The sequence below is a fragment of the Microtus oregoni genome, unplaced genomic scaffold, assembly GCF_018167655.1.
Source record: "Microtus oregoni isolate MIOR12 unplaced genomic scaffold, Mior012 000007F_ref0000211, whole genome shotgun sequence".
Classification (NCBI taxonomy): Eukaryota; Metazoa; Chordata; class Mammalia; order Rodentia; family Cricetidae; genus Microtus; species Microtus oregoni.
Genome location: NW_024543066.1, coordinates 42,104,944 through 42,244,879, shown reverse-complemented (window position 1 = coordinate 42,244,879; position 139,936 = coordinate 42,104,944). Strand labels below are relative to the sequence as shown.

At 49.2% G+C, this 139,936-nt stretch overlaps 8 protein-coding genes and 4 pseudogenes across 13 annotated transcripts; 6 read left to right on the top strand and 6 right to left on the bottom strand.

The window, feature by feature from the left end:
- Window positions 1-19,151: 19,151 nt before the first annotated feature.
- Mrpl14 (mitochondrial ribosomal protein L14) lies at window positions 19,152-31,912 on the bottom strand. Of its 4 annotated transcripts, XM_041655506.1 has the most exons (4): window positions 31,216-31,358; window positions 30,634-30,774; window positions 22,151-22,241; window positions 19,152-19,595 (listed from the first exon to the last, which is right to left on the bottom strand). In XM_041655506.1, exons 3-4 carry the CDS (start codon window positions 22,219-22,221, stop codon window positions 19,229-19,231), a joined length of 438 nt encoding a protein of 145 aa, XP_041511440.1. In that variant the 5' UTR covers window positions 22,222-22,241; window positions 30,634-30,774; window positions 31,216-31,358; the 3' UTR covers window positions 19,152-19,228. The 4 variants fall into 4 exon arrangements, with proteins under 4 accessions (XP_041511440.1, XP_041511437.1, XP_041511438.1 ...); XM_041655503.1 differs by lacking the exons at window positions 30,634-30,774; window positions 31,216-31,358 and adding an exon at window positions 31,826-31,912; XM_041655504.1 differs by lacking the exon at window positions 30,634-30,774 and having other exon boundaries at window positions 31,216-31,342.
- Tmem63b (transmembrane protein 63B) lies at window positions 31,378-59,298 on the top strand. 3 transcript variants are annotated; one of them, XM_041655501.1, is made up of 25 exons: window positions 31,378-31,590; window positions 31,744-31,912; window positions 38,093-38,375; window positions 38,603-38,682; window positions 38,875-38,913; window positions 39,853-39,943; window positions 42,128-42,165; window positions 43,113-43,255; window positions 43,347-43,398; window positions 43,533-43,641; window positions 44,515-44,585; window positions 48,074-48,154; window positions 50,774-50,897; window positions 51,888-52,021; window positions 52,153-52,290; window positions 52,411-52,564; window positions 53,564-53,670; window positions 53,866-53,952; window positions 54,061-54,126; window positions 55,280-55,442; window positions 55,988-56,093; window positions 56,953-57,120; window positions 57,341-57,456; window positions 57,606-57,686; window positions 57,963-59,298. In XM_041655501.1, the coding sequence occupies exons 3-25, from the start codon at window positions 38,217-38,219 to the stop codon at window positions 58,152-58,154; spliced, it is 2,499 nt and encodes an 832-aa protein (XP_041511435.1). In that variant the 5' UTR covers window positions 31,378-31,590; window positions 31,744-31,912; window positions 38,093-38,216; the 3' UTR covers window positions 58,155-59,298. The 3 variants fall into 3 exon arrangements, with proteins under 3 accessions (XP_041511435.1, XP_041511434.1, XP_041511436.1); XM_041655500.1 differs by lacking the exons at window positions 31,378-31,590; window positions 31,744-31,912 and adding an exon at window positions 32,008-32,134; XM_041655502.1 differs by lacking the exons at window positions 31,378-31,590; window positions 31,744-31,912; window positions 38,875-38,913 and adding an exon at window positions 32,008-32,134 and having other exon boundaries at window positions 57,963-59,297.
- Window positions 59,299-67,265: 7,967 nt separating this feature from the next.
- On the top strand, window positions 67,266-83,462 carry Capn11 (calpain 11). Its single transcript, XM_041655992.1, has 21 exons — window positions 67,266-67,496; window positions 67,768-67,837; window positions 70,879-70,997; window positions 72,365-72,498; window positions 72,688-72,856; window positions 74,682-74,765; window positions 74,866-74,951; window positions 75,133-75,207; window positions 75,403-75,566; window positions 75,753-75,931; window positions 79,350-79,361; window positions 79,671-79,882; window positions 80,166-80,205; window positions 80,291-80,356; window positions 80,441-80,498; window positions 80,606-80,670; window positions 80,930-80,998; window positions 81,352-81,430; window positions 81,523-81,639; window positions 82,860-82,918; window positions 83,032-83,462. The coding sequence occupies exons 1-21, from the start codon at window positions 67,269-67,271 to the stop codon at window positions 83,056-83,058; spliced, it is 2,112 nt and encodes a 703-aa protein (XP_041511926.1). The 5' UTR covers window positions 67,266-67,268; the 3' UTR covers window positions 83,059-83,462.
- A 354-nt stretch (window positions 83,463-83,816) lies between these two features.
- On the bottom strand, window positions 83,817-85,609 carry LOC121450994 (annotated as a pseudogene).
- An 18,465-nt stretch (window positions 85,610-104,074) lies between these two features.
- Window positions 104,075-104,992, bottom strand: LOC121450291 (annotated as a pseudogene).
- Window positions 104,993-105,122: 130 nt separating this feature from the next.
- LOC121450835 (ubiquitin-like protein 5) lies at window positions 105,123-105,347 on the bottom strand. Its single transcript, XM_041656164.1, has one exon. The coding sequence runs from the start codon at window positions 105,345-105,347 to the stop codon at window positions 105,123-105,125; it is 225 nt and encodes a 74-aa protein (XP_041512098.1).
- A 4,626-nt stretch (window positions 105,348-109,973) lies between these two features.
- On the top strand, window positions 109,974-110,198 carry LOC121450834 (ubiquitin-like protein 5). Its single transcript, XM_041656163.1, has one exon. The coding sequence runs from the start codon at window positions 109,974-109,976 to the stop codon at window positions 110,196-110,198; it is 225 nt and encodes a 74-aa protein (XP_041512097.1).
- A 196-nt stretch (window positions 110,199-110,394) lies between these two features.
- Window positions 110,395-111,246, top strand: LOC121450290 (annotated as a pseudogene).
- Window positions 111,247-117,385: 6,139 nt separating this feature from the next.
- Window positions 117,386-117,610, top strand: LOC121450836 (ubiquitin-like protein 5). Its single transcript, XM_041656165.1, has one exon. It carries the CDS (start codon window positions 117,386-117,388, stop codon window positions 117,608-117,610), a length of 225 nt encoding a protein of 74 aa, XP_041512099.1.
- Window positions 117,611-117,737: 127 nt separating this feature from the next.
- LOC121450289 (splicing factor YJU2-like) lies at window positions 117,738-118,384 on the top strand. Its single transcript, XM_041655119.1, is given in 2 exon segments — window positions 117,738-117,908; window positions 117,911-118,384. Coding segments are annotated over 2 exon segments (645 nt in total).
- A 1,346-nt stretch (window positions 118,385-119,730) lies between these two features.
- On the bottom strand, window positions 119,731-119,955 carry LOC121451092 (ubiquitin-like protein 5). The gene has a single exon (XM_041656594.1). The coding sequence runs from the start codon at window positions 119,953-119,955 to the stop codon at window positions 119,731-119,733; it is 225 nt and encodes a 74-aa protein (XP_041512528.1).
- Window positions 119,956-139,220: 19,265 nt separating this feature from the next.
- Window positions 139,221-139,936, bottom strand: part of LOC121450288 — a 977-nt pseudogene continuing 261 nt past the window's right edge.

Below are 139,936 nucleotides of genomic sequence, written 5' to 3'. Positions count from 1 at the left end.
TGATGAAAAAAATTTGATAAGTAACTTGCTGGGCAGTGGTGATGGCGGTGTACACCTTTAATTCCAGGACTTGGGAGGCAGAGGCAGGCAGATCTCTGATTTGGAGGCCAGACTGGTCTACAAAGTTAGTTCCAGGGTGACCAGGACTGTTACACAGAGAAACCCTGTCTCAAACAAACAAACAAACAAACAAAAAAACCTAAACCTAAATAAATAAATAAGATTGTTATTTGATTTTCCATGTGGAATGTCAAAATGTTGTTGGTTGGTTTTACTCTTTGCTCTTTGGGGGGCCCACCACCCAGCTCCCAGATAAATACACACAGATGGAGGCTTGTTCTTACTTATAAATGCATGGCCTTAGCTTGTCTTGTTTCTAGCTAGATCATATCTTAAATTATTCCATCTACCATTTGCCTTTGGGCTTTTTTCCTTTTCTTCTGTATTTCTCACTTTCACTGTTACTCTGGGACTGGCCGTGTGGTCATGTGACCGTGTGGCCGTGTGGCCGTGTGACCGTGTGGCCGTGTGGCCGTGTGGCTGGCCTCTGGTCCCGAGCATTCTCTCTCCTTGTTCTCTCATTCCTTCCTCAGATTTCTCCTATTTATACCCTCTGCAGCCAGCCCCGCCTATCCTTGCTCCTGCTTTATTATTGGCTGTTCAGCTCTTTATTAGACCATCTGTATTAGACAAGCAGAGAACCACAGCTTCACAGAGCTAAACAAATGCAGCATAAGCAAAAATCACACAGGCGGTGGTGGCGCACGCCTTTAATCCCAGCACTCAGGAGGCAGAGGCAGGTGATCTCTGTGAGTTCAAGGCCAGCCTGGTCTACAGAGCTAGTTCCAGGTCAGGCTCCAAAACTACACAGAAACACAGTCTTGAAAAACCAAGAAAAAAAGGCAACACATCTTTACATCATTAAAGAAATTTTCCATAGTATAAACAAAAGTAATACACCTTAAAATAATATTCTACAACATAAATAACTTGTTTTACATGAGGCTGATGAAGCCAGGTCTGGTAGGGTACCCTTGTAATCCCAACACTCATGAAGTGGAGGCAGGAGAATCATGAGCTTCCGGCTAGCCTAGCTACATACCAAGACCCTGATTTTTGTTTTCGTATTAAGAGGACAGAGGCTGAGGCTAACACTCATACAGCTCACTGTACTGTGATGTGCTACTACCACTTCCTATCACCTGCCATGCTAAGAGGCATCTCTCACAGTTGATTTCCACCCGGGAGCCTCTGGAGGCCAGGGAGTGGGAGGTTCCTGGCCCCTGACGTCACACCTAAAGTTACTCTGTGTGCTCTGCAAGTATTAGCCATGCTGGGGGGAGGGTGGCCATAAGCGTCCAAGTATTAGCTATGCTGGGAGAGTGGCCATAAGCATCCAAGTATTAGCTATGCTGAGGGGGGAGGGTGGCCATAAGCGTCCAAGTATTAGCTATGCTGGGGGAGTGGCCATAAGCGTCCAAGTATTAGCTATGCTGAGGGGGGAGTGGCCATAAGCGTCCAAGTATTAGCTATGCTGAGGGGGGAGTGGCCATAAGCGTCCAAGTATTAGCTATGCTGGGGAAGTGGCCATAAGCGTCCAAGTATTAGCTATGCTGGGAGAGTGGCCATAAGCATCCAAGTATTAGCTATGCTGAGGGGGGAGGGTGGCCATAAGCGTCCAAGTATTAGCTATGCTGGGGGAGTGGCCATAAGCGTCCAAGTATTAGCTATGCTGAGGGGGGAGTGGCCATAAGCGTCCAAGTATTAGCTATGCTGAGGGGGGAGTGGCCATAAGCGTCCAAGTATTAGCTATGCTGGGGGAGTGGCCATAAGCGTCCAAGTATTAGCCATGCTGGAGGAGTGGCACTGCTAGCTTATCTCAGACACAGGTGGGCAACTTGTCAAGGGCAGTCTGGGCCAAAACCTATCATGGGCTAACCAGGAGCAGTGGAGCCAGGTAGGAGACACACATCTATAACCCCAGCACTTGAGAGGTGAGACAGGAACATTAGGAGTTCAAGGCCATCCTAAGCTACCTGAGACCCTGTCTCAAAAAAAAAAAAGTGAGGTGGGCCTGTAACTCATTGGTAGAGCACTTACCAGCACAGGTCCCCAACACTGTATGTATCTAGGATAGCTGTGCACATTTGTAATCTGGCATTTAGGAGGTAGAAGCAGGAATATCAAGGTCATCTTTATATAATGAGTTCCAGGTCAGCCTGCACTACATGACACTGTCCAAAGAGGAAAGGAAGAGAGAGCAAGTGCGATCAGACAAAAGAAAAGAAAAAAAAAAAGACCTAGGAACAATGACACCAGGCAAACTGCTGGCCTGACTCTGGTTGGGCCATGGCAGTATGTGGCCCCTGGGCCTGGAGAGGCTTTCAGGAACAGCTCTGACGGGAGCATACGCAAGCACATACGCACCAGTGGATGCGGGCACAGTCTGCACTGTAATGTGTGTGTTGATATGTGTATGTGGACAACAAAGGCAGACACAAACGAGGGCAGAGTGGCCAGGGGCAGCGATGCCTCCCCCATGGAGCATCTCTAGGTTGGTGGGCATTGCTCGGTCAGTGCTACATGCCCACTTTGACAGCTCTAGAGGAGTTCACAGGGGACAGAAACAAGACAGTTGCGTTCAAGTATGAGCTGCAAGCACTGGCATTTGTGCTAAGTGTCACGAATACCAGAAGACATGCTTCCCGCTCTTCTGAGTCAGGCACGCAGTTCAGTGTGGCACCTAAGGACAGAAGTATGTTTAAGACCCAAAATCCCTGGGTGGAGATGGAGCTCAGTCAGTAGAGTACTTGCTTAGCATACACAAAACCCTAGAGAGTCCCAGCATTGCAAGGAAAACCAGTTCACGACCACCCTCCTACACATAGGGAGTTCAAGGACAACCTGGGTTGTGCTTCTGTCCTGGACATTGAACACTCTGAGACAAAACATGATTCCTGCCTTGCAGTATACACCCAGATGCCCCTGGCTGCCTGCTCTGCTGTTCTGTCCCACACACATGGTCACAGAGCCCAACTAGACAAAACCTTGCTCTAGTGATGGAAGTCACAGGGGCCTGCCTGCTCCATGCCCTTTTGGCAGCTTCCTCATCTCCTACCCTGTTGTAATAGGAGCGACAGGGCTGCGTCCCCAGCACGCCGGCCGCCTGCTAGCTTATGCCTCGAAATAATTACACGGACACTGTATTCTTTTAAACACTGCTTGGCCCATTAACTCTAGCCCTTACAGGCTAATTCTCATATCCCGATCAACCCATCTCTAATAATCTATGTAGCATCAGTCTTACCGGGAAAGATTCAGCATGTCTGACCTGGCGGCTTGCTTCATCGAGTGCGTCTGCCCGGGAGAGGGGAGCATGGCCTCTGCTCCAGAGAGCAGAGCTGTCGAGTCTGAGCTCACTTCCTCTTCCTCCCAGCATTCTGTTCTGTTTTCTCCACCCACCTATGTTCTAACCTATGAGACCAAGCAGTTTATTACTTAACCAATGACCTTCCCCCAGAAACAAATATATTTCTGGCCTAAACGTGGATGGGTGTTTCACCTGCACGTATGTCTGTGTACCACTTGCAGTCCTGGTGCCCATGGGGGCTAGAAGGGGGCACTGTATTCTCCTGGAACTAGAGTTACAGGTAGTTGTGAACGACTGTATGGGTGCTGAGAATCAAACCTGGGTCCTCTGGAAGAGGAGACAGTGCTCTTAAGCGCCGAGCCATCTCTCCAGTCCCAATTTGTTGTTGTTGTTTGTTTTGAGATAGGGTCTTGCTATGCAGCCCAGGCTAGTCTTGAGTTTAGAGTGTAGTCCAGATTTACTTCAATTCTCCTGCCTCAGCCTCCTGTGTTCTGGGATTATAGACATAGCCAGCAAACACGCTTCTCTTCTCAACTCTCCCGTCAGTCCTCCCGTCTCCCCAGCCCAAGGGATAGAGCACTTTCATTTCCTCACATTCCCTTGCATCTCCCCCTCTGCTGGGTCTTCCAGCACCAATCCCCACCATCTCCCTTCCTCCAGCTTTCTCCCTCCACTTCAGTATGGCCACAGTGCAGAGTGCTTAAGCAGTCCAGCCCTACCATGTCTCAGCCTGGCATCTTACATTATCCAGAACTTTGACTCTGATGTCTGAGGCACAGGGCAAGACTCAGTGGGGTGGACAGATCCTGTCTTAGGAGGCCCCTGGGGAAATGAAAGGATGTGGAACACATGCTTACATGGGACACCAGGTGGGACATTCACCAAACATGACCAGTGCCGCTGTGACCTTTGGCACACTAGAGTCTCAAAGGACATAGAACCACGCACAGTACAAGAGATAACCAGTGATACAGAGTCCAAGGACAGCATCAGACAGGTTCATGGTCCCCATCAAAGCATCCTCCTGGGCTGACAAAGTGACTGAGCCAGTAAAAGGATTTGCCACACAAGCCTGATGGTTTGAGTTTGATCACCAGCCCACAGTGGGAGGGGAGACTTGAATCTCAAAAGTTGCTCTCTGACCTCCACGCATGCATCATGGCACACGTGTGTGCACACACAATAATGATGATGATGATAATTTTTTGTTTTTTGAGACAGGGTTTCTCTGTGTAGCCTTGGCTGTCCTGGAACTCTCTCTGTAGACCAGGCTGGCCTCGAACTCATAGAGATCTGCCTGCCTCTGCCTCCCAAGTGCTGTGATTAAAGGTGTGTGCTACTACCGCCCAGCAATAATAAATATTTTTGAAGAGTCCCTCTATCTAAGATAAGCCCTTGATTCTGCCCCTCCTGAAGTCTCCAGCACGCCAACTCCACCCACCACCCCAGCTCTCCATGAGGAAGTTGGTTCTACTTCTTCCCAGAGGGCCAGTTTCACCAGGTGGAGATTTCACCTGGAAGTATTGGAAATGTGCCGGCGGGCATGCTTTGATCTCAGCAAAGCAGGAGGCAGAAGCAGATGGATCTCTGTGAGTTCGAGGCCAGTCTGGCTGGTTTATAAAGTGAGCTCCAGGACAGCCAGGGCTACTTAGAGAAAGCCTGTCTTGAAAAACTAAGCCAAAAAAAAAAAAAAAAAAGGCATCAGGACTGAAACACAGACTATCATGAGAACTTCCCTGACTACATATGCAGACTTCCAGCACTTCCTGTGCCTCATCTCCTACCAAGGGGCCCTCAGGGTGTGTGTGTGTGTGTGTGTATGTATGTGTGTATGTGGTGTCTATGTATGTATGCAGTATGTGGTATGTGTACACGGTTGTCTGTGTGGTGTGTGTGTGTGTGTGTATGGTTGTCTGTGTGGTGTGTGTGTGTGTATGTGGTGTCTGTGTGTGTATGCAGTCTGTGGTGTATGTGTATGGTTGTCTGTGTGGTATGTGTGTGTGTGTATGTGGTGTCTGTGTGTGTATGCAGTCTGTGGTGTATGTGTATGGTTGACTGTGTGGTACTTGTGTGGTGTGTGTCTGTGGTGTGTGTGTGTGTATGGTGTGTGTCTGTATATGTGTGTGATGCTTAGAGGGGGACCAGAGTTAACATCTGGTGTCATTCTCAGGATGATATTCATCCACCTCGTTTTTTTGAGACCAAGTTTGTCACCGGTACTGGAACTCAATGACAGGGCTAGACTGGCCAGTGAGCCCCAGGGATTTACCTGTCTCTGACTCTCCAGCTGTGATGACAAGCACGCGTTACCAGGTCAGGCTTTGTAGCACAGGTGCTGGGCTTTGTAACATGGGTGCCAGGGTCAAATTCAGCTCCCGACTAGAAGGCAAGTACTTTGTAAAGTGAGCTCGCACCCAGCACCCCGAGAGGCCACCCATCCACAGGAAGTTGCTCGTGTCTCCACAACTCTATGGTTGACGTCTCCATACAGCTCATCTTTCCTGTCCTTCCCAGCCGAGCTCCTTACACAATCTCAGACAGCCGTGGAGACCCCATCCCTTCCCGCACTACCACAGGCTACCTTGACCCCAGCACTCTCACCAGCGGCCGGCCACTCTTCTCTGTCCCTCCCCTTGCAGGTGCCCACTTCCTCTTTTTCTGTTTCTTATTGAGTCATTTACTTTTATTATGTTCATTTATTGGTGTTTTATCTACATGCATGTTTTTGTGAGGGTGATGGGTCCCCTGGAACTGGAGTTACAGACAGTTGTGAGGTGCCATGTAGGCGCTGGGATTTGAGCCCAGGTCCTCTGAAAGAGCAGTTAATGCCCTTGACCCCTGAGCCATCTCTGCAGCTCCTGCCCACTTCTCATAAAGCCTCACCTCCCAGCTGCCAGGACCCCACTTCCTCAGCCCCTCTCCTTCCCAATGTCTCTGCAGCCTCCTCCTCACCCCTCTGCCCTTGGCCAACTGCTCCTCCCTCTTCCCCTGCTCCAATACTCCCTCGAAGTCTCGGAAATCTTTCTTGATCTCCCAGGCCTTGGGTTAAGTGGTTAAGTAGACCTCACAGTCCCTGATCATTCTCAACCCAGTATCAGCTCTAACTCCCTTCCCCATCTCTCTCCACTCCCAGGATCCTAGACTCAGTGGGGAGTCTGTCCCTAACTTCAAGCTGGACCCTCACCAACTTCCACCACAGGCATTCTTTTCAAGTATTTTTAAATTTTAGATTTATTTTATTTTATGCAAGAGTGTTTTGCCCACATGTTTGTCTATGCATCGTGTGCATGCTTGATGCCCATGAAGGCCGGAAGAGGGCATCAGGTCCCCTGAACTGGAGTTACAGGCAGTTGTGAACCACCATGTGGGTGCTGAGAATCAAAACTTGGTCCTCACCGGGCGGTGGTGGCACACGCCTTTAATCCCAGCACTCGGGAGGCAGAGGCAGGCGGATCTCTGTGAGTTCGAGGCCAGCCTGGTCTACAAGAGCTAGTTCCAGGACAGGAACCAAAAGCTACGGAGAAACCCTGTCTCGAGAAAAAAAAAAAAAGAAACAAAACTTGGTCCTCTGTAAGAGGCACTTCACTGCTGAACCATCATCTCTCCAGCCCCGTTTGTTGTTGTTGTTTTGTTTTTGTTTTGAGATAGGGTCTTGCTACGCTAGTCTTGAGTTTACAGTGTAGTCCAGGCTGGCCTCAATTTCAGCTCTCCTGCCTCAGCCTCCTGTGTTCCGGCATTATAGATATACCTAGCTGTCTCTATAGCCCACCTCCTACTACTCTTGAAGTCCTGCTCATTCCAGCCTTGGGGATGCAGATAGCCCTGTGGATTGAAGGCTGCAGTATGGACAGACACATGAATGTGCTTGATTTAGAGGCCACAGCCCAAAGGAGGGGTTATTTCTCAGTGGAAGGTTCCCAGCAGGCAGCCAGGTCCATGGCCCAAGTCATACAGCAGGCAGACCAGGCTTCTCCACAGACTATAGAGCAGAAGAGAAGCCAGAGGAAACCTGTCCCCCTCTCCAGTCACTCACTGAGCTGGCCACCCTGTCCCAGCTCCACTCCTGTGCTGTCCCTTGCATTCTCCTGACCTGTGGAGTGCCCTGGGACACGGACTCAGCTCTCCACTAGCGTGGGCTGCCTCCAGCATGTCAACAGCTAGCATGACTTCACAATGACGAGCTTCCTCAAACTGCCAAAGACCTCTTCCCACCCCACCTCTCCCCACCACATCTCTTCCCATCCCATCTTCTTCCCCATTTGGTGTTTTGAGACAGGGTTTCTCTGTGTAGTCCTCTCTGTAGACCAGGCTGGCCTCAAACTCAGAGCCCCCCTGAGGTCTGCCTCCTGAGTGCTGGGATTAAAGGTGCTTGCCAACGTTGCTTGGCCCATTTTGTTTTCTTTTCTTTGGAACAAGGTCTCCCTTGGTTCAGGCTGTCCTTGAACATCCTGTGAGATGAGGATGACCTTAAACTCCCAGTCTTCCTGCCTCCACCTCCGGAGTGCTGGGATCCGCAGTTGTGTGCCATGATAACGAGCCATGAGCGTAAGGCCAGGCACCAGTGCGTCAAAGCTGCAGCTCTCATGCAGCCTGCAGGCTGCCCTTGCCAGTCTGCTCCTGCCAGCTCACCATCACCACTAAGAACTGCAAACTCCAGGGGGCATCAGTACAGCCCATTCACTTGCTGTCACATCTGTGGCTCTGGCTGTGACTGTCACTTGACTAAGTCTAGTCTCCCCCACCCTGGCCATCCTCTCTGAAGTCCTTGTTCTTCCAGGTTGATGGCTGCTGTACACCCAGGTGTCAACGCCATCACAGAATGCATTGCTCATAGTGGCAGGGAAGCCCCCACCAGGAGCTTCTCTAGAGGCGGAGCTCTATCCTGCCCACTGGAAGCACATAACGAATGTTCAAACCAGACAAGAGTGGAGCGACAGGTGGGACCCTCCATCCAGCCTTTAATGTCTGTGGGCAGCCTAACGAAGGGAGTGTGGGTACTGCACGGCCCTGGGGCACTTGTCTATAGTGCACTGGCATGACCAGGGCTGTGGCCAGTCCTGAATGGGGAAATAAGCTGGTGGCAATTGTTCCAGCCTTCTCTCCTTTGGTCCTCCAAGCTCCTCCGCAGCCTCCCCAATGCAGAGAGCAGTATGGAAACAGACGGGACAGGCCCTGAGGGATTATTTAAGACACCAGCCTGGACTATGTAAGTGTGTGTTGAACAGAAATTCATTGATGAGAAATCTGAGCAGGACTCCATGGGATGATCAGTCATCTCTCCACACAGGAAGGGACACGGGCCACCTGTGAGCTTAGGCTCGGTGTATTCCAGGAATTAAAGGCAGAAATCCCAAGGATAGAGCCACACAATAACGAATGAGAGGCCCCTGAGTAGGGCTAAACTCCACCGCAGTACTGTGGGATCACTGACCAGAACCACTCACCCAGGACCTAACAGGCTTCCATGGCCTGGGTTTACAGAGAGGAGGAACGGGGTTTGGAAGACAGAGATAACCTTCGCTGGTGTGGGAGAAGGCTCACTCTCCATGGCAGAGATAACCTTCGCCGGTGTGGGAGAAGGCTCACTCTCCATTATGATTATGGAGAACCCTTTCTTTCTGGGTCCTGTGGTGAGCAAACATGGCACAGGCCCCAGGAAAGCAGAGGGCCCATTTCCTTGGCCACAGTGGATGGCCAAGGGAGTGAGGACAGATGCAGAGCTGGAGAGGGAAGCAGGCAGGTGACCTCCAGCGGAAGCATGGCCTTCATAGCTTAGACTACAAGAAGCGGCAATACCTTGGTGGTCATCCAAAGGATACTTCTGCAAAACACTTTCAATTGCTGGGGAGGGAACCTTACCAAGAAATATTTCAACACAGGACAGTGCAGCTGCAAGAGCGGCAGTTGCTGGGTCAGATGGTCCCGATTTGGAACCCCAGCCTGCCACTAGCTCAGATCAGCCTGGGTGTTCTCTCCTTACGTCAGGCATATAGCGATCATGGTGCTGATTTGAGGACTGCTTGGAAGACAAGAGGTAAAATGCCAAAGCAGCCCAGCCCCTCCATCCAACAGACTGCTATCCTCTCTGCTCCTGGTTAGCGTATGTTCAGTGTGTGCTTAGTGTACATTGTAGTCTATGCTACAGACTCAGGATGTAAGAGGTATGGCTTCCACTCCCAAGAACTGGTGGTACAGGATGCTGCTAGTCTTATAGCATGCAGATGGGGAGCCCTAGGAGGGAGCAGGAACAGGCGTGTGAAGTAGCTCCTTCTGTAGAAGGGCAGAATGTGGGGTTGAAGTTGGTTCTCCATGTGCTTCATGTATGAAGCCCTGGGTTCTGTCCTCAGCACCATAGAAACCAGGCATGGGGTGCACACCTGTAATCCCAGCACTTGGGAGGTAGAGGCAGGGTGATCAGAAGTTGAAAGTTATTATGGGCTACACAGACAAGTTTCTTTTCTTTTTTTTTCAGAGGTTCCTTTTTTTTTTTTTTAATATTTATTATGTATACAATGTTCCTTGTGCGGGTACATCTCCATGCCAGAAGAGGGCACCAGGTCTCATCACAGATGGCTGTGAGCCACTACATGGTTGCTGGGAATTGAACTCAAGATCTCTGTAAGAGCAGCCAGTGCTCTTAACCTCTGAGCCATCTCTCCAGCCCCTTGGGGTGGGGGGTGAGGGTGTTCAAGAAAGGGTTTCTCTGTGTAACAGTCCTGGCTGTCCTGTCTGAATTAGCTCTTGTAGACGGCTGCCCTCAAACTCACTGAAATCCGCCTGCCTCTGTCTCCCAGATGCTGGGATTAAAGGCATGAGCCACCACCGCCTGGTTATACAGCCAAGTTTAAGGCCATCCTGGTATACATGAGACCGTCTCAATTTTTATTTATTTATTTAGGTTTTGTGGAGACAGGGTCTCACTATGTAGCCCTGGCTGTTTTGGAACTCACTCTGTCAGCCAGGCTGGCCTCAAACTCAGAAATCTGACTGCGTTTGCCTTCTGAGTGCTGAAATTAAGGCATGTACCACCCAGTTGACAAGCATCTTTTAAAAAACGAAAAAAGCCAACTTTAGTCTGTCAATAAACTTGTTTATGGGAGCTAGAGAGATGGCTCGTGGTTAAGAGCACAGGCAGCTCTTCTGGAGAACCCGTGTTCAGTTCCCAGATCACACAGCAGCTCACAACCGTCTGGAGCCTCAGTTCCAGGGGATCTGACACCCTCACACAGACAGGCATGCAGGAAACACCAATGCACATAAAATTAAAGAAAAAAAAACTTGTTTATTCCATAACCTCTGGGTGGAGACAAGGGGAGAAACAAGGTGGGGGAAGGTGAGAATCCTTTTTCATACACAATACCCTATAGTCAGGCATCAAGCATGGGACTAGTCCCAGCACCAGAGTAGTTGAGGCAGGAAGAGTACAGCAATCTCAAGGCCAGTTTGCTCTACATATGGAGTCCCAGGCCAGCCAGAGCTATTTCTCAAGACCCTGTCACCAGTGAAAATATACATACATACACACATACATACATTCATACATCTTCCTGGGAACTGAACAACACTGAACCCAATCTGTGGTTGCATGATGTCATTTCCCTCAGTGTAACTCCTCTTTATTTTCATTTTCTATATGTCTCCTCCCGAACACGGCACTGCTGATTAACTTCCATATAAACAGTCGGTTTGAGCCCCCCTCCTCCGTCCATCCACTGAGACACAGACCCTCACCCAGCCTGAGGTAATGGCTGCTCTCACCACTCTCCGGAAGCAGGTGCCCATGGGCCATCTTTAACCCTCTTTCCCCTCACTGTGAACACTTGATCACAGTAACTTCTGTGTAATTGGAAGCAGGAGGCTAGGAGACAATATTTACATTTGGGAAGGAAATGACCAGTTATAGGAGGGTGTAGAGGTGCACCCCTGTGGTCCTGCACTTAGGAGGTAGACGCAGAGGATCAGGAGTTCAAGGTCATCGCTGGCTACATAACAAGTTTACTGCCATGGACTACATGAAACCCTGTCTCAAAAGACCAAGGCAGGGCCTGAAAGATGACTCAGGGGTACAGGCACTTGTCTCAAAGCCTGATGACTTGAGTTGAATCCCTGGGATACACATGGTAAACAGAGAACCAACTCCTAAAACTTGTCCTCCTCCACACGTGTGGTGGCATGTACTGGCACACACACACAATTCTTTTAAAGACAGTGTTTGGTGATGCAGGCCTTTAATCCCAGGACTCAGGATGCAGAAACGGGCAGATCTCTGTAAGTTCCAGACCAGCTGGGGTCACACGGGAAGACCCTATCTCAAAAGAGAGAGAGAGAGAGGAAAGGCAGCTTTCAGTTAATGCTCCTTTTTCATACCTCGTCCTGGAACAGTCATCAAAGTGAAAGCCAAAATGTCACATTACCAAAGGTTCTCTCCAAGAAACACATCGATTCTCTGCATACAGATGCAGACTCCAGTTTAACTGGGTTATCAATCTAGACTTGGCACAGGAAATCACCCTGTGAGTAGGAAGCCCGAGGCACCCAGCCAGTGTGGGCAAAGTCTGTGGGGGTAAGGATCTATCTGGAAATGGGCCGTCCTGCTTGTTAGCACTCTGCAAATGTCTGAAGGCCAACTTTATGCTAGACCCTAAATTGAGAGTCCAAGAGCCAGTTGTGGTGACACAGACCTATAATCCCAGCCCTTGGGAACTGGAAGCAAGAGGATCAGAAGTTCATGGTTATCCTGGCCTGCATAGGGTGTTTGAGCTGCACAAGACCTAGTCTCAACAAACAAAAATAAAAAAAATATATAAACAAATTGAGAGCCCTAATCTTTCTTTTTTAAAGATTTATTTTGTGTGCATGAGTGCTTTGTTTGCACTAGCGCATAACACTCCTGGTGCCCTCAGAGTTTAGAAGGTACTGGATCGGCTGGAACTGGAGTTATCAGCGGTTGTAAGTCACCCTGTGAGTGTTAAGAACTGAAACCGCGTCTTTTATAAGAGCGGCAAATGCTCTTAAAGACACTGAGCCCAAGGAGGGGGAGGGAAATGGGAAGCGGTTGCGGGAGGCAGAAATCCTTAATAAATAAATAAATTAAAAAAAAAAAAAGACACTGAGCCATCTCTCCAGCCTTGAGTGATATGAAGCCCTAATCTTAACATGGAGCTCTTGGTGCTTTTAGAACATCTGATAAGAGCGGTAGTGAACAGGACAGACTGAACTTGCACTCGGGGGGGGGGGGGGGGGGGGGCTTGCCAAACTCCACAGGGGTATAAGAAGCACTAAGCAGTGAGACAAGAGGGACCATTGGATCTCTAGGAGCCAGAGATATACGTGGGTGTGAGCCACACAACCTGGGTGCTGAACTCAGGTCATCTGGGAAAGCCACAAGCGATCTTAACCGATGAGTCATCTCTCTAGTCCCCTTTCATTTTCTTTTACATTTATTTATTATTTAGTGTGCACATGCTTGTGTGCAGGTCAAAGGACAACTTGCAGGATTTTCCTCTTGTACCATGTGGCTTCCAGGGATCCAACTCAAGTCGTCAGGTTCAATGGCCAGTGCCTTTACCCACCAAGTCACCTCACTGGCCCCAGTTTTCTATCTAAAATTGGGACTTCCATCAGTCATGGTCTGGTCTACAGAGAGAGCTCCAGGACAGCCAGGACTATCCAAAGAAACTCTGTCTCAAAAACCATTAGGAGAGAGAGAGATGCTTATGCTCAGCTCACATCTCTCTATAGTCGAGTTTCTCAGCCCCAGAAAGTTCCACCTACAGTGGGCAGTTTCTCATTTGAATTAATCTAACCAAGATAATCTCCTGCCTCAGGCATGCCCAGCCACCCATCTCCCAGGTGAGTCAAGATCTCAACAAGTTGTCATGTGAGATCAATCATTACAATCCCTAGACAAAAGCACTGTGGATATGGGCAACGCAAGACAGGACCAGCAAGGCAAGGCAGGTCTGCAGCTATGCTGATCAGAAGCCAGGGGTCCGGATGAGATAGGACTGAGTGGAAGAGAGAGCACTGAGGACCCTCCCGTGCTGTCCCAGGCTGTGGGGAACAAAGGTCTCCACACAGCATCCCAAATACCTTGCCTCTTGCCTGTTCATCTCCGCACACCTCACCATGCCCCAGGCAATCGTTTTTGGACACCAGGCTTTTACCTCCTCATAAGCAGCCTTGGTTTGTTTTTTAACAGTCCAGCTTCTTAGGCTGGACTCTTCCACGGGGTTTTGTTATTTGTTTGTTTTGATACTTCAGTTCTGTTCTGAAATAAACTGTCCTTAAGCCATAGGTCAGATGACTATAACAAAACCTTGGAGAAAGTCCCCCTTGCATCTGAGCATTTGATCTAAAAGGAGGAAAAGAAGGGGGAGAAGGAGGAAAAGGAGGAGGAGGAAGAGGAGGAGGAGGAGGAGATAGGGTCTCCTGCAGCCCAAGCTGGCTTTGAATTCGCTGTGTGGCTACTGGTGACCTTTAAACTCCTGATCTCTTGCCTCCACCTCCTGAGAGCCAGGATTACAGCAAACACCACCACACTGGGTCTACCCAGGGCTGGAGATAAGCATGCTAGGCAATCACTCTGCCGACTGAGCTCCATCCCAGGCCCTGAACACGGACTCTTGAAATGGAAAACTCCAAATCCTCACAGACTAACAGCAATAGCGTGACTAGGATCCTAACTATCCCCACAGCCCCCTGTGTAAAAGCTTGGCCTCTGCTGTCAGCACTGTTGGGGAGGGTCTAGTGTAAGGAAGCTAGGTCACGTGGGAGGCATGTGCTCGAAGGAGATAGCGGGAAGTCAACCGTTTCTTCTCTCTGCTCTGCAGCCACTGTGAGCGGAGTGGCCTCCTCCATGCACCCATGCTGGGCCTCATCACAGGTCTCATGGTGCAGCATCTGACTGTGACCCAAAACCACAAACCACACCAACCAAAAGAGAGGTCTTTCCTCCCTTCTCTTAGGGTTTTTGTCAGTGAAAGGATCTCACAAAGAACTCGAGTTCAATTCCCATGGTTAACAACCACCTGTAACTCCAGCTCCAGGGGATCAGACACCTCTTTTGGCCTCCAATAAACATAAAGTAAAAATAAATATTTTCAAAAACACAAACATATAACCCTATGAAGAAAATACAACTAAAATTAATTTTTATGCATAACAAAACAAACACATGCACACACAAACTCTCTGCAAAAAATGAAATACAAAGGAAGCCAGTTGGCTGGGAGGCCTGCAGCGAAGGCTGTCTGGGATAACTAGGGACCACAGACTACCTTCATTACAGGGACCTGCCCTGGAGAAGGGGGTCCTACAAAGAACCCCAAAACCTTAATTTAAACATCCTTCTTTTTTTTTTTAAATATTTATTTATTTATTTATTATGTATACAATATTCTGTCTGTGTGTATATCTGTAGGTCAGAAGAGGGCACCAGACCTCATTACAGATGGTTGTGAGCCACCATGTGGTTGCCGGGAATTGAACTCAAGACCTTTGGAAGAGCAGGCAATGCTCTTAACCACTGAGCCATTTCTCCAGCCCTTAAACATCCTTCTTTCCCCACACCCTTGAACCAGAGCTGGCAGCAAATTCAGTTACTGCTTGCTACAAACACAACACTGGTGATGGTTATGGACATAGGAATACTCAGGTCCCTGGCTCTGATATGCCCACCCCTTTCTGGATCCACTATGGCTAGCCAGGAAGGCACCGGGTTAAGCCAGAAAGGGCAGTACAGTGCACTCTCAGGCTGCAGATGCACCGGAGGTTAGGTGTGGTAGCCAGTGCTAAGGTAGCAGGGAAGAGAAGCCCCTTCTTTCCCTATGCTAGGCAGCTGAGGGAGCAAGGTGAAGTCAATAGAGTCTGCAGCAGGAACGGGCAGGACCAGGTAATACGTGGCCAGCTGAACCCTCCATTCTGGGCGAGCAAGGGTTGCCTCTGTTTGGCATGTAAATATTGGGCCTCAATCACTCGCCCACTCTGGGTTTCATAATACCCAAGGGTATCCCAGTTATGCAAGAGCTCTTGTGAAATTCTCAAAATCAGTTTTTTCATTTTCAGCAAGCCTGTAGTGTGTCCGAGGGGAGGAGACAGACGGCCTGTCGTACTGTCAAGCAAATGGCAAGGGGTCATCACTGTCCTGAATGTTAAGCAAACCTATGGCCCCGTTCACCCCAGGAGGGCCAGATGCACTGGAAAGGAATCATATTAAATAAAAACGTTCAGCAAAAAAGTGTCCCAGAGGCTGGGAACAAAACAGTGGCCCACAGACAAACAGGAGGGAAAGAATAAAACAAAATGCCAGAGTCTGTCTTTCTTAAAGACTGACTTACAAATTTCAGCTATGAGTACAATTTCAGCTATGTATTTGACTCCAGTATAGTATGATCTCCACCAAAACCTGCTCTCAGTTGGGCGGTGGTGGCGCACACCTTTAATCCCAGCACTTGGGAGGCAGAGGCATGTGGATTTCAGGGAGTTTGAGACCAGCCTGGTCTAACAGAGCGAGTTCCAGGACAGCCAGGACTGTTACACCTGCCTCAAAAAACCAAAAAGACCAAAACCCAGAACAAACAAAACTGTTCTCAGCCCGAGCTGGGCGTAGCACCACACATCTATAGTCTTGGCACTTGCGGCACTGAGGCAGGTGGACGACCATGAGATCAAGGCCAGCCTGGTCTACACAGGGAGCTCCGGGCCAGCTTGTACTACAGCAAGAGAAACTAAAGTTCTCTAACCAAGGACCATGAGGGACATAAGAGGAGAAGAAAGCCAAGAAAGACTAAGTGGTAAGCTGAGACCACACAGGAGCAGGCTCGGTGGCATTGGGGGTGTCAGGAAAGACCGCCTGACACATGACGTCAGGAATGTTAGGGTACAGTAGCCGTGGGCTGGATCTGGGAAGTGAAGCACTCATCCAGGCCTCCTGAGCACCAGTCATCTCCCCTTAGCCGGAGCCTGTGGCTTGCCCAGACGCATAGCTAGCTGGTGACAGGTACTGTGGGTGGGCAGCACACCGGGAAAGACACTGCAGTGAAGTCCATGGTGACTCTGAAGGTGAGAGAAGCTGCAACCCGACAGGGGCGGCTTCTTAGGGGCACAGAAGGGGAATAAACAAAAGCAAGCTTATACTCCGGAGGAAACATAATCTGTGATTATAAATATTTCATGGGCAAAGAAAGTACTGGCTGTGGGCACTGGGGGTGGGGAGAGGTAACAAATTAGATCTCCCTGTGCAAAGTGATAGGACAGCTGGAGGGCAGCAAGGCTGGGCTATTCTGGGCAGGTGGCCCCGGCCACTGGGCTGTGTGGAAACCACAGAGCACCTTGGAGAGTGCTAAGTCCATGAGAGAACAGAGGGGACAGCGGGGATAGAGCCCTTGCAGAAGAAGCCAGGAAGCAGGTGAGGGGGCACAGCCAAACAGCCAGCACCCTGGAAACACATGACAGGGCAGAGGGAGGGGAGGGCCCAACTCCAGCTAAGCCAGCAAATGACCAGAGCAGCTGTAAGGTAGCACAGGGCAAGCTGTCCTGTCAAGAGCAAAGGTCCAGACGGAAGCAGGTTGTGTCAGGCTGAGGACAATCACTGCTTCCCTTTGCCCAAGACAGAGGCCTCATCTACCCCACCCCCACCCCACCAGCCCGCCATCCAGGCTGCAGAGACAGCAGGGAATTAAGAGCTACTAAGTCCCAGCTGCCGGCTGAGAAGGGCAAGGTGTTGCTGCGTGCTCCACCACAGTGGTCTACCCTACAGTTCACTACGGCGGCCACACTGCACCAGTCTGTGCAAAGGGACAGATCAGGACAGACGGACATTCTCCCAAAATGCCCAGGATCCCTTGAAGCAAACTTAGCCAGAGGAAGCCTGTAAGCAGGACACACCTGGGCTGGAAGACACAAGCTGAGTTTTTAACCTCCTCATAGCCAGGCAGGTAGTGCCCACCCCCCACTACTACCAAGGTCTGCCCTGGGGTATGCAAGAAAATCAAAATGGTAGCCTGTAGGATCACAGCTGGTGGGAGTCATGGCAGAGACCTCAGCAACAGTAAAGTAAGAGTCAGGAAGCTAGTCCTGAATGAGAATGGGAAGTCATAGGTCTGGATAAGACCCAGTTTTCCCACATGGCCCCTGAAACTGTCCGCACCTGCAAGGGGTCCGATGCCTGCAAACCCAAGGCTGAGAGAAGCACTAAGAATATGTGCAAACCTGGATATCTGCACAGTGCACCACGGCTGTAACTGAAGACTGTACCCACTCAGAGGCACAGCCACTTACCCACCTACCACCACTTCCCTTAGACCCTCAGGCCTCCCCATGCAGCACCCTTGCTCAGTGTTCTCCATGACTGGAATCCAGAAACCCCACATTCATCTTTGGCCTTCACCACCGTATCAGCCCTATTCAAGGCATCTGCTTCTGACTGCGCCCCAGTTCATGGTAGCATATTACAGAATTAATGAAGCCTGTCCTCTTCAAATCCACCTCCCCTCCTCTTTCCTAAATACCCATCACATGCATCTTAATGTATTTGGATAAGAAAAGCCTCCTTCCCACAGCCAAGGAGACCTGAGTAAATGGAGGTCCACTCCTCTCCCGACTTGCTGTGCCAGATCTGAAGTGGCTCCAAAGGCTTACATGTTAAAGGCCCTGGTACTTACCCCAGGGCCTGTGCACCTGCTCTTTTTTTCTAGCAAATTTCCACTCTTGAAAAGCACACAGCTCATTAATTATTCACAGATATAAACACTCATCAACCGCTAAGTCTAACACATCCCCAATGCCCAGAGGCTCCCTCCAGCCCCTTCCCAGTCCACACTGCACCCGGCCTCTCAAGGAACCCTTATTTGGGCTTCTATCACAATGCTGACTTAGATGCAGCTGAGGCTACCCTTTCTTGAGGACAGCACTAACCTTACTGAAGGTCTAACTCTTCGTGATGAGCCCTTGTTACACTTGGGCATTGCGTTTGCAGAATTATTGGGTTCCTGTGGACTCCCTTTGCAATTCTGAGTGCCCAGAGGATGAGAAGCACACCTGCTCTCACCTTTGTTCTAGAACCGGCACACGGCACATGCAGTCACAATACAGGAAATGGCCCATGTCGAGTACTTCCTGCTGCCAGGGGCTGCTCTGAGCATTCACAGGCATTGGCTCTTTTAATCTTCATATCAATGGCATTAAGTGGGCACCATTATCATGCATCGTGTAGGGACACTGAGGCTCAGAAAAATGAAACAACTTGTCAACGCTGTGAGGTGGTCAAGGGTGAAGGTGTGACTCAAATCCAGGCAGTCGAGCCCAGGGCCGGGGACCCCCATCACTGGTCTCTCAGAGGCCAGGATGACACTTTGATAAGTGGCTATAGTATCTTTTAATTTATTTTCTTTTTCAATTTTATGTGTAAGAATGTTCTGCCAGCAAGTATGTCTGTGTACCACATGCATGCAGTCCCCACCGAGGCCAGAGGAGGGGCATCAGATCTTTCGGAACTGGAGTTACAGAAGGCTTTGAGCCTCCATATGGGTGGTAGGAATAGAACCTGGCCCTCTAGAAGAGCAGCCAATTCTTTATAACTGATAAGATTCTATTAAAGAGACTGAGGAGTCCTTATTCCCCACAGAGATCAACAAGTGAAGAAGAGAAATAGCTGCTGAATCACTGCATGGCTGCCAGCTGTAGAAGAAAGCCCAGGCCCTCCTGGGGTCTAGGGAGGAGGTCAGCGTTAAACTGCTGCTACCCACCTCACCACCACAACTCAGACAGCATAGGAAGGAAGCACACAGTAAAACATTTATTCTATTCCAACTGTCACCAGTGTGAAGGGAATGGCTGCACGGCTCAGAGGCATGCTGCTCACACAAAGTTCTGAGCTATGGCCAACACTTTGGAATACTCGCCTTCCCTCTTGCGAAGGCTGGTTGGGATAGGTGTTTTAATCCGAGTCCCCACAGGGTTCCCATTGTCCTCAATGAGGACCACGTTGTTAGAGTCAAACCTTGGGGTCATTCGGGAGCCAGGCATGCGATGTCCCACAATGAGTGCTTTCTTCTTCTGTCCCTTGATGGCCAGCAGAATCTGGTCGCCTACCTTGCCCACCCCACTCTTGTTGTAGACATGGATACATCGTGGAGGCCGATGGTACGGGGTGTTCCCCAGGGCACTATTGTCCACTACACGCACCCGAGTCATTTTCTGGATGGCACGGAGGCTCCCGGAGGTGCTAGTGGGAGAGAAGAAAGTCTGTGATATACAAGGTACAGGTCTCAGAGAGCTGGGAGGTACATGTCAGTCACAGGCATATACATATATGTACGTGCTAAGCAGAGTATGACCCAGGAACTAAAACAAAAAGTCAGGGGTTTGTGAAGCTCTTACTACCCAATTCCTTTTAACTGAGAGCTTCTAAGATTGTGTGCTAGCATAGACCTGTAATCCCAGCACTTGAGAAGCTGAGGCAGGAGGATCACAGGCTTGAGGCCAGCCTGTGTTCCTCAGCGAGACCCTCTCCTGGGTGTCAGGATTTGGGTCCTTCTGTGACAGACTTCACGGCAGACTTCATCTCCAGCCTTTGGTTTATGAAAGTTAAAGAGGACTAAAGGAGTCTCTATAGGCAGCCTCACCCCTGCCAATCCTGCAGAACCTGCTTCCCCAGGTGCAGCCCTTCCCTGCTCTCCTGGAATCTGGGAAGCTGGAGACTCTATTCTGAGGGAGTCCTGACACAACACGACAGAAACCAGACACTGTCCAGGCAACAACTTCTTAATGCTAGCACGGGGCTTTGCCTTGTTTTTGGAGATGGGTCTTCTAGATCGCCCAAACTCCTGAGAGCAAGTGATCCCCTACTTAGCCTCCCAAGGTGAGAGTATGGAACTACAGCTTGCAGCACACCACCCCAGACCACTCCTTTTCAGAAACAGAATGCTATCACTAGCAGATCCAGTCTTCCTACCATGGGATTTCCATCTCCCGTTGTTCACCCCAAGTGTGGTTTTCTCTAACACAACCCCAGGGTCCCCTAGAACCTTTTCTCTCCTCGCCTATCCCCATGGCTTCCAGCTAGCGCCTCCACCTCTGGGCCTCTTGCTCCTCTGTTTAGCCTGGACTTTTCCACTGCAGAGCTCCCTCCAATGTGAGCTGCACACACTGCCAACTCAGGAGTCCCGAGTTCGCAGTCCCCACTATCCCATGGCTACTTCTGTGAGGGCTTCCTCAGAACCTCTCTTCTAGATGCCCTCACCAGACCTCTCTCTGTTCTACTATTATACACATCGTGTTCTTTTTAAAAACCATGTTTTTTTTTTTAAATTTATTTATTTATTATGTACACGGTGTTCAGCCTCCATGTATGCCCTCCAGGCCAGAAGAGGGCACCAGATCTCATTACAGATGGTTGTCAGCCACCATGTGGTTGCTGGGAATCGAACTCAGGACCTCCAGAATAGCAGTCAGTGCTCTTAACCTCTGAGCCATCTCGCCAGCCCTAAAAACCATGTTTTAAAAACTACTTTTATTTACTTCGTGTGTGTGCGCACATGTACACGTGTGGAGGTAAGAGGTGGTGCCTTCCTTCCACCGTACAGGACCTGGGGACAGAACTCACTCGGGCCACCAGGCTACTGCCAAGCTGTTTCCCCCACATTGTTCTGCACCACAAGCGCTCCACAGGACTAGCAGAGACGAGCAGCATGGGATCTCAAAGGGGAAGACAATGTGGCTGGGGTGGGGCCACCTAGGTTTGGTTAAGGGAACATGTACTGACAAGAATGTACAATTTTGTAATTAAAGAACAACTGGGCCGGGGTTTGTGTTGCAAGAATACAATCCTGGCTACACAGGAGATTAGGCAGAAAGACAGCAAGTTCAAAGTCAATGTGGGCTCCAGAGTTCAAGGTGAGTTGGGAAACTTAGTGAGATCTCGTCTCTAAATAAAAGGCAAAGCAGTAGGCTGGTAGCACACACTTAGAACCTTAGCGCTCGGGAGGCAGAAGTGGGAAGATGGCCAGCCTGGTCTACAGGGAAATATCCAGGCCCGCTGCAGCTCTACAGTGAAACTCTATTGTATAAAGCAAACAAAACAACAAAAATCAAAATAAATGTAAAAAGCGGGTTAGTTGGAAACCCCAGACTCAATCCACAGTCCTGAGAAAACAACAACAAAAACAAACAAACAAACAAAAAACACCCATTCTTAAAAAAGTTTGGGGTGGGCTGGGTGGTGGTGGCACACACCTTTAATTCCAGCACTTGGGAAGCAGAGGCAGGAGGATCTTTGAGTTTGAGGCCAGCTTGGTCTACAGAGCTAGTTCCAGGACAGCTAGGGCTATTTTACAGAGAAACTGTCTCAGAAATAAAAAAAATAAAATAAAAGATGGCTCAGCAGATAAAGGTACCTGCCACCAAGCCAACAACCTGAGCTTGATCCCTGAGACATACACTGTGGAGAGAAGCAACTTCTAAGCTGTCTTCTGACGTCCAGATGTGCACCATGACACTTGCATGCCCAAATCAATCTCTCTCACACATACAGAGCAATTTTTTTTAAACATAAGGAGTGTTAAAGCCCTGGGGATGGCAGGACCAAGAGCGGTGACGCTAAGGGTCTGGCAGGACTGAAGATCAGCTTCCACCACAGGCCACGCTTTCCTGCACGTCTGTCCTCTCCCTCCCCCACTGGCCCAGGACACCGCCCAGCTCCTCCCACTCTGTCATCACAGGATCCAGTCAAGGTGCAGGCTCACCCAGGTAACTTTGTAAGAACAAGGTATCAAGCATTACCTGAAGCAGCGCAGGCCGAATGTTCTGCTGACATGGGCAAAAGAGCCCCGGAGCCCAGGAAGGACAGCCATGGGATCTCAAGACGGCAAACCTGCAGGAAAGGGGACAGAGCCTGTTTTATTCGGGACATGTGGGAGAGGACACCGGAGCACAAGCTCATTAGTCACTGAACTAATCGTAGTGTTCGGATGATACACGATGATCAGACAGAACTCCAGCTCAAACTGTGCTGCGTCACAGCCCCACCCTGGGCAGCTTCCCCAGGCAACCGACACCGGTTCCTTTAGAACATCTGAGCTAGCCACAACTTCCCAAGAGGGACACAAAGCCGTACACCTTCTTGACACCGGCGTGCCTTCTGAACCCACGTCAGCACCTTGGAAAAAGGTGGAATAGCATTAGGCAGCACAGGCCTGGCAGGACCACAGAGTGAGTGCTCGGTTGCCCTGGGTAATTTACAACATCTATTAATCCCAGCATGCTGAAGGCTGAAGCTGAAGGGCGAAAAGTTCAGTACCTGTGCTACCTAGTGAGCTCTAGGCCAGCCTGGGCTACCTGAGACCTCGTCTCAAAGAAATTATTAAAAGACAAAACATGTCGGGGGTGGAGGTGCACACCTTTAATCCCAATGGCGGACAGAGGCAGGCGATCTCTATGAGTTCGAGGTCAGCCTGGTCTACAGAGTGAATTCCAAGAAGGTCAACTACACAGTGAGACCCTGGTTAGAAAAACAAGAACAAGCCGGGTGGTGGTGGTACATGCCTTTAATCCCAGCACTCGGGAGGCAGAGGCAGGCGGATCTCTGTGAGTTCGAGACCAGCCTGGTCTACAAGAGCTAGTTCCAGGACAGGCTCCAAAACCACAGAGAAACCCTGTCTCGAAAAAAAAAAAAAAAAAAGAGAGAGAGAGAAAAAAAAGAAAAACAAGAACAAAAACAGACAAAACAAAACATGGAGTCGGAGAGATGGCTCAGTGGTTAGGAGCACTAGCTGTTCTTGTGGAGGACCTGGGTTCAGTTCCCAGCACCCACACAGTGGCTCACAACTATCTGTAACTCTAGTCCAGGGGCCAGGTATCTCTTCTGGCCTCCTTGGGCACCAGGCACACATGTTGTGTACCTACATATATGTAGGGAAACACTGGTACACACAAAATAAAAATAATTTTTTTTCAAAAATAAATTTTTAAAAGGTTGAGAATACACTTCAGTGGTAGTGTGCTTGCACACACCCTGGGTCCAGTCTGAAAGGGGGTTGCAAATGTCGACCTGAGCAGCTTCCAGAGTCACCTGTCACATATCACCCTTCCCCAAATGTGAATGCCAGGACACCTGTGGAGCACAAGGTCGGCAAAGCAGAGCCAAAGCCACCCTTGCCAAGGCACTGACCACAGTCTATTTTTGGGTGAGTTTCCCCCACAGCACTGCAGCATGGAAAAACTTCCACAGACAGGAGACAGCTAAGGCACCCAGGCGTCAGGAATCCAGAAAGGTCCCGTAGGGCACAAACATCACTTCGGCATGGCAAGGAAAAGTCTGCCACCAACCAGCCGGGGATCCCAGCTGTAAGCAGGCCAGCTCTTCCACCCAGACAGTTGGCTGCAGAGGGCACCACTGGGGAGCCCGAGCTAGGCCTGTGCACTCGAGTATTGACACACAGCTCTGCCTAGTGAGGTTTCAACATGCCTGCCTCAGATAAGACTATTTAATAAAGGTGGGAGAGAATTCACCAGTCACTTCTGCAGAAATACATAGGCATTCCACAAATGACTGTCACTAGTGCCTTGCCTCAAATCCCATCACCCAGTGTTCTCCTTGGGACGCCTATGAAGTGCTGGCCTGCTCTACGATCAGAAAACTTGCAGCAGGTGGCAGCTAACCTAGGAGGCCCTGAGCACTTGAGACACAGAGACCAGTGGGAAAGTCCATCTTTACTAAGGCAAAGATCCCAGCAAGTGAGCGATGGAGAGTGCCCAGCACAGGCGGGGCACCCATGCCCATCAGCTCTCTCCTCCTTCCCATCTCATTTCATAGATGAGGAACCTGAGGCACTACATAGAGTCCACAACCAGTCAAGGGCAGAACCAGGACCTTCCTTGGCTCCCCTCAGGCTTTGTTTGCGCTCTCAGGACCCTGTTTTCTTGATGAACCTTTGTTGTGGCCATTACAGCCCAACGCTGTTCACTGTCATCTCACTTAAACACTACTGTGCAGTGCGTATTCTCACTGACCTCCCTGTTGCACGCACACGCACGCACGCACGCACGAGGCCAGAGAAGTAACCTGACCAAGATGGCACAGCGAGGAGCAAGGTTGAAATCGGAACCACAATGGTCCACTTATGGCAACCTGAAGCATTTCCCCAACTGTTAACACGCTCTAGTTCCATCAAGAAGACTGACATTTGCCAGGTGTGGGGGTGCATGCCTCAATCCCAGCACTCAGGAGACAGAGGCAGAGTTTGAGACCAGCCTGGCAACTAGCAAGTTCCAGGATAGCCAGGGCAATACAGATAGACCTCCATCTCAAAAACTTAAACAAAAACAAAAGCAAAAAAACAACTGACATTACATGCCCACTTTATCTGTAGGCACCTCACTGCCTGCTGAATGACTAGAAATCCCAGGTGAGGGGATTCTCTTAAATCCAACCCAAGGTTTCCGTTGTGTTCTGTGGGGCTGGGATTGCACCCGGCACCTTCAGCCTGTCTGCCAAGCACTCCACAGCTGAGTGACAGCCCAGTCCCTATCTGAGTTCTGGAGACAATCTGTAGTGTGGATTCATGCTCTAAGTATAACCAAAAATGGGTAGAGCACCACCACAGCTCTGAAGGGCACCAGCTTGCACCCTCAACCCCAGCCACGCTGGGCCATCTGATGCCAGCAGACTTTCAAGCTGGCTCCCAGAGGAAAGGGAATCCTTGGATATTCATTTTTTTTTCCCCCGAGACAGGGTTTCTCTGTGGTTTTGGAGCCTGTCCTGGAATTAGCTCTTGTAGACCAGGCTGGTCTCGAACTCACAGAGATCCGCCTGCCTCTGCCTCCCGAGTGCTGGGATTAAAGGCGTGCGCCACCACCGCCCGGCATCCTTGGATATTCAAAATGATTCAAATGCAGTCTACATGGTCAGTCCTGAGGTCACAGGGACCTCACCTCTGCACTGGGCTCTTAGAATGCTAGCCTGAGGCCTGCACAAGTGTCGAGGGGTCCCCAGAAGCTCCTGATGGGTCCCACCACAAATCCCAGTGTTCAAGGAACCTTCTGACCATTACAGAACAGGCCCAGGCCTCCACTTAGCACCTGCTTTCAGCTGACCCTGTGGCCCACGCCCTCTCTGCCTACTGAGTCTGACCTAGACCCGAGCCATATTGTCCACGTGAGCTGCAGCTCATCTACACCAGGACACCCCTGTATCCTGTACTGATGGAAATGTTCAATATGCTGAGGGGATCAAACCTCGCATATCCTAGAACAGCCATCTACCACTAAGCCACATCTCAGCTCTAGATTGATCCTGACAAGAGAGAAATTGAACCTAGGGCCTCAAAAGTGCTAGGCAAGGCCTCTACCACAGATATACCACCTCACTCAATTGCCCAGCCATGCCTTGAACTTGGCATCCTTCAGCCTCAGCTTCCCAGGTCACTGGGATCAGAGCCCTGCAGTTTCTGGGTAATTCTGGATGTCCCTTCACACTCTACCCCAAATTCAGAAACTTAGAAGGACCTCTCAAATGGCCCCAGGAACTAGGAGGGTAGCGATTCTGTACCCGACCCTCAAGCACAGGGGTCCCCCTCCAGGGAAGACTGCCACTTTCTTAAGGCCCATGGGGGGGCTGGAGAGATGGCTCAGAGGTTAAGAGCACTGACTGTTCTTCCAGAGGTCCTGAGTTCAATTCCCAGCACCCACATGGTGGCTCACAACCATCTGTAATGAGATCTGGTGCCCTCTTCTGGAATGCGGGCATACATGGAGGCATAGTGTTGTATATATAATAAATAAATAAATCTTTCTTTAAAAAAAAGAAAAAGAAAAAAAAAGGCCCATGGTTACTCTCGCTGTTTCTTTTTTTTTTTTTTTTTTTTTTGGTTTTTTCGAGACAGGGTTTCTCTGTGGCTTTGGAGCCTGTCCTGGCACTAGCTCTTGTAGACCAGGCTGGTCTCGAACTCACAGAGATCCGCCTGCCTCTGCCTCCCGAGTGCTGGGATTAAAGGCGTGCACCACCACCGCCCGGCCACTCTCGCTGTTTCTAACTGATCTGGCAGTGGCTGTGACCTCTGACCTCAACCCCAGTGGACTTAGCAGTTTCCTGTGGCCCCAAGGCACAGTCACAGACCTCACCCATGTGCCCTATTCCTCCAAAGACAACTGCTTCTCCCATACTGGGAAACAACAATCTCAGGTCCCAAAAAACTGTAGGTGTGCAATAAATATATTAGGTGTCGTTCCCCCTCCCCCATGTGACACTGGAACCCCACAGGCAACCCCTCTAGGAGTTCCCTGGTGCCAAGATGGTGCTGGTGGTGGTGAGAGTTCATGCTTTGTCTGTAGACCCCTGGAAGCACCACCCAGTCTAGTATGGACAATGTGCACACCATTAACCGCTCCAGGGCCACGGGACAGCAATGGACAGGCCTTCACATTCTCTGCTAGCCTGAGTCCAGCCTGCAGACACAGGACCAGAGGCTAGATAGACCTGGGCACACAGAATGTTCTGTTTCTTTCTAAGCCTTGTGTTTGCCCAGACAGTCCTCAGTATTTCTTCCTTTACGACACTCTCATTTAGGCAGAGCCAGGTTACTTGGTAGAGTTCGGTGCCAGAGGTGGCCTTTCATGTGATTTTCTGGTCCACTCACGAGCACTAACCTCCCACTTCAGAGTGTGAATCACACAACCTCTCCTTCACAGGGCAGGGTGGAGATGATTTCATACATCTGAGAGGCATGCCCCTTCCCATCTTGGCTAAAGTCTCGACCATGCTGCAGAGGCACAGAGGGGGACTTCAGAAACACGCTGGTGAGCTGTCCACTAGCCTTTCCACATGCAGATCCCACTGGAATGCATGCTTCACGGAGGCAGGGTCTAGTATCTGCCCTGCTTAGTACTCTAGGGTAGAGTAGCTACTGACACACATGGCTACAGCTCAGAATTGTCAAGTGGGCAGAACTGATTTGCAGTTCAATTTGCAGTTTCCATGTTCTGTGAGCTTGTGTGTTTTGACTTTTTTCATGCACTGAGATGCCTGATGTTTAAGAGCAGTGGTTCTCAACCTATGAGTCTCAACCCTGGGGGGAGGGTGGAATGACCTTTTCACAGGGGTTACCTAAGACCACTGGAAAAACACAGATATTTATGATTCATAACAGTAGCAAAATTACAATTACAAAGTAGCAACAAACATAATTTTATGGTTGGGGGTTTCACTGTATTAAAGGGCTGCAGTATTAGGAATGTTAAGAACCACTGATTTAGAGGATTCATTTTTAGCTAGCTTTCTTTTCTTTTGGGGGGAAGTCAGCTAGTTTTCTAACTAAGGACTAGAAGAGCAATTAAGGCAGCATCTGCACAGCCGAGCAGTGGTGGGCATGCCTTCAATCCCAGCACTCAGGAGATGGTGCAGGCGGACCTCGGAGTTTGAGGCCAGCCTGGTCTACAGAGTGAGTTCTAGGACAGGCCTCAAAGCTACAGAGAAACCCTGTCTCAAAAAACCAAAACCAAAACCAAAGCATCTATGGTTGGTGTGCTTTGTGAGGAAAAAAAGCACCATTAATTGAGGATATTTATCTACTACTGTGTGTGTGTCACAGGTCAGAGGGCAAGTATGGGGTCAGATCGCTCCTTCCACCTTTACATGGGTTTGGGTAGCAATTTATAGTTTCTCAGACTTGTGCACAAGTGTGTTGGTGCCTCACTGGGCCATCTTTTCCCAGGTATTCCTTGGGTGTTGAATTTCAATACAAAGTAACCATTAGAGCAGCTCTCTAAACAAATATGCTGCATACTGAGTATCACAGATCTATACATTGTTTCCAAGCCAGGCCTGGAGGCACACACCTTCAGTCCCAGCACTCTGGAGGCAGAGGCACTTGTCTTGCCTACACGTCCTGGGTTGTCTGTAGTATCAGGGGCAGGAGAATCCAGACAGACAAGAGTACCTTTAGTAAGGCCGGTCTAGGAATTCCTGGCCAGCTTCACCTACAGAAATCCTATCTCCAAAAATAAAATAAATCAAATGTTAAGTAGGAAAAAGCAAAGGCCTAGACACTTTGAAGAATCACAAAAAGACCCTTTGCATTTGGACCAACAAGTACTTGTATTTGTTGCTTAAACACTTGCTACTGTTTCCCTACTGGCCCATTCTCATTCTCTTTCAGAAGTTTGTGTATGCGGTTTTACCTCACACAAATCTAGTATGTTGTAATTCTCAAAGTATCCACACCAGAGCGCTTTCTTTGATGATTTCATCCCTAAGCACCCAATGGAAACAGAAAAACAAACAAGAACAGGCAACTGTAAGAGGCTGGACAGGCTGAGGACTTGCATCATTTTGCAGGTGGAGGAATGAAGTCAGAAATGGTACTTACTGCTTGCCACTCCTCCCAGGTTATACGGCAACCAAGTCCAGACCAGTGATCAAACTTGTCCCTACCCAGTACACCCTGCAGGAGAGGGGTATGGCTCAGATGCAGTTCTACCCACTAAAAAACTTGACTGAAAACAAACAACACACTATGTGTGTGTGGCAGGGCAGGAAAACCAAGAGTTCAAGCTCAAGATCAGCTAGACACAAGTTCAAGGCCAGCCTGAATTATCAGACTGTCTTGAAAAGAAAACAAACAAACAAAATAACAAATAACCAAGGCCAAGCATGGTGGTGCACGCCTGTAATCCCAGCACTTGAGAGGCAGAGTCAGGTGGTGTACATACTGAATTCTGAGCTAGCCAGGGCTACATAGTAACATCCTGTCAATACTAAACAATAACAGTAACAATAATAGTAACACACCACAATCAGCACAGCCCAAGCAGAAGCTATCTGACTCTCCTGCCCAGGTATGTTTTCACTGCACCAGTCCCAAGGAGCACAGCTCCTCTCAACAATATGAAGATCTATTTCTACTACAGCTCCACTGAGCAACCCATTTCTCAACTAGGTCCACAGTTTTTATCTCATGTTTAACTTTCTATGAGGACTTAATTGAGGCAGTGGCAAGGAGCCAGGGATGAGAAGTCAGATAGCCGGAGGAATGTGGGCTAGCAAGGTTAGACTCAAAGAGGAAATGCTACTGGCACAACTCATCTCTCTGATGTCTGTGACCTTTAAGTCCCTGCTCCAGGTCTCAGTGAACTGTGGACACTTGGGGGCACTGGGCAGAGCAGATCCACATGGATCTGAAAGTGTTTCAGCTTCAGTTAGGCGAGGGACCACTTTGACTCGGCATCCTTCTGGTCTACAGACTCCTCCATCACAAGGCAGCACCGACTCCGCCACCTCGAATCACAGTCCTCAAAGTGCTTCTCAGTTCAGAGTCGCAGCAAGGTGCTTCCTGACTTTTCAAGGATAGATGTGATTTTTAAGAGTTTTTGGATAGGGACCTCCCACCCTGATTCCCTAGTGACTAATAAGCTATTGACCTCTCCTTCTGGGGCAGCATGTTCGTGACCCAGAACAACACCGTGAGCTCTGAATCACGGTCCTTTCTTGAACCCCGACTATCATGGTTAACATACCTGTAAAATTATACCAGATAAACCTTCGACCTCTAAAACAGAGACTGAAGTTGGGTGTGGTGCACCCATTTAATCCCAGTACTATGAAGGCACAGGAGGAATGATCGTGATTCTGAAGGCAGTCTGGGCTAATGACCTAAGCTCTCACATAAACAGACAAACAAATAAATACAGGTTAAACTATAACTTGACTTCTCGAGGCCTTCCCAAGCTCCCACAGAACCACATAACATGAAGAATGAGACAATACACTTGGGCAGATCCACACGTGACAGCCAAACCACACAAGACCATATTAAGATAATCTTTAAAGGACTTTGCTTTAATTCCAGCACTCCAGAGGCAGAGGCAGGCGGTTCTCTGAGTTCAAGGCCAGCCTGATCTACAGGAGTTCCAGGACAGCCAGAGTTACACAAAGAAACCCTGTCTTGGGGGGCGGGGGGCATGGACTGGATTTGTATCATCTAAGATTCTAGGTACTGTGTTCAGATAACAGCCACTTGAAAAATGGACCCAGGAAGTCAAGAGGTTCAGATTCACACTTGTATTACTTTTTTAAAAATAGTAAAATTCCAGAAACAAATCCTCCAGTGATCTCCAGAAGTGCCCAAACCAGGTTACCATGGCCCCCATCTCCATCTTCTAGATACCCACTATCAGCGCTGTCTGGCCTCTAGGTGAATTGTATTGTTCCAGGGAGTGGGTCAGGCTAGTTTTACACACAAACCCAAATCAATCCATCTTCTTTCCCTTACCTCCAACAAAACTCTCACAGTTTGGGAAGGGTTTGGGTTTTTGTATGTGGGTTTGGCGTTGTCACAAGCAGCTGAGGATGGCCATGAACTCCTGCCACATCTAGGGTTACAGGGAAACTCCACTGCTGGTCCACTCATCAACTGCAATTTCAGAAGGTTTAAACTGACTGAAAACTCAAGTCAAGGAAATCGAGAGGCATACAAAAGATCAATGCCTTTCCAAACTTTTCTGACACACAGAAACAGTATAATACACTCCCATGCCCTTGGGTCGGTCACACACACACACACACACACACACACACACACACACACGATGGCCATGATGTACTACGGTGATTTTCAAGTCACTCATGGGAATGTTTGAAAGACAACAGTTATAGTTGTAACCTTCCAGCTACAACGGGCAGCTGAATATCCAAATACAGCACACACACACTGACCAGGATAAGCAGTGTCCAGCCGTGACTGCAAGGCCCTGGGTGCCAGTATTTCCCAAACAACCCAAGGTGACTCGTCTCAGGTCTTGTGACCGCTACACAATCAATCCCTTAACGTCTCAGCGTGGCAAAGCTCACTTACTGCGCACAGTGGAAAGCAATTATTTCCTCTGTCTCCTTTAAGAACCCGAAATTAAACAGGTGGTGTTTGTCCTGTCTTTGTGCGATGACATACAGAAAAGAGGCGGACCCAGTCTTAACCCCTGTTAGGAGAGGGCTTTGGTGAACTGAAAAAGCAGGGAATTCCCTGGACCAGAGGAGTCATTCAGCCTGACAGAAGCGAAAGCAAGGACTCCCTCTTTGCATGGAAGAAGGTTCTAACAAACTCATCTCCAGACCCACTGGGAGAAAGAGGAGCAGATAAACCGCAGGAGACGCGCCAGAGCAACCGGCCTAAGTGACTTGGCCCAGCTAGACCGCAGCCCCTATTCCCCAAGACTCCACTTCCCGGACCGGGGTAAGCAAGTGAGCTCAATCGAGGGGGTGTGGGAAGCGCGGAAGCGGCGTGGACCATGCAGCCAGAGGGTCCAGATCTGAGGCCTCGCAAAGGGTGGGGACCCCTCTCTCTTGACTCTGGGCCCAGTATGGCCTATCCTCACCCCTCCCCCAGAGAGCCTCCCCTACTGCAGAGAAGAAAGGCGGAGAAGAAGCAGCGAGAGGGGAGCAAGTCGGCCCCTGAGCCCCCTTCATACCGCGTTGGCTCCCAGACAATCTCCCGCCACGAACCCCGCTGACCAGGCCCCGCCCCGCACCCTGCGCCTGCGCGTCAGCGGTGCTCCGTGAGTACGCGCGCACTTTCTACGTGTACGGCGTGGGGGCGGGTCCTACGAAAGCCCCTCCCCTGGCTCCCCTCCCTCCTCCTGCTCCCCCTCCCCCACGCGCTGCCGCGGCCGCCGCAGGAGCCCAGAGCTCAAGCCGCCCGGCGACTCCCCCTCCCCCTCCCCAGCCCCGCCCCGCCCGGAGCCGGGGCTCCCGAGTCGGAGCCGAGTCTGCGCCTGGGGGTGAGTACGCGGACCCCTCCCCAGCACCCCTTACTTGGGTCACAGGATCCCACTACCACCCCAAGGAAGGGGAAAAAAAAACACCCGGACTCAGCTGCGCGTCCCCTCCCTTCCACCTCTTGCGGGACCCAGAGGTGCCCGGGCCCCGCAGGACCCAACGGAGGCACGCTTTGTCCCCTAACCCCCACCGTCCCTGGCCAGATGTGAGTCCTTCCACCCCTGTCGGGGCTCCAGATGTGCGCCGTCCTCTGCCCCCGCCCCGCTGGGCTATCCCTAGGGGTGGGACCCCCTCTGTCCCGGCCCTTGAGTGCTACTCTCGTCCCACCTGCCCCGTCCAGGTGCGCGGCCCCTGCACGGCCCTCCTCGGGTCCCAGCTGCTCCCCAGCCGCCGGCGCCGCTGAAGGGATCCACCCGCCTCCGCCCCCGAGTTTTGCATTCTAGGGTCGCCAAGTCCAATGCCCTCCGTTTCTTTATTCTTTCTCTTGTTGCTGGGGACGGAGCTGGCCTCGAACAAGGGGTCTATGCTTGGGCAAAAGGCAGGGCTCGAGGGTGCTGGCACCAGACGGGTAGCTGGCCCTGGCCCTGGTGGGGACTGGTCTGCCGGCTGGAAGAAGCGGCTGGCCCCGGGAGCATGTCCTCTCCTGCGCCCCACACAGAGCAGTTCATTCATGAGCCGCCCGGGCCTGCGTTGGAGGGTGCGGTGGGGAGAAGATTCAGACGCGAATCCGGAGTAGGCAAAGGCCCTGTTGAGGGGGAGGGGGCGCGCTTTGTCCCTCCCGGCTGTCTTGACCGCCTGGTGCGAGCTGTCCCGAAGCTTGTCGTTGTTACCAAGAAAAAAGAAGGGCGCCTGGGAAGTGGGGAAGAGAGGTCAGAGGGGCTGGCTGCCCTTGGGGCTTTGTGCCGCCACCAGTCTTGGCCCCATGATCGAAGGTTTGGCGGCCCATTGCCCAAGGGGGCTTGGGGCTCCTCTCCCTACCTAGTACCACTCCTTGACCCTGTAGCCTCCTCCCGGGTCTGCAGTAGTCCGGGGTGAATTAGACTGTGCCCAACACCTCCTGAAGAGGGGCCCACAGTTCTCTGCCTTCCAGATTCCCGAAAGGAGGGAAGGGGAGTGGCTGCCAGGCTCAGGTGGGGGTATGCTGGCAGCACCTTTGTCCTCCGGGGTACCAGAGGGTCTACGTCCTGGCATGTCCCAGGTGGCACATGCTGGGGCCTGCTGTTAGTTCATCCAGTGCAGTCTTGGCCAATGAGTGAGTGAGTAGGTGGGTGGGGATGTTTTGAGGCAGAAGATGGATGATAAGTAACTAAGAACCCCTTTTTGGATATCATACAAGTTCCTTCCAAGTACAACAGAGTAACAGAAACCCGGGTTCAAATCCTAGCTCTGCTGTTCTTGAGCCGTGTGACCTTGACAAGTTACTCAACCACCTGAACCTCTGTTTCTATTTAAAAACGTGATTAGCTACCACCACTCCTTCCGAGGTGTATCTTCGGGATCCAATAGTGTAATGCAGGTAAAGCGCCGGACATCCTGCCTGACAGGTGATCAATAGTAATGGGTTCACTTCTCTGAACTTCCTGACCTACCAGTCACCTCTGGTGCCCCACCTTGCCTAATGCAGGTGGATGGGGTCCATTCTGGGACTTGGTGACAGAGTCCCTAATGTAGCAAAAGCACCCCCCTCCCGTGAGTAGTTCTATTCCTATCATGAAATTATGTTTTATTTGGTCTTAACCAACCTTCCTCCATTAAAGCAACCTCCTGGAGTCTGTATCTTATTAATACCAACTTTTTGTGTTTTGATTTGATTGAGCTGTGAAGTCATTTAGCTCAGGCTGGCCTTGAACTCCTGATCTTCCTGCCTGTACCTCCCAGGTGTGCTTGCCTTCAGCAGCTGGTCTTTTCTCTTGGTGGTTTCTTTTGTTTGGTTGGATGTTTTTTTAAGAGCTTTAAATTCGAGTTTTGTTGTTTTGTTTTTAATCTTATCTCACCTTTCAAGCAGCCAAAGGGCTGAGTTGTTGTCCCCATTTCACAGGTGAAGGACCCGAGACCCACGCTGGTTGAGCACTTTTTTCCAGACTAGAAGTCAAGTGCATTTCATGCCAGAGCCCTTGCCCTCTATCCCTGCCTCAGAACTTGAACCCACAAACCCCTGAGTCAAGGATCAGGAGCTCCCAGCAAGAAAAAAGGCCAGCCTGTAGATCTAGGGTGTGGCATTCCAGTGCTGGTGCTAACAGCCTGCAGCCTTGGAGCCCTTCTAGGGGCCTCTCCTATTTGCAGGAGGAGCAAAATGCCTGGGCCCATCTCTGGATCCTTCACAGATGGGCTGTGTGACTTCCCCAAGTTATTTGCTGTCCTTGTGCCTCAGTGGCCTGTTAGGGTTGCGAGGAGTAACACATAGTAACATTTACAAAGTGCTTAGAGTAGTAACGCCTTGTACAGAAGAAAGTAGAATAAACCAGTGTGGTAACTTGTATCCCCAGCATTCAGGAAGACCTTGACTTGGAGCAAAGCCTAAACTGCATAGCTACACTCTGGAGAGAGATGTGGAGTGAGGTGCTCACCTATGGATAGATAGATACACTTTTACCTTTCTCTGATTCCACTCAAGCCAGGCAAAGTCCTTAATACTATTTTGTAACAGATTGGAAGAGTGAGACCCATTTTGTATTAAGAGTTAATCTCTTCTCACTGACTTTATATGAATCCCAAGTCCTACCTTAAGTCTTTCCCAGTAACTCTATGAGGAAAAAAACAAAGCAAAAAAGTAACTTCTACCCTTGTGATGCACAGTTTCTAGTAGTGAAATGACCATCTTGACTTTGTCTAAAATTCCCATCCTACAAAACCAGCTTCAGTATCCAGCTAGAGAAATGGGCTCACAGCTGGCTGGGCACCTCTGGACTAGGAGAACCTTCGACCCCTACTACTGTCCCCAAGCAGTGTTCTGTCTTCAGCTTCTTTCCCCTAGTCTGGATTTGGAGCAATTGCTCCGAAGGACACAGCCCAACAGCCCCACCCTACAGTTAAAGACCTGGAAGTTACCCTGTCAACTGGCAAAGCCACCAACCCAACTCCACCCCTTCCCTACCCTGTGACCTTCCCTGGTCCCTGTTTCCTCTCTATGGATGGGTGATCTGGGTGTGCTCTGCTTGCCTTGGGTGTTGGGAAGCAGGGGGTGCTCAGTGGCAGTGAAAAGATTGGCAATGAGAAGATCTGGTAACCAGTTACCATGCATCCTGGGAAACTCTCACCCACCCTAGTGGAGCCACATGCAGAAGCTTCTAGACTGTCCCATCTTTGTTCAGAGTAGAGAAGATCACAGCGGAAGGAGGGCACTGAAGGGCTTTGAGCCATTTGTTTAGAAACAAGGGGGTGGGGAGAGGCACTGAGGTTTCTGGAGTTCAGAGAGGTCAGGACTGGGCATGTCGCGTGGGAGGGAGAGAGATGAGACGGAATGAAGTCCCAGGATCGATTCCCAGCACTTAGGAAGTAGAGGCAAGATGATCAGGAAGTTAAGGCAACCCTCAGCTTCATAACAAGAATGAAGCCAATCTAGAATATTCGAGCCCTTGTTTCCAAGAAAAACGGGGAGCTAATAAGAGCCTCCCTCCTCAAAATACCTATACCCACCTTTAGCCTGTCCTGGGGCCTCAGCGATGTACATCTTGTATTTACACACCCAGGCTCCCAGATGCACCCACGCACATTTCTCCACTCAGAGGCCATGAGTGCCTTTATTTCTGCACATTGTCATGTAGTCACCTAGCTTCCTATGCAGACAGACACGTATGAGCACATTTACACATCTGAGCACATGTCTCAACTGCCCTTTAATTCTCTGGCCCAAGAACAAATAATTATTGCATTGATGAAGCTTCCATATATGCACAGGATCTTAAGTTGGAGATCAGCCTAGGCTGCATAGAGAGACCTTGGTAAGAGCGGAAGACAGAGGGCTGCCACCCCCACCCCTGGCCGTGGATACATTTCTACCTCCCTGTGAGAGCTTTGCAGTATCTCTGTTACTGATTAGAAGAATGAGGCCAGATCCACCTTCACCTGTCCTAGGCCTATCAGCAAAGCACCTGTGTTCTGAGTAGGGTCCCTGCTTTGGTAGAAATTGACTTAGGTTTGAATTTAGCTTCCATCATTTTATTGCAGTGAGACCTAGTGGGAAAGTACTTAACTTTTCTGAGCCCTCTACTCACATCTTCAAATGACAGTGATAACAACTCACAGGAGGTTTGAGGATTAAATGCAGTCATATATGTTATTATTCTTTTGTTTTAAAAGGATATATTATTTATATGTGGGGTGTTTTTCCTGTGTGTATGTGTACTGTGTGGGTGTAGTGCCGGCAGAGGCCAGAAGAGGGTGTCAGATTTCGTGGAACTGGATTTACAGACAGTTGTTAGTGACCTTGCTGGTGTCTGGTATTGTATCCTTGTCTGCAAGAGCAACCAGTGTTCTCATCTGCTGAGCCATCTCTGGAGCCCCGTATATTGTTGTTCTTGAAACAGTGGACACTCGCTACAATGATTAAACCCATGTGTCTTTAAAGGCAGCTTGAGCCAGAAAAGGAGCCTGTATAGCACATGTAAGGCAGTTGTTCTCTGCTCCATCCTGATCCAGGCTTTGCAAAGATTCCTTGGACCAAGAGAAACATATAAACAATGCTCATGTTCTCATCCTTAGAAAGCTTCTGGCTCCTGCTCTGTTTGGTTGGATGTTTGAGTGGGAAAGGGGAGATGCCAGGGCTGCTAGGTCACCCCAGGGGGGCTAAGGGACAGACAGTTCCTTCTGAGTTGCCAGTCACCTCTTCTCGATTTGTTATTCTCTTTTTGTCAGGTTGCCCTTCTTCCCTTGGGACCCTCCTCCAGGCAGACCTTCCATGTTGTCAGCAGAAGGGGCCCCCAGGGGCCCCGAGTAGGACCGGGTGGGGCTGTGCTGCTGTGGTAGCTGCCTCTGCAGCAGCCACACTTCTCCAGCCTGGGAACCTCCCCAGAGCCCTGCTCAGCTTTGTCCCCAAGCACAAGAGCCCAGGAGTCCAATTGGCTTCCCCTTCCCTCCTCTTCTGCCCTTCATCCACTTAGAGCACAAAGGACTGTGCCAGGGCACCAGGCAGGCACCAGGCAAGACCCTAGTACAGTGGGTTGCTGAGGGCCTTTAGAGGCCTCCAACCGCCCACTCTTTCCCTCTTTTGCCAATGGAAAAGCTGGCTGGAGGGCACAGCATTCCCAGCCTGCTCTGCTCTGGAGGCAGAAGCACAGCATTCTGGGAGTTGTAGTCCTCACACCCCTCTGTTTGCCCTGTGTAGCTAGTTGGAGGGAGGGGAGGGTTAGCTGGATTGGAGAAAAACAGGGGTAGCTGGGACCAGCTAGGTGACACTAACTCTGAAGTCTGGTGCTCATACCTACCTGCCTTCCAGCCCAGTGCCCTGCTTTGAGGACACAGGACTGAACATCTGGTTTGAAGGTGGTTGTATGGAGGAGGTTAACAGAATTAAAATCTCTAAACACATTTGATCATTCTGGTTTTCTTTTCACTTGATCTTAGCCAAAAGACTGAGAAGTCCTTTTTCTTTTAATTCTTCACTTACTTATTGTGGTCCTAAAGACTGAACTGTGAGGTTCTGCGATAGAATGAAGCAGTTAACTCTGGATTCTTACTCTCTGGCAAAGAAACAGGCCTCTACCCATCTTTAGAAATTTTTATTTATATTGCTTTATATGTATGAGTGTGGTGTGTGTGTGTGTGTGTGTGTGTGTGCACCACACACATTCCTGGTGCCTGCAGATGTCAGAAAAGGGCATCTTATCCCCTAGAACTAAAGTCATGATGGTCGCGAGCCTCCACATGGGTACTGGATCAGGGTGTGCTGGCCAGACCCAGAGCGCGGTCACAGCCAGAGGGCCATGAAATAAACCCATGTGATACACACCTCCCTTCCCTAGGTGCACCCACTGAGGCAGCTGACCAACCCTCCGGTACCCACCTTGAAAGTCTGGGGTGGGTAGGGGGTAAACGCAGCTGACCGACTCGCCCTCTGCCCGGAAGGACCATGAGGCAGTAGTAGCCATGCTGCCTTTCCTGCTGGCCACGCTGGGCACTGCGGCCCTCAACAGCAGCTCCTCCAAGGACTACTGCTACAGTGCCCGCATCCGCAGCACTGTCCTGCAGGGCTTGCCCTTTGGGGGCGTCCCCACCGTGCTGGCCCTGGACTTCATGTGCTTCCTGGTGAGTATCCTCCTACTGTCCCCCACCCTTGACACCCGGGCCCAGGACATCCCCTGCAAATGTCCTCCGTCTCTGACCCATGTCCCACCTTCCCATACCTAACCAAGAAAAAGGGGTTCCCACTTTCCAACTTTAGTCCGTGCACCCACGCCAGGGTCCCCCCTTTTAAGTTAGGGTTCTGACTCCGGCTGTGGACAGCTATTCACTTGCCTCCTCTCTGCCCCCAGGCCCTGTTGTTCTTATTCTCTATCCTCCGGAAGGTGGCCTGGGACTATGGGCGGCTGGCCTTGGTGACAGATGCAGACAGGTAAGAAAGCCTGGGACCGTCCCTCTGCTGCACACAAACATCGTGGTCCATGTTGCTTGGGAATAGGGAAGGGCCAGCTTCTCTCATCCCTCTATTGGGGATGGAAAAGGACAGTCCCTGGCCAGCACTGAGGTCTGAGGACCCCAGGGACTCTCCTCTGCCCCTGCTAACCTGTGTGTTCTCTGTCCCCAGGCTTCGCCGACGGGAGAGGGAGCGAGTGGAACAGGAATAGTATGTGGGGCAGCAGCCCCCTCATCCACACTCAGCCAGCTTTCCTTTTTCTTCTCCCTTTCACGCTTCTCCCCGCGCCAGTTGCTGGTTCTCTTCTTTTTTGCAGCTTTCTCCTCTGCAGGCTCATGTTTCAGATTAACGCAGGCGGTGTGCTTCGCAGAACAGGGGGCTCCTCAGCTTGTCTCTGCCCTTCCTAGATTTGTTCCTCCTCTTAGACTCCCAGCCTAAAAAATCCCCTCTGTGTGTACCCCTGCACTGTTGGCCTTAACTGGCTGGGACAATGGACCGTCCTGGGAACTCCCCAGAAAACCCCTAGCACAATCCTGCAGAGACAAGATTGGGTGTCACCCACAGTTCCTCCCCCCTAACAGCTAGTTCTTCATATTCCAGGGTTCCCTGCTCCTTCTGGAGGCCTAGGACAGGCCCTGTCCAAGCAGCCCCCTTTGTGGCCTTTATGTCTCCTCGTGGTCTCTGTCCATAGGACTGAATTGGAGCTGTGGCATCTGATGGCTCAGGGGAAAGGGAGGGTCGGGCCCTGCCCAAGAGACATCTTCCAATCATGCCACCCCTTTGGATTCTTCTGATCCCTGCTTTCCTTTACCTCCCCTTTGCTTTTGGGGTAATAACTGCCTTTGTTGCCTATCTCTCACTCCCCCTACTGGTTACCTTTGGAACTGCAAGGACATCTAACATTTCTTGCTTCAATCTCCATTCTGGGGAGTAATGAAGACACCCTCTCCCATACGGCCCTCGCCCCACTCACTGTCCATCACCAGTGACCCCTGAGGGAGGCAGGGTAGGGGGAGGTTACTCTTGCTTCAGCCTCTGCACTTTCTGTACCTTCTTTAGTCTCCCTGGGTGCTCACATCTGCCTCTCTGAGTCTCATGCTTACCCCTCTCACCCCTCTCACCTTCCTCTGCTCTATCTCCCCACCCCAGTGTGGCATCAGCTATGCATGGGGACAGTCATGATCGGTATGAGCGTCTCACCTCCGTCTCCAGCTCCGTCGACTTTGACCAAAGGGACAACGTGAGTGTCCTCCTCCCAGTTTCCTGAGTGTACTGCTATAAGGTCAGGGACACCATTGTGGCCTTCTCTTGGGGAAGTTACATGGTGATACCAGAGGACCACAGCAGGCCCAAAGGATGTGACACAGGACGGGGTCCTCTGAGTGGCACTCCTAACATTTGTCAAAACTTTGTTTGCTGCAGTAGAATCTGATGCCCACCTCTACTATCAATGAAAACTCTTTTTTTCTTTGAACATGGTTTTAGAAACCATAATGAGCCTTGAGGGTCTGTGCAGTAAAAACTTAAACCCTGTCGTATTACATAGCAGTTGTGGGCTGGTGGCCCAGTTCTTAGGGACCACCTTACTGGGTATTAGTGCTGACTGAGCAGCCCCTTCAGACCTAACAGGTCACAGCAGTCCCCAGACCTCTTTCGCATCAGATCAGGTACACAGCTGCTCCCTGCCTGGCCCTCTTGCTGTTTTGATGGTGAAGTTCCCATACAGACTGTCTGGGTCTGGTCAGTTGCTCTTGGAGCTGCTATCAGCTTCCTGAGACTCACAGGGTAAGTGGCAAGCTGCTGGAGTCACCTGTGCTAGCCAGAGCTGTCCAGATGGTCCCCAGACTTGAATGGAGCTCAGGTAATGAGACCTGGCATCTTGGCCAGACAGCGCACTCTCCCATCCTGTGCTAGACACGGACCTTCTCTTGGTAGAAGGTAGGGGACCCTGTTTTTCTAAGTGTCCACTCTCTGCCTGAAGACAGGACTGAAAGAAAGAGACGGTGATGAAGCAGCCTTGCCAACTCTAGACTTTTGGTCCCTTCAAGGTAGACTAGGGGATGGAGGCAGGAAGCATGGCGCACCCCTCTGCTTTTGTAGCCTTGTTTGTTTGTTTGTTATGTAGATGCTTACATTGTGTGTGTGTGAGGCTGAGACGTGGGGAGGATGGCAGAGCATGTGTGACACCAAAGGACAACATATGTCCTCCGCCATGTGGAACCGGTCGTCAGCCTTGGCAACAAACGCCCTTACCTTTGCTCAGTGATCCATCTTGTTGCCCCTAATTTTTCTTAGTTTAATTAATTCATTTGTATAAGTTTGTGGGTATGTATACCACTGTGTACACTGTATGTTCGGAGGTCAGAGGGCGACTTTTGGAAATTGGCTCTCTTTCCACCATGTAGGTAGGTCCTTAGGATTGAACTCAGGTCATCGGGTTTGGTGGCAAGCACCTTTACCTTCTGAGCCATTTTGCCAACCTGCAAACTTCTTATTAGCTAGAGATCAGGGGATCCCACTACCTTTCTTGAACCCCAACGTCTACCCATCCCCATCTGGCCCATAGAACGTTAAGGTTTTGCAGTTATCTACACTTTACACCTGGGGTCTAACAGTAAGGGGTTGGGCCTTTTCTGCCTTAAGGGCTGACCTTCCTAGTTCTTTGTGAGGTTTTTCTTGTATAGTGTGTGTGTGTGTGTGTGTGTGTGTGTGTGTGTGGAGTGTACAGGTCTGTTTGCACATGTATACAGTTACATGGGGAGGCCGGCCCACCTTGATGTTGTTCCTTGGATACTGTCAGTCTTGGTTTATGTTTTGTTTTGGGGGGAGGAATTATTTTTGTTTTTGCCTTTATTTATTCATTATGTGTGCACGCACACACACACACACACACACACGTGCATATACTAAGCTGTGTGTATAGAGGTTGGAACACAGCTTGGAGAAGTCAGTTTCTCTCCTTCCACCCTGCAAGGTTCCAGAGATCAAATAAGCCACCTTGCCAGGCCCACCTTTTTTTTCTCTGAGACCTAGGTCTCCATTAGGCTAACCATTTGGCCAGTGAACCCCAGAGATCCGTCTGTCTGTACCTCCCCAGTGCTGGGAGTGTCTACCACCATGCCTTGCTTTTTTTTTCTGGAGGATCCGGGGATTGAACTCAAGTCCTTTGCTTGCAAGGCGAGCACTTTACTGACTGACCCATCTCCCTCACCCCACTTAAATACTTTCATTTTTTTAGTACTAGAGATGGAGACCAGGGCCTCGCTCATACAAGGCAAACTACCAGACTGACGTCCTTTGTGTTGATGGGGGTTTTCTTCAGGTGTAGGGGAGGGTGTAGGAAGTGTTCTCTGGGTGGAGCTTCAGGGAAGGGGGGTCGGGCTGGCAGACTGGGATCTCCAGTGTGTCCCCTCTGTTCCCCCAGGGCTTCTGTTCCTGGCTGACAGCCATCTTCAGGATAAAGTAAGTGAATGGTCTGCGTACTCTAAAAGAGAAACAGAAAGAAACCTCAGAACCTGTCATCTCCCTCCAAAACCAAGGCCAACAGCTTTGAGGGCCTTAGTGCTCCTAGTCCTCATGGTACCCTGCCCCTACTCCAGGAGGCCAGGCAATGGGGCCCAGCCTGTGCTGACCCCTGATGCTTATTCTGACCCACCGTCTCTCTGTGATGCCCTGCGCGAGGTCAGCCATCCCTGGTCTACCAGCTATGGCCACAGCTTTGAGAGCAGGGGCTGGAGCCCCTTCTTCATCCTCTCTGCAGCCAGAGGGTGGGGGCAGCAGGCAGGCTGGAAGCAGCCAGCCAGCCACAGGCAGGAGCCAGCAGCCAGCAGGCAGAACTCAGGAGATTCAGCCAGAGTCCACAGGCAGGCAGTGAGCGCTGAGAAAGGCAGGAAGCTGAGACAGGTCAGCACTGGGCCCCTCACCATGCTCTGGGCCCCTCCCCTAGTGTGGCCCTTGGCCATGGAGCTCAGCCCTGGTACCCTTAAGGCCTTAGAAGGAGCTGCTGCTGCCCACTTTCCAACATCCCTCCCTCACCATCCTTCCTTCTTGTCCTCCTCCCTTCCCTCTTCTTATCTTTGCCCCTCTATTCCCGACCTCCCTCTCTACTCCCGACCTCCCTCTCTACTCCCGACCTCCCTCTCTACTCCCGACCTCCCTCTCTACTCCCGACCTCCCTCTCTACTCCCGACCTCCCTCTCTCTTTACTTCTCTTTTTCTAACCACTTCCAGGCTCTGTACATTCCTCCTTCCCCCCTTCTTCCCCTCCCAGGAAATCGGGATGAAAAGTTCCATCCAGCAGGGTGGGATGGGGGGGTGTTAGGGTGGAGGTGGGGGTGGGGTGGACAGGTTCCAGCTTTCTGGTTGCTGCTCCTCACCCGCATCTTCTGTCTGCCTCCTGTGGTCCACAGGGATGATGAGATCCGGGACAAGTGTGGGGGTGATGCCGTGCACTACCTGTCCTTCCAGAGGCACATCATTGGCTTGCTGGTTGTCGTGGGCGTCCTCTCTGTAGGCATCGTTTTGCCTGTCAACTTCTCAGGGGACCTGCTAGGTCAGTGAGGGCCAGGTGTCCGGACTGGAAGGGGACAAAGGGGTATCTGTGCTGACCCTACCACCCTCCTCTTCTCCTTCTCGCCTTCCAGAGAACAATGCCTACAGCTTCGGGAGAACCACCATTGCCAACTTGAAATCAGGGTGAGGCTTGGGACCTCTCCATTGTGTGGAATCTAGAGTGGAGGCGAGAGATTTGAAGCTTCAGAGATGGATGGCCACAGCAGAGGTAGACCGTGCTGACCCCATAGCCCCACATGACCCTCTGCCCTCTACAGGAATAATCTCCTCTGGCTGCACACCTCCTTTGCTTTCCTGTACCTGCTGCTCACGGTCTACAGCATGCGGAGACATACCTCAAAGATGCGCTACAAGGAGGACGACCTGGTGAGGAAGCGCAGCCTGTCTCGGCTGGAGTTGAGCTGCCTGGGTTCCCTCCTACTCTAGGATCAGGGCATTTCTCCAGGGATCCTAGGAAGGCCATGCCTGGGCCTCTCCATGCTGAGCCCAGCCCTTGCGAAATGGCCGTGGCTGGTAGTGCTGTCAATGTCTGTATTCCTGGCCGTGGGAAATGGCCGTGGCTGGTAGTGCTGTCAATGTCTGTATTCCTGGCCGTGGGAAATGGCCGTGGCTGGTAGTGCTGTCAATGGCTGTATTCCTGGCCGTGGGAAATGGCCGTGGCTGGTAGTGCTGTCAATGGCTGTATTCCTGGCCGTGGGAAATGGCCGTGGCTGGTAGTGCTGTCAATGGCTATAGTCCTGGCCGTGGGAAATGGCCATGGCTGGTAGCGCTGTCAATGGTTGTATTCCTGGCCATGGCTGGTAGTGCTGTCAATGGCTATATTCCTGGCCGTGGGAAATGGCCGTGGCTGGTAGTGCTGTCAATGGTTGTATTCCTGGCCGTGGCTGGTAGTGCTGTCAATGGCTATATTCCTGGCCGTGGGAAATGGCCGTGGCTGGTACTGCCATCGGATGGTTGTATTGTTGTCTTGCTTAATGTGGATGGTGGGAAAATTCCTTTACCTTCTACAGCCATTCACCCTGGACCAAATGTTTGTTTTTTGCCAGCCACTGTGCCAGGTCCCCAGGGATCTAGGCGTCCACCTGAACCCCTCACAGAACATGGCTCTACCTTTAGGCTTCTGTTACTGACACTCCACTGAGACCTAACAGGTTTCCAAGGCCTGCTCCCATCCCCCTGCCCTTTTGGCTCTCCTGGAGCCCACCTGCAGGAAGACATGCCTGCTGTCCTCTTCCACAGGTCAAGCGGACTCTCTTCATCAATGGAATCTCCAAGTATGCAGAGTCAGAAAAAATCAAGAAGCATTTTGAGTGAGTAAGCAGCCCACCCCACCTCAGGCATGCAGACCCTTGCTTACCCATCAGCCCCAAGAACATCTTTGCACTTTTGGATTCATACTCAGTGGTCTGGAGCCCAGGCTGAGGGGAGCAGATCGGAGGAAGGCCTCACGTCCCAAGCTGGACTGGGTTCCCATTTTCCTGAGTGACAGCCCCTTCAGAACTGGGCGGGGCTAAGGGGGTCGCTCAGGGTCATCCATGGCCTTAGGTTTGATCCCTAGCCCTTCAAAAAAAAAATTAGTACAGAGCTAGTTCCAGGACAGGCTCCAAAGCCACAGAGAAACCCTGTCTCGAAAAACCAAAAAAAAAAAAAAAAAAAAAAAAAAAAAAAAAAAAAATTAGTAAATGAGAGAAATAAGATGGAATTGTGAAGAATACAGCCTGTGACATTTGTTTCCTTCCTCTCCCTCCTCCTGCCTAGAACTGGGTCCTGAGGCGGCAACTGCCTCAGAATTATTATCAGCACTTGGTGCATATGCAAACATTGTGGGGCAGCTCATGGGCTGAGGGGGCTTCTGAAGGAGTCTGAGGAGGTTGGCCTGTGTTCCCTCAGCTTCTCTGGCTCTTCAGTTCAGGCGCCTGACAGGCACCTTGGTGTTGAGCCCACAGTGTAGAGGGTCAAGGGCTACCAGCTGTGGTGGTGCACACCTTTAATCCTAGCACTCAGGAGGGAGAGGCAGGCGGATCTCTGTGAGTTTGAGGCCAGCCTGGTCTACAAGAGAGTTCCAGGACAGCCAGGGCTACACTGAGAAACCCTTCTCAAAAAACAAACAAAAAGTTAAGAGCCCAGCTGCAGGGATATAGTATGGGGGATGGTCTGCAAACAGGGTTCGAGGTATGGTCACACTTCTATTCACCACCAAGCTTCCTTCAGTTACCATGACGAAAGATGAATGAAAGGTCGTCTAGCTCAAGGGTCACACCATGGAGATCCGCTGCAGGAGTTAGTCAAGGGTCTGAACTGAGATTGGTCCAAATCAATCTGTAACCCAAATTAGGAACCAGCCAGTGACTGTGACAAGGGACAAGTCAATCTGTGACCCAGATTAGGAGCCGGCAAGTGTCTGTGACAAGTGGCATCACTGGTCTTGGTTCAAGCTCAGGATTCAGGCAGATTCAGGACTTACTCTTTTCTTTTTTAAATTTTACTTATTTTTATTTTATGTGTATGGGTGTTTTGACTGTGGATGTCTGTGTACCATGTGGGCACAGTGCCTGTGGAAGCCAGAGAGGGAGACGGATGCCCTGGGACTGGAGTCACAGATGGTTTTGAGTAGCTGTGTGGATGCTGGGGACCAACCCTGGTCCTCTGGGAGAGCACCGGTGCTCTTAAACCCTAGCCATCCCTCCAGTCCCAGATTTATCCCTGAGGTCTGATGTCATTAGCTCACATCAGAGTTCAGTCAGTATGTCATCCCATCAGCAGTCCTGTCTGAGAAGGGTGGAGGCAGGATCTGGTCAGGTCACATCGCTGAGCCTGTGCACAGAGATCCAGAGCTAGACCTGATGCATGTGATGTACGTCCATTGCACATCTATTGCAGGCACAGGGAAGTAAGCCCTGCCCTCCTACAGCCTATAAACCAGGGTGGGAGAATTATTTGGTGTTCAATCTTTTATCATCATAGGGGTCCTCTAGGTTGAGGTGGGGGCTAGTGTGTGCTCAGGATCAAGTGACATTTTGTCCACTTGGACAGTTGTCAGCTTGCATTGACATGCCCTGATGTGGAGCACCAGTGACCCATGGGCCTGTATCACTGGCCCTGGGTGAGAGAGCTCGGTATACAGCAGTAAACTAACCCAGAAGTTTTCCTTTCATGGATCCTGGGAGTCAGTGGAAATGGACAAGTCTAGACAGGGTCATGTTGTGGCGGTGCTGAGGTGCCATCCTGAGAGGGAAGGGGGACATGTGAAAGTTACCCTCACCAACTGGCATTTGATCAGAGACCTGAGTACAGCGAAGGAGTTTGCCCTCCCAACCAAGTCTCTGCTACCCTACTGTGTGCTATGGGAGGCAGAAAGCCAGACTAGACTGACGTGTCCTGGCTGGGCTGCTTTCGGAGTCGGTCTCTAACTTTGTTAGGAAACAGCCTGTGGTTAAAGTTTATCCTCACTCAAAGGAGGAGTGAAGAGAATCTGGTCTTTATTGGAGTCTGGGGCTTGCAGTGGGGTTGAGCATAATGAAATCCACCTTTCACCCCCTGTCCATTCAAGTGCTTTGGTGGGTACTTACCGTGGGGAGGCTGTCGGACAGAACTCTGTATGTGCTGATGACCAGGGGATGGCCTTTGTCCACACTGAGCGGTCATCAGTGCTCACTGAGACTCGTGGTCCAGGTGGATTGCCCCAGAAGAAGTAGAGAACACCCTTTGTGTAGAATCACCGTGCCTGTGTGGTTAGCTTTAAGGGATTTGCCATTAGTCTGGCCAGGGTGAGCGCTTGCCCTCCCAAAGAGGAAGCCTACAGCAGCTCAGAGCCATGAAGGAAAGAACTGTGGCCACCTAGCAAGTTTGTTTCCAAGGACGCCAGGCCAGGTGTGAGTCTCTAAATTGTTGTGAGTTTGTGGCGTTCATCTTGCTACTGTGGAACTTTATATCACATGTCTCAAATACTTGGTAGCCCTTCATTTCATTTTAATAAAACATCAAAAAAGATGAAAGAGTCAAGCTCAAGGACTGGATCATTTTGCAGTCACGTGGGAAGGACACCACTTGGTAGATCAGCAAGCATTTTGTGAATGCTCTCCAGAGCGACGTGCCGGAGAGTCAGGGCAGCTCGCCATACTCAGATTGGGGAGAGGGGTCAGCCCTGGGCCTGGGTCATGGCCAGGGTTAGAGATCAGATTCAGGACCAGTTTCTTGTTGGGCTTAGGCCAAGATTGGTTGGAGTAAATCCAAAGTCAAGGCCAAGTGTTGGATCAGGACCAGGGCTTCTGGGAACAGAGCTTAGAGAACAGCCTGTAACTAGAGACAGTTTCTCTGAACCTCAGTTCCCAGCCCTGGGCAAGAGTCAGACCACAGGCCTGGCCTTTCAGCTCCACACAGGAGTCTCCTCACATAGCCTGGGTTACTGTCGCCCGCTGCCTTTACACAGTCTGAATGCATACCTGCACCCAGGCTGCACTCATAACATGAGGAAGGACTTTAAAGTTCTGTTCTTTGTGTTTGTTTTTCAAGACAGGGTTTCTCTGTGTGGCCCTGTCTGTCCTATAACTGTCTTTGTAGACCAGGCTGGCCTTAAACTCATAGAGATCTGCCTGCCTCTGCCCTCCCGAGTGCTGAGATTAAAGGTGTGAGCCACCACCACCAGGCAGTTTGTTTGTTTCAAAGTTCTGTTGTTGAGGAGCGCTTAGACTGAGATGGGGGTACACTGGGCATGTGTTGATGCGCTGGCGCCCTGGATGGTAGCCAGGATAAGCAGTGGGTGGGGCCTGCAGAGCATGACAGCTGAACTGTGTTTCAGGGAGGCCTACCCCAACTGCACCGTCCTGGAAGCCCGGCCCTGTTACAACGTGGCTCGTCTTATGTTCCTTGATGCCGAGAGGTACTGGGTTGGGGCCGGGGAGGCTAACACCAAGGGCCCTCTGCTCGTTGTGGAGGGAACCTTGGCTACTGTGTGGGAACCTGGCTCTCTTTTCAGTTGTTTCCTTGTGCGTTTTGAATATAGCTCAACCTTGGGGGTCTCTGTTACTTCCAAGGTCTGGGGGCTTAGAGTATATTGCAAGAGGGAGGGGGTCTACAGTCCTCACGTCTGAGGACTTAACCCTCTTCATCTACAGTACGAGAAATTTATGGCACACTAGTAGAAGAATTGGCCCTCTAGAAATGGGCAGGAAGGTCCTTGGATGGGACTACTGCTGAGCCCTGTGCACTAAACAAACCTGATAACAAGACAGCCCCTGTCACTGGGGACCTGAATTTTTGTCCACTCCCAACCCCTTTGCATTTGAGAAAATTTTACATGACCTCAGGTTTGTAGGAATATAAATAGGAATATAAGCCAAACATTTACTGAGAATAAATCATAAATTTATTTTAGTCAGGCAGTAGTGAAACATGCCTTTAATCCAAGCACTCAGGAGGCAGAGGCAGGTGGATCTCTGCGAGTTCAATACCAGCCTGGTCTATAGAATGAGTTCTAGGACAGCCAACGCTACATATAGAAACCCTGTCTTGAAAAAAAAAATAGAAAAAAATAGAAAGATGTTTATTTTAGCTGGGTGGTTGTTGTGTTCACATTTAATCCCAGCACTCGAGAGGCAGAGGCAGGTGGATCTCTGAGTTTGAGGCCAGCCTGGTCTACAGAGCAAAATTCCAGGATATCCATGGCTACACAAAAAGAAACCCTATTTTAAAACAAAAAAGAAGAAAAAGAAAGAAAGAGCCAGGTGGTCATGGTACACATCTTTAATCCCAGCACTTGGGAAGCAGAAGCAGGCAGATCTCTGAGTTTAAAGCCAGCCTGGTCTGCAGAGTAAGTTTTGGGACAGCCAGGGCTACAAAGAAACCCTATCTCAAAAACCAAAACACAAACAAACAAATTTATTTTAAGACAATTCCTGGGGCTAGAAGGCTAGACGGCTAGCTCAGTCGGCAAAGAACATGCCTTGCAAGAAGTTCAATACCCAGAACCCACATAAAGATGTCATTGTCGGGGGCTGGAGAGATGGCTCAGTGGTTAAGAGCATTGCCTGCTCTTCCAGGGGTCCTGAGTTCAATTCCCAGCAACCACATGGTGGCTCACAATCATCTGTAAAGACGTCTGGCGCCCTCAACTGGCCTTCAGGCATACAGACAGAACATTGTATACATAATAAGTAAATAAATATTTTAAGAAAAAAACAAAAAGATGTCATTGTCACAGCACACACCTGAGACCCCGCCTCAAAGGTAGACGGCTGGAGTAAGGACGGTGCCTGAGTTATCCTCTCGCCTCCACTCATTAAAATAAAATCCCTTGGTCCTTATATAATCTTTCTATTTATCAGCTAGTAAAGAGAGCGGGCTGGGAAGATGGGTCAGTGGGCAAAGGGCTTGTCATACAAGAGTAGGACCAGTGTCAGGGTCCCCATCACTCATGTAAAAAACAAGCCCCAGGCACATCTATAACCCTGGTACTGCGAGGGCAGAGACAGGCAATCCCTGAGATTCATTGGCCTTCCAGCCTGACCAAATTTATGAGCTCCAGATTCAGTAAAAGACCCTGCCTCAAAAACTAAGATACAAGCCTGGCAGTGTGGTTTGCACACTCAGAAAGCAGAGGCAGGCGGCTCCGAATTCAAGGCCAGCCTGGTTTACTACATAGTGAGTTCCAGAACAACCAACACGATATAATAGAGAGACCTCTCAAAACAAAAAGACAAACCTGTTGTAAGACAAGACAATCAAGGGATGCGCCCAGTGTCAGCACCTTGTTTCTGTGTGTATGCACATGCATACATGAATACACACATGTGAACATGCATGTACCAGTACATGCACACAGCACAAACAAGATGGGAGCACACTCCTAAAATGAATGTACTATGTCTGACATGGTACCAAAGATGCGGGCAATAACACAGGGAGATATTAACTCTTTGTTTTTCGTAATTAAGCCATTATTCTTCTATGAGAACAGAAGGCTTTGTATGCACAGTGGGGTCACAGCGACTCATTGGCACAGTCTGAGACAGAATGTTTGCAGTGTCTCTGGCACTGTGGCAAAGGCCACACAAACAGCAAGCAGTGTCCAGAACCAAGGCTACAGTGGAGTTGCAGGCTCCAGTACAGGCGAGCTCTGCAGAAACACCTCAGGTGCAGGATGTGATTGGCTGTTGCCTTTGTCCGGTGCCTGATACTCATAACCCCAAGTTCAGTTATGCAACCCCACATCACGGCCCACAGTTAAAAAGCTTTGAGTTTTGCCAGGTGGTGGTAGTACATACCCTTAATTCCAGCACTCAGGAGACAGAGACATACAGATCTCTGTGAGTTTGAGGCCAGCCTGCTCTACAAAGGGAGTTCGAGGGCAGCCAGGGCTACACAGAGAAACCCTGTCTCGAAAAAAACAACAACCAAAAAAAAAAAAAAACTGGGTTTCTTGCTCAACTCAGCTCCCCACCCCACCTCCCAGCCATCCTCACACACTAAGTGGTGGGTGACTGGCCCCCGGGTCCTACAGGAAGAAGGCTGAGCGGGGAAAACTCTACTTCACGAACCTGCAGAGCAAGGAAAATGTACCTACCATGATCAACCCCAAACCGTGTGGCCACCTCTGCTGCTGTGTGGTTCGAGGCTGCGAGCAGGTACCTTTAGGTGCCCAGGGTCCCTGGCGAGGCTGGGGAGGGCTGGACAGGTCTCAGTGGACATGGTAGATCAGTCCACTATCCGAAGACAAACAGGTATGGTGGACAATAAGACCCAAAGGTAAACAGACTCCCAGAAGAAGAGTGCCCAGGGCCCTACCCCAGACAAGCCTCTGCCTCCTTCTGGAGCCCATGAATCCCTGATTCTTTCTTTAAATATTTATTTAGGGGAGGGTATACCATGGTGCATGTGTGGAGGTCAGAGAAGTTAGTTATGAGTCAGTTCTCTACACCATATGGGTTCTGTGGCTCAAACTCTGGTTCTCAGGCTTAGTGGCAAGCTCCTTTTACTCACTGAGCCATCTTGCAGGCCCTTGCAGCCCCCGTTCTCACTGTTGGGTTTGTCCGGTTTGTGATAACTTTTAAAACCATAGATTAGGCGAGCATAGCGAGGGTCTGGGGGTGTTGGTCAGTGCCGGCCTAGCATACAGAGGTCATGGGTTTGATCCCCAGTACCACATAAATCAGGTGTGCCGCTTGTCTGGGATCTCAACATTCAGGAGGTGAAGGCAGGAGCAGCCGGAGCTCAGGGTCATACCCACTACTTAAGAGAGTTTGAGGCCAGTCTGGGCGACATGAGACCCTGTTCTTTAAAAATAGTCAGCTGAGAAGCTAGTGAAATAGTCCAGACCTGTTGGGATGCTGAGGCAAGAGGAGCTCAAGTTTAAGACAAATCTTGACGGCATAGCAGCTTCCGGAAAGAAGAGGAGCGATGGAAGGGAAGGAGGAAAACGTGAATTATTTATAACAAGTTTCTTAATTACCCCATTCCTTGGTTTCCCCCTTGAGACTGGGTTCATTGTACCCACCTTGCAAGGCTAAGGCGGGGACAGAACGACTCCAGACATACCAGAAAGCCTCAGGAGTTGCTGGCTGATGCTGTGGGTGCCTCCCAGCTCTGACCAGAACCTCTGGCCCTCCCGCCTATAGGTGGAGGCCATTGAGTACTACACAAAGCTGGAGCAGAGGCTGAAGGAAGACTATAGGCGAGAGAAGGAGAAGGTGAATGAGAAGCCTCTTGGCATGGCTTTTGTCACCTTCCACAATGAGACCATCACAGCCATGTGAGTCTCTGTCATCATCACATGACCCCCCCTCCCCCCACCCCCACCTCTTGCCCTGGACCTCTCTCTGACACTGTGGTCCCCAGTCTCTGCTGCAGTAACAAGTATCCACCTCCCCCCCCCACCCCCAGCATCTTAAAGGACTTCAACGTGTGCAAATGCCAGGGCTGTGCCTGCCGTGGGGAGCCGCGTGCCTCTTCCTGCAGCGAGGCCCTGCACATCTCCAACTGGACTGTGACCTACGCTCCGGACCCCCAGAACATCTACTGGTGAGCCACAGCAGGTGGAATGGGGCTTCCTAAAGCAGGAAGATGATGGAAAGGGAGGTGGATGTTGCCAGAGACCAATCAGTCCAGAATCCTCAAAGTGACCCTCCCTCACCTTCCCAGGGAGCACCTGTCCATCCGAGGCTTCATCTGGTGGCTGCGCTGCCTGGTTATCAATGTGGTCCTCTTCATCCTGCTCTTCTTCCTCACCACCCCGGCCATCATCATCACCACCATGGACAAGTTCAACGTCACCAAGCCTGTGGAATACCTCAATGTGAGGCCCATGCCCACCCAGCCCTCCATGATGTGGTGTGAGCATCAACGCCAGGCAGCATCCCATCATCCTAGTGTAGTTCTGGCTCCAGTGGTCCCAGCTTAGCCCTTCCAGGATGCTTCCCAAGGACCAGGCAGCATCCCTCATCCTAGTGTAGTTCTGGCTCCAGTGGTCCCAGCCTAGCCCTTCCAGGATGCTTCCCAAGGACCAGGCAGCACACCTCCCCACCATGCCTGCCCTTGGGTTCCACCACATCCTACTCTCAGGAGAGGCCACTCTTGGGTTTACACCTCCTGGAGAAACCCCCCAGGAGGGCACATGGCGTTGGATAAGGCCCCTTTTCTCCACTCTCTGAAAAATGGGAGGTTTAGATTGGCCCCTTGACGTTCATGTGCACATTCAGATCCTCTTGTCAGCTTGAAGCTCAAGGCTGCTCAGATGACAGTAGGGTACACACATGGCTGCCTGGCCTCCTCTGCCCCTCCTGCCATGGACTTCAGCACTCAGAAGCTCAGTAAACAAGATGCCGGCCCCAGTGCAAACTCCATCCCTCTGCTCACTAACTGGCCCAGCCATCAAGTCTTGTAGCCTAGGTTGGCTTCTGGTTGTGTGGTTTATTTATTTATTTTTAATTTATTTATTTATTATGTATACAATGGTCTGCCTGCATGTGTCCCTACAGACAGAAGTTGGCACCAGATCTTATTACCGGTGGTTGTGAGCCACCATATGGTTGCCGGGAATTGAACTCAGGACCTTTGGAAGAGCAGGCAATGCTCTTAACCACTGAGCCATCTCTCCAGCCCCTGGTTGTGTGGTTTAATATGTAGAACGTGCACAAGCGCTCAGCACATAGTAGGTGTTCAGCAGATACTCACTGTCAGCATCACCCTGGAGCTGTTTTCACGGCCCTAGCCTCCACCTCCTAGCCATCCGAGTGTTCTGGACTTTTAGGCTCACCCAGCTACCCCTAATGACACTCCCTGTCCCCCCACACAGAACCCCATCATCACTCAGTTCTTCCCTACACTACTACTATGGTGTTTCTCCGCCCTGCTCCCCACCATCGTCTACTACTCTGCCTTCTTCGAAGCACACTGGACACGGTAAGCTGCCCACACTGCACCTACCAACCCTGTCTCTGGGCAGCCAGCCCTTTGCCCTGAAGGGTCCCTGCCCTGGGCCCTGTACCTTCACCTAGGGACCCCCACCATCCAAGGGAGCCTCCTGGGACATTGTCCCAGGATGGGCTGCCCTGCCCTGATCTTGGCCTGTGCTCTGCCGCCTGCCCACCCTCATAGCTCCGGGGAGAACAGGACCACGATGCACAAGTGCTACACCTTCCTCATCTTCATGGTGCTGCTTCTGCCCTCGCTGGGGCTGAGCAGGTGAGTGTCGTGGGACCGAGGGGAGCCGGGGTGGAGGTTTACCTGTCCCCAAACAGAGCGCTCTGCTGCTCTGCCGTTCTAGCTCCCATCCTTCTCTCCTCCCTGCAGCCTAGACCTCTTCTTCCGCTGGCTCTTTGACAAGAAATTCCTGGCCGAGGCAGCTATTCGGTTTGAGTGAGTGATCAGAACTCTTGGGGAGAGAGGCGGACGGCGGGTGGATGTGTCTGAGACACTTCTAGCCTTTATAGGAGGGTGTCACCAAGCTTCCAGCTGTGTGGGGTGGGGTTAACACCCCACATCTACTGGGTTATCCGAAAGAAGACACCCACAGGCTATGTCCTTGGATGGAGTGTGTTGAGCTCATGCTCAGGAATGCACCTGAATTGAGCTGAGCGTGTGCTCAAGGGGGGATCTAAGTCTTCAGAGCTCTTAGGTGGGGGCTTCTGTGCGGTCTCAGGTTCTTATTCTAGGACTGCTAGGAGTCTTAGATTTCAACAAGGAAGTCGGGGAGATATCTGTAGTGGGAACTTGGTCATAATTTGGGGGTGACTTGGGGACCCTTAGAGTATCCCTGAGGGTCCCTAGAATACTGAGGTCTCTTAGATTCACAACTCAGAGTGGCCCGCTCTGGGGCACAAAGCTCAGGGTTGCTTATACAGCACAAGTTGTGTCTCTCAAGTGTGTCACACTCACTTAGGTGTGACCGTGGAGTGTCCTCCCCACCTCACTCAGGTGTGACCGTGGAGTGTCCTCCCCACCTATCCCTCCCAGCACCTTTCTCCATTGCATACTGTGTCTCTCGTAGGCTCAGACTCCAGGAACTTTCTGGAGTCTTCTCTGGCCATCTTGGACTTAAGGACTTTCTGGTTCTTGTCACTCCTCCCACACCAAAGACATCTGAGGGAGGCTTTCTGAAGCTTTTTAGTGACAGAGTCCAAGGATCTATTGTGGGAATACCAGAGTCAGAAAACTTCCTGGGTTTTCTGCACTTTGGAGGTTTTTTGTGGAGGTCTCAATAGTTACTTACTACACATACTAGTGGCATTATGTGGTCTTGAACTCTTCTCTCCTCGGATGTTTATGGGGTACACCATCTAGGTAGGTCTCTGGGCTGGTTTTCAAGGTATACGTCTGGGCTTTGGTGTTTTGGCATTCTGGGGTTCACACTGTGGAAAGACTGGAGCACAGGAGGATGGGTCTAGGAATGGGAGGGCGTACATGTAGAGGAAGCAGCTGGGTGAGGGATGGTGGGCTGTCATGCTAGCCGTGGGCAAACAGCCACCAGGTCACCCCAAGGGAGCCGTGCTGGAGCACCCGCTGCCTGCAGGTGTGTGTTCCTGCCGGACAACGGTGCTTTCTTCGTGAACTACGTCATTGCCTCAGCCTTTATCGGTAACGCCATGGACCTGCTGCGCATCCCAGGCCTACTCATGTACATGATCCGACTCTGCCTGGCGCGCTCCGCCGCTGAAAGACGCAACGTGAAGCGGGTATGGCCGCCTGGGGCAGCGGCAACACGCACAGCGCCCTCTCTGGTGGCCCAGCCAGAAACAGCAGCGGTCAGGCTCGGGTGGGGGGGGGGGGGACACAAGAATGCTGGACCTTAGCGATTTTAGTTCCCATCTGAAGCCTCAGTTTCCCTGCACATATAGCTATGGGTGGACAGATTATCCCAGGAGGTCCCTGAGTTCTGAGAGCATACTGTTTGTGCTTGGAGTTGGGAGAGGTCTAGCTCCCTTGGTTTAGGTTCCCTCTGCCTTCATTCCACAAGAGGGCGCTGGATAGCTGTCCCCAGACCTCAACTTTTGCTCTTACCTGCCCATGCCCCGTCACTGCCCCTGCCTGGCCTCCCTATCAGCCACAACCCCTGCCTCCCACCTGCTTTGCTCTCCCCTGCACCACCCCCACATTAGGTCCCTCACTCCCCATGGCTTTATTCCTAGCCCCAGAGTTCCTGGCCGCCTCCTACCTGCCTCGCCCCCTTGCAGCCTGTCCCCTCCACCCTGAGCCACCCTCCTGCCCATGTCCCCCCCAGCATCAGGCCTACGAGTTCCAGTTTGGCGCAGCCTACGCTTGGATGATGTGCGTCTTCACGGTGGTCATGACCTACAGTATCACCTGCCCCATCATCGTGCCCTTCGGTAGGCACCGCCGCGCCGGGACCTGGGCCCTGCTCGGGGGAACCCAGGGCCTCACCCGCTCCACTCTAGTAAGGCAGGCCACCCCGATTGGACAGGGCCCCGGCTGGGAGACCGGCCCCTCTGGCCTCCCGCCTGGTTCCTGGCTCAGTCTGGGGCTGGGCCTTGGGGAAGAAGGGGAGAGCAGCTCTGTTGAGGCGTGGCCCACCTGGCACACCCAGTCCCTGGGTAAAACCATCCACTTCAGCGATATTTACTGGCCCTGAAGTCTTTCTTTGGGTATGCATGGACATACTTCCCTCTGAGTTGTTACACACATATACACACATTCCTATTACCAACATCTACACGTATACACAGACCTCAAAATTCCAGAGTAGACTAGGTCCTTGTAACTTAGGGACATGTAACCTGGAAAGGTCCCTCTTCTCTTTGAAGGTGTTTAGCTAAGTTTCTCACTGACCGTGGTCCCACCAATAACCTCACCTTCCCCCATAGCATCCTAACTCCCTCCTCAAAGCTCCAGATTCTCAAATTAACCGCCCAGCCCTTGTTTAAAGTTCCCTGTGCTTCAGGAAGCAGAACCTTCCCTGACTTTATATCCAACTCTTTAGGGACGGGTAGGAAGGCGTAAGAGGGGTTCCAAAGGCTTCTTGATCATCTAAACGAATGGCTCTCTGGTGGTTGTTATGGGGGGAGGACAGGGAGGCTGCACAGGGTGAAGGGACCAGAGGGGAAGAAGCTACAGCTTCCATCTGCGGCAGGACAGGGAGCAGCCACCTCAGAAGGCCAGGGCAGCCTGGGCAGATACACAGGGTCTGTGGGCGCTGGTTCCGAGGTCAGGGCCATTGGCTTTCCTCAGGGCTCATGTACATGCTGTTGAAGCACCTGGTAGACAGGTACAATCTCTACTATGCCTACCTGCCGGCCAAGCTGGACAAGAAGATCCACTCAGGGGCTGTGAACCAGGTGGTGGCTGCACCCATCCTCTGCCTCTTCTGGCTGCTCTTCTTCTCCACCATGCGTACAGGTGAGGCCGCCGTCCCGTTGGGGGTGGGGGTGGCGAGGACAGAAGGGATTTTCGAAGCTAGAACTTGCGACATGAGAGCCACGTGGTAGAGTCTGGTAGGTCTTGGCAAGGTTGTACAGATGGAAGTGAAAGAATCAGAAGCAGTGGTAGTGAGCCCCTTGAAGAGAGCCCAAATGACAGGCCAGGTGATAGCCCCTTTTTTTGTGCTCCCCAATCCCAGGATTCCTAGCCCCCACATCCATGTTCACCTTCGTCGTTCTGGTCATCACCATTGTCATCTGTCTCTGCCACGTCTGCTTCGGACACTTCAAATACCTCAGTGCCCACAACTACAAGGTGTGGGGCGGGAAAAGAGGTGGTGGGATTGGGAGGGTGGCATATGGGGTGTGGGGTGGCATACAGGGTCAAAAGGTGCTGAGCGGGTGATGGGGTATGACTGGGGCTGAAGACAAAGATGTTTCCTCCTGCTCCCTGGTCCCCTTAAGATTGAACACACAGAGACAGATGCCGTCAGCTCCAGAAGTAATGGACGGCCCCCCACTGCTGCCGCTGTCCCCAAATCTGCGGTGAGTGCCCCTACTCCACAGCCATGGGTACCCTGGGAGGCCTTTGCCGAGACTCAGTCCCAAATCTGGGTGGACCGTTAGTCCTCCACAGAAGTCAGCCTGAACCAGACCTCATGGTGGTGGACACCAGCATGGGAAAGAACTGGCTTCACCCTCTCCACTCCAACCCTTAGGGCACTGCCCACTGTGCTGCCCACAGGCCCTAAGATACCTGCCCCCACCTACCCACCCAGAAGGGGCAGCTGTCCACCTTACCCCTATTCCTTTTCCCTTCAGAAATACATCGCTCAGGTGCTGCAGGACTCCGAGGGAGACGGGGATGGGGATGGGGCTCCTGGGAGCTCGGGCGACGAGCCCCCATCATCCTCCTCCCAAGATGAGGAGTTGCTGATGCCGCCCGAGGGCCTCACGGACACGGACTTCCAGTCATGCGAGGACAGCCTCATAGAGAATGAGATTCACCAGTAAGGGGAGGGAGGGGCCCTGGAGGCCACGCCCTGCCCCTCACCCCCCCCCCACGGACACTAAAAAACAAAACGCTAATAATTTATTAGAACTAAAGCCCCCTCCTCCTCGCCTGTCCCCTGCTTTCATTAAGGTATTTAAACCTGGGGATTTCACTGCTCTCCCCCGTCATGGAGGGAGGAAGGGAGCCCCCCAACCTCAGTGAGGACAGCCCCGAGCAGGCCCCGGGGCAAAGAGGGGTGTGGAGGGAATCCCCCCCAGATCAGCCTCACCACCCAGTAACGTGGCCAGGAAAGGGTTAATGAGAGCCAAGGTGGGTACCTGGTGCCATGGCTGGAGGCCTGGGGAGAACAAGCATATCTCTGGCTGCTCCCAGCTCTCCTCTTCCCTGCCCCTGGATCTGGGCCTCCAGGGACATGGAGCCTGCAGCCCTTTGGGATGCAGGAGAAGGGAGGGGTGCAGAGTAGGAGGAAGAGTTAGGCCTGAGCCAGGGGGTGACCTGGGGGGCTATGGCTGACACTGGAAAATGGGATTTTTGCACTGGATTTGTTTTTTGTTTTTGTTTTCCTTTAAAATAAAAACAAAAGCTCCAAACTTGTGTCTGATTGGGAGCACAGCCCTGGAACCTCATCCCCTGCCCTCCCGAGAGGTCCTAATTACAGTCCTGGAATGAGCTCCCTGCTTTGTTAGAGGGACCATCCGTTAGGAAGAAGCTCTGGACTCAGGCCACCTCACGCCAGCCCTATGCTCTGAGCGTCCCAAGAATTCCTAGAGACAAGGGTCATGAGAAAACTGCAAAAGCTTTGCACCAGGTGGGCCCAGTGTGTGGCATGCCTCAACCCCACATGTCTCCAGGACCCCCCATTCTCTAGCCAATTTTTTCTTAAGACCCCAAACTCATCTTCTCTAAGGGTTCTCTCTAGGCCTCTCAGCAAGGGCACAGCCATGTGTATCCCCACAGTGTGTCACGTGCAGCTCAGGCCAGAGAGCCTCTGCCCCAGGCTGGCTGTGTGTCTCTGAGAAAGCCTTCAGCCCTCTCTGGACCTGTTTTCTCTATCAAATCAAGCTGTATGGCCACGTAACCTCAAAAGCTAATCTCACATGCCTTTCTCCAGCCTTGGCCTCTGTTGACTGGAGTTTTACGTCCTGTTTGTTTGTTTTTTTCTAATTTATTTATTTATTTATTAAAGATTTCTGCCTCCTCCCCGCCACCGCCTCCCATTTCCCTCCCCCTCCCCCGATCAAGTCCCCCTCCCTCATCAGCCCAAAGAGCAATCAGGGTTCCCTGACCTGTGGGAAGTCCAAGGGCCACCCACCTCCATCTAGGTCTAGTAAGGTGAGCATCCAAACTGCCTAGGCTCCCCCAAAGCCAGTACGTGCAGTAGGATCAAAAGTTTTTACAGAGGGGCTGGAGAGATGGCTCAGTGGTTAAGAGCATTGCCTGCTCTTCCAAAGGTCCTGAGTTCAATTCCCAGCAACCACATGGTGGCTCACAACCATCTGTAAAGAGGTCTGGCGCCCTCTTCTGGCCTTCAGGCATACACACAGAATATTGTATACATAATAAATATTTTTTTAAAAAAAGTTTTTACAGAGACAGGGTTTCTCTGTGTAGCCTTGGCTGTCCTGGAACTCACTCTGTAGAGCAGGCTGACCTCGAAGTCAGAGATCCTCCTGCCTCTGCCTCCTGAGTGCTGGGATTAAAGGCATGTGCTACTACTGCCTAGTAAATTTTCCATCCTTCAACCAACAGATGGGAAAGTGTGTTGAGGTCTGCCCAGAGAGAAGAGGTCCAGGATAGGAAGATAACAAAACAAAACAGATACCCAAAGGCCTATAGAGACAAGAGGGTAGGCAGAGAAGACCACAAAGACCCTGATGATGGCATCAGGAACAGGAGTTAGGCCCCTCCCTAGAAGTGGTGATACCATCTACACCATAAAAACTCCCAACACATGCACACAGAGCCAGTGCTCATGACAACTGACCATGGGCGTAGGACCAAGCCAGTTACATGATGAAAGCATCATAACCCCCCCCACACACACACACACAGTGCTCACGGCAACTGACCATGGGTGTAGGACCAAGCTAGTTACCATGGTGACAGGCGTGGCCTTGGTCCTAGTCCCAGTCCTCCTGTAAACTCGAGCTGCAGCCTTCAGTATGAGCTCCTGGGCAGAGTCCCTTAAGTGCTGGAAGGGGAACAGCTGCCAGGCCAAGGGCTGGAGGCAGAGTACCAGCTCCTGGTAGCAGAAACTGAGGAGAGTCTGAAGCAAGCATCTCGGCTGCAGAAAGGCTCTTAGGCATCGTCTGTATGGCTGAGCAGGCACACCACACCCTACCTGGAAAGTCCCATTGTCTGCCCAGTGTATCCTGGACAACTGTAGTCCTGACCTCGCCGCTCACCTGTATAGTGTGCCTCCTGGCCCTGAGGTGGGAGGTGGAAATGGGGTTCTCATGGTTCTTCCATGGGGAGTCTCCTGGTGGGCCTCAAGTTCTAAGCCAAACTGAAATGCTTAGGGAAAAGAAATAAGGTAAGACTCAAACAGCTCATAGCAGGGGTACTGAGAAGAGCTGCTCCCCAGGGTGAAAGGCTGCAATGGAGAAGACCCAAGCCCACCTATTCCTGGCTCCTAGCATCAAACAGAACTCAGGTCAACTGGGACCCAGTAGTAATCATATTTGGCAAACAGTACTTAGCTCTGGTCTGGGTTCTTCAAGAAACCTAACAGTCGGGCTGGAGAGATGGCTCAGTGGTTAAGAGCACACTGGCTGCTCTTCCAAAGGTCCTGAGTTCAATTCCCAGCAACCACATGGTGGCTCACAACCATCTATAAGGAGATCTGGCGCCCTCCTCTGGCATGCGGGCATACATGGAATGTTGTATATATAATAACTAAATAAATCTTTAAAAAAAAAAGAAACCTAACAGTCTCCACAACCTACTGGCTTTCTCCTGGCTGCAGGTAGAGGAAGAGCAAGGGAAGTGGCTTCAGGGAGCCGCCCGGGTATCCTCCTTCTATGGGATAATAGGTAAGGGTTGAGGCTTTAGGTTCAAATCCTGGCTCAGCCTCTTACCTGCTGAGTGACCCTGAGCAAATAACATCACAACCCTGGACCTCACCTACAAATGGGGAATAGGAGCTGGGGTGCTGCTCAACTGATGGGGTGCTTGCCTAGCACGCACAAGGATGGATTTGATCCCTAGCAAGGCGTGAACTGTGTGGGGTGCACACCTGTGACCCCAGCGCTCGGGAAGCAGAGGTACTTAGGGTCAGAAGGTCAGGGGCCCAGGAGATGGCTCAGCAGGATAAAGCATTTGCCATAATGACCCGAGTTCAAGCCCTGAGACCCACAGTATTCGAACAGGATGTCAGAGTTGTCCTCTGGTGTTCTGGTGCACATGGCACAAGGAAGGAGGAGGGTCTGGTAGCACGTGCCCATAGTCTCAGCACTTGGGAGGTAGCGACAAGGAGGACCCTGGGTTTAAGGCCTTAGCTATGAAGCAAGTTCGAAGCTAGCCTGGGCTACGTATCTTCAAAAAAAATGGTGAGATAGTAAGACACAAAGACATGACACAGACTTGTGAGATCATGGCTTTTTTGTAAACGAGAAGCTTTTCAGGATAAAAAAAATGCAGGCTGAAGGGATAGGAACAACCACTTCCAGAAATCTCAGACTGACAGGGAGGGACTTGCCCTAGGGTGGCTCCCCAGTTAGGTGCTTGTCCCCATCCCAGTAGGGACAGGCCTGGGACCTGGCAGATCAGAAGGGCCGAGGTAAAAGGGCCAAGTGGGAAGGACAGAAAGGCAACAGTTAGACCACTGCCCCTGACTTAAGGCTCCCCCTACATTAGAGAGTTCTGGGTGGGGGGAGGGGTGGTCTGTGCTCCCCCCCCCTCCCCCCCCGCCAAGAACCTTCAACTGTCAAGCACTGTGCTAGGTGCTCACCTGATTGCCTTCGGTATGCTGTACTCCCCAGGTAGGCACTAATGGGGCCTTCTATATATTAGCACTTCCTGCGGAAATGGAGCTGTGTTCTCTGAGACCTCAGACAGAGAAGAGGCGGTCCTTCCTCACGCTGGATGCTCTGGGGATAAAAGCTGGTCTTCTTAGACATAGGGAAAGACTAGGCAGGTAGCCTTCCTCTGTCATTTCACCGACACATTGATGGGTAGAGCAATGTCCTGTACCCCTCAGTCATGGCTGTCCACAAATGGGTTTGTGTAAGGGGCCCCCATCAGCCATTAGAGATAAGGCAAACCCTAGGGAACAGAGACTATCTCCCAAGCCTAGAAAAGTAGCCTTCTTAGTCCCAAAACCTGAGGTCCGAAGATACAGCAGAAGCAAGCTACTTGGATGGAGCCTGAGCCCTCCCCTCAGATCCAGGGTGGTCTGGGCTGGTAGCAGGGCAGGTAAGAGAGGCTGAAAAGCTGTTCCTTTGGGGAATCTAGCTTCAGCAGCAGAGGAGGAACAGGGCTCAGCTCTGGCCCTCCCACTCAAGCCTGTAAGAGGGAGGGAACTGAAAAGGCCTCTAGACCCTGCCTCCGGGCTTCTGTGACAGGCTAGGGACCTGACCCCTGGATGTGTAGGTTTGAAGGAGACCCTAAACCCTTAGAGTTTTCCGAAGATGAATCTCATTTTCCTCCACACGCTGGAGAGCAAACTATCCATAAAACCACTGGTTCCCTGATTGCGATGGAATAGGTTTAAAAGTCACTGGGAATGGGACTGGAGGGGTGGCTCCTTAGAGCCTATAATGCTCTTGCAGAGGACCCAAGATTGGTTCCCAGCGCCCATGTTGAGGGGCTCACAACCACCTGTAACTCCAGCTCACAGGAGACCCAACACCTCTACCGTCTGTGGGCATTTGCACCCATATGCACAATTAAAAATAAATCTTATATCACTGACAATAGCGATTGGGATGTAACTGAGGCGGTAGAATGATCGAATGCATGAAACCCTGAGTTCCATCCCTGTAAAATGATAAACTGAATGCAAAGACCCAGACCTGTCATCTGAACACGCAGGAGGTAGAGTTGGAGGGTCTGCGGTTCAAGGTCTCCTCCCCCACACTACTAGGAGAGCATGAAGCCATCCTAGTCTCTCTGAGACCCTGTCTTCAAAACAAAACAATAGTATCATAGTCAGTGTTCTTACCACAACAAAAAGTGTGTGAGATTGGGCATCACATATCAATTATAATTGGCTCAACTGCCGCAACCCAAATAAATAGATTTAGGGCATTGGGAGGAAGTATTCTTGGTTTTTTTGTTTCAGAGACTGGATTTCATTCACTCTGTGGCTTAGATCTCAAAAGCAGGATCCTTGCCAGCAAGATAGCTTAGCAGATAAAGGCGCTTGCCCCGAACCCTGAGGACCTGTGCTCAATCCCCAAGAACCTACAGGTTGTTCTCTGACCTCCAGACAGATACGCTCTGCACATGTGTGTGCATATAAAATATAATGAACATGTAAACACGTGCAATCAGCAGGACCCCTAGTCTGATGGGGTTGCTCCCCATCTTGACGTTTAGTCTGATGGAGGAGGCAGTTTCATATGTAGTCATGTCTCCTTTTTTGTTGTTGTTGTTCAAGACAGGGTTTCTCTGTGTAGCCCTGGCTGTCCTGGAACTCACTCTGTAGACTGTACTAGCCTTGAAGTCAGAGCTCCACCTGCCTCTGCCTCCTGAGTGCTGGGATTGAAAGTGTGTGTCAACACACCCATCTGCCTGAGCTTCTCCTACCTCTTCTGTTTGTCCCAGCTTGCCCCCCTCTCATCAACCCGTGTGTTGCATGAACTTTTCAAATTCATGACGTCAACAAATGCCTACTTCACCCCAGATAAGAAAGACCCTGAGAGACCAAAGTCTAACTTGGTGAGCCCATGAGTTTATTGGGCTTGTTTACAGAGTGTTGGTGAGGAGTTACTCACAAGAGCATGGGTGACCCCAACACATATGCATCACCCAAAAGTCTCACCCTAGCGTGGATGACAACTTCCCCTTTAACCTTCCATGCTATACACACTCTAGTCCCCCCCAAGATCACACAGAGTTAGCACAGAGTTACCATCAGCTGGCTAGGAAGTGCAAGAGGGAGTGGCTGGGACCTAGGTGAGGATCCAGTGGCTTCTACCTTGAGAGTCCATTGCTAGTAATCCCAGCTACTCTGATGAAGATGATGATGAGTGCTCTACTTGCAGCACAAGGCCCCACAACACCATGCGACAGGACTTGGGGCAGCTGTCTTCTTTAGAGATGTTTGCCATAGCAATGGCAGTGGGGGGCAAAGTAGGGTGTATGACTCCCTGCTGTCAGCACTAAGTAACAAGCTCAGACACTGGCGACCTGAATGGGGGCTCTAACCAGCGTTTATGGTCAGTATGGTGAGACATGACTCTTAGCTGGACAAGGATCCTGGACAGAACTTTCAGGGAAATGAGGAGGTAAGACTGCCCGTTCACTGGGCTGGGCTGTCCGTGGTGATGTCCAGTTCTCTTGGATGCCAGCACCTTCTGTGATCCTCCAAAACCTCCAGCAGAGGCTGAGTCCCCTCAGTGCTAGTGCAGCCATGACAGAGGCCTCCCAGGAAAGTCCAGAGTGGAAGGCATCCAAGTCGCTCACTTCCCTGTGTAGATGGCCTGATACCTGCCCCAGATTTTTCAGCCTCTGCAGAGCTGCTGACGGCTCAGGCTGAGTGACCTTTGGTCCACATGGAAGCATTGCTGTCCCAAGCACTGTAAAGTAGTTAGCTCATCTGTGGGCACTGTCTGCTAGATGTCAATAGCAACCGCCCTCCAGTAGTGTCAGCCAACAGCGTCTCTAGACATGGCCAAGAATCCTTAGGCTGGGTAAAACAGTCTCCCTTACTGAGTACGTCCATCCATCCTCCCTCCCTCCCTCCCTTCCTTCCTTCCCTCCCTTTCTCTGTTCCTCCCCCTTTCTTCCTTTCTTCTTTCCTTCTTTCCTTTCTTCCTTCCTACCTTCCTTCCTCCTTCCCTCCTTCCCTCCCTTTCTCTGTTCCTCCTCCTTTTCTTTCTTCCTTCCTTCGTTCCTTCCTTTCTCTCTCTCTCCCTCCTTTCCTCCCTTTCTCTCTTCCTTTCTTTCTTTCTTTGAGACAGGATCTCACTATGTAGCCCTGGCCTGGAATTTGCTATGTAGACCAGATTTGAACTCACAGAGATCCACCTGCCTCTGCCTCCTATGTGCTGTATTTTGTTGTTGTTATTTTGTTATTAAATATGCATGGGTGTTTTGCATGCACGTACATCTGTGCATCATATGAGTTCCTGGTGCCCTCAGAGGCCAGAAGAGAGAATCAGCTTCCCTAGAACTAAAGTTGCAGATGCTTGTGAGCTGACATGTGGGTGCTGGGAATTGAACCTGAATTCCCTGGAAGAGCAGCCAGTGCTCTTAATCATGGAGGAATAGCTCCAGCCCCTGATTGTTTATTTCAGTTTATGTGTCTATGTGTGGGTATATGCACATGGGGGCAGGTACCCAAGAAGCTCCCGTGTGGGTGCTGGGAACCAAGCCTGCATCCTTGGAAGAACAGCAAGCACTCTTAATCTCTGAGCCATCTCTCCAGTCCTTGTGCTCTGTTATCTGAGTCAGTGCTGTCAAACGATGCCCTCCAAAGGGACCCCATCATCTCTGCTCTCCCTGGCTGAGCTCAAGGGCTCCAGTGTCTTCACTTCTTCGCTGTGCCTTATGAATGTCCCGTCATTCCTCCCATCTGTGAGCAGGAAGGGCATTTCTCCTTGATGCCCTTGAAGCCTTGATCTTCTCTTCTGTAAACCGGCCACACTGTTTTTGTTTTCGGAGGCCGGGTGACATTAACCAAAGCTCTCTACACACATGATGCTTGCTCTTTGTTTGGTCCTGGAGCGATGATGACTCCACCATAAGAACACTTGCTGCACAATAATGAGGCCCCGTATTAGATCCCAGCACCATATGAGAAGCCTGATAGTCTGCGAATGTCTGTAACTCTAGCTCCCAGGAATCTGACCCCTTCCGCCCCCCCCCCCAACACACACATGCACATACACTTCCACAAACACAGACATGCACACATGTAAATAAAATACATCTTTTAGGTTTATGGGGCTGGAGAGATGGCTCAGAGGTTAAGGGCACTGACTGATCTTCCAGAGGACACTGGTTCAGTTCCCGGCAGCTCACAGATGCCACTAACTCCAGCCCCAGGGGATCTGATGTCCTTTTTGGCATCCACGGACACTGCATACACCTACCCAGACACATAGGCAGGCAAGACTCCCTACATATTTTTTAATTAAATAAGGTTGGGCGTGGTGGCGCACACCTTTAATCCCAGCACTTAGGAGGCAGAGGCAGGTGGAGGGGCTCGGCGGTTAAGAGCACCTACTGCTCTTGCAGAAGACTTGGCTTGAATCGCATCACTCGCGTGGCAGCTCACGGCCATCTGTAACTCCAGTTCCAGGGGATCTGATGCCTCTTTTGACCTCTGTGAGCACGTGGTGCACAGATACACAACCAGGCACATGTGCAAATGCATATAAAAGTAAATAAGAATTGTCTTAGTGAGGGTTTCTATTGCTGCAGCAAAACACCATGGTCAAAAAGCAAGCTGGGGAGGAAAGGGTTGATTTGGCTTACACTTCCACATCACTGTTCATCACTGAAGGAAGTCAAGACAGGAACTCAAAACAGCAGGATCCTGAAGGCAGGAGCTGATGCAGAGACTGAGGAGGAGAGCTGCTTACTGGCTTGCTTCCCATGGCTTGCTCCATCTGCTTTCTTGTAGAACCCAGGACCACCAGCCCAGGGATGGCACCACTCATTGTGAACTGGGCCCTCCCCCATTGATCACTAATTGAGAAACCTCCTTACAGTTCCTTCCTCCCTAATGACTCTAGTTTGCGTCAGGTTGACACACAAAACCACCCAGAATAGTATTAAAAAGATAAAACCTCTGTAACTGAAGATGGTCAGCTTCTGACGCTCCTGTTCCCACCTCCCAAACAGCTGCTATTCCCACCCACCCAGCTTCAGGACCGCTTTAAATTGGGTTATTTGTCTTTTTTTTTTTTTTTTATCTAACAGAGCCCATTTATATTGAAAAGGGAATGGCGGCTTCTATAAACAGTAGCCGGCTCAAGGCCAAGGGCGTGGGCCAACACCAAAACGCCCACAACTACAAGAATCAGAACTTTGAGGAGCTCCGAGAGGCATGTCTAAGGAAGGGGAAACTGTTTGAGGACCCCCTTTTCCCTGCTGAATCCAAGTCTATAGGCTTCAAGGATCTGGGTCCCAACTCCAAAAAGGTGCAGAACATCTCCTGGCAGCGGCCCAAGGTGGGCACTGGGAAGCTGGGAGGGCCCTGGGGCCTAGGAAGCGGGGAGGGCCCTGGCACTAGGCCCCGATGCCATCAGAGCTAGGGCTGTTCTGAACGTGCTTCTGCCCAGCCTCCTAGTTTAATCCTGGGCTGGCACCCAAGCCTGTCTCTCATAGCCAGGCTGTGGTCAGAGAGCTCAGCACCTCCTAGTGCTCACTTAGAGCTCAGAGGTGCACGGGAGGTAGGGAGGGGGCCCTTCACCCCTTAACATTCTTATTCCTTCACCACAGGATATCACGAATAACCCCGTATTCATCACGAATGAGCTCTCTCCCACAGACATCTGCCAAGGGGTCCTCGGTGAGTGGGGAACAAGGGGCTGGCCCCCATCGGGAAAGTGGGCCCCCCCCCAAAAAAATTGGGATGGGGGAGGGGGCTATGGAATGGCTCTCAAGCCTGGAAGTCTGGGTCGCGTGTGTCCTCTAGGGACCTTCTTTCTGTACCTACTGCGGTCTGATTGGGGAGTGAATTGGGATGATATAGTTAGTAGATATTTGTTGCTGCATAATGTATGACCCAAGGCTTAGCAACTGGAAGCGGGTGGAGAGACAGCTCAGCAGTTAAGAGCACTTGCTACAAAATAGTGAAGTCCAGAGTTCAGACCCCAGCAGCCAAGTTCTCAGCTCCAGCTCCAAGGAATTCAGCGCCTCCTGCTGGCTGCCATGTGCACAGGAATGCACCCCACCCCACAGCCGCCGCCCCCAGGCCACCACAGGTGCACACATTCTCAGGCAGAAAAAATTTTTTAATCGTCAAACTAGGCATGGTGGTGCATAGCTACAATTTTGGCACTAGGGTAAAAGGGGCAAAAGGAGCAAGAGTTCAAGGCCAACCTGAGGCCACGTGAGACTTGTCCCAAACAACCAGCAAACAATTCTCAACTCCCAGGTTCTGTGGGAGAGCCTCAGAAGTGGAGCAGCAGGGCTAACCCAGTGTCTCATGAGGTTGCAGCTGAGGTCAGCTGCACTGTGGGACCCTGGTCGTCTGAAGATGTGGCTGGGTCCAGTGCTCCACTGCTGAGCTACCACCGTGCATGAGATCTCAGTGCAACCTGAGCCCCTTCCCAGAAGCTCTGCGGGGCTCCATGGTAGCCCAAGAGAAAATACAGGGACTTTCGTTTATTTGTTTTGTTCAAGGTTTTTAAAATTTATTTATTGAGACAAGGTCACACTAGTTAGCCACAAACAAGGCCAGCCTGGTCTACAAAGCTAGTTCCAGGACAGCTAGGGCTGTTCCACAGAGAAATCCTGTCTCGAAAAACAAAACAAACAAACAAAATAATTATAAATAAATAAATAATAAAAATTTTAAAAAAAGAGCACTGACTGCTCTTTCAGAGGACCCAGGTACAATTCCCAGCACCCATGTGGCAGTTCACAACTGCCTAAAACTCCAAGATCTGACACCCTCACACAGACATACATGCAGGCAAAGAAAGCACCATAAAATAAAAATAAATAACTTATTTTAATAAAAAAAAACTGGGTATGGTAGCATGTGCCTATAATCCCAAAATCTAGAAGAGGCAAGAGGATTACTCATGAATTCAAGGTCAGCTTGGTCTACAAAGTGAGTTCTAGGCCAGCCAAAAGCCTAGGTACCTTGCAACAACAAAGGTGAGAAATTTAAGGTCACTCACAGCAATGCAATGTGTTCAGATGAGTTCAGGGCTAGCCTGGGCTAGAGGAGACCAGTCCCCTATTTATTTATTTATTTATTTATTTATGCACAGGGATTGGGTTCTATCTTTTGAGGAAACAAAACTCAAGAGTTTGTCACCTGTCACAGGTGGTAGGACTTCTTTGGTCTGGGCTATCAATAATGGGGCATGGAGTCACATGACACTACACCACGCACCAGGTTATCTACTCCTCCCTGAGCTAGTCCTGCCTCACAATCTCCTCGTGCCCCTTCAGGCCCAGGGCAGGCACCAGGGCCACTCTATTTCCTATTCGTTGCAGGGGAAAATGGCAGAAATAAGTATAGCAAGAGGCCAAAGAGCCCTAGGACCACAACTGTCTCTGTGGCTCAATGGGCCCGAGGGATGCTGGGTACAAGAGGAGGAGATCAGTGTCTCCTTTGTAGCTCCCTTGTGTTGATGACAGAGTCCTTACCATTCCCTCCAGACTGCAGCCTCCCTCCAAAGCCCAAAGGCTACCAACCATCACAGAAACTTCCCAGACCCACCTGTTACCTGGCCTGTCACTGAGGGCAGACCCCAGGGGACAGATGGCAGTGGGTGACTGATGCATGGCATCGTGCTCCCATGCTTCCACAGGGGCACTGTGCTCCATCCTCAGCTAGCTCCAGGCCTCACGGTGGCATATGGACAGAGCCCAGCTTTTTCAGCAGAGTGTTGGCGATGGCATAGACATTTTTTCATTTTTAGATTTAAACTTTTATTTTAATTATTGATGTGTGTGTGTCAGAGTATGCACAGATGTGTGTCTGATGCCTTCAGAATCCAGAAAAGGGTATTACAATCCTTTGGAGTTGGAATTATAGGCATTAGTAAGATAGCTGATGTGGATGCTGGGACCTGCACTCTGGTGCTCATGGTAGAGCAGCAAGTGCTCTTAAACTCCTGAGACTTCTCTCCAGTTGCAAGGCATCTTTTATTGGTTGGTTGATTGGGTTTTTTGGGAGGGAGTTGCAATTTTTCTTTTTAATTTTGTGTAGTTGTTTCTGTGCACGGGTTTGTGCATGTGGGTGCAGAGCCTGCAGAGGCCAGAAGAGGGCGCTGTCAGGTCCCCTGCAGCTAGAGTTACAAGTGGTTGCTAACCATCTGATGTGGGTGCTGCACTGAACCCAAGTCCTCTGAAAGAGCAGGAAGTACTCCTAATTACTGAGCTATCTCTCCAGCTCTTGGCTGGTTTTCTGAGACAAGGTCTCACTTTGTAAACCAGGTTGGTGACAAACAAACTTAGAAAGCTTTTATCCTTCACCACCTAAATACTGAGATGAGAGACAGAAGTTTTCTAGAGATTCCTCTCGGGCCTTTGGTCGCTACTCCAGCCTGTTCACAAGGAATCATACAGAAAGGTTACTGGATATGTTCAACAGATAGGAAAGCAGGGTGCTAAGCAGCCTCCCCAAGTTCCCCTAAACCACAAATGTCACCCTGATTTGTGACTCCCTGGACTGAACTAATAGATGTGCTCACTGTCCCAGAACCCAAGCTCTGCCTCAGTTTTCCCATTTGGCCCCATTCCCAACACACCTCAGTAAAAGGCAGAGTGGTCTCTGCTGGGGAGATCTGGGGGCTGCTCCCCTGACTGGGATCTGGGGCCTCCACACACGTGGGGCTATTCAAGGATCAACCCCTCCTGTCTGCCTTCAAGGGGACTGCTGGCTGCTGGCTGCCATTGGAGCCCTTACTACATGTCCCAAACTGCTATACCGTGTCGTGCCCAGGAGCCAGAATTTCAAGAAAAACTATGCTGGTATCTTCCATTTTCAGGTGAAGGGAAGTGGAGGAGGGAGGGAGGGAGGGAGGGATGGAGGAAGGAAAGGAAGGAGGAAGGGAGGGAAGGAGACTGAGTCACTCTTCTATTGCTGTGAAGAGACACCATGACCACGGTTACTCTTATAAAAGAAAGCCTTTAACTGGGGACTGGCTTACAGCTTCAGAGGTTAGTCCATTGCCACCATGGCAGGGAGCATTGGCAGCACACAGACAAGCATGCCGCTGAAGCTAGAGCTGAGAGCTACAATCCTGACCCACAGGCAGTAGGAAGAGAGAACTCCTGGGCCTGGCTTGGGCTTTTGAAACCTCAGAGCCCACCCTCAGTGACACACTTCCTCCAGCAAGGCCACACCTCCCTGTCCTTCCAATCTTTTCAAATAGTTGCACTCCCTAGTGATGAACATGCAAATATATGAGCCTATGGGGGCCATTATCATTCAAACCACCAGAGAGAGAGAGGAGAAAGAGAGAAAGAGAGAGAGAAAAACCTTACTTGGTTTCTCAAATATATACTAATTGGGATGGCTTTTCAACAACATTCAGAGAAATACCAGCTCATGAAAGAAGTCATGTCAGCTAAGTTTTTTAAAGTGCTAAAGAAAATAACCAGTTGTTTGTGGTTCTCTCCCCATTCTCATTTGTGTGTGTGTGTGTGTGTGTGTGTGTGTGTGTGCGCACATGCACACGTGTGCTCATTCCCAGGAACACACATGGTTATCATGACACTGAAAATCTCCACCATGTATTTTGTATGACCTGGCCCTTTAGCTGATCTAGGAGCAATTCTGAATGTCATAGAATAGGGAGAGGATTTTAAGATCTGAAAGCTTAACCTCCAGCTGCCTTTTGTCAAGACAGGGTCTCAGTCTAAAGGTGGGTGGGGTCTTCTTTCTTCTTTCTTTCTTTCTTTCTTTCTTGTTCGCTGATTGATTTATTTTTATTTTATTTTCATTAGCTGGGAATTGAACCTTGGTCCTTTCGAAGAACAGTCGGTACTCTTAACCACTGAGCCAAATCCCCAGCCCCATGGATAGGGTTTTCTTGCCGCTGGAGCAAGACCTGGGTTTGGGAATGTGAGGAATTTTAGGGCTTTTGTTGTCTTTCCTTCACGTATTCTAAGGACCTTGGTCAAGGTGGCTCAGTGCATTTATCCCAAACCTGATGACCTGACTTTGATCCCTGAAACTCATAAGGTGGAAGGAAAGAAATGACATACCCCTCACACACACATACACACCAGTTTTGTACAAAAATCCTAATGTGAGTGACCATTGCTGGTATGTTCTCAGCATGGCCACCAGGAGGCGCTCTGACGATAAAGTTCACCCGTAAGCAGACAAATGTCCCCTTGCCACCCACAGCTTTGGCAGTTTGGGCAGTGGATGAATGTGGTGGTGGACGACCGACTGCCCACTAAGAATAACAAGCTGTTGTTCGTGCACGGTGCCCAGCGCCAGGAATTCTGGAGCGCCCTGCTGGAGAAGGCCTATGCCAAGTAAGTTACCCAGACTAGGAAGCAGACTGGCCTTCAGGAGCCTGGCCGAGTGCGACAGGCCACTAGCTGAATCAGGGGAGGAGACAGGGCACCGTAAGGCACGTCTCACTTCCCTCACCATTCTCCCTGACTGTTCCCTCCAGTTCACATCTCCAGCCGGGAGCCTAACAGCGCACTGTCTGCTTGCAGGCTAAATGGATCCTATGAAGCGCTGGCAGGGGGCAGCACTATGGAGGGTTTCGAAGATTTCACAGGCGGCGTGGCCCAGAGCATTCAGCTCCAGAAGCCCCCTCACAACATGCTAAGGCTCCTCAGAAAATCGCTGGAGATGTCTTCCCTGATGGGCTGTTCCATCGAAGTAAACCGAGCTGGGTCTTGCCCCAGGACTTCTGCGCCTGTTATAATGGCTCCCCCACCCTACCCCAAGACTCTTTCCCCAAACATTTTCTCACTCACTACCCATTTCCTGAACAAATTCTGTCTGCCTCTGGTCCAGAGTGTCTGTCCCCACCTGGCATACCCTCTGCTTTGTTGTTACTTTCTCCTTGGTATTTTCTGACCCAGAGAGAAGGGCGGAGATTCCAGGAGGGCAGTGACCTTTACTTGGTTCATTCCCCACAGGGACCCTGGGACTTTGGACGATACCCAGCATGCAATAAGCACTCAACAAATATTTATTCAAATCAATGTACCCAGTATACTTCCATATAACAGCAGTTATATGGTGGGGGCGGGTATTGCAAACAAGGAGGAGGAGAGGAAGACAAACTGAGCCCCCTCGAAGCCTGCACACAAACACTTGTGGCAACGCTCATAATAGTGAAAACAGCAACCCAGTCTTCCTGCAGGTGGATCACAGTAATTGTCTGGTTGCACACCGCAGAATACAAACAGCAACGGCGGCCCCAATAAACTGTGATCTGCCTCTATATGACCTTAAGATGGCAGCACCACCACCCCTGCTCCCCACCACCCCTACCCCCACTCCCGGCCACCCTCACTCCCCACCACCCCACCCTTGCTCCCCGCCACCCCCACTCCCACTACCCCCACCCTTGCTCCCAGACACCCCTACCCCATCCCCCACCGCTCCCCACCAAGCCTGCAAGAACTTTTGAAATGGCTCTGACTTTTGTTTACAGTTTTGTTTTGTTCTCTTTTCAGTGTATTTAGTCTGCTGTTGTTTTAGTTTGGATGTGAGGTTGTCGGGTTTGTTTTGTTTTGAGATAGGATCTCACTACATAACACTGGCTATCCTCGAACCCGCAGAGATCCACCTGCCTCTGCTTCCCAAGTGCTGAGATTGCAGACTGCCCCACCACACTCAGCTTATAGTAGAGTTTTGCAAAATGTCCAGAGGGAATCTGTTTGTATTAGGGGAGCATAGGCTCTCCCTGTTCCGTTGCATGTGAATCTAGAATTACTCCAAAATCGAAAGTACAGGAGCTGGGAAAATGGTTCAGTTGATAAGAGTGTTTGCTCGCGAAGTCAGAAGACCTGAGTTCAAATCCCCCGAATCCATGTAAAAACAAACAGGTATCACATGTGCTGGGGGTAAATTCAAGTGGATCGTGGGAACTCGCTGGCCAGGATCCCAATGCAGTGAGCTTCAGGTTAGGTGAGAGATTATGTCTCTAAGTGTGAGACAGAGGAGCATTGGCCGCTCTTGCCAAGGACTTGGGCTCAGTTCCTGGTACCCTCCTGGGTAGCTCACAAACACCTGTAACTCCAGTTCCGGGGATCCAGTGCCTTCTTCTGGCTTCCTAGAGCAACAGGCAAATATGTAATACACAGACAAACATCCAAGTAAAACACTCATACATATCATAGCTACATAAATATATAAATATCTATTTATTTAAATAAATATTGGTTGTAAAAACAATAGAGGAAGATATTCAATGTCTATCTCTGGCCATCCCATGTGTGCACATACATCACACACACAACTAGGTGATTGCTACAGTCTGCGCGCGTGTGTGTGTGTGTGTGTGTGTGTGTGTAAAGTATAAACCAAGCATGGTGATTCATGTCTATAATCCCTCCAGAGGCTGAGGCAGGAGGATCAGGAGTTTAAGGGTAGTTGAATAGTCATAATGTGTGTTATGAGCCACACAAAACAGTGGCTTTCTTGGGATTCCCAGACCAGACCTCAAATGCCTTCCCTTCCCTTTTTTCTGTAGGTCACCAGCAACAGTGACTTTGAAACGATGAGCCGTAATATGCTGGTCAGAGGACACGCTTACTCAGTAACTGGCCTGGAGAATGTGAGTGCAGGCAAATGGGACCCCTTGAGAACCAGGGGTGTGTGAGAGCCCCCACTGCCCACTTCCTGAACTTCCTCGCTTACCCCCCCCTCCCCCCCAGGTCTCCTACAGAGGCAAGATGGAAACCCTGATTCGGATCCAGAATCCCTGGGGCCGGATTGAGTGGAATGGAGCCTGGAGTGACAGGTAGATGCCCTGAGCCGAGGGAGGGGAACAGAGACCCAGCAGGATCTATATGGAAGCCAGTGACACAGTGGGACCAACCCTTGCCTCAGTGCTGCTCCGTTTAACCCTGGAGGTGGCCTTCAGAAAGTCCCTTAGGGAGGAAGGGTGGCTGCCCCTCCGCTCTGCTGTTTTCTGTCTGCAGGGCCAGAGAGTGGGAAGAGTTGAGTGTGGACGTGCAGATACAGCTGCAACGAAAGAAGGAAGATGGGGAGTTCTGGTCAGTGTGGCTTCCGGGAGCCTCGGACTCCCCATGCACATCCCTCATCCCCGCCCCCCTCCGCCATCCTCCCCACCCCGGCCGGGGACTCCCCATGCACATCCCCACCCCCACCCTCCTCACCACGTACCGCCGGGGGGCCTAGGGATGTGCACTGGAGTGCACTGACGGCGCCATCTGCACTCCCCACCCCAGGATGTCCTACGAAGACTTCATGAGCAACTTCACACTCCTGGAGATCTGCAACCTCACACCGGACGCACTGTCTCCCTGGGAGCACAAGCGCTGCTGGCACACAACCTTTTATGAGGGCAGCTGGCGGAAAGGGAGCACTGCAGGCGGCTGCAGGAACAATCCCGGTAGGTGCGGGCACAAGGGCACAGAGTCAGGTTGGACGAGGGCAGAGTCGGTCGGGTGTCACGATCCTCAGGAAATGAGGCAGACTTATGGCTGGACTCTCTCAGCGGACCCGCATCCTGAAAGAGCTCGGTCAAGGACGGAAGGCCCCGGCCTGGTGTAATCAGCCTACCCTGCATCTTCCACAGAGACGTTCTGGAGCAACCCCCAGTTTAAGATCTCCCTCCTGGAAGAGGACGACCCCGAGAATGACTCAGAGAAAAGTGAGGTGGTCTGCACCTGCCTGGTGGCCCTGATGCAGAAGAACTGGAGACACGCTCGGCCGGAGGGAGCCCAGCTGCTCACAATAGGCTTCGTCATCTTCTCGGTGAGCCTCCGCAGTCCCCAGTCCCCTCTGGCCTCCCCTCTTCTTTTTTTGCCATGTAGACCAGGCTAGCCTCAAACCCAGAAGTCCATCTGCCTCCACCTCCCCAATGCTAGGATTAAAGGCGTGCCTTGCTTCTTAAGACCCTTCTTCCCCAGGACCCCTGTAAGAGTCGGCCCCAAAGATCCCAAAGCCCGACCGCTGAAATGGATGGTAGCATCTTGTGCTTTTCCTGAGCTCTCTTCTCTCTCTCTCTCTCTCTCTCTCTCTCTCTCTCTCTCTCTCTCTCTCATTTTTGCCTGCATGTATGTTTGTTTACCACATGTATACCTGATACCAGCAGAGATCAGAAAACGGTGTCGGGTCCACTGGAGCTGGAGTTACAGCTGGTTATGAGTCACCATGTGGATGCTGGGAACCAAACCCAAGCCCTCTGCGAGAGCAGCAAGTGCCATCTCGTTGGTCAGGCCCCTGGCTCTGTTCCCTTTCCACACATTTGTTTGTTTTCCAGATAGGGGTTCCCTATGTAGCCTTGGCTGTGCTAGAACTAGCTGTGCAGGCTGGCCTCAAACTCACAGAAATCCGTCTGCCTCTGCCTCCCGTGTGCTGGGACTGAAGCGTGTGCCACCACCACCTGGCTAGTTTTTTTTTTTTTTTTTTTAATCTACCACACAACTACCATTTCCTTTGTGGCAGGCGTCACCCAAACACCTGTACACCACACTTACCGCTACCCTTAGGGAACAGGACAGATCTTGAAGGCAGGAGAGATTAGGTGACCCCACATGCTCACACACTGAAGGGGCAGAGATAGAGACTGTGTCCTGGTCCCTGAGCAGTGGAGACTTCAGCAACACCTCCACACAAATGTGGCCCCAGCCACTCTTTCAAAACTGTTCACTGCAGGGTCCAAAAAGCATCACCATCCATGTTTCTCAAGACCAGCCATGGTTTGCAAGATCCCAGAGAAGCCCATTTACCTACTCCCTTATATAGCCAACAGGCATGGAGTACCGTGCCATCTCCTACCATGTGCCGAGTCCCTGACTAGTCTGGGCTCTCAGTATTGAAGAGAACTAGTGCTCGCCCTGCTTCTGTGACAGCCTAGGCTCCCTGGCAAGAGGGGAATAAAGAGGGGGCGGGGCAAGGGCTGCTTTTCCTCTACCGCCCTTCCCAAGACAGGAAGGCCGAGGTGTGGCCAAGAAGGCATTTGTTTCTAAGCCTGGCACCCTGACCTTAACCCCCCAGCCACACATGGTGGAAGGAGAAAGTCTCCTCACTCCGGCTGCCCTCCAACCTCCACACACATCACAGCAGGCACACACTCACAGGATAAATAAAATGTAAAGGAAAAAAGTCGAAGTTAGGGAGCTGGAGCACTTGTTGCTCTTCCAGGGGACCTGAGTTCAGTTCCCAGCATCCACAGCCTCAGGAATGCACACACAAACATGCAAGCAACACACTCATCCAGATAAAATAATAAATCTAATTTTTTTTTTTTTTTTTGAGGCAGGGCTTCTCTGTATAACAGCCCTGGCTGTCCTGGAACTTGCTTTGTGAACTAGGCTGGCCTTGAACTCACAGAGATCCACCTGCTTCTGTCTCCCCAAGCATTGGGATTAAAAGTGGGTGCCACCACCACCCGGCTCTAAAAAGAATTTTATAAGTCCAAGGTCAGTGCTCACCCCAGCAGCGCACAGTGATACTAAGAAGCTTGGTGTAGCTGCTGCACAGCCCAGGAGCAAATTCTTGAAGCTTTCTTTCTTCTTCCATGCTGAGGAGCAGAAACTTGCTGTGAAAGCGTTGAAGGCATGACCTTAGAAAGCTAAATAAAAATGGAGTTTTTAAGGAGAGAAAAATCAAGGCTCGTTCAAAAAAAAAAAGTCCAACCTTAAATAAGGTGGAGGGAGGCTGGGCCCAGCCTGAGTGTCCCGGCACACCAATGAGCTATGTGCTGGCCTGTCTGTAATTTCAGCAATTGAGAGGCAGAGGCGGTTGTAGGCCAGCTTGGTCTATGCAGTGAGACCCTGTCTCAAAATAAGATAAAAGAAGGTGCAGATAAAGCCAGGTGGTGGTGGCGCACGCCTTTAATCCCAGCACTAGGGAGGAAGAGGCAGGAGGATCTCTGTGAGTTCGAGGCCAGCCTGGTCTACAAGAACTAGTTCTAGGACAGGAACCAAAGCTACAGAGAAACCCTGTCTTGGAAAACCAAACGAACAAACAAAAAGGTACTGATAAACCCTGCAATGGGGCCACATCCCTGATCTGTTTCTGTTGGCATAACTGAATACCACGGGCAAGCTAGTTTATAAAGAAGAGATCCACTTAGCCAACTGTTCCGTCAGTCCGAGAACCCGGTGACTGCATCTGCTTGCTTCCATGACGGCTTTCCTGCTGGGTTGGGACATTCTAAAGGGCATGACAAGAAAAGCCAACACTTTATTTTAGTTTTTTGAGACAGGACCTCACGTAGCTTAGGTTGACTCCCGATCCTCTGGCTTCTGCCAAGTATTGGGGTTATAAGCGAGCACACCACATCTAGCCCTCCTCTCCTCCACCCCTCCTCTCCTCCACCCCTCCTCTCCTCCACCCCTTCTCTCCTCCACCCCTCCTCTCTCACTCATCTGTGCATGTATGAGTCGCTGCTCTTGCGACCACGGCCAGCAGATTTCTAGTTTTTAATTATGTTTATGTGTGTCTGTGTGGGTATGTGCACACAGATGAAGGTGCCCACAGAAGCCAGAAGGATCAGCAGTTCAAGGCCAACTTCAGCTCCATAGTTAGAGACCAGCCTGGGATACATGATCCCTTGTATCCGAAAATCAAAACATTAGTGATGTAACTCGTGTGCATGAAGCCCTGGGTTCTGCCCCAGCAATGGATAAAACTGGGCATGGTGGCACATGTCTGTTATGTGGAAGGTGGAAGCAGGAGGATCTAAAGGTCAAAGTCATCCTCAATTACATGGCATAGTCAAAGCCTGGGCTAGAAGGGAGGAAAAAAAGGCTAGTGTATTTGCTCTCCAGCCTCAGTTCTGGGAGTCGCCTCTTTTGTTCCTGTAGATGGCGCTCGGTGGAGTAGCAACCTCGGCGCACACCCACATCCCAGCCCCTTTCAGCAAGTCAGCCCTGCCTCTCTGGGACTCTTTTTCCTGTCCTTAACCCAGAGTGATAAAAATCTGCCTTTGTCAACTTTGTGCACACTGGACTTTGAAATACAAAACGGACGGATTATTAATGCCAACAGCCTACACCCCACCCACCAACATTGCTCCAGTGCCCTAACAAACCGCAACCCAGGCTCACACTCGTGCTCACCGTGCTCACATGTACTTACACACGCACAGTGTACACTCACCGATTTGAAGGCCAGATACTCTACTGCCCCGAAGATCTGACCCTCTTCTCTCTTTTCTTTTTAGGTCCCAAAGGAGGTACAAAAGGCTTACTCCTGGGCAGGCATCCAGTCCACCCCTGGCTGCATGTGGGTTGTCAAGGGAAGGGATCTGGTGAAGAGTTCTGGGGAGCCCTGAGTTAGGAGTCCAACCCCTATGATCCAACGGTGGGAGTCAGGGAAGGGTGAGACCATGCTGGAGTTTTTGACCACATGGGAGGAGTCCAGGCCATAAAGCAGGGGTACTGGTACCCACCACCAATCCTGCCCCAAACATGGCTCACCTTGGGAGATCCACTCTGCTGGCTCCCCTGTGCTAGTCCTGTACCCACCTCCAGGGTATATACAGTTTCAGAACCTCCAGAACATCCATCTGAAGAAAGAGTTCTTTGTGAAATACCGGGAACATGGCTTTTCGGAGATCTTCATGAACTCACGAGAGGTCAGCAGTCACCTTCGGCTGCCTCCAGGGGAATACATCATTATCCCCTCCACCTTTGAGCCCCATAAAGATGCTGACTTCCTGCTTCGGGTCTTTACGGAGAAGCACAATGAGACCTGGTGAGGGGCTAACCTCACTGTGGCCAGGTTCCCTGCCCAAGGGCTGCAGGATGTTAGGTTTTGGGCTTCCTCCACGTCAATCCTATTTTATACTCTTAGAAACTGAGCTACAAGGATGTGAGATCTAAATCAGTAATAGAAGCAGTTAAACTAGAGCCCAGATTTGATGGACTATTCAATACTGCTCCACATACAACGACAGGACCTTCCCTGGGTCACCCCATTGGGAACCTCATCTCTCTGGTCCCCAGTCACCCCTAAACCTTTACTCTCTTATGCCCAGGCTGCTGGAGGAAGTCAATTGTGCTGAACACCTTAAAGAGGTAATAGAAAGCCTTGGGATTGGGGCTGGGGATATTAAGGATGCTTTTAAGACTGGCTCCCTCCCTCCTGGCTGCTTTTCCCCAGGAAACCGTCTCTGAGAAGGATTTGGACCAGGACTCCATCCACTTGTTTGAGATGGTGGCAAATGGAGTAAGAAGTCCCAGGGGCAGAGGCTGAAGGGAGGGGGCGCTGGGCCGCAGGGGCAGAGCAGATGGTTACAGTCTCTCCTCCCAGGACAAGGAAATAGACATGTACAAGCTGCAAAGACTGCTCAACAAGATGTCGAGTAAATGTGAGTGGCCTACCCCACCCCCACAGCTCACCCCGATGAAGGACACCCTAGGGTGTCCTGCACAGAATTCATTCCTCTCTTCTTCCTACGCCTTGCCTTCCTCACAGTCAAGAACTTCAAGACAAGAGGTTTTAGTTTGGATGTCTGCCGCCGTATGGTCAACCTCATGGATGTATCTTTCTGCCCTGGGGCAATCCTAACCAGTATTTTTCCATCTTCTTCCCTGCCCTCCAAGGCTGACTCAGAAGCAGCCATCTCTCCAGCCAGCCTCAGCACCCTCCTTTGTGATAGGGATTAGATTTCAGGGTAGCTAAAGATCCCAGTTCCGGTGGTTAGCATTCAGGAGCCACCCCAAGCCTGTGTCAAGGCTTTCCGTTCCCTCATTCCTAGGATGCCCTCTTCACACTCTTATCCTTGACGAACCCCCCTAGAAAGATGGCACTGGCAAGCTGGGTTTTCTGGAGTTCCAGATCCTGTGGAAAAAGATCAAGAAATGGATGGTAAAGAACCCTAAAGAGACAGCCAAGAAGGGTGGAAACTAGTGAAGAAGGCATTAGAACTGAAAACACACACACACACACACACACACACACTGGTTAGTAATTGGATAGCCTGGTATAGTCCTGAAGGGTGCCCAAAGAAAGCCCTGGGCAGGGTACCAACAGTTCCTGCTATGCTTGGAGTTAGTTAACCTCGATCACTAGCAATAGGAACATTAGAGATTCAAGTGGTTGGTCAGAGGAGTGGGGCCCCAGGGTCTCAGACAGCTGTTGTAAGTCAGTCACACTGCAGTATTCTGTTATTTCCACCACCATGCTACACACAAGGCCTGATGACATCTGTCTGTCTTCAGGACATCTTCAAAAAGTGTGATGAGGACCGCTCCGGGAACTTGAACTCCTACGAGATGCGCTTGGCCCTAGAGAAAGCAGGTGGCCAGGGAGCACGAGGTTGTCAGAAGCAGGGAGCTGGGCAGTCAAGTCTGGAGGCCTAAATGCTGCCCCACGCCCCATCTGTGTCCTAGGCATCAAGATGAACAATAAGGTAACCGAGGTGGTGGTGGCTAGGTACGCAGACGATAACATGACCGTGGACTTTGACAACTTCATCAACTGCTTCCTAAGGCTAAAGGCCATGTTTGGTGAGTGAGGTACCTCCCCCTGCAGCTTAGGCCAGGAAGGTTGGCTTGTTCTCACACCTACTCACCCTGAGGCCTTTCTGTAGAACCTCTCCATTACAGAAAACACACCTGACCCAAGTTCAAATTCACAACTTGCCGGGACTGTGCCTATTGTCCGTATCCCTATTCCTCTCTCTAGCAAATATGATACGAATGCTAAGGTAACACTTCTGCCCCGGGCCGGGATGTAGCTCAGTTGGTAGAGTGCTTGCTTAGCAGGCGCCAAGTCTGGTGTGGTGATGCACACCTTTAATCCAAACACTCAGGAGGTGGGGGCAGAAAACCACGAGTTCAAGGCCATCCTCAGCCACACAGTAAGTTTGAGGCCACCCTAGGTCAGCCAAAAGACCCTGTCTCAAAAAATAAATAAATCAAAAATAAAACTATTGTTCCAAGCATGGATCTGGGGGTCCATATTCATACTACTTGACATTTGGGAAGCTAAGACAGGAGGATCACAAGTTTGAGGCAAGCTCAGCAACCAAGTGAGACTTTGGTGTTTTTTTTTTAATAATTTATTTGTTTTTATTTTATGTACACTGGCATTTTGCCTGCATGTATCTCTGTGTGAAGGTGTTAAATCTTGGAGTTAAAGACAGTTGTTAGCCACCATGTGGGTGCTGGGAATTGAACCTAGGTTCTCTGGAAGAGCAGTCAGTACTCCTAACTACTTAGCCATTCCTCTAGCCCCCAAGTGAGACTTTGTTAAAACAAACAATAGGAAGAGCAAGATGGCCCAGCATGAAGAAGTACTTGTTACCAAGCCTGAAGACTTGAGTTCAACTCCCAGGGCCCACCCACGTAGTGGAAGGAAAGAACCAAGGACCACAGCTGTCCTCTGACCTCCACATGTGCAAGCTGTGACCTCCACATGTGCAAGCTGTGACCTCCACAGGTGCCTGCAGACCTCTCTCACGCCCACAATAAATAAATAAACACAATCATAACAATCACAACAACAGTTTGGTACTGTCCCCACATCCCCAGCGCTCTAGCTCGGAGTAACAGACTCTGACACAAGAGCTCAGACCCGGGCCAGGCTCCTAACCAGTTGTGATGTTTCACTCCTAATGATCAAGGAATAACTTCCTACTTTCCTGAGTTTCACCTTTTTGGGGGAGTGGGTCATTTAGATAATCATCTCAATGCTAACTCTCCACCCCGCCTTTTGCTTAAAACAGCATTCTTCCTATCCATGGACCCCAAGAAAACTGGTTCTATTTGCTTGAATATGGAGCAGGTACGCGGGAAGGGGTGGGGAGGTCGGTAGGGCTGCAAACGGTCCCCTCCCCTTCTAGTCCTCTCCATCTCCCTCCTCTGCTGAACATCTTCTGTTCTCTGCTCTCTTTGCAGTGGCTGGACATAACCATGTGGGGGTAGGGAGATGCAGAGCCTGGCCCTCTCCCTCCGCCAGTGGGGCTCCAACTAGGATGGTGGGTGCTCCTTGTCACCCTCGCTCTCCAGCGCCCCAGGCTCAGTATTTACTCCATGCCCCAGATCTGGCTCTGGCTTCTCCTCTGGCTTCTCCGGCTCCCGGGAGCTCTAACCCCCAACCCCACCCCACCCACCCCTGAGCACTCTCAGGCTCTGAGTGTTTGGACTAAAAATTAGGTGGACTCTTCCCCAGTTTTGTCTGGGTAAGGCAGCCTTGCAGCCAGCTTAGTATCCCCGCATGCTATCAAGTCACAGTGCCTTCTAGTCAGCCCTCTCGCCAGAAATGCCATTGTTCCCCCTCCCCACGCCATGGACATTATTCTAATAAACAGGACAGGATATGGTTTGCTACTTCCTTAACACCAAAGAGGGGTATCCACTGTGTCTCCGGGAAATGCCTACGAATGTTTGACACAATTGCTAGGGGGTGCTGCACCGTACAGGATGCTAGACCGCACCCAAGGCAAGAGCCACACACGGAGGGGTCCGGCTGGTGTGAGACTGAAGGTCTCTCTTCCTGGTGTGGCACAGGCTACTCTAGGCCGGCTGGGTTGCGAGCAGCTGCTGTTTCTGTTGTCTCCATCCCCCACCTCACCACCAAGGAGGACTTGGCTTGCAGATGTGCACCACCTTATCTGGTTTTTTTCCCCCCACCGAAAAAGTTTTTATTGCGACGGACCACACCAGTTAAGCAAATTCTGGCATTAAGCACCTTCCTCCTTGGCAGTGCGGTCTTTCTTGAGTGGTCCCGTGAATGCTTTCTTCTCCTCCATGGTCTGGAAACGACTGTGGCCAAACTTGGAGGTGGTGTCAGTGAATTTCAGTTCAGTCTTCTCCAGAGCCCGCTGTTTGGTCTGCACCAGCAAGGACTTGCGGAGGGTGAGCACTCGCTTCTTGCTTCCCACCACACAGCCTTTGAGCGTGATGAAGTCATTGGCTACATCACCATGATGGACAAAGCCACCCAGTGGGTTGATGCTCTTGTCAGAAAGGTCATAGTCGGGCCGGGCGGTGGTGGCGCACGCCTTTAATCCCAGCACTGGGGAGGCAGAGGCAGGTGGATCTCTGGGAGTTCGAGGCCAGCCTGGTCTACAAGAGCTAGTTCCAGGACAGGCTCCAAAACTACAGAGAGAAACCCTGTCTTGAAAAACCAAAAAAAAAAAAAAAAAAAAAAAGAAAGAAAGAAAGAAAGGTCATAGTCGGTAGATGCATTGTTCTTGATCAGCTTGCCATCCTTGATAAGGTAGCCCTGACCAATCTTGTAAATCTTCTTGTTGATTTCTGTCTGATGATGGTAGCCTTTCTGCCCAGCCCGAGCCACAAAGAAGGCCACTTGGGCAGGGTGCCAAGCGCCAATACAGGCAACCTTTAGCAACCCCCAATGGGTCTTGCGGGGTTGTTTCTTTGTACACCAGCGACTATCACCCCTTTGTAGCCGTTGTCTTTTGTTACCCCGATGACATCAACCATCTCATCCTGCCCAAACACCTGGTTCTCAGGAACCTGCTGCTCCAGCCTCTCCTGGGCCCAGTCTAGCGTCTCAGCCACAGTGCCCCCATTCGCCTGGAACTCCATCAAGTGTGCCTTCTTCTGGCTCAGGGGAAGCAGATGCATCCGAGTGTGGGCAATTATGTGGACGACTTGGCAGTACTTCTTCATGCTGTTGAAGTCCTTCTCCAGCTGTTTCTTGCCCGTGTCATCCTGCCATTTTTTTTTTTTTTTTTTTTTTTTTGGTTTTTCGAGACAGGGTTTCTCTGCGGCTTTGGAGCCTGTCCTGGAACTAGCTCTGTAGACCAGGCTGGTCTCGAACTCACAGAGATCCGCCTGCCTCTGCCTCCGGAGTGCTGGGATTAAAGGCGTGCGCCACCACCGTCCGGCTTGCCATTTCTTGTTTTATATAAAATTATTTTTTTAATATTTATTTATTATGTATACAATATTCTATCTGTGTGTATGCCTGCATGCCAGAAGAGGGCACCAGACCCCATTACAGATGTTGTGAGCCACCATGTGGTTGCTGGGAATTGAACTCAGGACCTTTGGAAGAGCAGGCAATACTCTTAACTTCTGAGCCATCTCTCCAGCTCCTCATCCTGACATTTCTTACAGTATTTGGTGAAGGCCTTAGATTTGTGCTAGTTCTTGTAGATGAGTGCCTTTGACACTCGTCCCTGATGTGCTCAGCAAACGCTGTCTTGAAGGTGCGGAGAGCCCGTGGGGTTTCAACGTATCCCACGATGCCCACAACTACCACAGGTGGTGTTTCCACAATGGTTACAGCCTCCATGACTTCTTTCTTGTTCACTTTGGATCCTGGTCTGTCAACTTCCCAGCCAATGTGGGTGGGTCATGCCAGCCTTGTGACCATGAGGTGAGCAGGCTTGGCAGGGTCATCCTTGGGGAAGTTCTTCACTTTCCCACGATGCCTGCTGCTGTGCTTCCGAGGCAAGAAGCCCAAGGACCCATGCCTGGGAGTAGAGACTTTCCTGGGAGACATCTCTCTGTCACATGCCACTGCCGACAGAGAGCCCTTATCCGGCTTTTTAAAGTGAGTTAAAACTCAGGTCATCACTGAGCGGTAAGGGCTTTCAGACACTAAGCCATCTTCCTGGTCCTGTCATCCTGCCCTATAGAGCCAAAAATGATACCATCATAGAACTTTCCTCTTGTGACCCTAGCCTTCTAGATAAGGGTACCCCACTTCCCTTAGATTAAACTCGTGTTCCGCAGAGCAATCGGAATCGGAATCCTTTCAGGTCCAGAGGAAACTCAATTTCCCCAAATTTTGGCCGATAGACAACAGCCAGCATCCTCCTGACCTCGTGAAGTCAGTGCCCCTCTACCAAAAGGAGCCATTTCCTGTATCACTGGCAGAAGGGACAAATGACTGACTGTGGTTCCTAGGAGATCCAAAGTGCATGGTGGTCCCCAGGCTCCCCCAGTATCACAAGTACCTACTACACATTTCAGAGCCATCCTGGCATCCTGGCTCTTCTCGGCTCTTTTTACTTCCCCAACCCCAAACTGCCTCCAGCTCATCAGCTTTCCTTCCTACTCAGCCGCCCATTCATTCCCCTTATAACCCTGCTATTTTGGCTATGTCTCTCTTTTGTCTTGTCTCTTTTGCCCACACTCTTGGGGTCTCTCTCTCTCTCTCTCTCTCTCTCTCTCTCTCTCTCTCCCCCCCCCTTTCTCCCTCTCTCCCTTTCTCTCTCTCTCTCTCCCCCTTTCTCCCTCTCTCCCTTTCTCTCTCTCTCTCCATTTCCTTTCACTGCCTCTTCCTGCTGGCCATGTTCAATCTTCTGCTTTCTCTCTCTGCTCTGGACCGCTGGACCGCTCAGATGCCTCTGGCTGTTCTCTCCCTCATATCTACAATAAAAGTCATCCCCTTAACCATCCCATGGAGCGGTCATGTTGTCCATTTATACAATTTCCTACCACAGTAGGGCTGGGTACTTCCTACTGGTATTGACCAGGCCCTGGTTTACCGTGGGGACAACAGGAATCCCCATCCTTTTTCACTCTTCCTTGTTTCCTGGCCCCACCCTTGCTCCTCGGTCACTTCTGAGATCACATTGAATCAGCCTACATAGAGCATCCTCGCCCCTCCATCTAGGCCACACCTGACTGTCTTCTGAGGAATTGTTTCCTGTCCTGCCATCCCCTTGTCTTCCTTTCTGTGTCCTTTCCCATCCCATGTGATAGGTCACACTCTTGAAAGAGCCTCTGGAAGCACGGGTTCGCTGTGCCTCTCTTCCCTGTGGGTGAGGCAGCTACCTGTTCCCTGCATTGCTCCAGCTTGAGAGCTCATCTCCCTGGGCACGGCAGGACAGCAGGCAGCTCAGCCATGTTCTAAAACTAGCAGGTCATTGAAGCTTCAAGAGGTTTCCACCAAAGCAGAGCATGGCTGTGCACCCTTTTAATCCCAGCACTGGGGAGGCAGAGAGACAGGCGAATCTCTCAGTTCGAGATCAGCCTGATCTACAGAGTGAGTTCCAGGACAGCCAGGACTACACGGAAAAAACCCTATCTCAAAAAACCAAACCAGAAACTAATGTCCCAACAGTCTCAGAACCCAGAAGATGCTGACCCGCACCCCGTGTCCCTCTCCTTGTGGTGAATGTCCCAACAGTCTCAGAACCCAGAAGATGCTGACCCATACCCCGTGTCCCTCTCCCTGTGGTGAATGTCCCAAAAGTCTCAGAACCCAGAAGATACTGACACTCACCCCGTGTCCCTCTCCCTGGGGTGAAGCACTGCTAAACTGTAAGTCAGAATGGAGGGGAAGCAGAGAACCCCAAACAGGACTTCCACTAATGTGAGGTTCTGTCCTGGAACTGGTTCTGTAGATCAGGCTGACTTTGAACTCACAGAGATCCGCCTGCCTCTGCCTCCTGAGTGCTGGGATCAAAGGCATGTGCCACCACCCCCCGGCATGTTTTGTTTTTTAATTTGCAGGGGTTAGAGATGTAGCACAGCTGGTGAGCACTTGCCTAGCGTACACAAAGCCCGGGTTCCATCCCCAGCACCATGTGAGCCAGGTATGGTGGGCACTTCCACGAACCCAGCGCTCGGGAGGCAGAGGCAGAGAGAACAGACATTAGAGGTCATTCTTGAGTAGAGCTAGCCTGAGGCCAGTCTGGGCTACCTGGGACCCTGTCTCAAAAATAAATAAAGAAGCCAACCTGCACTTGTGGGGAGGGGGTGTACGCGTGTGTCGGGGTGTGCACATGTGTTGGTGTGTAAACATGCACAACAGGTATGCTTGTGCGGTGGTGTAAGTGTGCAGGACAGAGGACAATTTGTGGGGGTAGTTCTTTCCTCCCACCACGTGGGTTCGAGGCCCTAAGCCAAGGTCATCAGGCTTGGCAGCAAATACCCGCCGAGCCATCTCAATGGTCCTAAATGTGTTTTTATCAACACAGTCATCATCTGTGTTTCTGGGGTACAGTGTGGCATGTCCATGCATGTGTACGATATTAAATTAGGATAACTGGTGTGTGTACTGTTTGAGACATTCATCACCTCTGTGCGGAGAAACACTTCAGCCTCTCTGCTAGCTGTTTTGAAATATTCTATTAAATGTTGTCAACCGGGACTATCACTTCTGGCTTGTAACAAAACTAAAATGACTCGTAAATGTATTTCAAATAAAGGCACTGAGATGGTTAATCATGGTTCCATCAACCTGATGGGACCTTCGAGTCTCCGTGGAAACAGACTTTTGAGTGTCTGTGAATGCCTAGATTTGGTTAGCCTAGGTGGGAAGACGCACCCCAAATGTGGGCGGCACCATCCCCACCGCTCTGGATCCTAGATTAAGATACACTGAGCCCAGCATCCACCCCTCCGCTCCCTGCCTGTGAACACCATTCAGCCGCCCCATCCTCTTGCTCTCACAGTTAGGACTCAGCCATTCACCCTCCAGCTGTGACCTGCCTGATGCTGGTTTTGTCTGGAGTTCTCTCAGAGCAAAGGGAAAGCAGCAGAGTCTCTGGTGCTCTCTGGGTGGCCACCTCCCTCACTGTTTCAAGTAGGAGTCACAGTGTCTCTCTTAAAAGAACATTGTTTGATAGTTGAAGGTATGAAAAGGAAGCTCTTGAGCCAGGTGTGGGGCTGTACACCTGTGATCCCAGTAGTAGGGAGGGAGAGGCAGGAGGATCAAGGCCAGCCTAGGTTACATAGTAAGTTGGGACGCCAGCTTGGGCTACATGAGAACCTCTTTAAAAAAAAAAAAATCCCTTGTGTACATGACTGTTTCCTCGCTTAAATATAGTCTGTTTATCTGTAACAGTAGAAAAAAAGGGGACAGGGATGGCTGGAGAGATGAGTCCGTATTTAAGAACCACATCGCTCTTGCAGAGGATCCAAATTCAGTTCCTAGTATCCACTTTGGGATGGTCACAACCACTTGTAACCCCAGCTCCAACAACCTTCTCTTGAGAGATGGCTCAGCAGTTACAAAGTGTACCACTTTCTGAAAGGGCCTGAGTCTGAGTCCCAGCACCCATCCTGGGCGGCTCCCACAGCAGCTGCAACTAGTTCCAGGGGATCTGTACAAAACTACACATAAACTGGGTGTAGAAGCTCACACCTTTAATCCCAGCACTCAGGAGGCAGAGGCAGGCAGATCCTTGTGAGTTCGAGGCCAACTTGGTCTATATAGTGAGTTCCAGAACAGCCAGAGCTACATAGTGAGAACCTATCTCAAAAGTACAAAGAAAAAAAAGCCCACACAGACATATACAAATAATTTTTAAAATACCTTGTTTTGTTTTGTTTGTTTTACCAGACAGGATGTCTCTGTGTAGCCCTGACTGTTCTGGAATTCACTCTGTATACCCGGCCTTGAACTCAGAGATCCTCCTGTCTCTGCCTCCCCAGTGCTAGGATTAATGGGGTGTGCCACCACAGCCCAGCTAAAATAAAACTTCTAAAAAAGGAAAACAAAAACAATATTAGATTATAAACATGAAAAAAATACTATGTCGTTGGACTCAACATCATGGACAACATGAGCTCTATAGTATAAAATTAACAAGATGCTCATAAAGTTAGAATACTGGCCCCTGACGTGAGCAAATGTTTACTGTATGAGCAATAGCTCGATACGACGTGTGCTGAAGTGCAGAAAACACATCCTGTTCTTCCAGCCCCTCTCCCCATCCCAGAGGCTTTCCCATGCTCCCTATGCACCTCACAGCCCTGGGAGGCTGTTCCCAGTGTGTCCTCCCAACCATGTGTCCCCACAGATAAGTAGCCTGCATTTCTGCTCTTCCCCCTTAGTCCTGGGCACCGAAATGTCTGTGAGTTGACTCCAACTAGGTCCCTGGCAATCTGGATTTCATCTTTTGATAACCAACTGCCATTTTCCACAGATGCTGCCCCTCCCCCACGCTCTTTCCCTGACTGCAAAGCCTTTGATGTCGGAGAAACAGTTCCACCCTACCTTTCTCCTCACTCAGAGTATCCCCATTGCTCAGATCCTTTGGTCTCTGAGAAAGTGAGGTCTGGAATGTTCTGGAAAACCTCATAATACTATGCGATACTTAGAAGCAATGAACTAAAATGCCATCCAATATAGAAACATGCTCTGTAAAGAAACAAAGGGAATGGGCTCGTTAAATTAATTTTTTTTGTAATGTGGTAAAATACACAGACGACAAAGTTTATTGTTTTATCAGCCAGCGAGATGGGCTCAGCAGCAGGTTGAAGGCAGTTGCTACCACGCCTGAAAACCCTGAATTTGATCCCTAGAAGTCTTATGATGGAAGGAGACAATTGAATCCCAAAGGTTGTCCTCTGATGTCCACCAGAGCACTAAGGTATTGGGTGCACACACAAAAATCCACAAAGAAAAGCAACCGAGGGGCAGGAGAGTTGGCTCAGCAGTCATGAACACACATGGCGGCTCACAGCTGTCTGTAGCTCCAGTTCCAGGGCTTCTGACACCTCACACAGACACACATGGAGGCCAAACACCAATGCCCATAAAAGAAAAAAAATGCAATCTAAAAATTTTTGATTGCCATTTTATAAAAAATTGCCCATCTTAGCTTTAAGCCCGTGTGTGTGTGTGAGTGTGTGTACATGAGAGTACAACTTCCAAAGGTCAGTTCTGTATATGATCTGCATATGAGTTCCAGGACATCAGGCTTGGCAGCAAACGCCTTTACCCCCTGAGACATCTTCTCAGCAGACAATTTAAATTTCAATGCTTCGTAAGTGTTGGACAACGTGTAATAGAATCCTTAGGCTGAGACTTGCCCAGCAGCAGCAAGCATGCACTCACACGGTGGGTTCCATCACAGTCCCTTTCCTGTAAGTCACTGGGCACTGCAGCACGGTGGGGACTCAGTTCCAGCATCTCCATTTCCTGGGCAGCTTCCTCCTACCCTGGCCTGAGGATACCGCTAGGCTGTGCCCAAGGACCTGGAGGATCAGAGTTGGTGAGATTGGTTCCAAAGCTGTTTCTGCTTGGGAGGCAGGAGGTATTGGGTGCACACAGAAGGAGCCAGGGTTTGGAGCCAGCCTGGGCTACATACAGAGATTGACTTCAAGGGTTTCAGTCCATCATATAGCAGGGAGGTCCAGGCAGCGCTCCTTTTGTTTTTTTCTTGAACAATTTGTTGTTCTTGAAGCACTGGCTGGCCTAAAACGCACATTCACCAAGTTCCTTACTTCATTTCTTCTTTTTCCTCCCTTTTTGCTCTCTCTCTCTCTTTCTCTTGTGTGTGTGTGTATGTGTGTGTGTGTGTTTATGTGTTATAAGCAAGGAGAGGAGGCTCGAAGGAACTATGTTAATAGGTTATATTGGCAGTCTCTGTATGAGCCCTTATCTAGCTTAGTGCAGACACAAGTGACTGCAGAATAGTTAGAGGCCTATGCATACACACAACATAATATTCACACCTACTTCTTTATTCTCCAGTGACCTCTGGTCCACCAGTAGCGAGCATCTTACCTCATGATCAGCAACTGACTTTGTTGTTGTTGTTGTTTTGTTTTGTTTTTCTAGACAAGGTTTCCCTGTATAGCCCTGGATGTCCTGGAACTTTCTTTGTAGACCAGGCTGGCCTCGAACTCGCAGAGATCTGCCTGCCTCTCCATCCTGAGCGCCACCACCGCCCAGCACTTTTTTTTTTAAGCCTCTAAAATATGTACTTGTAGGTTTAACAGATGGCTCAGTGGAGAAAGGTACTTGCTACCAAACCTGATATTATTTAACCCCTGAACCTCAAATGTGGATGGAGGATCCGATTCTTGAAATTTGTTCTCTGACCTCCACATGAGTTCCTTGGCATGGTCATGCACACAAATGATTTTAGAAACCCAAACCTTACAACAGAGGAAATCCAGGACACAGAAGAAAACCCAGACTCACTTAAAAAAAAAAAAAAGATTAATTTATTATGTTTACAGAGTTCTGCCTGCATGTATGCCTGCGGAACAGAAGAGGGCACCAGATCTCATTACAGATGGCTGTGAGCCACCATGTGGTTGCTGAGAATTGAATTCAGGACCTCTAGAAGAGCAGCCAGTGCTCTTAACCTCTGAGCCATCTCTCCAGCCCCCAGGCTTACTTTTAAGTCTACGCAGGGTAGCGACTTCCTGACGTGTGCTTTGTTGGTGCTTCTGTGAGCTTCTCTCTATATTTTGTTATATTTTTAAAAAACTTGTATTTATGGGGGGTGGAATGGGGAGAGGTGGGGGTAGCAGGAGGAGGGGAGGGAGGGGTAACTGTGGTTGGTATGTAAAATGAATTAAAAATGTAAAATAAGACTTTTATCTGTGTGTATGTGCCACTGTGTGAGTATGCCAGGTGTGTTACAGGTGCCCTTAGAGTCCAGAGGAGTGTCAGGTCCCCTGGAGTTGGAGTTACAGGCAGTTGTGGTGGGAACTGGCAGTTGATGTGGGTGCTGGGAACCGAACTCTGGTCCTCAGCAGAAGCAGTTAGGAGCAGGACTTGATCTGAGCCTCTGTGCCACCTCTCCAGCTCCCTGTATTGGCAGCTCTCATGCCTTGCTCCCTGGGTGCTGGCATTACAGGCATGAGCAACCATGCCCAGCCATGTAGGAGGTCTTTGTTACAGGTGTTTCCAATCTTTTGATATTCTAAACAATGATACAAAACACACAACACTATAACCATGTTATTTCATTTCAGTTCAAATATTTAGCTTTTTCCTGTCTCTCTCTCTCTCCTCTCTCTCTTTTTTTCTTTTAAAGATTTCATCCAGCTGGGAGCTGCCATGAATTTATACACAGCTCAGCATTGCCAGCCCTAGACAGAGCACTGAAAGAAGCCATAAAAAAGGACATTAGAGTCCCTGAGTAGACTCTCAGGAGCCCCAGCCAATATTGGGTTTATTTGACTTCTCCGCGGGGTCCTTCTTCTGGCCTCCAAGGTTAGGCTTGAGCCATGAACCGAGGATCTGCTTTCAGCCACTGTGAAAGCTGTCGGAGCGGCTGGACTCACTGTGTAAGGTCCTTCCCAGGGGGCCTCTATGGTGCTGGAGTTCAGTCACCCACTTTGCCTCTGGAGCAACTTTATTAGGGTCCCTTTGTGGTCACCACATACCACCAGAAGCTTTGGGGTGTCTCCTCTGGGGTGCTACTTGTTATCAAAGGAATCTGGATCTGCTCTCGGGAGCTCTTAGTCTGAGCCACAAATGAATTCAAGAACCAAAGGAGAAGGAAAGTCAGGACAATCGTACTGACAACTAAGGGGAAGCCTCAGGGCTCTACTTGGAGAAGGAAGCTGAAGAAGAGAGAGACACCCAGACCTTTGGAAGCAGCCAAGGGTCGGGGACGCTTCAGAGATGGGTGAGGAAACACGAAGTGCCCAGGCCAGTACTGCAAAGGGACAGAAGAAAAGCAAACGTGCAGCTTTGGGGAGTCAGGACTCAGACAAGCTGCACGACATGACAAAGACCTGAAGGTGACCGCCCAGTGCCAATGTTTTGAGAGGAGGATGTCTAAGAGTGAGACCGATTTGCCACAGAGAATACACATCTGTGACTATGCAAGCATTAGATTCCCTTCCTAGGATAGTGTCAACTGCTACGAGAGATGACTGAATGCCCAGAGCTGCCACAGACAGAGCGTGTGGTGGACGTTTTGCGTATCTTCAGCCTGCTAAAGGAATAACGGTAACTCAGAGGGAAGAAGCTTAGCTGTGGCTCTCGTCTCATTTTCTATGAGCAGTCTCTATTTTTAGCCGATCCTCGTCCTTGACTTCCTTTGGTTTCCTTTTTGCAATTCTAGGAGCACTTTCTTTGCTCTTTGTTGTTGTTGCTGTTTGTTTTCGAGCCAGGGTTTCTCTGGGTCACAGCTCTGGCTGTCCTAGAACTCACTCCGTAGACCAGGCTGACCTCGGCCTCCAAGATGCGCCTGCCTCTGGTATAATCCTGAGTTTTGGGATCATAGGCGTGCCCTGCCACTGCCTGGCTCTTTAAAAACAAAACAAAAACATTAATATATTTATATTTTATGTGTCTCAGTGTATGTCTGTGCTCATGTGGATGCAGCACCCACAGATGTCAGAGGGGGACATGAGCTCAGCTGGAACTGGAGCTACAGACGGTTGTAAACTGCCTTGAGGGTCCTAGAAACCAAACCTGCGTCCTCTTCAATACTAACACGTACATCCAACTTCCCTCCCCTTTCCTCTCCCCTCCTTCTGTCCTTATGTTGATGAAAAACACAATTCTGACCTCAAAAGGGTTAAAAGAGCTTATTCTGGAGCCAAATGTGAGTGACCACGACCTGGGAACACAGGTCATTCCAAATGCCATGTTCTAACGAGGCAACAGTTTGATCGGGTTTTTATAGTAACATGACAAAGAAAATCCTAAGCCAAGGCGATGTTTAAATACATTGCTGGAAACATTAAGCAGGCAGCCTGCATGTGTGTCTGCACTTGCTGCCTGGAGAGGTCAGAAGAGGAGTCATGCATGGTTATAAGCCACCATGTGGGTTCAAGGCGCCAAACTTTGTAGCACAAATAATAAAAGCCCAGAGAAAAATATTGGGGTTCAACCTGAAGATCGGACAAGCAAAGCAGCCAGCCACTGGCTCTTACATCTACCTCAGCCAAAATGAATAAGTCCTGTCTCCATGAATCCTCAGACTGAAGACTGAGCCTGAGAGCTGTCTCCTCCCACTTTATATTCCTCTCTAGTGCTGGGATTAAAGGCGTGCACCACCACCACCACTATGGCTAACTAGTGTGGCTGCTGGGATTAAAGGTGTGTGCCACCACGGCCTGGTCTAGAAGGCTGACCAGTGGGGCTGTTTTGCCCTCTGATCTTCAGGCTAGCTTTTTTTTATTATAACACAAATACTATATCACTATAAATCTTGAGTCCTCTGCAAGAGCAGTGAGTGCTCTTATGCACTGAGCCATGGCTCCAGCTCCTGATTTTTCATTTTAATGCTTAGAAATGAAAAAGTGGCTCAAAGGAAGGGAGGGAAGGAGGGAGGGAGGGAGGAAGGGAGGAAGGGAGGAAGAAGGAAATGAAAAGGTAGGGTGAGGAGGTGGCTCTGTGGTTAGAGCACAGGCTGCTATTCCACAGGACCAGGCTTCTATTCCCAGCACCCACATGGTTGCTTAGAACTGTCTTTAACTCCAGTCCCACCGGGCATACACACTGAAGGGAACTCCCACCTGGGTGAACTCCCTACCAGACCCTGGATTAGGCACAAACCACATCCTAAGGCTTGTTTTCACAGAGAGATTAGGCAGAGAAGAAAGTTAAAGTGACTGCTTTTTGACTCTGGTTAAAAAAAAACAAACAAACAAACAAAAAAAACCCGACCTTGCAGGTTTAATTTTAAGAAGAGAAAGAGGAGAGGTCTGTGTTAGAATAGGCTAGGATATGATGGTAAAGGAGACAGAGGATGAGGGGGAAGGGGACTAGGGAAAGGACTAAGGACTGCCTCTGGATAAAGGGGAGATAGATAAGGCACACGGGCAGATGGCAGTTTATTAAGGTAAAATGAGAAAGCCTGTGTTCGGATGAGGTGTTTAATTTTAACTGGGCATGTTAATTAGGTGAGCCAAAGGGAGCTTCTGATTGCTGGACTTTAATACTGACAGCTGGATCCTGGTAGACAGCCTCAGGAGGAGGAGGAAGTGGTCATGTCAGGGAATAGACCTTGGGGTCTAGCTTTAGGAATGTAACCTAATGGTTTTTAGTAAGGCAGAGGGAATGGGGGAGAAGGGGAAGGCCAGTCGGAGCACCTGCTGGAGTGGGCTCGTGTCCCTTTACACAGATGCACACACACACAGGCACACACAGGAAAGAAAATAAATTTTGTTGTTGTTTGAGACAGAGTTTCTTTGTTTAGCCATGGCTATCCTGGAACTCACTCTGTAGACCAGGCTGACCTCGAATTCACAGTGATCCGCCTGCCTCTGCCTCCAGAGTGCTGGGATTAAAGGCGTGTGCCACCACTGCCCAGTTAATGTTGACAGAGGTTTCTGTCCCACCAGATCCCACATCCATTTAGTCCCAAATAAACACACAAAGGCCTACCACAACAGGTTAAAATAATAATTTGGGGGGAGGGGGTGAGACAGGGTTTCTCTGTAGTTTTTTTTTTTTTTTTTGAGCCTGTCCTGGAACTAACTCTTATAGACCAGGTTGGCCTCAAACTCACAGAGATCAGCCTGCCTCTGCCTTCTGAGTGCTGGGATCAAGGTGTGGCCACCACCACCCAGAGTTAAGAAATTTTCTTAAGCCTTGAAAGGAAACGTTTAGCATCTCAGAGAAGGAAAAGGTTTGAGCCCGAGCAGGAGTAGACTCTCAAAGTTACTTCACATCCTCAGGCCATAGAAATAGTGACCGAACCAGAACTGAGGCAAGGATCAAGAAGACGACATCTCCGAAGGGCGGTGGTGGCACACGCCTTTAATCCCAGCACTCTGGAGGCAGAGGCAGGCGGATCTCTGGGAGTTCGAGGCCAGCCTGGTCTACAAGAGCTAGTTCCAGGACAGGCTCCAAAGCTACAGAGAAACCCTGTCTCGAAAAACCAAAAAAAAAAAAAAAAAAAGACAACATCTCGCCCAGAACTGTAAAATTAGACAGATACCGCATCATTTTAGAAAAAAAAAAATTTAAGAGAAATTTAGAAACTCGTATTAAATGTGTGTTAATCCCCAAAGAAAGAGCTACAATGTTGCCATCTGTTTTACCAAAGTTGTCACAATAATTAAATACTCTTTTTGTTCTTTGTCATTATTTTGTCCCTATGGCTGGCATAAGGCCAACCTTAGCCTATAGAGGCCATTGTCGTTGGGACTTTTCCCCTAAGATTTTAGTTTTGCGATGCACCAAGGGGAGGTGGGACAATTTTACAACTTTAGTTTACATGAGCACTTACTTCCAAGTCAATAAGGCACGGAGTGAACAACAGAAAAAAAAAAAGAAAAAAAAAAAGGACATTCTACATGGTGTGCATACATCTCACCCATAAAGAGTTGTTTTTTTTTTGGTTTTTCAAGACAAGGTTTCTCTATAGCTTTGGAGCCTGTCCTGGAATTCCCTTTGTAGACCAGGCTGGCCTCGAACTCACAGAGATCCGCCTGCCTCTGTCTCCCGAGTGCTGGGATTAAAGGCGTGCGCCACCACCGCCTGGCTGAGTTGTTGTTTTAAAAAGCCAAGATTGTGAATATTACTGCTTCTCAAGAGTGTATCTTCTAGCCAGATGTGGTGTCACAGGTCTTTAATCCCAGCACTGGGAGGTAGAGACAGGTGGATCTCTGAATGTGAGGCTAGCCTGGTCTACAAAGTTAGTTTCAGGAGAGCCAGAGCTACACAGAGAAACCCTGTCTTGAAAATGAAAATCAAAAAACGAAACAAAGGGCTGGGGTTAGAGAGTGCAGAGCTGGTTATGCTAATGAGCTGTTTGGGGAGTTTAGTAGTTCTCTCTTGGGTCAGGCTGCTCACCTGCAGGCAAGAGGCGATCAGCTTTCAGGATGGTGCCTCCTCTCCTGAAAAAGCCATGTGCTGTTGGGGAATATTGTGTTCAGGTGTGTAACTTTTGTTTCTGCTGCATTTGTTTAACTCTGTGAAGCTGTGTTACTGTGCCTGTCTCAAACACCTGGATGGTCTAATAAAGAGCTGAAAGGCCAATAGCAAGGCAGGAGCAAAGATAGGCGGGGCTGGCAGGCAGAGAGAATAAATAAAAGAGACCTCTGGGAGGAGACCATGCAAAGAAAACAAGAGAGCAAGGAGAGGAAGGTACAGGGCCGGCCACCCAGCTACACAGCAAGCCACAGAGAAAGAAGCAAAGAAAGAGATCCAGAAATAGAGAAAGAGAAAAGCCCAGAGGCAAAAGGTAGTTGGGATAATTTAAACTAAGAAAAGCTGGCAAGAAACAAGCCAAGCTAAGGACAGACATTCCTAACTAAGAATGTGTGATTTATCTGGGAGCTGGGTGGTGGGACCCCAAAAGAATAAGAAGAGTAAAACATCATACAACAATGTATTACTCCATCTAACCCAGGAACCCAGTATGAACAAGTCTAGGAAATAAACAACACAAAGTGTCTCCATCTCCCCAGATGTTTTTAAAACAACAACTCTTTATGGGTGAGATGTACGCACACCATGTAGAATGTATTTATTTATTTGCTATGTATACAGTGTTCTGCCTGCACACCAGGAGAGGGCACCAGATCTCATTACAGATGGTTGTGAGTCACCACGTGGTTGCTGGAAATTGAACTCAGGACCTCTGGAAGAACAGCCAATGCTCTTAACCACAGAGCCATCTCTCCAGCCCAGCCACCTCTCCAGGCCCCTGACTGTTTTATTTGAGGGCTAGGCTCACCCCCTCCCCCACATGGTTGGCAGCAAGCACTTCACCACCTGACCTACCGACTGGCTGAGCCCCAGCCCTTATGAACTATTTCCGTTTTAGGAAAATTAGATGTTTGTTAGCCACAAGGGTTGCATGTCTTTCCTTTTGACACTGTCTTTCCGCTAGGGTGTTTTTGTCTGTAGTATCGACTTCGCTCCCTCCCTCTGGTAGATCTGTGCTCTCCCAGGGACCTACCACAAAGCCCTCCCAGTTCCTTTCTCTTCCTCGTGACATTTGGCCTGTTGTGTCTCGTGCCCTTGTGATTTCAGGACTTGGACACTATAATCAGAGGATGGAGTGCTTGTCTGATTTACACAGGGTTCCGATTCCCCAATCCTACAGGAAACAAAAACCAGCTAGCAATTTTCAGTAACACAGAAAGCTGCCTTTAATTCTGCCTCCCACGGAATCCACTTCCTGTTCTGATCTTCTGGGTGCTTCTGTGCATCTGTGCATATATTTACTTCTCGGGCCTCTGCAGGGTCTGCAGCTCACTCTCCTCTCTCAGTGTGCTGACTCTGCCTCTCACGGAAGGCCACAATGTGGGAGTTTCCCCGCCTGGCTCGACCCACCCACAGCAGCTTCTTCGCCTCTCCTTGACACCTCTCCCAGCCTGGCCTTCAAGATTCTGGGCCTCCCGGGACCTCAGAGTCTCTTCTCAGTATCTGAGTCCGCCTGCCACCTCCCCCAAGGGCCCCTGGGTACTTCTTTTTGTTACTGCCACCTCCCCGGAGGGATGTCCAAGACTTCCTCCAGCTTTGCTTTTGACCCAGGCTTTGAATCCATTAGGTACTTCTTGGATTTAGTTTGTTCACTACTTGGCTTCCTGTCTTTGTTCAGATTCTGTCGTCCCAGACTCCCCCAGTCAGACAAGGGAGCGAACCTTTTGTTTACCTCCTAGCCACCCACCCTCTGCTCCCAAGGCTTTGCCCCACCCACTTCCTCCTGGAGACCCTCTCTGAGGCCCGCCTCCTACTCTGACCACACCTCCTTTCCATCTCAGTTTCTGTGCTCCGCCCTCCCTTCTCTGACCATCTGCAGGTACCATCTTCATCTGCTCTCCCCTTACAGTAACTTCCTGTTTCCCCGTGTGTCCCCCATCCTGACTGTGTATTCAGAGTAGGCATTTTATGGACGTTTGCGCTTCGCTGGCATTTAGAGCCTGTGCCCATGAATACGGAATGAGTCTGGAGCCTAGGGGAATGAATGGCGTCATAGTTCTGCATGTCCCAGCTGGCCCCTAGGGTCCACCTAGATTGATGTACAAACCTCTGTACTACTTGCTTCCAACAGCTTCAGTCACCAAGGTGCTCTCTGAACTCAGTGAACCTCAGCTTCTTAATCGGTCGAAGAAGAAAACACGTCACGGAGGGGAAAATGATAAAGGCCACTGGGTACCTGCGAACAGTAATGACATAAACAATCTTGAGGGACAGTCGTTTTCTTTTGTTTGTTTTATGAGAGAGGGTTTCTTTATGTAGCTCTGGCTGTCCTGGAACTTGCTCTGTAGACCAATCGGGCCTGGAACTCACAGAGATCAGCATGCCTCTGCCTCCGAAGTGCTGGGATTCAAGGCTTGCACCACCACTGCCTGGACAATGCATATATGAATTGTTATTCTTAAAAAATATCCCTGAGCGGGCTGGCGTGCCATGAGAAAAAGCGGCTACAGCTTCCCACGAGCGGGAGGGCACGAGCCGCTCTGGCGGTGTCGGCGGTAACAGACATATAAACACAGGGAATAGCCATAAACATTTATTAAGAAAGGGGGAGGGGGGAGAGAGAGAGAGAGAGAGAGAGAGAGGGAGGGAAGGAGGGAGGGAGGGAGGGGAGGGAGAGAGAGGAGGAGAGAGGCAAAGCCCCGTGTGTATACAGGGAGAGAAAAGCAGGAAGAGAGCTATGGCCTGTGGAGGTCAGAAGTTAAAAGGAGTGGGCGTGGCTAGGGCAGGGACCGAAAGAATAACATGAATACTTTTTAAAAAATGATTTATTTTATGGATATTGGTGTTCTACATGCGTATGAGTATGTGCGAGGCTGTCAAATCCACTTGGAACTGGAATTACAGACAGTTGTAAACTGTCAAGTGGGTGCTGGGAATTGAACCCAGGTGCTTTGGAAGAGGAACCAGTGCTCATAACCACTGAGCCATCTCTCCAGCTCCCTTAATCTTGTTCTTCTGGGGCAGCAGGAATGTGCTATAGTGCTTGTGTTGTGCCAACACACCTATTAGGTCCATTATAAGAGAATGTTCCCAGCTGGGCATGGTAGCAAATGTCTTTAATACCAGCACTTGGGAGGCAGAGGCAGCCAGATCTCTGTGATTTTAAGGCCCGCTGGTTTACAGAGTGGGTTCTAGGACAGCCAAAGCTACACAGAGAAGCCCTGTCTTGAAAAACCACACACACACACGCACAAATTCCTATTTACTGGTTGTTTACACTGTTCGCTTTTCTTTTTCCCTTTAAACCAGGCTGGCCTCGAACTCAGAGATCCACCTGGCTCTGCCTCCCAAATGCTGGGATTAAAGGCCTTTGCCACCACTGCCCGGCTGGTGCATATTCTTCATTAATGATTGACTTGGGATGGCCCAACCCATGGCAGGCAGGGTTGGTGCCATCCCTGGTCAGGTGCTCCTCCGTGGTATAAGGAAGCAGGTTGAGCAAGCCATGGGACCAAGCCAGTAAGCAGCACTCCTCTGGGGCCTGTTTCATCCCATTCCTTCAGGTTCTGGCCTTGAGTTCTTGCCCTGACTTCCTTCAGTGGTGGGCTGTAACTTAGAACTGTAAGCTAGAGTAAGCCTTCTCCCCCCCAACGTTGCTTTCAGTGTTTATCACAACAATGAGAACCTAGGAAAGATAGGAAAGACAGGGCAGAGGAGAGCTTGTGGGGCTTGGTTCTCCTGCTCAGTTCCTCAGGCTTGGTGGCAATGAACTTTAAGTGAGGATGACCTTGAACTCTTGATTCTCCTGCCTCTACCCCCCAAATTCTGGGGTTATAAACATTACACCACCATCCCCAGATCTTCATAACACATTTTTATGACCAGCTTACTCAGACCCAGAAAGAAAAGAAAACACAAGTCACTGTTTGGTACTTGGCTAGAACTGTTCAACTATTTTCATGTCGCTTTAATGTGGCTGTGTTTTTTTCCCCTTGTTATTTTAATTTGAAAAAAAAAATGCCTTGAACCTCTAGATGAATCTGGAGGAGAGCAAATCTCCTTGTATCACTTGTAAAGTGGGACTCCTGACCGTTCCCGGGCACACACTCCAGGTTTTTAAGAGCCCTCTTTTTGGCTCTGTAGTAATGCATTTGCATCCCCATTACAGTATTGCTCAATCATTCTTATATGTTTTTCCCTAGGGCTTGTGGTTTATGCTGTTTTCTCTCCCCTCATGGAATATGTTCAGCATGTCTTCCCTTGGCTCCTCTCACAGACTCTGACCTCCCACCTTCCCCTCCCACTGTCCTAGAAGCAGCTGTCTAGACCCAGCAGCTGACGTAGGGTGTCGGCCTGATCCTTAGGCTGTTGGCTGAGCTTGAGTGGCTGACAGCTGGCTCTGTGGGCACAATGATTGCACTCTGTACACATCGCCCTGGGCCTCCCCCTTCTCATCCCAGCAACTGTTCCCAGTGACAGCCTTGCCCCACCTGTTGGCTCTAGTCACCCCTTGCTCTGCCTCCTTAGGTCCTATCTACTCGTGTCTTATAGCACTTCAGCATGTCCTGCCCAGTTGGCTGCTGTGGGCTTGGGATTGTCTGAGGTTACCGGTGGGAGATACCTCCACCTTGGAGGAACCGTCATTCACTGAGCAGCATCTACCAGTTGCTCTGCTCAGACACAGGCTCCGTTTAGGTAGCTGGTTGCAGATCTATCAATCCGAGCGCAGAAAACTGTTGTGTTTAGAGACGGGGCTAGTCTCTCCCTTGTGTGTCTGCCCACACTGCCTAGACTTGGTCTAAAAGTCACCATCCCTTCTTCTTGGTCATAGTAACATTTGACACCCGAGTCCCTGATAATGCTGCCCTGGCTGTTGTTCAGAGATTTTGCCGTAAAGGTTGGAGATACTGCTAAGTGAGTACAGCATTTGCCTCCCACACAGCAAAACCCTGTGTTTGAACCCAGGACGACATAAACCAAGTGTGGTGCTCGTGCTTGCCATTCAGCACCCGGGAGGGAGAAGCAGGAGGATTGAAATTCAACGCCATCATTCATCTACATGCTGAGTTTGAGGCAACATGAGACCCTGTCTCAAAAATGAAATTGAAACTGGACATGGACCCTCTGTTCAAGTGCAGTCTGATCCCTGAGTGCACAGTAGGAATACGTCAGAGCTCAGAGAGAAGCAAGGCACACAAGTTTGTTTTTTTCATTATTTTTGTTTTCTGATATGGGACTTCTCTACATAGACCTGGCTATCCTAGAATTCACCAGGCTGGCCTTGAACTAACAGAAATCCTCATGCCTCTGCCTCCCAAATGCTGGAACAGATGGCATGTGACACCACGCCAGCAGCATGATGTAGAGTTTATTATGTAGAGATTTGGGGACAGGCATCTGGAGAAAAAGAAACAGAAAAAGAGGCATCTTACGAGAGAGAGAGAGTCATATTTAGATGTCACCCATGGTTCTCGATCTTTCTGTGTGACATTGCTCAGTGAACGTAATTGAGAGCAGGTTTAAAAATTGAGGCTAGGGGGACTGGAGAGATGGCTCAGTGGTTAAGAGCATTAGATGTTCCTCCAAAGGTCCTGAGTTCAATTCCCAGCAACCACATGGTGCTCACAACCATCTGTAATGAGATCTGGTGCCCTCTTCAAGCATACATATAGACAGAATATTATATACATAATAAATAAATAATTTTTTAAAAAATTGAGGCCAGAAGAGGGCATCAGATCTTCTGGAGCTGGAGTTCCACATGGTGGTTCACAACCATGTTGATGCTGGGAATTGAACCTGGTTCTTCTGCAAGGGCAGCTAACTGCTTTGAACCACGGAGACATCTCTCCTGTCCCAGCCTCTGATTCTTGCCCCTCTTACTGTCTACTCCAGGCAGGCCTGGCCTCCTTACCGTTCCTTAATTATGCCACAGAGAAATTCTGCCCAAGGCTTTGCTGTGTCCCTTGACTTTCCAAAATTCTTAGTCTAGTTTATAAATGACACTAATCAAAAACAGATTGATCGGGGAAATTATTTTAATTACGTATGGACTCTTGGAAGTTCTACGGGGGAAAACGTAAGGATGCTAGCTAGCATCGTGGCCCATGTACCATCCTGAGCTACAGAAAGGAATAGCATCACGAGGCTTCCTGGAGCAAGAGACGAAGAAGGGGCGGCAGATACATAGAACAGCGTGGAAAATGAGTAGATTGTCTTGTTATGTAGATAAAAGTCTCACGACTTTGGGCTCAGTGAGAGACCGCTGACCTTGCCCAGAACTTCTCTCAATGCCAAAACGGGAAGCAAGAATGTTGGGACAATCGAAGGTCCGATGGTGGCAGACACAGTCAAGAGCACCTTGCTGAGGGTGCCTTCCTTGATCCCATCTCCTCCTCTGGTTTCTTGGGTCTGTGATGTCGCTGTAGGGGCTCAGCTGCCACTGTCTTCTCGGTCTTCATATGCACCCAGCTGGTTCAGGGAGGAGGCCCCGGGTGTGTGGAGTGCAAGGTTGCCTGTCTTCCTGCTCATGAGGGGGCCTCTGGCAGGCATAGGGAGCTGCTCTGAGCCCCCGTTGGCTTCCGCCTTCACCTTCTTTGGCACCACCAATCCGGCCAGCTGTGTCCTGCTGCCCACTGCCTCTGCCTTCCTCTTGGCCTTCGGTGCCTTGTCCAGGATGGCTGTGGGTTGGGTTTGGCTTCTGAGCGTGGTAGGGAAGGCAGAGCTTCATCTTCTGAGTCAGAATCCTCCAGAGGCCTGTGCTGGCAGTGGCAAGCCTCCTCCAGCAAGGCCACAGTCTCAAGCTCATCTTCCTCCTCCTGCTGCTGTCGCTGCTGTTTATGTGACAGGCGGTGATGCAGCAGCATGGCCGCAAAGTCCACGCCGCTGGTTCAGGTTTTCCAGCACCTCCATCTCCAGCTTCGAGTCTTTGGTGCGGTTCTCTAGGACCTTCATGGGGTTGTTCAGCTCCTCATCCTCGCGCTCCTTCTGCACACGCGTTTCCTCCTCCTCCAGGAGCTTCACAGCCTGAAAGCTGCGTGTGGCTCCATGCTCCACGGTGTAGTCCGTGTTCTTAGGGTCTGTCTTGAAGGTGATCTCGGCCAAGCAGCGCATGCACTTTTCGTAGAAGCAGAAGAGAGGCAGGCCCTGGCAGGCCTCGTTCTGGACGGTTTCCTTGCGCGCATTAAACTTCTTCCCCCTGTAGATGTATTCTCCACACGTCTTGCACCTCATGTTGAAGGGGGCCATCAGTTGAACCACATACTGCTGGTCCTTGGGTCGCATGAGTTTTGGGATCTTTGACGGGTCGAGGTCAGGTGGGGAGTATTTGTCCAGAACTTTCCCTTCTGAGATACTAGCTTCTGGAACAAAGCAGCACTGAACTTTTGATTCACATGAATGTTCAAAATGGGCATCAATACCAGTGTCAAAATGAGGGTGGGAGAGGAAGGCAAGGTAGGCAAGGAGAAGGAATTCCCGTCTACTGGTAATAAAGCTCCAGGTTCATCCCATCATGGATTTCATAATCTCCCAGAGACACGTGGTCCTTAAAAATCGTGTACCATTTTTTCAGGACTATCTTCGTCCACCGGGTGCCAGTTTGGGCTGCTATGAGTTTTTTCAAGTCCCGGACGGTGTCATCGGTGTTACATTTGACTCGGACTTTCTTCCCCAGACGGTCATTGCAAACCACCTCAATCATCATCGTGGCTGGACCTCTAACCCCTCGAACATACAGAGGACACAACTCCTAGCTGGAATGCCGAGCCCTGAGTAGCAGTGTTCTTCAGTCCCCTCGGAATTTATTAGGACAGGCGCCGCAGTTTTCTTGACGTCACTTCCTGGGCTGGCTTACTGACATACTTCACAGGCTTTAGCGTTCTCATTGGCTGTGGTATCTGACTCTTCAACCACGAATAGTACTTTCCAGGAATAGGAAAACCTAGGCCTCTGGTGGGAGCTCGAACAGTTTTTACAGACGGTTCTCCAAAAGGAAATTTTGGAGAAAAAGCTAGTTTCTCAAGGTCTATGTAGTATTCCAAACACCTGTTGGCAATGTCTCTGTCGAAGCAGCTGAAATAACAGCCTGTATTCTAGCATTACAAATGTTTCCTGATGAGCTGGGCGGTGGTGGCGCACGCCTTTAATCCCAGCACTTGGGAGGCAGAGGCAGGTGGATCTCTGTGAGTTCGAGACCAGCCTGGTCTACAAGAGCTAGTTCCAGGACAGGCTCCAAAACCACAGAGAAGCCGGGCGGTGGTGGCACACGCCTTTAATCCCAGCACTCGGGAGGCTGAGGCAGGCGGATCTCTGTGAGTTCGAGACCAGCCTGGTCTACGGAGCTAGTTCCAGGACAGGCTCCAAAGCCAGAGACAAACCCTGTCTCGAAAAACCAAAAAAAAAAAATATATATATATATATATATATTAAAAAAAACCACAGAGAAACCCTGTCTCGAAAAACCAAAAAAAAAAAAAAACAAATGTTTCCTGATGAGTCAATTAATTTATATACTGATAGTATTTACTTGCCTCAAATGATTGCTCCTTTAGACACTGCTCCTTATATTTCTCCTGTGTCCTGATAATACCACAAGAATTATGCTATCTATAATATTTATTATGGTCCAGGCACGATCCCATTTTTGTGAGTCATTTCAGAGGTCATACTCAATTACCTGGACATCTGACCCTGGGTAATCAACGCTCAGATGCATATACTCGAATATTATTTGCCAGCCCCGAAGAAAAGGCTTCTAAACACCATACAAAATATCATTGAAATGCTCGTTCTTTGCAGCACCATACTGGTTTCTCCAGAGCCACTGCCTTAGAGATGACCCCCCAATGTTCTGCCTGTGCTCCTTTTCCTAACACACCCATGGCTGGAGTTAATCCTCGTGGTCTTAGAGCGAATGACATTTGGCAGACGGATGTTACCCACCTACCCTCAGCTGGAAAGCTGAAATACATGCATGTTTCAGTTGATACTTGCTCTTAAGTAGTTTTTCCTTCGCTGTATAGCAGAGAGAAAATAAAAAATGTGACAGCTCATTGCCTGCTGGCTTTTGCTTATATGGGCTTACCTAATGGTATTAAAACAGATAATGGTCCTGCGTAGACTAGTGGAAAATTTCAAACTTTTTGTGTAAATAATGATATTAAACATATTCCAGGTATTCCATATGCCCCTACTGGACAAGCTATAGTAGAAAGAATGCCTGTGGTCATAAAGGAGTATTTCACAAAAATAAATAGGGGGGAGTATATTCTCTTTCCCAATACACAACTGGCTTCTATTTTATTTATTCTAAATTTTTTAACTGTGTGTTGTGATGGTCACTAGGCCATGGAAAGACATTGGAATAAAAGTTCTCATTCCTTAGATGAGTACGATGGAAAGACCTTATTACAGGACAACCGAAGGAGCCCACACCCCTGTTGTCTAGGGTGAGAGGAACTGTTTGTGTTTTTCCTCCAGGAACGGACAAGCCCATTTGGGTACCAGAGCAATCTGTTTGGGCTGTGGAAAAGGATGGTAAAGGATCCTGTGATGAGCCTGAGAATGTGGATAACGGAGTCCACAGAAAGCTTGTATAAGCTTGGAAAAGAATAGAGTAAAGCATGTTTTCTTGGTAGCAGCAATTTCTCAGATCGGCTCTGCTTGCTAGAGGCAAGCATGTGTTCCTCTCATCTAAGAGAGGCATCCTGACTCAGCTTTAGCTGCAAAACTCTGTAGCTCTTTTAAGAGATCCTGCCACAAAATATTTAAAGGGTGTTGAGGAAAAGCTGAATGCATGCTTTTCAGTTTTTAGGCATAGCAGAAAAAAAGGCAGCGCCATTTGAAAATGCTGGCTTTCTGGGCTGTCCTTCCAGAGCAAACTCTGACTCATTTTTCAGGCAGGCAGTCTGACTGAGTGTTGTCTGTGAGCAGAATGCTGCAGGTTGCTTGCCCGCAGTGACCTTGACATTGGCATCGAGTTGTGGCAATAAAGATGGCTACAGGCAGTACCTCTGCCATGAGGCTGGGAAGCTAAGGAATGGGTTGGATCCAGCAGTTAAGTCACGGCTTTAATCCTCTCTAAAAAGTCTTATGGTGAGAAAGAGAGATGTACAATAAAGAGAGATTCAAAGATGAATAAACCCTCTAAATGTGTAAAAAAATATGCAAACTAAAGGTTAAAGTTCTTAAAAGTAAAGAAGAAAGAAAGAGAGTAGTTGGGTGTGGTGTGACACACCTTTAATCCCAACACTTGGGAGGCAGAGGTAGATTGACCTCTGTGACTTCAAGGTGTGGTAGCCAGTACCTTTAATCCCAATGCCTGCAGGGTAGAGGCAGATGGATCTCAGTGAGTTCATGGACAGCTTGATCCACAGAGTTATTTCATTACAAAGATATACATATAACTTAGAGGTTAAAATAAAGCTGCATATAGATGGAAAATACACAGAGAATCTTGATATTGTATGCTATTATGCTCTCTTTGAATTGTTTGAATGCATATTTGAATACATTTTTAAAAAATTATTTTATGGGTATTGGTATTCTGCCTGCGTATATGTCTGTTTGAGATTATCAGATCACCTTGGAACTGAAGCTACAGACAGTTGTAAACTATCAAGTGGGTGCTGGGAATTGAACCCAGGTGCTTTGGAAGAGGAACCAGTGCTCATAACCACTGAGCCATCTCTCCAGCTCCCTTAATCTTGTTCTTATGGGGCAGCAGGAATGTGCTATAGTGCTTGTGTTGTGCCAACACACCTATTAGGTCCATTATAAGAGAATGTTCCCAGCTGGGCATGGTAGCAAATGTCTTTAATACCAGCACTTGGGAGGCAGAGGCAGGCAGATCTCTACAGAGTGAGTTTCAAGACAGCCAAAGCTACACGGAGAAACCCTGTCTTGAAAAACCCCACACTCACACACACGCACAAATTCCTGTTTACTGGTTGTTTACACTGTTCGCTTTTCTTTTTCCCATTAAACCAGTCTGGCCTCGAACTCAGAGATCCAGCTTCCTCTGCCTCCCAAACCCTGGGATTAAAGGCCTTTGCCACCACTGCCCGGCTGGCGCATATTCTTCATTAATTTTTGACTTGGGAGGGCCCAGCCCATGGCAGGCAGGGTTGGTGCCATCCCTGATCAAATGGTCCTTTGTAGTATAAGAATGCAGGTTGAGCAGCCATGGGAACAAGCCAGTAAGCAGCAGTCCTCTGGGGCCTGTTACAACCCACACCTCCAGGTTCTGGCCTTGAGTTCTTGCCCTGACTTCCTTCAGTTGTGGACTGTGACTTAGAACTGTAAGCTAGAGTAAGCCTTTTCCTCCCCACGTTTCTTTTGGTGTTTATCACAACAATAAGAACCTAGGAAAGACAGGAGGGCAGAGCAGAGCTTGTGGGGCTTGGTTCTCCTGCTCAGTTCCTCAGGCTTGGTGGCAATGAACTTTAAGTGAGGATGACCTTGAACTCTTGATTCTCCTGCATCTACCCCCCAAATTCAACATTACACCGCCATACCCAGATCTTCATAACACATTTTTATGACCTGCTTACTCAGACCCAAAAAGAAAAGAAAACACAAGTCACTGTTTGGTACTTGGCTAGGACTGTTCAACTATTTTCTTTTTTTTTTTTTTCTTTTTTGGTTTTTCGAGACAGGGTTTCTCTCTGGTTTTGGAGCCTGTCCTGGAACTAGCTCCGTAGACCAGGCTGGTCTCGAACTCACAGAGATCCGCCTGCCTCGGCCTCCCGAGTGCTGGGATTAAAGGCGTGTGCCACCACCGCCCGGCTTCTCTGTGGTTTTGGAGCCTGTCCTGGAACTAGCTCTTGTAGACCAGGCTGGTCTCGAACTCACAGAGATCCACCTGCCTCTGCCTCCCAAGTGCTGGGATTAAAGGCGTGCGCCACCACCGCCCAGCTCATCAGGAAACATTTGTAATGCTAGAATACAGGCTGTTATTTCAGCTGCTTCGACAGAGACATTGCCAACAGGTGTTTGGAATACTACATAGACCTTGAGAAACTAGCTTTTTCTCCAAAATTTCCTTTTGGAGAACCGTCTGTAAAAACTGTTCGAGCTCCCACCAGAGGCCTAGGTTTTCCTATTCCTGGAAAGTACTATTCGTGGTTGAAGAGTCAGATACCACAGCCAATGAGAACGCTAAAGCCTGTGAAGTATGTCAGTAAGCCAGCCCAGGAAGTGACGTCAAGAAAACTGCGGCGCCTGTCCTAATAAATTCCGAGGGGACTGAAGAACACTGCTACTCAGGGCTCGGCATTCCAGCTAGGAGTTGTGTCCTCTGTATGTTCGAGGGGTTAGAGGTCCAGCCACGATGATGATTGAGGTTTTTTGCAATGACCGTCTGGGGAAGAAAGTCCGCGTCAAATGTGACACCGATGACACCGTCCGGGACTTGAAAAAACTCATAGCGGCCCAAACTGGCACCCGGTGGACGAAGATAGTCCTGAAAAAATGGTACACGATTTTTAAGGACCACGTGTCTCTGGGAGATTATGAAATCCATGATGGGATGAACCTGGAGCTTTATTACCAGTAGATGGGAATTCCTTCTCCTTGCCTACCTTGCCTTCCTCTCCCACCCTCATTTTGACACTGGTATTGATGCCCATTTTGAACATTCATGTGAATCAAAAGTTCAGTGCTGCTTTGTTCCAGAAGCTAATATCTCAGAAGGGAAAGTTCTGGACAAATACTCCCCACCTGACCTCGACCCGTCAAAGATCCCAAAACTCATGCGACCCAAGGACCAGCAGTATGTGGTTCAACTGATGGCCCCCTTCAACATGAGGTGCAAGACGTGTGGAGAATACATCTACAGGGGGAAGAAGTTTAATGCGCGCAAGGAAACCGTCCAGAACGAGGCCTGCCAGGGCCTGCCTCTCTTCTGCTTCTACGAAAAGTGCATGCGCTGCTTGGCCGAGATCACCTTCAAGACAGACCCTAAGAACACGGACTACACCATGGAGCATGGAGCCACACGCAGCTTTCAGGCTGTGAAGCTCCTGGAGGAGGAGGAAACGCGTGTGCAGAAGGAGCGCGAGGATGAGGAGCTGAACAACCCCATGAAGGTCCTAGAGAACCGCACCAAAGACTCGAAGCTGGAGATGGAGGTGCTGGAAAACCTGAACCAGCGGCGTGGACTTTGCGGCCATGCTGCTGCATCACCGCCTGTCACATAAACAGCAGCGACAGCAGCAGGAGGAGGAAGATGAGCTTGAGACTGTGGCCTTGCTGGAGGAGGCTTGCCACTGCCAGCACAGGCCTCTGGAGGATTCTGACTCAGAAGATGAAGCTCTGCCTTCCCTACCACGCTCAGAAGCCAAACCCAACCCACAGCCATCCTGGACAAGGCACCGAAGGCCAAGAGGAAGGCAGAGGCAGTGGGCAGCAGGACACAGCTGGCCGGATTGGTGGTGCCAAAGAAGGTGAAGGCGGAAGCCAACGGGGGCTCAGAGCAGCTCCCTATGCCTGCCAGAGGCCCCCTCATGAGCAGGAAGACAGGCAACCTTGCACTCCACACACCCGGGGCCTCCTCCCTGAACCAGCTGGGTGCATATGAAGACCGAGAAGACAGTGGCAGCTGAGCCCCTACAGCGACATCACAGACCCAAGAAACCAGAGGAGGAGATGGGATCAAGGAAGGCACCCTCAGCAAGGTGCTCTTGACTGTGTCTGCCACCATCGGACCTTCGATTGTCCCAACATTCTTGCTTCCCGTTTTGGCATTGAGAGAAGTTCTGGGCAAGGTCAGCGGTCTCTCACTGAGCCCAAAGTCGTGAGACTTTTATCTACATAACAAGACAATCTACTCATTTTCCACGCTGTTCTATGTATCTGCCGCCCCTTCTTCGTCTCTTGCTCCAGGAAGCCTCGTGATGCTATTCCTTTCTGTAGCTCAGGATGGTACATGGGCCACGATGCTAGCTAGCATCCTTACGTTTTCCCCCGTAGAACTTCCAAGAGTCCATACGTAATTAAAATAATTTCCCCGATCAATCTGTTTTTGATTAGTGTCATTTATAAACTAGACTAAGAATTTTGGAAAGTCAAGGGACACAGCAAAGCCTTGGGCAGAATTTACTGTTCTCTGAGGCATAATTAAGGAACGGTAAGGAGGCCAGGCCTGCCTGGAGTAGACAGTAAGAGGGGCAAGAATCAGAGGCTGGGGACTGGAGAGATGGCTCCGTGGTTCAAAGCAGTTAGCATCCCTTGCAGAGGAACCAGGTTCAGTTCCCAGCATCCACATGGTGGTTCCCAACTATGTGTAACTCCAGCTCCAAAAGATCTGATGCCCTCTTCTGGCCTCAGTTTTTAAACCTGCTCTAAATTATGTTCACCGAGCAATGTCACAGAAAGATCGAGAACTATGGGTGACATCTAAATATGACTCTCTCTCTCTCTCTCTCTCATAAGATGCCTCTTTTTCTGTTTCTTTTTCTCCAGATAATTGTCCCCAAATCTCTACATAATAAACTTTACATCATGTTGCTGGCGTGGTGACACATGCCATCTGTTCCAGCATTTGGGAGGCAGAGGCAGGAGGATTTCTGTGAGTTCAAGGCCAGCATGGTGAATTCTAGGATAGCCAGGTCTATGTAGAGAAGTCCTATGAAATAATCAACTTGTGTGCTCTGTTTCTCTGACCTCTGACATATTCCTACCATGCAGTCAGGATATCAGACTGCATTTGAACGGAGGGTCCATGTCCAGTTTCAATTTCATTTTTGAGACAGGGTCTCACGTTGCCTCAAACTCAGCATGTAGATGAATGATGGCGTTGAATTTCCAGTCCTTATGCTTCTACCTTACAGGTGCCAAATGACAAGCATGAGCACCACACTTGGTTTATATGATCCTGGGAATCAAACACAGGGTTTTGCTGCATTGAGGCAAATGCTGTACTCATGGAGCAATATCTCCAACCTTCACAGAAAACTCTGAACAACAGCCAGGGCAGCCTTATCAGAGACTTGGGTGTCAAAACTTACTATGACCAAGAAGAAGGGATGGCGACTTTTAGGCCAAGTCTAGGCAGTGTGGGCAGACAAAAGGCAGGGTACTAGCCCCTTCTCTAAACACAATAGTTTTCTGCTCGGATTGATAGATCTGCAACCAGCTACCTAAACGGAGCCTGTGTATGAGCAGAGCAACTGGGTAGATGCGCAGTGAATGGTGGTTACTCCAAGGTGGAGGTGTCTCCCACCTGTAACCTCAGACAATCCCAAGCCCACAGCAGGCAGCTGGGCAGGACATGCTGAAGCGCTGTAAGACACGAGAAGATAGGACCGAAGGAGGCAGAGGTTGCTGGAAAGGGTGACTATAACAGACAGGTGGGGCATGGCTGTCACTGGGAACAGTTGCTCGGGTCAGAAGGAGGAGGCCCAGGGCGGTGTGTGCAGAGTGTAACCACTGTACCCACAGAGCCAGCTGTCAGCCACTCAAGCTCAGCCAACAGCCTAAGGATCAGGGCGACACCCTATGTCAGCTGCTGGGTCTAGACAGCTGCTTCTAGGACAGTGGGAGGGGAAGGTGGGAGGTCAGAGTCTGTGAGAGGACCCGAGGAAAGACAAGCTGAACATGTTCCATGAGGGGAGAGAAAACTGCATAAACCACAAGCCCTAGGGGAAAACATATAAGAATTATTGGGCCGGGTGGTGGTGGCACACGCCTTTAATCCCAGCACTTGTGAGGCTGAGGCAGGCGGATCTCTGTGAGTTCGAGACCAGCCTGGTCTACAAGAGCTAGTTCCAGGACAGGCTCTAAAACCACAGAGAAACCCTGTCTCGAAAAACAAAAAAAACAAAAAAAACAAAAAAAACAAAAATTATTGGGCAAGACTCTAATGCGGAATGCAAATACATTACTACAGAGCCCAAAAGAGGGTTCTTAAAAACCTGGAGAGTGTGCCCTGGAACGGTCAGGAGTGCCACTTTACAAGTGATACAAAGAGATTTGCTCTCCTTCAGATTCATCAAGAGGTTCAAGGCATTTTTTATTTCAAATTAAAATTAAAAGAGGAAGCCGGGCGGTGGTGGCACATGCCTTAATCCCAGCACTCGGGAGGCATAGGCAGGGCGATCTTTGTGATTTCGAGACCAGCCTGGTCTACAAAACTAGTTCCAGAACAAGCTTCCAAACCACAGAGAAACCCTGAGTCGAAAAACCAAAAAAAAAAAAAAAAAAAAAAAAAAAAAAAGAAAATAGTTGAACAGTCCTAGCCAAGTACCAAACAGTGACTTGTGTTTTCTTTTCTTTTTGGGTCTGAGTAAGCAGGTCATAAAAATGTGTTATGAAGATCTGGGTATGGCGGTGTAATGTTGAATTTGGGGGGTAGATGCAGGAGAATCAAGAGTTCAAGGTCATCCTCACTTAAAGTTCATTGCCACCAAGCCTGAGGAACTGAGCAGGAGAACCAAGCCCCACAAGCTCTGCTCTGCCCTCCTGTCTTTCCTAGGTTCTTATTGTTGTGATAAACACCAAAAGAAACGTGGGGAGGAAAAGGCTTACTCTAGCTTACAGTTCTAAGTCACAGTCCACAACTGAAGGAAGTCAGGGCAAGAACTCAAGGCCAGAACCTGGAGGTGTGGGTTGTAACAGGCCCCAGAGGACTGCTGCTTACTGGCTTGTTCCCATGGCTGCTCAACCTGCATTCTTATACTACAAAGGACCATTTGATCAGGGATGGCACCAACCCTGCCTGCCATGGGCTGGGCCCTCCCAAGTCAAAAATTAATGAAGAATATGCGCCAGCCGGGCAGTGGTGGCAAAGGCCTTTAATCCCAGGGTTTGGGAGGCAGAGGAAGCTGGATCTCTGAGTTCGAGGCCAGACTGGTTTAATGGGAAAAAGAAAAGCGAACAGTGTAAACAACCAGTAAACAGGAATTTGTGCGTGTGTGTGAGTGTGGGGTTTTTCAAGACAGGGTTTCTCCGTGTAGCTTTGGCTGTCTTGAAACTCACTCTGTAGAGATCTGCCTGCCTCTGCCTCCCAAGTGCTGGTATTAAAGACATTTGCTACCATGCCCAGCTGGGAACATTCTCTTATAATGGACCTAATAGGTGTGTTGGCACAACACAAGCACTATAGCACATTCCTGCTGCCCCATAAGAACAAGATTAAGGGAGCTGGAGAGATGGCTCAGTGGTTATGAGCACTGGTTCCTCTTCCAAAGCACCTGGGTTCAATTCCCAGCACCCACTTGATAGTTTACAACTGTCTGTAGCTTCAGTTCCAAGGTGATCTGACATTCTCAAACAGCCATATATGCAGGCAGAACACCAATACCCATAAAATAATTTTTTAAAAATGTATTCAAATATGCATTCAAACAATTCAAAGAGAGCATAATAGCATACAATATCAAGATTCTCTGTGTATTTTCCATCTATATGCAGCTTTATTTTAACCTCTAAGTTATATGTATATCTTTGTAATGAAATAACTCTGTGGATCAAGCTGTCCATGAACTCACTGAGATCCATCTGCCTCTACCCTGCAGGCATTGGGATTAAAGGTACTGGCTACCACACCTTGAAGTCACAGAGGTCAATCTACCTCTGCCTCCCAAGTGTTGGGATTAAAGGTGTGTCACACCACACCCAACTACTCTCTTTCTTTCTTCTTTACTTTTAAGAACTTTAACCTTTAGTTTGCATATTTTTTTGACACATTTAGAGGGTTTATTCATCTTTGAATCTCTCTTTATTGTACATCTCTCTTTCTCACCATAAGACTTTTTAGAGAGGATTAAAGCCGTGACTTAACTGCTGGATCCAACCCATTCCTTAGCTTCCCAGCCTCATGGCAGAGGTACTGCCTGTAGCCATCTTTATTGCCACAACTCGATGCCAATGTCAAGGTCACTGCGGGCAAGCAACCTGCAGCATTCTGCTCACAGACAACACTCAGTCAGACTGCCTGCCTGAAAAATGAGTCAGAGTTTGCTCTGGAAGGACAGCCCAGAAAGCCAGCATTTTCAAATGGCGCTGCCTTTTTTTCTGCTATGCCTAAAAACTGAAAAGCATGCATTCAGCTTTTCCTCAACACCCTTTAAATATTTTGTGGCAGGATCTCTTAAAAGAGCTACAGAGTTTTGCAGCTAAAGCTGAGTCAGGATGCCTCTCTTAGATGAGAGGAACACATGCTTGCCTCTAGCAAGCAGAGCCGATCTGAGAAATTGCTGCTACCAAGAAAACATGCTTTACTCTATTCTTTTCCAAGCTTATACAAGCTTTCTGTGGACTCCGTTATCCACATTCTCAGGCTCATCACAGGATCCTTTACCATCCTTTTCCACAGCCCAAACAGATTGCTCTGGTACCCAAATGGGCTTGTCCGTTCCTGGAGGAAAAACACAAACAGTTCCTCTCACCCTAGACAACAGGGGTGTGGGCTCCTTCGGTTGTCCTGTAATAAGGTCTTTCCATCGTACTCATCTAAGGAATGAGAACTTTTATTCCAATGTCTTTCCATGGCCTAGTGACCATCACAACACACAGTTAAAAAATTTAGAATAAATAAAATAGAAGCCAGTTGTGTATTGGGAAAGAGAATATACTCCCCCCTATTTATTTTTGTGAAATACTCCTTTATGACCACAGGCATTCTTTCTACTATAGCTTGTCCAGTAGGGGCATATGGAATACCTGGAATATGTTTAATATCATTATTTACACAAAAAGTTTGAAATTTTCCACTAGTCTACGCAGGACCATTATCTGTTTTAATACCATTAGGTAAGCCCATATAAGCAAAAGCCAGCAGGCAATGAGCTGTCACATTTTTTATTTTCTCTCTGCTATACAGCGAAGGAAAAACTACTTAAGAGCAAGTATCAACTGAAACATGCATGTATTTCAGCTTTCCAGCTGAGGGTAGGTGGGTAACATCCGTCTGCCAAATGTCATTCGCTCTAAGACCACGAGGATTAACTCCAGCCATGGGTGTGTTAGGAAAAGGAGCACAGGCAGAACATTGGGGGGTCATCTCTAAGGCAGTGGCTCTGGAGAAACCAGTATGGTGCTGCAAAGAACGAGCATTTCAATGATATTTTGTATGGTGTTTAGAAGCCTTTTCTTCGGGGCTGGCAAATAATATTCGGGTATATGCATCTGCGAGTTGACTATCTTTGGTTAGTGGTCCAGGTAATTGAGTATGACCTCTAATATGACTCACAAAAATGGGATCCCGCCTGACCACAATAAATATTGTAGACAGCATACTTGTTAACAATTGTTATAATTGTTATTATCAGGCCACTGGAGAAATATAAGGAGCACTTTCTAAAGGAGCAATCATTTGAGACAAGTAAATACTATCAGTATATAAATTAATTGACTCATCAGGAAACATTTGTAATGCTAAAATACAGGCTATTATTATTTCAGCTGCTTGGGCAGAGAAATTGCCAACAGGTGTTTGGAATACTAGACCTGGAGAAACTGCCACAGCATTGCCTTTTGGAGAACTGTCTCCCACCAGAGGCCTAGGTTTTCCTATTCCTGGAAAGTACTATTCGAGGTTGAAGAGTCAGATACCACAGCCAATGAGAACGCTAAAGCCTGTGAAGTATGTCAGTAAGCCAGCTCAGGAAGTGACGTCAAGAAAATTGCGGCGCCTGTCCTAATAAATTCCGAGGGGACTGAAGAACACTGCTACTCAGGGCTCGGCGTTAGAACTAGGAACTGTGTCCTCTGTATGTTCGAGGGGTTAGAGGTCCAGCCACGATGATGATTGAGGTGGTTTGCAATGACCGTCTGGGGAAGAAAGTCCGCGTCAAATGTGACACCGATGACACCGTCCGGGACTTGAAAAAACTCATAGCGGCCCAAACTGGCACCCGGTGGACGAAGATAGTCCTGAAAAAATGGTACACGATTTTTAAGGACCACGTGTCTCTGGGAGATTATGAAATCCATGATGGGATGAACCTGGAGCTTTATTACCAGTAGACGGGAATTCCTTCTCCTTGCCTACCCTGCCTTCCTCTCCCACCCTCATTTATACACTGGTATTGATCCCCATTTTGTACATTCACGTTTAACAAATCTTCAGTGCTGCTTTGTTCCTGAAGCGAATATGTCAGAACGGAAAGTTCTAAACAAATACTCCCCACCTGACTTCGACCCGTCAAAGATCCCAAAACTGAAGCGACCCAAGGACCGGCAGTACGTGGTTCGAATGATGGCCCCCTTCAACATGAGGTGCAAGACGTGTGGAGAATACATCTACAGGGGGAAGAAGTTCAACACACGCGAAAGGAAACCATCCAGAAGGAGTCTTGCCTGGGCCTGCCTGTCTTCTGCTTGTACATCAATTGCATGCACTGCTTGGCCGAGATCACCTTCAAGACAGACCCTGAGAACAGGGACTACACCGTGGAGCATGGAGCCACAAGCAGCTTCCAGGCCGAGAAGCTCCTGGAGGAGGAGGAAAAGCGTGTGCAGAAGGAGCGCGAGGATGAGGAGCTGAACAACCCCATGAAGGTCCTAGAGAACTGCACCAAAGACTCGATGCTGGAGATGGAGGTGCTGGAAAACCTGCAGGAGCTGAAGGACTTGAACCAGCGGCAGGCACATGTGGACTTTGAGGCCACGCTGCTGCAGCACCGCCTGTGGCAGGAACAGCGGGGACACCAGCTGCAGGAGGAAGATGAGCTTGAGAATGTGGCCTTGCTGGAGGTGGCGAGCATCTGTGAAAAACGGCAGTTGGTTATCAAAAGATGAAATTCCAGTTCCAGGGGATCTGATGCCTTTTTTGGCTTCCATGGGCAATCCTGTCGTTTATATAGACATCCTCAGCGGGCGGTCGTGGCGCATGCCTTTAATCCCAGGACTAGGCAGGCAAAGGTAGGTGGGTCTTTGTGAGTTCGAGGCCAGCCTGGTTAGAGGAGCTAGTTCCAGGACAGGAACCAGAAGCTACGGAGAAACCCTGTCTCGAATATCCAAAAAAAAAAAAAAAAGACACCCTCACAAACAAAAACAAAATATATATATACCTAAAATAATCACAATAATTTTATGTTTTGTTTTTTTTGAGACAGCGTTTTTCTGTATCTTGGAGGCTTGTTGTGGAACTAGCTTTTGTAGACCAGGCTGGCCTCGAACTCAGATATCCACCTGCCTCTGCCTCCCAAGTGCTGGGATTAAAGGTGTGTGCCACCTCCCCCTGGCTCATCTTACCTTTTAAAAGGAAAAGAAATTATGAATATCCTTACAAACCCATAAAGCATTTTTTAGGGTAATTAGAAACGAAATAAGCAAGAAACCAATCGGGAAGGGAGGTCACATAATCTATGGCACCTGCGGGTGATACCAGGACCATTTTTTTTTTTATGTTTTGTCTCTGTTTGCCTGGTTCAGAGCTGGGAGTGACACCCAGGTCCCCAAATTTTGTTGATGAGAGGCCTATTCCTGAGCTATACATCCTGAAACACTGGCCTTAACTGCTAAGGCATTAACTGACTTAAAGATGAGGTGGGAACCAGGGGCCATTGGAAGAGAGGAGGGCAGATTCAATTCATGCTTTCTAAAGACAATTTGAGCCATAAAAAATAAGTAGGAACATACCCTATTGGCTCCTGCAGTAATCCTAGAGAGAATTCTCAGGAGAGCAGTTACAATAGCATCAGAGACTCTGCAGCTGCAGGCTAGATAAAGTAATCAGCAGTAAAGGGTAAAGGGGTGGAGACACTCACTGTTCCTTGTCTACAGGCACTTGAGGAGTTAGTTCCCTTGATCCTCTGGGCCACAGAGTCCAGAGACTTCCACTCAGGAAAAGCCTTTGACACAGAAAAGAGTTTCATAAAAATCAGCATGAAGCAGAGTTGAAGTTTGAAGAGTTGAAGCATGAAGCTGCCCGGTTCTTGGGCATCTTGAGTTTCAGGATCTTTGACGAGTAGAAGTCAGGTGGGGAGTATTTCTTTTGAACTTTCCGTTCTGACGTATTCGCTTCTGTAACAAAGCAGCACTGAACTTTTGATTCACATGAATGTTAAAAATGGGCATCTATACCAGTGTCAAAATGAGGGTGGGAGAGGAAGGCAGGGTAGGCAAGGAGAAGGAATTCCCGTCTACTGGTAATAAAGCTCCAGGTTCATCCCATCATGGATTTCATAATCTCCCAGAGACACGTGGTCCTTAAATATCGTATACCATTTTTTCAGGACTATCTTCGTCCACCGGGTGCCAGTTTGGGCTGCTATGAGTTTTTTCAAGTTCTCGATGGTGTCATTGGTATTACATTTGACGCGGACTTTCTTCCCCAGACGGTCATTGCAAACCACCTCAATCATCATCGTGGCTGGACCTCTAACCCCTCAAATTACAGACGACCCAGCTCCTAGTTCTAATGCAGAGCCCTGAGAAGCAGTGTTCTTCGGTCCTCTCAGAATTTATTAGGTCAGGCGCCTCAGTTTTCTTGACGTCACTTCCTGGGCTGGCTTACTGACATACTTCACAGGCTTTAGCGTTCTCATTGGCTGTGGTATCTGACTCTTCAACCTCGAATAGTACTTTCCAGAAATAGTAAAACCTAGGCCTCTGGTGGGAGCTCGAACAGTTTTTACAGACGGTTCTCCAAAAGGAAATTTTGGAAGAAAAGCTAGTTTCTCAAGGTCTATGTAGTATTCCAAACACCTGTTGGCAATGTCTCTGTCGAAGCAGCTGAAATAACAGCCTGTATTCTAGCATTACAAATGTTTTCTGATGAGTCAATTAATTTATATACTGGTAGTATTTACTTGTCTCAAATGATTGCTCCTTTAGAAACTGCTCCTCATATTTTCCCTCTGTCCTGATAATACAACAACAATTATGCTGTCTACAATATTTCTTATGGTCGAGGCGGGATCCCATTTTTGTGAGTCATATGAGAGGTCATACTCAATTACCTGGACCTCTGACCGAGGGTAGTCAAGTTGCAGATACATATACCTGAATGTTATTTGCCAGCCCCGAAGTAAAGGCTTCTAAACTCCATAAAAAATACACTGAAATGCAAGTTCTTTGCAGGACCATACTGGTTTCTCCAGAGCCACTGCCTTCCAAATGATCTCCCAATGTTCTGCCTGTGCTCCTTTTCATAACACACCCATGGCTGGAGTTAATCCCCGTGGTCTTAGACCGAATGACATTTGGCAGATGGATGTTACCCATCTACCATTAGCAGGAAAGCTGAAATATATGCATGTTTCAGTTGATACTTGCTCTAAAGTAGTTTTTGCTTTGCTGTATAGTGGAGAGAAAATGAAGGATGTGACAGCTCATTGCCTGCTGGCCTTTGCTTATATGGGCTTACCTAACGTTATTAAAACAGATAATGGTCCTGCATAGACTAGTGGAAAATTTCAAACCTTCTGTGTAAGTAATGATATTAAACATCTGGCAGGTATTCCATATAAGCCTGCTGGACAAGCTATAGTAGAAAGAGTGCATATGGTCATAAAACAGTATTCCACAAAAATAAATAGTTGGGAGTATATTCTCTATTCTCTCTCCCAATAAACAATTGGCTTCTATTTTATTCATCCGTGATTTTTTAACTGTGGATCGTGAGGTTCACTCAACCATGGAGAGACATTGAAATAAAAGTTCTCATTCCTTAGGATGGGGACGATGGAATGAACTTCCTACAGGACAATGGAAGGAGCCCACGCCCCTGTTTGCTAGGGTGACAGGAGCTGTTTGTGTTTTTCCTCCAGAAACGGACAAGCCCATTTGGGTACCAGAGTGATTTGTTCGGGCTGTGGAAAAGGATGGGAAAGGATCATGTGAGAGCCTGAGAATGTGGATAACTGACTCCACAGAAAGCTTGAGAAAGCTTGGAAAAGGATAGAGTAAAACATGTTTTCTTGGTAGCAGCAATTTCTCAGGTCTGCTCTGCTTGCTAAAGGCAAGCATGTGTTCCTCTCATCTAAGACAGGTTTCCTGACTCAGCTTCAGCTGCAAAACCCTGCAGCTCTGTTAAGGGATGCTGCCAAGAGAAACTTAAATAGTGTCGATGAAAAACTGGACTCATGCTTTTTAGTTTTCAGCCATAGCACAAAAAAAAGCTGTGCTGTTTGTAAATGCTGGCTTTCTGGGCTGTCCTTCCAGGGCAAACTGTGACTCTTTTTTCATGCAGACAGTCTGACTGAGTGTGGTCTGTGAGCAGAATGCTGCAGCTTGCTCGCTGTCAGGGACCTTGAACCACCACACAGTTGTGGCAATAAAAATGGCTACAGCCAGTACCTCTGCCATGAGGCTGGGAAGCTAAGGGAGAGGATTGGATCCAGCCCTCAAAGTCACGGCTTTAATCCTCTCCAAAAAGATCCATGTAGTCAGAAAGAGAGATATACAGCAGAGAGAGATTCAAAGATGAAGAAAACTTCTAAATAATGTGTTAAAAATATATGCAGGCTACAGGTTAAAGTTCTTAAAAGTACAGAAGAAAGAAAGAGGGGGCTGGAGAGATGGCTCAGAGGTTAAGAGCATTGCCTGCTCTTCCAAAGGTCCTGAGTTCAATTCCCAGCAACCACATGGTGGCTCACAACCATCTGTGATGAGGTCTGGTGCCCTCTTCTGGCCTTCACACACACACACAGACAGAATATTGTATACATAATAAATCAATAAATATTAAAAAAAAAGAAAGAAAGAGAGTAGTTGGGTGTGGTGGTACACACCTTTAATCCCAACACTTGGGAGGCGGAGGTAGATTGACCTCTGTGACTTCAAGGTGCGGTAGCACGAACCTTTAATCCCAATGCCTGGGAGGCAGAAACAGATGGATCTCTCTGAGTTCAAGGTGTGGTAGCTCACACCTTTAATCCTAGCACTGGGGAGGCAGAGTCGGGTGGATCTACAGAGTTATTCACACCTTTAATCCTAGCTGGGGAGGCAAGGACAGCCTAGTCTACAGAGTTATTCCAGGACAAAGATGTACAGAGAATTTAGAGGTTAAAATAAAGCCGCATATAGATGGAAAATACACAGAGAATCTTGATACTGTATGTTATTATGCTCTCTTTGAAATGTTTGAATGCACAATAGAATACATTTTAAAAAATGATTTATTTTATGGGTATTGGTATTCTGCCTGCATATATGGCTGTTTGAGAATGTCAGATCACCTTGGAACTGAAGCTACAGACAGTTGTAAACTGTCAAGTGGGTGCTAGGAATTGAACCCAGGTGCTCTGGAAGAGGAACCAGTGCTCATAACCACTGAGCCATCTCTCCAGCTCCCTTAATCTTGTTCTTATGGGGCAGCAGGAATGTGCTATAGTGCTTGTGTTGTGCCAACACACCTATTAGGTCCATTATAAGAGAATGTTCCCAGCTGGGCATGGTAGCAAATGCCTTTAATACCAGCACTTGGGAGGCAGAGGCAGGCAGATCTCTGTGATTTTTAAGGCCCACTGGTCTACAGAGTGAGTTTCAGGACAGCCAAAGGTACACAGAGAAGCCCTGTCTTTAAAAACCCACACACACACATACAGACACACACACACACACACACACACACACACAAATTCCTGTTTACTGGTTGCTTACACTGTTCGGTTTTCTTTTTCCCCTTAAACCGGGCTGGCCTTGAACTCAGAGATCCAGCTTCCTCTGCCTCCCAAACCCTGGGATTAATGGCGCTCGCTACCACTGCCCAGCTGGTGCATATTCTTGATTAATGATTGACTTGGGAGGGCCCAGCCCATGGCAGGCAGGGTTAGTGCCATCTCTGGCCAGGTGGTCCTTTGTAGTATAAGAAAGCAGGTTGAGCAGCCGTGGGAACAGGCAGTAAGCAGCACTCCTCTGGGGCCAGTTTCAACCCCTGCCTTCAGGATCTGGCTTTGAGCACTTGGCCTGACCTCATTCAGTGATGGACTTTGAATTAGAACTGTAAGCTAGAGTATGCTTCTCCTCCCTTTTGGGGTTTATCACTACAATAAGAACCTAGGAAAGACAGGAGGGCAGAGCAGAGCTTGTGGTGCTTGGTTCTCCTGCTCAACCTCAGGCTTGGTGGCAATGAACTTTAAGTGAGGATGACCTTGAACTCTTGATTCTCCTGCCTCTACTCCCCAAATTCTGGGGTTATAAACATTACACCGCCATACCCAGATCTTCATAACACATTTTTATGACGAGCTTACTCAGATCCAGAAAGAAAAGAAAACACAAGTCACTGTTTGGTACTTGCCTAGAACTGCATCAACTATTTTCTTGTGGCTTTAATGTGGCGGTGTTTTTTTCCTCTTGTAATTTTAATTTAAAAAAAAAAAATGCCTTGTACCTCTTGATGAATCTGGAGGAGAGCAAATCTCTTTGTATTACTTGTAAAGTGGCACTCCTGACCGTTCCAGGGCACACTCTCCAGGTTTTTAAGAACCCTCTTTGGGCTCTGTAGTAATGTATTTGCATTCCGCATTAGAGTCTTGCCCAATCATTCTTATATGTTTTCCCCTAGGGCTTGTGGTTTATGCTGTTTTCTCTCCCCTCATGGAACATGTTCAGCTTGTCTTTCCTCGGGTCCTCTCACAGACTCTGACCTCCCACCTTCCCCTCCCACTGTCCTAGAAGCAGCTGTCTAGACCCAGCAGCTGACGTAGAGTGTCAGCCTGACCCTTAGGCTGTTGGCTGAGCTTGAGTGGCTGACAGCTGGTTCTGTGGGTACAATGGTTGCACTCCGTACACACCGTGACAGCCTTGCCCCACCTGTCTGCTCTAGTCACCCCTTCCAGCAACCTCTGCCTCCTTAGGTCCTATCTATTCATGTCTTACAGCACTTCAGCATGTCCTACCCAGCTGCCTGCTGTTTGCTTGGGATTGTCTGAGGTTACCTGGTGGGAGACACCTCCACCTTGGAGGAACAGTCATTCAGTGAGCATCTACCAGTTGCTCTGCTCAGACACAGGCTCCGTTTAGGTAGCTGGTTGCAGATCTGTTGAATTGAGCAGAAAACTGTTGTGTTTAGAGACGGGGCTGGTACCCTCCCTTTTGTCTGCCCACACTGCCTAGACTTGGCCTAAAAGTCGCCATCCCTTCTTCTTGGTCATAGTAACATTTTACACCCGAGTCCCTGATAAGGCTGCCCTTTCTGTTGTTCATAGATTTTTCTGTGAATGTTGGAGATACTGCTCGGTGAGTACAGCATTTGCCTCCCACACAGCAAAACCCTGTGTTTGATTCCCAGGATCATATAAACCAAGTGTGGTGCTTGTGCTTGCCATTTAGCACCCGTGAGGTAGAAGCAGGAGGATTGAAATTCAAGGCCATCTTTCATCTACATACTGAGTTTGAGGCAACGTGAGACCCTGTCTCAAATATGAAATTGAAACTGGACATGGACCCTTTGTTCAAGTGAAGTCTGATCCCCGACTGCGTGGTAGTAATACATCAGAAGTCAGAGAGAAGCAAGGCACACAAGTTTTTTTTTCATTATTTTTGTTCTCTGATATAGGACTTCTCTACATAGTCCTGGCTAATCTAGAACACTCTAGGCTAGCCTTGAACTCACAGAAATCCTCCTTCCTCTGCTTCCTGAATGCTGGAGACGATGGCATGTGTCACCATGCCCAGCAGCATATGAGTTTATTATGTAGAGATCTGGGGACAGGCATCTAGAGAAAAAGCCACAGAAAAAGAGTAGTCTCAAGAGAGTCAGGCTTAGATGTCACCCTTGGTTCTTGATCTTCCTGAGTGACATTGCTCAATGGACATAATTTACAGCAGGTTTAAAGATTTATTGAGGCAGGTGCATTTATTTATTTATTTATTTATTATTTTCTGAAACAGGGTTTCCTGGTGTAGCCCTGACTATCCTGGACGTACTCTGTAGTCCAGGCTGGCCTCAGACTCATTAAGATCTGCCTGCCTTTCTTTGCAGAGCCGCCACTGCCAGCAAGATTAAGTAATGTTTGAAGATTGAGTTTAATATATCCTCTCCCCTCTCTCTTTAGACAAGTTCCATGTAGCCCAGGCTGGCCTCCAATTTGATCACCCTGCTTTTATCTCATGAATGCTGTTATCACAGGAATGTTCCACACCAAGTTTATACAGTGCTGGGGAACAAACCCAGAATCTCATGCATGGTCAAAAAGCCAGGTTTAGCTAGGTCCCAGCACTAGCCCCTGTTATTTTTCTTCTCTTAAAGAATTCCATTCTCTGTCCATAAAACTGTAAGGTGCCTTTTATGGAGTATATGTCTAAGTTTAAGGGCGAGAGGGGGTGCTAAAACAACACTGAAATCAGAAACATCATAGGGAAGCATCATTTATTGGCAGCCTTTATTTTTATTTATTTATTGATTTTTTTGAGACAGGGTTTCTCTATGTAGCCCTGATTGTCCTGCAACTCACTCTGTATACTAGGCTGGCCTTGAGCTCACAGTGATCTGCCTGCCTCTGTGATGTGGGATTCTCCTCTGGAAGCTGTGAATACCATTGGTTAATAAAGAAGCTGCTTTGGGCCTATTGCAGTGCAGAATAGGGCAAGGCGGGAATTCCAAGCAGATAGAGGAGGAGAGAGTAGGCAGAGTCAAGGAGAAGCAGGAGACAGACACCAGACAGAACCTTACTGGCAGGTCACAAGCACATGGCAATACACAGATTAATAAAATGGATTAATTTAAGATATAAGAGCTAGCCAATAAGAAGCATGAGCTAATAGGCCAAGCAATGTTTTAATAATACAGTTTCTGTGTGATTATTTCAGGTCTGGGTGGCGGGGAAATGAATGAGTAGCCTCCACCAACACCTCTGCCTCCAGAGTGCTAGGATTAAAGGGCAAGTTATAACCCCTTTGGGCGTTGAACAGCCTTTCACAGGAGTTGCATATCAGATATTTACATAACAGTAGCAAAATTAGAGTTATGAAGTAGCAATGAAAACAATTTTATGGTTGGGGGTCAACGTAACAGGAGGAGCTGTACTGAAGGTCACAGCATTAGTAAGGTTGAGAACCACTGTGGTAGTGGTTCAAACTGCCAAGGGATTTGAGCACGCATTCTGCCTCCAGAGCTACAATCCAGACCCTAGATATATTTTTAATTGCAGGTCCCAGTAGATGCGGTGGCCATGCTATGGCATGTTTTAGAGTCCCTGGGTGGAGAGATACAGACAAGCATATGATAAGGAGGAACTCAGTGCTCCCGAGTCTGGCCAGAACTCATCAGCTCTATCACACTCTCACCAAGGCAGCTTCACTTTGCCTGCACAGTGACCATGACCCTGTTTGACCCTTAGCGTGTCCAGCCTCTTTACCATCTGTTGCAACATCTTGCATGTAACTGGTATGCAAGAAGCACATACATGCTTGTTTGCAACACAATGGCCCGATTAGCTTAATGTTATACATTTGAAAGGCTGTAAGGATTTCCAGCCTGCTGAGACACTGCTCTGGTTTTTAATTGACCTTGAGGAAACAGAAGGTCAGACTGATCTCCTGAAAGTAGCCTGCTCTCCCTTCCCTTCACCCCCTCATGATTACGGGTAGTAATAAGGGCGGCGGGGCTGCGTCCCCAGAACCCCGGCTGCCTGGCTAGCTTATGCCCAAAATAACAACACACAAACTATATTCATTTAATCACTGCTTGGCCCATTTCTATCTAGCCTCTTCTAGGCTAATTCTCACATATTAATTTAGCTCGTTTCTAATCATCTGTGTAGCGCCCCTAGGTGCGCTTACCGGGAAGATTCTAGACTATGTCCATCCTGGGTTGGAGCTTCATCACGTGCATCTGCCTGGGAGCTGAGAGCATGGCGTCTCTCTGAGGCGTCTGCTCCCGAGAGGAGAGCTGTGGAGTCTGAGCTCACTTCCTCTTCCTCCCAGCGTTCTGTTTACTCCTCCCCCCTATCTTCTAACCAATGAGGGCCAAGCAGTTTCTTTTTATTTAACCAATGACCTTCCTCCATCAATTACGATTACAGGAAACACAGGTCGGAAGTACAGGCTAGACCCATTTTTAGTGTTGCTAGCATGAGAGAGAGCCTGTGTCCTGGGAGCCCCAACAAGCTCCAAGAGGCCAAGACGTGATTGATTGACAATGAAAGACTGAGTAAAGAAAGAATGTGTTCAGTAGGCCACATTGAAGGAGGGGAGAGGAACACGGAGGTCCAGTTTGTTTCTAAGTCCATGGTCATGGCCTTGGCACAAATTAGGTCTAAATAGAAAGTGTCCTAGCTTGCCTTCTACTGCTGTAACAACACTGTGACCCAAAGGATCCTACAGGGGAGTACATTTCATCTTACAGCTTCTTGTCCACCCTGAAGGGAAGTCAGGGCAGGACCTGGAGGCAGAAACTGAAGGCCATGGAGGAATGCTGCTTACAGGCTCATTGTTCAGGTAACATCAGCCTCCTTTCCTGCCCAGGAGTGGTATCACCCACAGCGAGCAGAGTCCTCCCAACAATCATTAATGAAGAAAATGCCCCACAGACTTGCCCACAGGTCAATGTGACAGAGCAATTTTTCTAATCAAGGTTCCCTTTACCCAGATATTTGTGTTGTTATCGAGAACTAGTCCGCATAGAAGAGCAAGAGGTTTGCCTAAGTAGGTGGCCCTGATGAAGATGCTCCAATCTTTTGCTCTGGGGGATCTCATGAACTGTCAGAACTGGGTGAAAGTTCTGGCCCGGGAAACAAGCCCCTCTTTTGTATAGCATCAGTGATTCCTGGGGAAGTTCCAGTTGCTCGGGGCCCATCGCCTCACTAGTCTGATAGCCAAAGGGTGGGTCTCTATAGAATATCTTCTCTTCTGCCAGGAAGATTACACCATTGCCCAAAGACCAGCCAGGAGCTGGAAGAAACCACTCTCCTTCGGCAGCACTGTTGCCAGCAGGGACAGTGCTCGAGGCAGGCCAAAGGGGCCCATCAGGGTGGGTTATTCCAGGACAGCATGGGAAGGAGCTGGACAGAGGATTAATGGCAGGATGGGGTGGAGGGGGACAGAGGATGAAGATTATAGGCATTCCTTGGAGCTGCTGACTGCGTTTCCCTCCCCGCTGCTTGATTTCTCATTGATACTGAAACAATAGCTTGCTTCCTCTCTGGGTCTCTCTATTCTACTCTGGGTTATTGAGCTGTTCCCTGCCTGCTTGAGACAGGAGTGGGGAAGGGATAGACCTGAAGCGACTGGAACCGCGCAGTGTAACATAGTGAGTGGTTGCATGTGGGTGTGGGTATCAGAGATGTTAAACAGGTTCTTGGTGGGGCCTTCACGGCTCTTTGCAGTTTGGGGGCTCCCAGAGGGAGCCATCCAAGTTATTAGCTGACCAGGTAGAAATGAAGATATTCTAAAGAGACACTTGTGTCTCTCGGTTTATCAGACTACTGAAGAAATGAAAATCCACCCCACCCCACCCCCAGAATCTGAGCCCCCAGATCAGGTTTGGAGCTTTCTAACTAACTTTCCTTCCTTTCTTCCTTTCTTTTCTCTTTCTTTCTTTCTTTCTTTCTTTCTTTCTTTCTTCCGTCTTTTGTTTTTTAAGAGAATGTTTCTCTTTAGCTCTAGTGCCTGTCCTGGAACTCGCTCTGTAGATCAGGCTGGCCTGTGGCCTGGAACTCACAGAGATCCACCCTTATCTGCCTCTTGAGTATGTGGACTAAAGATGTGCGCCAGCATCGCCCAGCTTTCCTGATTTTCTGACTCGCATGCCCAAGCCAGGACCTTCTCTCCTGGAAGTCCCGCAGGAGGAAGCTGGTGGACTGAGAGCAGCTCTGGAGAAATGAGAAAGCACGCCGTGAGACTGGTACTGTGTGGTTCACAAGGCTCTCACCATCGACAGCTTGGGAAAAGCGCTTTGAGCTCAACAACCAGAATCTTCTCCACTGGCGGCACCTCCTAGACTTAGAAACCAATTCTTGGTATACTCTTTTTTTTTTTTTTCGAGACAGGGTTTCTCTGTGGCTTTGGAGCCTGTCCTGGAACTAGCTCTGTAGACCAGGCTGGTCTTGAACTCACAGAGATCCGCCTGCCTCTGCCTCCCGAGTGCTGGGATTAAAGGCATGCGCCACCACCGCCTGGCCTTGGTATACTCTTGTTTGTTGGTTTTGATGGCGTTGGTGTGTTATTGTTTGGGGACCTTTCTAAATTTTAATTTAAATTTTATTTTGTCTTATTATCCAGATTAGTCTTGAACTCATGAACTCACTACTTAGCCTCAGAAGGCCTCAAATTCTGATCCTCCTTGTAATGGTAAAGCACAACAGTTCCCTGAGGGGCGACTGTGGGCCACTGAGGGTGGTTTAGGGCAGCATCGGGCCATGAGGGGCAGCCAGTCCCACAACCTGAGGCCTCTGTGGGTCCCAGGCAGGAGGGAGTGGGTGGGTGAGAGACCCATCCCACGAGGAGCAGCAGGGGGTGAGAGACAGAGATGGATAGGCTCGCCATGCAGAGAGGGTTTGGTATAGTTTATTCAGTGGGTTATGGAGGGGAGAAGGGAAAAGAGAAAAGAGAGGCAGAGAGAGAGAGGGGGAGGGGAGAAGAGAGGAGAGTCAGAAAAAAAAAAAAGAGAGCTCAGGCTGGAAGTATAGAGCCAAGGAAGGAAGCTCTGCTTGCCTCTGCCCATGGGGGAGGAAGTGGGCGGGGCTTGTCTCTTAAAGGAATAGGACAGACCATTACACTCCTGCCTTCACCTCTGGAAACCTGAAAGTACAGGCTTGCATTGCTACATCTGGTCCTAGGCTTTTCTTTCCGTAGACAGAAATGCTTTGTCTGTGGGTTATGACACAATCTCTAGACCCAAGTTTCAGGAATGTGAAACTTTAAAAACAATTATTATTTTATAAATTCTTAGATGTGTCTTGCCCATATATGTCTCCAAAAGCTCCCTCCCACTCTCGCAGACACCCAACACATCCACCTTCACGTTACCCCATATTTTGGTAGCCTATGGAGTCTGAGTAGTGCTGCCTGCTGCAGTGCTGACTGATCTCTTGGTGGATTTGCACGGGCTCATGAGTGCCTTGCTAGGTGTACCCAGAAGACAGTATTTCACAGCGCTCTACCACATGCTCCAGCTCTGACATTCTCTCTGCCCCCTATTCTGTGACATTCCCTGAGTTTTGAAGGGGTAAATAGGAAAGTCCCTTTTCAGGCTGAGCCCTGAGCAGTCACTATTCTCAACATGTTGATGAGTTGAGTCTCTGCGTTAACTGTTGCCCACTGTGAGGGGGAAGCTTCTTTGACTAGGACTGAGGGGTGTACTCACCTACGGGTATAAACATAAGTATTTATAAGGTGTTTTGAGAGCATGTCCATTTAGTAAAATAGCAATAGTAAGTTTCCCACTAGGGCCTGCGACCCCCAGAACTCTGGGCTTTTGACCAAGTTTGCAGTACAAAGCACGAATTTCCTCTTGTGAAACAATCCTCAAATCCACTGAGGAAGTGGTTGGCTATTCCTGTAATGTTCATGCCCCTACAGTGCCACTGAGCTGGCAGATCAGGGCCCCCTCTGAGTAAGACTGCTGATGGTCTTCCTTCCTCGGCAGCCTGCCTTGGCTTTCCCTGCTGTCCGAGCTTGCCAGCAGGGAGGAGGTGGGAGGCTTCAGCTGGGGATCAGGACACCTGCCTATGCTACCCCAAACCTTACCTCTTTGGCATGTTAATTATTTCAACTGGCTATTTTGAGGAACTGAAGACACAGAGCTCTCTCTGAAAAGCTGCCCTTTCGTGAAGTCATCCATGCCAGGAGGAGAGCAGCTCTAAGACAACGTTTACCACAGAGGTTTCTTGCTTCCTGTTTCCACAGTGAGAGAAGTCCTCGGCAAGGTCAGCGGTCTCTCACTGAGCCCAACACCTGAGACTTTTATCTACATAAAAGATAACTACTTATTCTCCAGGCAATTCTGTGTAACTGCCGCCCCTACTTTGTCTCTCGCTCCAGGAAGCCTCGTGATGCTATTCCTTTCTGTAGCTCAGGATGGTACATGGGCCACAATGCTTGCATCCTTACTCCCCACCCCCGTATAACTCCCGTTAGTCCATACATAATTAAAATTAATTTCCCCCACCAATCTGTTTTCTGATCAGTTTCATATATACACTAGGCGAAGAATTTTGGAAAGTCAAGGGACACAGCAAAGCCTTGGGCAGAATTTACTGTTCTCTGAGGCATAATTAAGGAACGGTAAGGGGGCCAGGCCTGCCTGGAGTAGACAGTAATAGAGGCGAGAATCAGAGGCTGGGGACTGGAGAAATGGCTCTGTGGTTCAAAGCAGTTAGCTGCCTTTGCAGAGGAACCAGGTTCAGTTGCCAGCATCCACATGGTGGTTCCCAACCATGTGGAACTCCAGCTCCAGAAGATCTGATGCCCACTTCGGTCCCCATCAGGCACTGAATGCATGTGGTTCATAAATATACTTGTAGGCAAAACCCTCATATCCATGAATTAAAAATAAATAAGTAGGGGCTGGAGAGAAGCCTCAGTAGTAGTTAAGAGTACTAACTGCTCTTCCAGAGAATCTGGGATTTGGTTCCCAGCACCCACATGGTGGCTCACAAATGTCTGTAAAATTCCAGTCCCAGGGGATCTTATGCCTTTTTCTGGCCTCCATGGGCAATCCTGTAGTTTATAGACATCCTCCCAGACAAACAAAAACAAAACATGAATTGACCTAAAATAATCATAATAATTTTTTGTTTTGTTTTGAGACAGCGTTTCTCTGTATCTTTGGAGCCTGTTCTGGAACTAGCTCTTGTATACCAGTCTGGCCTCAAACTCACAGAGATCCACCTGTCTCTGCCTCCCGAGTGCTGGGATTAAAGGCGTGCACCACCACCGCCTGGCTATACCTTCTTAAAGGAAAAGAAATTATGAATATTTTTACAAAGCCATAAAACATTTCTTTAGAGGAATTAGAAATGAAATCAGGAAGAAACCAATCAGGAAGAGAGGTCACATAATCTATGGCCCCTGCAGGTGATACCAGGATCCTTTGGGGGTTTTGTTTATGTTTTGGCTTGGTTTGCCTGGTTCAGAGCTGGGAGTGAAACCTGGGTCCCCAAATTTTGTCGGTGAGAGGCCCATTACTGAGATATACATCTTGAAACCCTGGCCTTAACTGCTAAGGCCTTAACTTGACTTAAAGATAAGGTGGGTACCATGGGCCATTGAAAGTGAGGAGGGCAGATTCAATTCATGCTTTCTAAAGGACGTTTGTGTCATGAAAGATGAGTAGGAACATAGCCTAATGGCTACTGCAGTAATCCTAGAGAGAGTTCCTAGGAGAGTAGTCACAATAGCATCAGAGACTCTGCAGCCACAGGCTAGACAAAGTATTCAGGGGTAAAGGGGTGGAGACACTCACTGTTCCTTGTCTGGAGGCAGTTGAGGAGTTAGTACCTTTAATCCTCTGGGACCCAGAGTCCAGAGATTTCTACTCAGGAAAAGCCTTTGACACAGAAAAGAGTTTCATAAAAATCAGCATGAAGCAGAGTTGAAGTTTATTAAAGGACATTTTTAGCAGATTGAAGAACAGGGATTAATAGAGAGGAACTCAGGGGAAAAGTGAAACATAAGTGTGGGTATGATTTTCCCAAAGGGGGACACACACACACACGCAGGCACACACACACACACACACACACACACACACATGCACGCATGCACTGTCAAGTGGGTGCTGGGAATTGAACCCAGGTTCAGTTTTCTGTGGAATTAAAGCAAAATCTCTTCTCCAAAGTAACATACATTTTGACTTCAGTTTTGAAGCCAAGGTATTTTCAAAATACCTATCTTGGATTAGTTCAGGAGCATTTCTAAACAAAACTCTTTTAGCAGCTGTTGCTCCTTCCTCAGCATTCAAACCATTCAAAGAGAGTATAATAGCATACAGTATCAAGATTCTCTGTGTATTTTCCATGTTTATGTGGCTTTATTTTAACCTCTAAGTTCTTTGGATATCTTTGTCCTGGAATAACTCTGTAGACTAGGCTGTCCTTGCCTCACCAGTGCTAGGATTAAAGGTGTGTGCTACCCAACACACCTTGAACTCACAGAGATCCATCTGCCTCTGACTCCCAGGCATAGGGATTCAAGGTGCATGCTACCACACCTTGAAGTCACAGAGGTAAATCTACCTCTGCCTCCCAAGTGTTGGGATTAAAGGTGTGTACCACCACACCCAACTACTCTCTTTCTTTCTTCTTTACTTTTAAGAACTTTAACCTTTAGCCTGCAGATATTTTTAACACACTGTAGTGGGAGCGTTGGGCTGCGTTCCTGCCACCCAGCTTCTGGCCGCCAGGCTAGCTTATGCCCCGAAATAACAACACACAAATTATATTCTTTTAAACACTGCCTGGCCTATTAGTTTTTGCCTCTTATTGGCTAATTCTCACATATTGATTAACCCATCTCTAATAATGTGTGTAGCACCATGAGGCGGTAGCTTACCGGAAGATCTTATCCTGCATCCATCTAGGAGAGGAGAACTATGACGACTGCCTGGAGATGAGAGTCATGACATCTGGCTCACTTCCCTTCTTCCCATCATTCTGTTCTGTCTACTCCACCTTCCTAATTTTCTGACCTATCAGACCAAGCAGTTTTCTTTATTGATTAACCAATGAAACAACAGATTGACAAATGACCTTCCCACATCAACACACTGTAAACCATTTAGAGGTTTTCTTCATCTTTGAATCTCTCTTTAGTGTATATCTAATTTTCTGACCACGTGAGTCTTTTTGAAGACGATTAAAGCTGTGACTTTAATGGCTGGATCCAGCCCATTTTTTAGCTTCCCAGCCTCATGGCAGAGGTACTGGCTGTAGTCATTTTTATTGCCACAACTGTGTGGCATTTCAAGGTCCCTGCCAGCAAGCAAGCTGCAGCATTCTGCTCACAGACCACGCTCAGTCGGACTGCCTGCCTGAAAAAAGAGTCACAGTTTGCCCTGGAAGGACAGCCCAGAAAGCCAGCATTTTCAAACGGAACAGCTTTTTTCCTGCTATGGCTGTAAACTTAAAAGCCTGCGTTCAGCTTTTCATCAACACCGTTTAAGTTTTTCGAGGCAGCATCTCTTAAAAGAGCTGCAGGGTTTACAGCTAAAGCTGAGTCAGGAAGCCTGTCTTAGATGAGAGGAACACTTGCTTGCTTCTAGCAAGAAGAGCAGACCTGAGAAATTGCTGCTACCAAGAAAACATGTTTTACTCTATCCTTTTCCAAGTTTTCTCAAGCTTTCTGTGGAGTCAGTTATCCACATTCTCAGCCTCATCACAGGATCCTTTCCATCCTTTTCCACAGCCCGAACATATCGCTCTGGTACCCAAATGGGCTTGTCCGTTCCTGGAGGAAAAACACAAAAAGCTCCTCTCACCCTAGCCAACAGGGGCGTGGGCTCCGTCCCTTGTCCTGTAAGAAGGTCTTTTATTCATACCCATCCTAAGGACTGAGAATTTTATTCCAATGTCTTTCCATGGCCGACCCACACAACCCACAGTTAAAAAATTTAGAATAAATAAAATAGAAGCCAATTGTATATTAGGAGAGAGAATATACTTCCCCCTATTTATTTGTGTGGAATACTGTTTTATGACCATATGCATTCTTTCTAAAAGCTGTCCAGTAGGGTTATATAGAATACCTGGAATATGTTTAATATCATTATTTACACAAAAAGATTAAAATTTTCCACTAGGGTGCTGGAGAGATGGCTCAGCAGTTAAGAGCATTGCCTGCTCTTCCAAAGGTCCTGAGTTCAATTCCCAGCAAGGACATGGTGGCTCACAACCATCTGAAATGAGGTCTGGTGCCCTCTTCTGGCCTTCAGGCATACACGCAGAAAGAATGCTGTATACATAATAAATAAGTAAATAAATAAATATTTAAAAAAATAAATAAAATAAAATTTTCCACTAGTCTATGCATGACCATTATCTGTTTTAATAACATTAGGTAAGCCCATATAAGCAAAAGCCTGCAGGCAATGAGCTGTCACATCCTTCATTTTCTCTCCACTACGCAGTGAAGCAAAAACTACTTTAGAGCAAGTATCAACTGAAACATGCATATATTTCAGCTTTCCAGAAGAGGATAGGTGGGTAACATCTGTCTGCCAAATGAAGATGAAGCTTTGCCTTCCCATTAGTCCATATGTAATTAAAATTCATTTCCCCAATCAATCTGTTTTCAGATCAGTTTCATTTATTCACTATGCAAAGAATTTTGGAAAGTCAAGGAACACAGTAAAGCCTTAGGCAGAATTTACTGTTCTCTGAGGCATGATTAAGGAACAGTAAGGAGGCCAGGCCTGCCTGGAGTAGACAGTAATAGAGGCAAGAATCAGAGGCTGGGGACTGGAGAGATGGCTCTGTGGATCAAAGCAGTTAGCATCCCTTGCAGAGGAACCAGGTTCAGTTCCCAGCATCCACATGGTGGTTCCCAACTATGTGGAACTCCAGCTCCAGAAGATCTGATGCCCTCTTCTGGCCCCATCAGGCACTGCATGCATGCGGTTCATAAATATACCTGTAGGCAAAACCCTCATATCCATGAATTAAAAATAAATAAGTAGGGGCTGGAGAGAAGCCTCAGTAGTAGTTAAGAGTACTAACTGCTCTTCCAGAGAATCTGGGATTTGGTTCCCAGCACCCACATGGTGGCTCACAACTGTCTGTAAAATTCCAGTTCCAGGGGATCCGATGACTTTTTCTGGCCTCCATGGGAAATCCTGAGTTTATAGACATCCTCACAGACACACAAAAACAAAACATAAATATACCTAAAATAATCATAATAATTTTTTGTTTGGTTTGGGTTTTTTGAGACAGGGTTTCTCTGTATCTTTGGAGCATGTTCTGGAACTACCTCTTGTAGACTAGTCTGGCCTCGAACTCACAGAGATCTGCCTACCTCTGCCTCCTGAGTGCTGGGATTAAAGGCGTGTGCCACCTCCACCTGTCTCATCAGACCTTTTTAAAGGAATATCCTTACAAAGCCATAAAACATTTTTTAGAGGAATTAGAAACGAAATAAGGAAGAAAGCAATCAGGAAGAGAGGTCACATTATCCATGGCCCTGAGAGAGATAGTAGAACCCTTTGTTTTTGTTTTTGGTTTATTTTTGTTGTTGTTTTTGTGGTGTTTGTTTATGTTTTGGCTTTGGTGTGCCTGGTTTGAGCTGGGAGTGAAACCCGGGTCCCCAAATTTTGTCCCTGAGAGGCCTCTTACTGAGCTATACATCCTCAAATCCTGGCCTTAACTGACTTAAAGAAGAGGTGGGAACCAGGGGCCATTGAAAATGAGGAGGGCAGATTCAATTCATGCTTTCAAAAGACCATTTGGGGGCCGGGCGATGGTGGTGCATGCCTTTAATCCCAGCACTCTGGGCCCCAGAGTCTAGAGACTGCCACTCAGGAAAAGCCTTTGACACAGAAAAGAGTTTCATAAAAATCAGCATGAAGCAGAGTTGAAGTTTATTAAAGGACATTTTTAGCAGATTGAAGAACAGGGATTAATAGAGAGGAACTCAGGGGAAAAGTGAAACATAAGTGTGGGTATGATTTTCCCAAAGGGGGACACACACACACACACACACACACACACGCAGCACACACACAGACACACATACACTATTGGTGGGTTTTAAAGCTATTAAATTTAAATCCTAAGAATTAAATGTGATCCCTGAAATATGCAGGGAGGATTAGAGCAGATCATAAGAAACACTAGGTCGGGATTAGCGATATTGGTCACTTGGTACAGAATGAATCCCTGGGTTTTATCCCTAGCACCACATAAACCAGGGGTGCTCCCAAAGGAGGACACATACTGACGAGTTCCAGCTATGACTTGTTGGGTGTATGACCTATATTTTATTTGGTTTTGTATTTTTTTTAATCTTTTTTTTATTGAGAAAATGAGAAAAAAAAAAAACAAGTTTCCATCTCCTCCCAGCCTCCCATTTCCCTCCCCCTCCTCCCACCCTTCTCCCCCTCCCACCACTCCTTTCCCCCTCCCTCTCCAGTCCAAAGAGCAGTCAGGGTTCCCTGCCCTGTGGTAAGTCCTAGGTCCTCCCCGCTCCATCCATATCTAGGAAGGTGAATATCCAAACTGGCTAGGCTCCCGCAAAGCCAGCACATTACGTATTTTTTTATTTTAAGAATTTTGTTTGGGCTGGAGAGATGGCTCAGTGGTTAAGAGCACTTGACTGCTCTCCAGTGGTCCAGATACCAATACCTACCAACCACATGGTGGCTCACAACCCTCTGGGATGGGATCAGATTCCTTTTTCTGGTGTGCGTGAAGAGAGACTCATATACATGAAATACATAAATAAGTCTTCAGAAGAATTTCATTCTCCTCAGAAAGGTGCTGTAATTCAAGACTGAACTAAGGAGAGATAGTGGTTATTAGGGTTGGCTTTAATGTCAACTTGCCACAAATTAAAGTGATCTAAGTTGGGAGCCTCTCCTGAAGGACATCGTGATTGCCTTAATTGATGCAGGAAGAGTCACCCTGGTGGTGGGTAGCAGCTTCTGGAAGCAGTCCAGATCAAAAGGACATGGCAGAATGAAAATGATACGACTTTTGGTGGATTGACGTCCCTCTTGTCCTATATTGATTTAATTAAATTCTTTAATTTGGGGGCAGAAGAGACGGCTCAGGGGATAAGAACATTGACTGCTCTTCCAAAGGATGCAGGTTCAGCTGGGAGGTGGTGGCGCATGCCTTTACTCCTAACACTAGAGAGGCAGAGGCACATTGATATCTGTGAGTTCGAGGCCAGCCTGGTCTACAAGAGCTAGTTCCAGGACAGGAACCAAAGCTACAGAGTAACCCTGTTTGAAAAACTAAAAAAAAAAAAAGTAAAAAAAAAAAAAATCCAGGGGGCTGGAGAGATGGCTCAGTGGTTAAGAGCATTGCCTGCTCTTCCAAAGGTCCTGAGTTCAATTCCCAGCAACCACATGGTGGCTCACAACCATCTGTAAAGAGGTCTGGCGCCCTCTTCTGGCCTTCAGGCATACAGACAGAATATTGTATACATTATAAATAAATAAATATTAAAAAAAAATCCAAGGATGCAGGTTTAATTCCCAGAACCCATGTTACAGCAATATATATATATTTTAAAAATATCAGCAAAAAAACTTTTAGAAACAGTAAAAAATATTCTGTTTTTAATTGTTTTAAGTTTTTTTAAATTGATTTTTATTGCGTTGTTCATTTTTCTCTGCTCCCCTCACTGCCTCTCCCCTACCCCAAGGTCCCCATGCTCTCAATATATTCAGGAGATCTGGTCTTTTTCTACTTCCCATATAGATTATATCTATGTATGCCTCTAAAAAACTTTTTGATCTTTAGTTTTGTTATAGTAATCTGATTGGTTCTGTTCGCCATGAAGTGTTTTCGCAAAGTTTAAAGCTGTGGGAATATAGTCGCTTGTATGTAGATAAAAGTCTCATGAAAGGGCTCAGTTGAGAGACTGCTCACTTGCCTATGACTTCTCTCCCGGGTGTTGCATGGCGCTTGGTAGTGGAACGTCCCACAGCAGCAGACACAGTAAAGAGGACGTTGCTGAGGGTGCCTTCCTTGATCCCATCTCCTCCTCTGGTTTCTTGGGTCTGTGATGTGGCTGTAGGGGCTCAGCTGTCACTGTCCTCACCATTCCCATACGCACCCAGCTGGCTCAAGGAGGAGGCCCCGAGTGTCTAGGGTGAAAGGTTGGCTGTCTTCCTGCTCCCGGGGGCACCCACGGTGGGCATCTGGAGCTGCTCTGAGCCTCCGTTGGCCTCTTCCTTCACCTTCTTTGGCACCACCAATCCGGCCAGCTGTGCCCTGCTGCCCACTGCCTCTGCCTTCCTCTTGGCCTTCAGACCCTCGTCCCGGATGGCTGTGAGGTTGGGTTGTGATGCTGAGCATGGTCGTGACGGCAAAGGGACGGCAAAGCTTCATCTTCTGAGTCGGGATCCTCCAGAAGCCTGTGCTGGCAGTGGCGAGCCTCCTCCAGCAAGGCCACAGTCTCAAGTTCAACTTCCTCCTCCTGCTGCTGTGGCTGGTGTTTATGTGACAGGCGGTGATGCAGCAGCATGGCCTCAAAGTCCACGTGTGGACTTTGCTGCTGGTTCAGCTCCTTCAGCTCCTGCAGATTTTCCAGCACCTCCACCTTCAGCTTCGAGTCTTTGGTGCGGTTCTCTAGGACCTTCATGGGGTTGTTCAGCTCCTCATCCTCGCGCTCCTTCTGCACACGCTTTTCCTCCTCCTCCAGGAGATTCTCGGCCTGGAAGCTGCTTGTGGCTCCATGCTCCATGGTGTAGTCCCTGTTCTCAGGGTCTGTCTTGAAGGTGATCTCGGCCAAGCA

What these genes read in the sequence shown, in the direction of transcription:
- Mrpl14 (XM_041655503.1), bottom strand. Translation starts at nt 22,221, where the DNA reads ATGGCTGTCCTTCCTGGGCTCCGGGGCTCTTTTGCCCATGTCAGCAGA. An exon ending in TTCGGCCTGCGCTGCTTCAG is followed by an intron (nt 19,596 to 22,150) that starts GTAATGCTTGAT and finishes CTCTCCCACTAG; the next exon opens with CACCTCCGGGAGCCTCCGTG.
- Tmem63b (XM_041655501.1), top strand. Translation starts at nt 38,217, where the DNA reads ATGCTGCCTTTCCTGCTGGCCACGCTGGGCACTGCGGCCCTCAACAGC. An exon ending in TGGACTTCATGTGCTTCCTG is followed by an intron (nt 38,376 to 38,602) that starts GTGAGTATCCTC and finishes CTCTGCCCCCAG; the next exon opens with GCCCTGTTGTTCTTATTCTC. An exon ending in CTTCTCAGGGGACCTGCTAG is followed by an intron (nt 43,256 to 43,346) that starts GTCAGTGAGGGC and finishes CTCGCCTTCCAG; the next exon opens with AGAACAATGCCTACAGCTTC.
- Capn11 (XM_041655992.1), top strand. Translation starts at nt 67,269, where the DNA reads ATGGCGGCTTCTATAAACAGTAGCCGGCTCAAGGCCAAGGGCGTGGGC. An exon ending in CATCTGCCAAGGGGTCCTCG is followed by an intron (nt 67,838 to 70,878) that starts GTGAGTGGGGAA and finishes TCTGCCTTCAAG; the next exon opens with GGGACTGCTGGCTGCTGGCT. An exon ending in CGGCTGCAGGAACAATCCCG is followed by an intron (nt 75,567 to 75,752) that starts GTAGGTGCGGGC and finishes CATCTTCCACAG; the next exon opens with AGACGTTCTGGAGCAACCCC.
- LOC121450835 (XM_041656164.1), bottom strand. Translation starts at nt 105,347, where the DNA reads ATGATGATTGAGGTGGTTTGCAATGACCGTCTGGGGAAGAAAGTCCGA.
- LOC121450834 (XM_041656163.1), top strand. Translation starts at nt 109,974, where the DNA reads ATGATGATTGAGGTTTTTTGCAATGACCGTCTGGGGAAGAAAGTCCGC.
- LOC121450836 (XM_041656165.1), top strand. Translation starts at nt 117,386, where the DNA reads ATGATGATTGAGGTGGTTTGCAATGACCGTCTGGGGAAGAAAGTCCGC.
- LOC121451092 (XM_041656594.1), bottom strand. Translation starts at nt 119,955, where the DNA reads ATGATGATTGAGGTGGTTTGCAATGACCGTCTGGGGAAGAAAGTCCGC.